At 49.5% G+C, this 144,179-nt stretch overlaps 2 protein-coding genes across 3 annotated transcripts in view; one reads left to right on the top strand and one right to left on the bottom strand.

Annotated features, from left to right (window-relative positions):
• LOC147109034 (cytosolic carboxypeptidase 2-like) overlaps positions 1–43,549 on the top strand; it is a 52,287-nt gene extending 8,738 nt beyond the window's left edge. The window contains exons 2-3 of the mRNA XM_086004172.1: positions 16,994–17,776; positions 41,776–43,549. Of these exons, the coding sequence (XP_085860298.1) occupies positions 16,994–17,776; positions 41,776–42,016 (1,024 nt within the window). The 3' untranslated portion in view covers positions 42,017–43,549. The remainder of the gene's footprint in view (positions 1–16,993; positions 17,777–41,775) is intronic.
• A 2,222-nt stretch (positions 43,550–45,771) lies between these two features.
• On the bottom strand, positions 45,772–124,245 carry LOC147109033 (HHIP-like protein 1). 2 transcript variants are annotated; one of them, XM_086002594.1, is made up of 9 exons: positions 123,826–124,242; positions 87,866–88,512; positions 84,969–85,112; positions 75,109–75,437; positions 65,450–65,576; positions 57,368–57,513; positions 49,885–49,966; positions 47,865–47,947; positions 45,772–46,667 (listed from the first exon to the last, which is right to left on the bottom strand). In XM_086002594.1, exons 1-9 carry the CDS (start codon positions 124,111–124,113, stop codon positions 46,057–46,059), a joined length of 2,457 nt encoding a protein of 818 aa, XP_085858720.1. In that variant the 5' UTR covers positions 124,114–124,242; the 3' UTR covers positions 45,772–46,056. The 2 variants fall into 2 exon arrangements, with proteins under 2 accessions (XP_085858720.1, XP_085858721.1); XM_086002595.1 differs by lacking the exons at positions 47,865–47,947; positions 49,885–49,966 and having other exon boundaries at positions 123,826–124,245.
• Between the last annotated feature and the right edge of the window lie 19,934 nt (positions 124,246–144,179).

The raw sequence follows: 144,179 nt of genomic DNA, 5'->3' as shown, positions 1-144,179 counted from the left end.
CTGATCAATGCTGCACTGTAGCCCTGATCGCTGCTGCACTGTAGCCCTGACCGCTGCACTCTAGCCCAGATCGCTGCTGCACTGTAGCCCTGATCGCTGCTGCACTGTAACCCTGATCGCTGCTGCACTGTAGCCCTGACCGCTGCACTGTAGCCCTGATCGCAGCTGTACTCTAGCCCTGATCGCAGCTGCATTGTAGCCCTGATCGCAGCTTCACTGTAGCCCTGATCGCAGCTGCACTGTAGCCCTGATCGCTGCACTGTAGCCCTGATCGCTGCTGCACTGTAGCCCTGATCGCTGCTGCACCATAGCCCTGACCACTGCACTGTAGCCCTGATCGCAGCTGTACTGTAGCCCTGATCGCAGCTGCACTGTAGCCCTGATCGTAGCTGCACTGTAGCCCTGATCGCAGCTGCACTGTAGCCCTGATCGCTGCACTGTAGCCCTGATCGCTGCTGTACTGTAGCCCTGATCGCTGCTGCATTGTAGCCATGATTGCTGCTGCACTGTAGCACTGATCACTGCTGCACTGTAGCCCTGATCGCTGCTGCACTGTAGGCTGTAGAGAGGGCTTTAAACTAACTAGTGGGGGGGAGGTTCCTAGAGAGCAAATAATAAAAATGACAACAGAGAAGGTCATAGACTTAGGTAGCAGTGGGGAAATTAAAAACCAGAGCGTGTCAGGAAGGGGCAGAAGGTATGGAGTAAAAGGTAAAGTAATAAAAAGGGCAAAAGCAGGAACTAAGTGTCACAAAACATCTTTGAAAGTTCTCTATCTGAATGCACGTAGCATTCGTAACAAAATAGACGAGTTAATGGCACAAATAACTACATATGGGTATGATCTTGTGGCCATTACAGAAACATGGCTGCAGGGTGACAATGCCTGGGAATTAAACATACCAGGTTATTTAACGATCAGGAAGGACAGGCAGGAAGGAAGGGGAGGTGGGGTGGCTATGTTAATAAAGGAAGGAATCACTGTAATACAGAGAAATGATATTGGGTCAAAAGATCAGGATAATGAAACAGTTTGGGTGGAGGTAAGGAATAATAAGGGGAAAAAAACACTAGTGGGCGTAGTCTATAGGCCTCCGAACAGTGGCAACTCTGTTGGACGGAGTATCAATCAGGAAATAGTTGAGGCTTGTAATAAGGGAACATCTATAATTATGGGGGATTTTAACTATCATATTAATTGGACAAATCAAATTGGGCAGGGCTGCCTTGAGGATGAGTTCATTGAGTGTATTAGGGATGGGTTTCTTGAGCAGTATGTAACTGAACTGACCAGGGGGCAAGCAACCTTAGATCTGGTCCTGTGTAATGAGATGGGATTAATTAAAAATGTCCTAGTAAAGGATCCCCTTGGAATGAGTGACCATAACATGGTTGAATTCCATATTCCATTAGAGGGTGAGAAGGTTGGATTTCAAACAAGCGTGCTAAGCTTGAATAAAGGAGACTATGAAGTTATGAAAGCGGAATTGAGTAGAGTGGATTGGGAAAATAGATTAAAGGGTAAGACGATACATGATCAGTGGTGTACATTTAAGGAGTTATTTTACAACTTCCAAAAAATATATATTCCACTGAGAAGAAAAGGGTGTAAAAGAAAAGACAGCCATCCGTGGCTAAGTAAAGAAATTAAGGATAGTATTCGACTAAAAACAAGGGCATATAAGGTAGCCAAATCTAGTGGGAGGACAGAGGATTGGGAAAACTTTAAAAGACAGCAAAAAATAACAAAAAGATTGATTAAGAAAGGGAAGATAGATTATGAAAGTAAATTAGCAAAAAATATAAAAACAGATAGTAAGAGTTTTTATAGTTATATAAAAAGAAAAAGGGTGGCTAAAGTAAATGTTGGTCCCTTAGAGGATGAGACCAGGAAATTAATGGTGGGAAATATGGAGATGGCAAAAACACTGAATGAATATTTTACATCAGCCTTCACAGTAGAAGACACGAAGAATATCCCAACACTGGACAAACAGGGGGCTAAAGGGGGGGAGGAGCTAAACACGATCAAAATCACGAAGGAAGTGGTACTCGGTAAAATAATGGGACTCAAAGCGGATAAATCACCTGGACCTGATGGCTTACATCCTAGGGTCTTGAGGGAAGTGGCGGTAGGGATTGTGGATGCATTGGTAATAATTTTCCAAAACTCCCTGGACTCGGCAAAGGTCCCGGCAGACTGGAAAACTGCTAATGCAACACCCTTATTTAAAAAGGGCAGTAGACAGAAGGCTGGAAACTATAGACCGGTTAGCCTAACATCTGTGGTAGGTAAAATTTTGGAGTTCATTATTAAGGAGACAGTAACAGGACATTTGGATAATCATAATTTAATAGGACAAAGTCAGCATGGTTTTATGAAGGGGAAGTCATGTTTGACAAATTTGCTGGAGTTCTTTGAGGAAGTAACGTATAGGGTCGGTAAAGGGGAACCAGTGGACGTAGTGTATTTAGACTTCCAAAAGGCATTTGACAAGATGCCACACAAAAGATTATTGCTTAAGATAAAAAATCACGGGATTGGGGGTAATATTCTGGCATGGATAGAGGATTGGCTATCTAACAGAAGGCAGAGAGTTGGGATAAATGGTTCATTCTCAGACTGGCAATCAGTAACTAGTGGTGTTCCGCAGGGGTCAGTGCTGGGTCCCCAACTCTTTACAATCTATATTAACGATTTGGAGGAGGGGACCGAGTGTAACATATCAAAGTTTGCAGATGATACTAAGATGGGAGGGAAAGTAGTGAGTGAGGAGGACATAAAAAACCTGCAAGGGGACATCGACAGGCTAAGTAAGTGGGCAGAGATTTGGCAGATGGAATACAATACTGGAAAGTGTGAGGTTATGCACTTTGGCAGGAAAAATCGTAGAGCAAGTTATTATCTTAATGGCAAGAAACTGGAAAGTACTGAAGTACAAAGGGATCTGGGGGTCCTGGTGCACGAAACTCAAAAGGTTAGTATGCAGGTGCAGCAAGTGATTAAGAAGGCCAATGGAATGTTGGCTTTCATTGCTAGGGGGATAGAATATAAAAATAGGGAGGTATTGCTTCAGTTGTACAAGGTATTGGTGAGACCGCACCTGGAATACTGCGTACAGTTTTGGTGTCCATACTTAAGAAAGGACATACTTGCTCTCGAGTCAGTACAAAGAAGGTTCACTCGGTTAATCCCGGGGATGAGGGGATGGACATATGAGGAGAGGTTGAGTAGATTGGGACTCTACTCATTGGAGTTCAGAAGAATGAGAGACGATCTTATTGAAACATATAAGATTGTGAAGGGGTTGGATCGGGTGGATGCAGGGAAGATGTTCCCGATGATGGGTGAAACTAGAACTAGGGGGCATAGTCTTAGAATAAGGGGCTGCTCTTTCAAAACTGAGATGAGGAGGAACTACTTCACTCAGAGGGTGGTAGGTCCATGGAATATGCTGCCCCAAAAAGCTGTAGAAGCTACATCATTACATAAATTTAAAACAGAAATAGACAGTTTCCTAGAAGTAAAGGGAATTAAGGGTTACGGGGAGCTGGCAGGAATTTGGACATGAGTCTAGGTTCGGATCGGTCATGGCCCTGTGGGTAGCGGAGCGGGCCCAGGGGCCGTGTAGCCTGATCCTGCTCCTATTTCATGTGTCTAATTCTGTTAGATTCAGGAGATGGTTCTGTGATAGTGGATTGGCAGTTAGGATCAGATCAGCCATGATCTTATTGAATGGCGGAGCAGGCTCGAGGGGCCGATTGGCCTACTCCTGCTCCTATTTCTTATGTTCTTATGTTCGTATCGCTGCACTGTAGCCCTGATCACTGCACTGTAGCCTTGATTGCAGCTGCACTGTAGCCCTGATCGCTTCACTGTAGCCCTGATTGCTGCACTGTAGCCCTGATCACTTCACTGTAGCCCTGATTGCTGCACTGTAGCCCTGATCACTGCACTGTAGCCTTGATCGCAGCTGCACTGTAGCCCTGATTGCTGCACTGTAGCCCTGATCGCAGCTGCATTGTAGCCCTGATTGCTGCACTGTAGCCCTGATCGCTGCTGCACTGTAGCCCTGATCGCTGCTGCACTGTAGCCATGATCGCTGCACTGTAGCCCTGATCGCTGCTGCACTGTAGCCCTGATCGCAGCTGCACTGTAGCCCTGATCGCAGCACTGTAGCCTTGATTGCTGCACCATAGCCCTTTCAAGTGCAACTTCTCAGTGGCAGTGCAGGCTAGGGGAACTTATCTTTGAGTGTCAGTGTTTCACTAAGGGAGGGGAGGCACATGCATACAAAGAGAGAAAGAAAAAGAAAGAGGGAGGGAGAGAGAGAGAGAAGCGAGGTATCAGAAGGCAGGAGTATGTTATAGCACGTTTATATTGCCAGGTTGTTGCCAATATCTTCAAGTCTGCAGCAAATGGAAATAAGGAAGCTAGTGTGCGGCCCTGTGATCTATTCCCAACCCCCACCCCCACTTCTCCCTCTACCCTTGGTAAAGACAAGTAACGGACACCACCGAAATAGGTAGCTTCAGCCTGCACCTCCAACAGATTGAGTCATGTTTGGTCACTTGCCAACAGTTTTGCTATCACTGGCCTGTTTGGTAGCTTTTCCCAACTACCCAGACAAGTGCTGGTCCCTGCAAAACAGCAGCTATTGACGAGTTCGAAATAACTGTGGGTGTTCAGGTCAGGAAGCACACAGTGCCCAGGCATGCGTGACACAGGAGGGGGAGTTCCTCTTGAAGTGTCTGCTCCCAGGCCGCCCATTGCAAAGTGCACAGCAGGGTAACCAGAAATGACTAAAAGGCACCGGGTTAGTGGGGCCCGCACTTAGGATTCTGGGAAACTTTGTAGTCTGTAACCTCCTCCAGCCCTACAACTCTCCGAGATCTCTGCGCTCCTCCAATTCTGGCCTCTTGCGCATCCCCGATTTTCATCACTCCACCATTGGTGGTCATGCCTTCAGCCGTCTAGCCCTACACCTCGCTACCTCTCTCTCCTCCTTTAAGATGCTCCTTAAATCCTACCTCTTTGACCAAGTCCTAATGCCTCCATATGTGACTCGGTGTCAGATTTTATCTGACAATACTCCTGTGAAGCGCCTTGGGACATTTTACTATGTTAAAGGCACTATATAAATGCAAGTTGTTGTATTGTTTGCTCCCCCTCGGAGGCAGATGCAATCTGCTCAGATTTGCCTGGTCAGATTGGGCGGCACGAAAAATTGAACTAATGTGCCTTTGTGCAGCTGAGCAGGTTTGGTAGGGTGGCCTGTAGCAGTCTCTCTCAGTCACTCGCCTCCTCTTACAGTCCCACCCTCTGCTGTTGTCCAATAGACACGAGCAGAACTGCCAAATCCAGCAGTGGTTGGTAAGGCCAGTGACAATTGGATCTCTCCTGTCACAAGGTAAGTGGGCCGTTTTATATTTCCCATGCAGCCAAATCACTTGTGTTAAGGACAAGAGGAAAGAATGAAATGAACTCTCTTCTTCATTCACTTCCAGGGATAGCTTGAATCATAGAATCTTACAGTGCATAATATATACATTTCCCCCCCAAACATTTCATTCTTTAATGATTTAATTGTTTAGCAATTCCAATCACACCACAGGCTAAACGACACGAAACTAGGTGGGATTGTGAGTTGTGAGGATGATGCAAAGAGGCTTCAAGGCAATTTAGACAAGTTGAGTGAGTGGGCAAATACATGGCTGTATAACGTGGATAAATGTGAAGTTATCCACTTCGGTAGGAAAAACAGAAAGGCAGAGTATTATTTAAATGGTGCTAGATTGGGAAATGCTGATGTACAAAGGGACCTGGGTGTCCTTGTACACCAGTCACTGAAAGCAAACATGCAGGTGCAGCAAGCAGTTAGGAAGTCAAATGGCATGTTGGCCTTCATTGCAAGAGGATTTGAGTACAAGAGCAAGAGTGTCTTACTACAGTTGTACAGGGCCTTGGTGAGACCACACCTGGAGTACTGTGTGCAGTTTTGGTCTCCTTACCTAAGAAAGGATATACTTGCCATAGAGGGAGTGCAGCGAAGGTTCACCAGACTGGTTCCTGGGATGGCAGGACTGTCGTACGAGGAGAGATTGGGTCGACTAAGCCTGTATTCACTAGAGTTTAGAAGAATGAGAGGGGATCTCATTGAAACGTATAAAATTCTGACAGGGCTAGACAGACTGGGTGCAGGGAGGATGTTTCCCCTGGCTGGGGTGTCTATAACGAGGGGTCACAGCCTCAGGATACGGGGTAGGACATTTAGGACTGAGATGAGGAGAAATTTCTTCACTCAGAGGGTGGTGAACCTGTGGAATTCTCTACCACAGAAGGCTGTAGAGGCCAAGTCACTGAATATATTTAAGGAGATAGATAGATTTCTAGACATAAAAGGCATCAAGGGGTATGGGGTGGGAGCGGGAATATGGTATTGAGATAGAGGATCAGCCATGATCATATTGAATGGTGGAGCAGGCTCGAAGGGACGAATGGCCGACTCCTGCTCCTATTTTTCTATGTTTCTATGTTTCTAAACATTCTCCAGCATTTCCTGTGTGAGAGCTCTCATCACTTCCACCTTTGCCCAAGTCGGCTTTCTTCTCAAGAACCACAAGTTTACATCCAATAATGGACCTTTCTCCTGATAGATGCAATGGTTTATACTTTATTTCAAAGCTGGCCACACCATTTCTATTAGCCTACATGTTGCCAAGATCACCGACATTTGGCCCATCGTGCCTGTGCCGGCTCTTTGAAAGAGCTGTCCAATTAGTCCCACTCCCCTGCTCTTTCCCCACAGCCCTGCAAACTTCTCCTTTTCAAGTATATATCCAATTCCCTTTTGAAAGTTACTATTGAATCTGCTTCCACCACCCTTTCAGGCAGCGCATTCCAGATCACTGCAACTCACGCCTACTGGACATGTGAACTCGAAAACTTGCTTCCTATAGTTCTTTGTTGATTCTCATCAGTATTATTGTTTAACACATCAATACGCACTAACATACTCCTCGTCCCTTTAACACAGAATTTGTGAGATTATTGTACCTGCCCTGGGAGTGTTTGATGGGACAGTGTGGAGGGAGCTTTACTCTGTATCTAACCTGTGCTGTACCTGCCCTGGGAGTGTTTGACGGGACAGTGTAGAGAGAGCTTTACTCTGTATCTAACCCATGCTGTACTTGCCCTGGGAGTGTTTGATGGGGACTGTTAAGTCTGTGTGTTCTAGTTGTAATTACTAACACAGACTACAAGATTAAAGTTCAACAGGTCTTTACTGGTTGGAGGTCAGGACTATACTAAATACAATATTACTACACAGTGCTTATATACCGGTGGTCACCACCGGTATTACGTATACAGCAGCCAGAGAAAGTAGTACATCTCTTAAGGTGGAACAGGCTTAAGTTCTCTTAAGGTGGAACAGGTTACATACACCACAATCCTCCCTTTTTAGCTTAACAGTCATATCCCCATTTAACATAACATAATAACATATATAACTTCAGGTATAAACAGTTCAAAAGTTCAGTCTCTCAGGAGGCCTTCTGATTCGGTTTGGATAACGCCTTTCAGTGGTCTCTGATTCCTGTTGCTGAGGTGACTCCTCTAGTTGGTCTCCCATGCATTGGGTGTTCTCATCATCAGGTACATTCCCTGCCGAGGTAGATGCTTCAGGTTCATTAACGTCTTCCACAGTTGTCTCTGTCGCAACCATGGGTTTGACCCTTGCTCTCGATTCTACCAGTTGATCCGCATGACGCCTTATCACATTGTTACCAATATCTACTGTGTACATCAGAGGTCCTGGTCTGGCCCGAATTGTTCCGGACTGCCATTTTTCGTTTCCATAGCCCCTTGCCAACACTGGTTGTCCTACGTCGAAATTTCGAGTGGTCTTGTTATTAATATGCCGGAACTGTTTGTTTTCCACTTCCCTCCGCACATTTGGTTTTAACAAGTCCAACCTGGACCGCAACCTCCTGTTATAAAACATCATGGCAGGACTTTGGTTAGTCACTGCATGAGCGGCGTTTCGATATGCCATTAGGAAATTGTCCACCTTGTGCTGTAGCGGAATCTGATCATCGTTCATGGCCTTTATTGCCTTTTTGAATGTTTGGACAAATCTCTCGGCCAACCCGTTTGTCGCCGGATGATATGGGGCAGAGGTATAATGTTTCACCCCATTCTTCTTTAAGAATTTTTGGAATTCTTCCGACACGAACTGTGGTCCGTTGTCCGAACAGATCTGTTCTGGCAATCCGTTCCTTGCGAATATTGTTCTTAACACCGCAATTGTCTTTTCTGAAGTAGTGGTATTCATCTTGATCACTTCTGGCCATTTGGAATGTGCGTCCACCGCAATTAGGAACATGGAGTCCATGAATGGACCAGCAAAGTCAATATGTACGCGTTGCCATGGGGCTGAAGGCCATTCCCATGGGTGTAGTGGTGCGATCGGAGGTGCATTTTGCACTTTTTGGCACCCAGCGCAGCTTTTCGTCAACTCCTCTATCTGTTGGTCAATACCCGGCCACCATACATAAGCCCTAGCAAGACTTTTCATCTTAACTCCCCCCAGATGACCTTCATGCAGTTCTTTTAGAACACTTTCCCTTAACTTGGGAGGAATAATCACTCTTGTCCCGTACATCAAAGTACCATGGCAGACGGACAGCTGGTCTCGCCTTGCCGAGAATGCCGGTAACAGAGGATCACCACGTGTTGGCCATCCTTTCACTGTCACCTCGTAGACTCTGGACAGTGTCGGGTCGTTCCTGGTTTCTCTTTCAATACTTGCATTGGTGACTGGTAAACACTCGATGATGGTCGAATGAAATAACTCAACAGGGTCAACTTTCGTCGTTTCTCCTTCTTCAGGTAGTGGCAGGCGCGACAGCCCATCAGCATTGCCACTGTTAAGTCTGTGTGTTCTAGTTGTAATTACTAACACAGACTACAAGATTAAAGTTCAACAGGTCTTTACTGGTTGGAGGTCCTCTTTTTATTTGAACCAAAATTTAAAATTTAAACCAGATCAACTGTAAATAAACAAAAGTTCAACTAAACCTTAATAAATCAAATTAAAATTTGGTGTTCCAAATTGACGATGCACTCCAGCCCCCGCGGCGCCCAACGGTCGCGGAAATACTCAAGCGTACCAGCGGACACCGCGTGCTCCATCTCCAGGGCTACCCGGCCGCGAACATGGCCGCGGAAGAGAGGCAGGCAATCCGGCTGGATGACCCCCTCGATCGCCCGCTGCCTGGACCAATTGATTGCTCTTTTAGCCAGGCCCAGGAGCAGGCCCACAAGGAGGTTCTCCAGCCTACCCGCTCCCCTCCGCACCGGGTGACCGTAGATCAAGAGCGTGGGACTGAAGTGCAACCAAAAATCGAGGAGCAGCCACTTTAAGTAGTGAAAGAGGGGCTGCAACCTCTCACACTCCATATAAACGTGGAAAACCGACTCCTCCAGGCCGCAAAAAACACAGGCGGCCTGGGAGTCCGTGAACCTACTTAAAACCTTATTGCACGGGACCGCTCCGTGCAACACTCTCCAGGCCAAGTCCCCGATGGAACAAGGGAGGACTCCTGCGTAGAGAGCCCTCCATTGGGGACCTCCGCCACCGCCAGTCGGCAAGACGCCACGCCAAGGTGTGTCTGGACGGCAGACGAAGATGGCAAAGTGGAGAGTGTGCAGGAGCAGCCCGTACAGGAAACCCCTCCGCGCGGAATGAAAAGGCACGGAGGGTATTTCCTCGAGACGGCTCAAGTTGTGAGGCGCCGGCTCCCGAGGGGAGTTTCGGGGCCGGGCGCCAATAAGGAATTTCGTCCGGACAGGGGTAAGCTCGGACGGGATCGCCCCACGTGCTTGAGCCGCCTCGATACACCTAGTGGAATCGGGGCCCAGTGCCACTTTCACTGACTCGATGGCTTCGGCCGCGAGCCGGACGTTGGCCCAGGACAGGCGCCACGCCAGCTCCTCCGGCGCCATCCAGCCCGCTCCTCCGACATCGAGCAGGTCCCCGACTCTGGTCACACCGCCAGCCACAGCCCCACCCTCCGCCAGCCGCCCGAACCCACATTCACGGAGGTGCGGATTCCTGAGCAGCGGCTCCCGAAGGAGAGCCGCCGCTCCTGACGGGGGAGAGCTCCGCCTGGAAGCGACATAGTTCCAAACCCATAGTAGTTCCTGGTAGAAGACAGGCAGCTCCTGCAGGCTGGCACGCCTGCAGCCCACTTTCACAATCAGGAGCTGCGTGTCGTAATTGAGGCCGTGCAGCTGGCGGAAGAAAAACGTCGCCAGCGCACACCATCTTGGAGGATTCTCTACGTACAGGTATCTCTGCAGCGTCTGAAGACGGAAAGTCGCCGCCTGGGTGCGAAGGCACACCAGCGCCTGACCGCCCTCCCTAAGCGGGAGACACAGAACCGCAGCAGAGACCCAGTGCTTCCTTTTGTCCCAGAAGAAGTCGATGAGCTTCTTCTGTATCTTGGCGACAAACGCAGGGGGAGGGATCAAAGTGACCAACCGGTACCACAACATGGCAGCCACCAGCTGGTTTATGACCAGCGCTCGACCCCTGTAGGACAACACTCGGAGCAGTCCTGTCCAGCGTCCTAGGCGAGCGGTGACTTTGGCCTCCAGCTCCTGCCAGTTTGCCGGCCAGGCGTCCTCGGCAGGGCTAAGGTAGACTCCCAAATAGAGGAGGTGCGTGGTGCTCCAGGCGAAAGGCCTGAACTCCTCCGGCAGGGAGTCCACCCGCCACTGACCCACCAGGAGTCCGGAACATTTCTCCCAGTTGATCTTGGCGGAGGATGCGTCCGAGTAAATCTGCTGGCATTCCCGCATCCTCCGCAAGTCAGCGGGATCCGTGACCGTGAGGAGCACGTCATCGGCGTAAGCCGAGAGGACCACCTCCACGCCCGGCCCTTGCAGGGCCAGTCCCGTCAACCTCTTCCGCAAGAGGCGCAGGAATGGCTCCACGCAAATGGCGTATAACTGACCGGACATGGGGCATCCCTGACGCACCCCCCTCCCGAAGCGAAGGGGCGCCGTCAAGGACCCGTTAACTTTAATCAGACACTCTGCGGCGGCGTACAGAAGTCGGATCCGGGCGACGAAATGCGTCCCGAACCCGAATGCGCGCAGAGTCCCGAAAAGATACTCGTGATCCACCCTGTCGAACGCCTTCTCCTGATCCAGGGAGAGGAAGGCGACCGACAGACCAGCCCTCTGGGAGTGGTGGACCAGGTCCCGGACCAGATGGATGTTGTCGTGGATGGTCCGGCCCGGGACCGTGTAGGACTGGTCGGGGTGGATCATGTGGGCCAGCACGGTGCCAAGGCGAGCAGACATAGCCCTGGCAAAGATTTGATAGTCCGTGCTAAGGAGGGAGACCGGGCGCCAGTTCTTGAGGAGGCGGAGATCGCCCCTCTTAGGCAGCAGGACAATGACCGCCCTGCGCCAAGAGAGGGGCATCTCCCCGGTCGCCAAACTTTCCCCCAGGACCCGCGCGTAGTCGCCCCCCAAGACGTCCCAGAACGCCCTGTGGAACTCCACGGTCAGCCCGTCCAGCCCCGGGGACTTTCCCCTAGAGAGCTGGCGGAGGGCGCCGGTCAGCTCCACCAGGCTTAGCGGAGCGTCCAATTTTTCGGCGCCCTCCGGACTGACCTTTGGCAGGTCCTCCCACAAAACTCTGCGCGCATCCTCGCTGGACAGATCCGGAGAGAACAGAGCCCTGTAGTAGGCGCGGGTCTCCGCGCTGATTCCCTCCGGATCCGAGACCAGAGATCCGTCGTCGGCCAGCAGCCCCAAGAGCTGCTTACGGACCCCTCGTCTTTTTTCCAGCGAGTAGAAGAAGGGGGAGCCGCGGTCCAGGTCCCGCAGGAGCTGGATCCGCAACCTCACGTACGCGCCTCGGGACCCGACGAGCTGCAGGTCCTTCAGCGCGCCCTTCTTCTCTTCGTACACCTTCCGCAGGGCCGAGTCCCCGACGACTTGACCGAGACGGGACTCCAGGTCGAGCACCTCCTTCTCCAACCGCCCGACCCGGGCCTCCCGCCTCTTGGTCGACCCCTTCGCATACTCCTGACAGAAGAGACGCACGTGAGCCTTGCCCACGTCCCACCACAGCCTCAAGGAGGGGAAGCCCCCCTGCTTCCTTCTCCAGTCAGCCCAGAACCGACGAAACGAATCCCGGAACCGCGCGTCCTCCAGCAGCAGGTTGTTAAAGTGCCAGTACGCGGACCCTCCCCGAGCGCGCAGCGGGACGAGTTCCGCCCACACCAGGTGGTGGTCTGTGCACGGCACCGGCCGCATGGAAGCCGCCGGAACGCAGGATACGTACGCCCGGGAAATGTAGAGGCGGTCGATTCTGGACCCTCCTCCTCCAGACCTCACGTAAGTGAAGGCGCTGGAGTCGGGATGAAGATTTCGCCAGACGTCCACCAAGTCGAAGGACCCGACCAGGTCCCTCAACTTCTCCATCGCCGGCGGGCATCGCGGGGGACCCGTACGGTCCCTCGCCTCGAGGGTACAGTTAAAATCCCCCCCGAGGATGACGCACTCGCCCACGTCGATGGAGCCCAGAAGAGCGGACACTTCTTCAAAGAAGCGCACTTGCTGCGCACCGGCCTGAGGGGCATACACGTTCACTAGATGGAGCGGCACGCCCCCCAGGCGAACAGTGACCTGGAGCAAGCGGCCCGGCATGTGCTCCTTGACCCCCAAGATCTCCGGCTGAAAATGCAGGGCCAGCAAGATAGCCACCCCGCTGGAATTATTGGAGAGGTGACTCATGCTGACCCCTCCTTGCCACTCCAGGAGCCACGTGGCTTCGTCTCCCGGAACGGTGTGGGTTTCTTGCAGGAAGCACACCGCATACTTCCCGTCCCGAAGGACCGAGAAGTTATTGAATCTGCGGCGCGCCTCCCCGCTGCCGTTGATGTTGAGGCTGGCTATGGTTATCTTCATGTCAGAAGCATAGTGCAACCTCTACCTACAACTAACGGGGGGAGGAAGCGCGGCCGCTAGTCAGCCGCCACCTCCTCAGCAGCCCAGTGAGAAGTGTTCTGAGCTGACGCAGCTCAAGTGGGCTCACACCCTCGTCCGCGTCCATGGTCTTAACGGCGGCGCGGACGGAATCAATGAGCAGCGCCAGCTCCGACCACCTGTCGAGGGCCAGCCGGACCTTCCCGCGCCGACCCAGGCACGTGGCCATAAAATCCCGGAGTTCCCTTGCGGGAATGAGGGGAGACTTGGCAAGGGGCACGAGGTCGTCCACCGCCTCGTCGGTGCCGGAGTCCGACTCGTCCTCCGTGCCCATCACCGAGTCCCCATCCTCCTCCAGGGGGTCATCACCAGCGGCCGACCCGCCCACCGCGCAGTGCGCAGCGGACGGCTTGGCCGCAACAGCCGGCCCCGCCTCCGCCCGGATCCCACCCCCAGGATCGGTGGCGGAGGAATTCTCCCTGGGCTCCTCCGGGGGCGCCGGGCCAGAAGACGGCGGCGGCGGTTCGGAGCCCCCCTCCGCCCCAGACGCCAGATCGAACAGAGAAATCGGGGAGAACACAAATCCGAACTCCCCCAGGACGTCCGGCGCCCGAGACACAGCCAGAGGGCCTTCCTCTTCCGCGCCACCAGCCTCTGACCCGGCAGATGGGACGTCTTTGGCTAAATCCTCGACCAGGTCGAGCAGCCCCTGGGAAATGACCGGGCCGCTTTGGGCGAGCTCACTTTCTTCGAACTCGCCCGACCCAGACCCCAGGCCGCCCGACCCGTCGAGGGGTAACGGCATCGATAAATAGTCTATTTCAGCCGCGGGTTGATCCGCGACCCCCCCCACGGGCAGGGTCTCGTCCTCATCCCCGGGAGGCACGTGCTGCACAGACACATCTGCCTCAGCCTCCCGAGGGACAGGCGACCCCTGCCGATCGCCGGTGATGGTGGCAGCGGTGGGGGGGGGGCGCAGCACCCGCGGCGGGCGACGACTCCCCCTGTTCGGAGGGAACCTCCTCCTCCTCCCGGTCCTCCTCCTCATCCAGGGTGTCGCACCTTCTTTTTAGCGCGGAGGGAGCGAGGGAGACCTCCATGTCTGCAAAGGCATCCTCCTCAACTCCCTCCGGCGGAGCAGGTTTGTCGGGTTCCTCGGGCCCGAGCCCAGCCGCAGGTAATGGCAATACCGCTGCGGCGGTTGCGGCCACAGGCTCGGGCACGAGGCCCCTCCCGCTTGCATCTGCCCCGGTCAACTCCGCGAGGAGCGCAGGTGTAAGGGGCTCAAGGGGCAAGGGCTTGCCATCCACGGGGGGACCCGCCCTAAGGTGTTTTTTCTTTCCCCGCGCCTTTTTTCCGGCCGGACACGCTCCCTCCCCCCCGCCGGAGGCCTTGGTGGCATCGGCCCCCGACGTCAACCGCGCATCAGACGTACTTGACGCGCGGGCAGACCCGGGGGGAGGAGCAGCGGCGGCGCCAGCCTCGGCCGCACGAGATGATCCGGCGGCCTTGGAGGCAGGGCAGTTCCTCCTGATATGCCCCACCTCCTTGCAGGCGTGGCACCGCACACCGTCCGACGTCCAAAAGATGCGATAGGCGGTCCCCTCGTGGAGGACGACGAACGCTCCGTCAGTGTCCTCCTCCCGCGCCAGCTGGATAAACAGCTGGCGCCGGAAGGAGAAGACGTGGCGAAGGCTGGCCTCCCGGAAGCCGAGCGGGATAGGCGTGATCCCCGACCTCACCTCCCCAAGCTGACGCAAATGGGGAAGGAGGCGCTCACCGGGAACATAGGGCGGGACGTTAGAGATGACAATCCTCTGCGCGGTGGCCTCGAGAGGATCCACCGGCAGGAAGGTCCCGCCCACGGTGAGCCCCTTGGTGACGGCCAGGGACACCGCCCGCTCCGACCCCAGGAAGAACACAGCCTTCCCGTACATTTTCGAGCCCGCAACGATGGCTGAGGGGCCGACAACCCCAGCCATGGCTTTGACGCAGGCCTCGATGGTCATAGTGGGGTGAGTGTAGCTCTTCACCCCAAGCTTTTTCGTTATCAGTTTAAATGGTGACGGGGCAGCAGAAGCAGCGGGAGCAGCTGTGGCTGTGGCTGCCGCCCCCGCATAAGTCTTGGCTTGCCCCGCCACCGGCGATGATGTAGTCGCCATTCTGGGGTGCTTTAAGGGCTACACTCACCCCAAGTCACAGGCCTGAAGGTGTTAATGGCCTCAGGTAATACATATATTTTTTTGTCCTCTATTGAGCAGAGGGAGCTGATTAAAATGAGGACACACCTCTCCCCTTACTGAATGAAATTGGGGGAGGGGCCCTCTCCCCTCTGCTCAATAGGCAATTAATAAAAGGTGATGGGACTGAGGTGCCTTAGAAAGACAGGCAGAGAGAGATAGAGAGAGAGAGAGAGAGGGGGGTAGGAAGGAGGGAGACCACAAGGGCAGTGTTGCCACTCAGGATGGTGGGTGGGTGTTGGCAGGGGGGCACTCTCTGATGTAGTTTAAAAGTCTTTGGTGATGGTCTTCTGGCAGGGGGAGAAGATGTCTTCACCTGGAAAAGCTGGAGAAGCCCAGGCTCAGTCCTGCAACAGGTCTTAATGATGTAATTAATGAAATTAGAGACTTCACCTGGTCAGCTCCAGCTCTCCCAGGACAGGCAATAGTAGGGGTGCTAATTAGTGGTGTGTGTGGCCTAGCTTTTAACAAGAGCCACACACACACACACTACACCCCTTGATGGTCCGGCCTTGCTTCTTCTTTTCTCCCCCCACCTAAAATACAAAGTCTTGGGAGAGTGCCCCAAATAACACCCACCTGTAGATGTTTCAACGAGATGAATCTTCCCTCCTTCCAAACAGTTGGTGGTTTTTTTTCCGATATTTCTCTCCCCTCTCTCCTGAAGTGGAGGCCAATTTGGGGAGGCAGTGATAGAAAAGGCCTCTCCCCGGTTGATGTTGATATAGGCCTCCTTTCTCCTTCTCCTCCTCTGCCCAATCTCTCCAGGCACCTCAGTTGTTTGAAGATGTTGGAGGAGGTGGAGGTGGTGATCTATCTTTCAGCTACTCCTCTTCCTGGTCAGGAGACCACCACTCTCCACTCTCTTGCTTTGGCAGCTCCTTCTCCTCTTGCTGCTTGAGACAGCCAGAAAAGCACACAGGTCTTTACTGGTTGGAGCTCAGGACTATACTAAATACAATATTACTACACAGTGCTTATATACCGGTGGTCACCACTGGTATTACGTATACAGCAGCCAGAGAAAGTAGTACATCTCTTAAGGTGGAACAGGCTTAAGTTCTCTTAAGGTGGAACAGGTTACATACACCACAGGGACAGTGTAGAGGGAGCGTTACTCTGTATCTAACCCGTGCTGTACCTGCCCTGGGAGTGTTTGATGGGGACAGTGTAGAGGGAGCTTTACTCTGTATCTAACCCGGGCTGTACCTGTCCTGGGAGTGTTTGATGGGACAGTGTAGAGGGAGCTTTACTCTGTATCTAACCCGTGCTGTACCTGCCCTGGGAGTGTTTGATGGGACAGTGTAGAGGGAGCTTTACTCTGTATCTAACCCGTGCTGTACCTGCCCTGGGAGTGTTTGATGGGACAGTGTAGAGGGAGCTTTACTCTGTATCTAACCCATGCTGTACCTGCCCTGGGAGTGTTTGATGGGACAGTGTAGAAAGAGCTTTACTCTGTATCTAAGCACCATTCATTTTGGGCAAATTGCTAATCAAGACGAAAGTCATTGGTCTTTGAAATTGCAGTGAGCTAGTATTGGTGGACTAACAATAATGCGTTTGTTTGCACTTCCTCCAAGTGCACTATTAAGCTATGGGTTAACACCATTCAAAATAAATAGCTTAATAGTACATAGTGTGTGTTACTTCGCCAATATTCTCACAGCCTATTTTCCTGGGCCAATGTGCGCTCAAAGTTTACCCGTCTCTTAATCTGCTGGTTGTTTCCCTTCTACTTCTGCAGAGGGAAACGTGAATACAACCTGATCTTACGCACAGACCTCTACACGACGAAACATACTCAGTGGTATTACTTTCGGGTGCAGAACACTCAGGGGGCTGTCCCCTACCGCTTTACCATCATCAACCTGATGAAGCCCACCAGCCTGTACAACATGGGAATGAAGCCGCTGATGTACTCCACCAAGGATGCCGAGCTGTGCCAGGTGGGGTGGCGCAGGGTGGGCAGTCAGATCAAGTACTACCAAAACAACTACGGCGACGAGAAGCACCAGTATTACTCGCTCACCTGGACGTTCGAGTTCCCTCATGATGCGGACACCTGCAACTTTGCCCACTGCTACCCCTACACCTACTCCGACCTCCAGGACTACCTGATGGATGTGGCCAATGATCTGGCCAGGTCCAAGTACTGCAAAGTCCGGGTGCTCTGCCGATCGCTGGCTGGGAACATGGTTTACGTCCTGACCGTGACCAATCCCTCCGAGACCCCCGAGGCGGCGGCAGGAAAAAAGGCGGTGATCCTGACCACCCGTGTCCACCCCGGCGAGACCAACAGCTCCTGGATGATGAAGGGATTCCTCGACTGCCTTCTTGGCAACTCACTGGACGCCAAGCTGCTGCGGGACATGTTCCTCTTTAAAATTGTGCCGATGCTGAACCCTGACAGGGTCATCGTAGGGAATTATTGGTGCTCGCTCTCTGGCCAGGACCTAAACCAGAAGTACCGGACCTTTTTGAAGGAGCACTACCCCGCTGTGTGGTACACCCGGAAACTGATCAAACGGTGAGGGCGAACGATGCCGGTATTGTGCGTGCTAGAAGATTGAGCTTTACTCCACCGTCCCCACTCCCATCCAGGTCATATCTCAGCTAGGGATGGTAAAGGCATTGTCCAGCGTTGAATGGACCATTCAGACCAGGATGGTCTCAGGGTCAATTGCTGGTCTGTGATGAGCTGGCTGAACTCAGTCGAGGGTGGTACCATTGGGAGGGAGTGTGCTGGCCGCGGCATGATGGGCTTCGGGCTGGATTGCAGCCTATACAGCAGAGGACAGTAGAAGAGGTACGGAGGCAGACCGTGGTATACACAGAGAGAGAGAGAGAGAGCGACGAAGTGGGACGGGCAATAAAGAGCAAGGTGGATAAAATGAGAGCAGGAAGTGGGGTATAGCTCAGGGAGAAAGTACAGCCCAGCACCGCTTCATGTGGGAGGTGCAGCATAAAAAATACATCAATAATAAAAAAAAGCTACTTTCAGTTTCCTACCTCAACAAAGACTCATCATTTTGTGTCTCCCCTCCTCCAAGCTGCGCTGGTGACATCACTGCACCTGAAAACATTCCCAGGGCAGGTACAGCATGGGTTAGATACAGAGTAAAGCTCCCTCTACACTGTCCGATCAAACACTCCCAGGGCACATACAGCACGGGTTAGATACAGAGTAAAGCTCCCTCTACACTGTCCCATCAAACATTCCCAGGGCAGGTACAGCACGGGTTAGATAGAGTAAAGCTCCCTCTACACTGTCCCATCAAACACTCCCAGGGCAGGTACAGCACGGGTTAGATACAGAGTAAAGCTCCCTCTACACTGTCCCATCAAACAATCCCAGGACAGGTGCAGCACAGGTTAGATACAGAGTAAAGCTCCCTCTACACTGTCCCATCAAACACTCCCAGAGCAGGTACAGCACAGGTTAGATACAGAGTAAAGCTCCCTCTACACTGTTCCATCAAACACTCCCAGGGCAGGTACAGCATGGGTTAGATACAGAGTAAAGCTCCCTCTACACTGTCCCATCAAACACTCGCAGGACAGGTACAGCACGGGTTAGATACAGAGTAAAGCTCCCTCTACACTGTCCCATCAAACACTCCCAGGGCAGGTACAGCACGGATTAGATACAGAGTAAAGCTCCCTCTACACTGTCCAATCAAACACTCCCAGGGCAGGTACAGCACAGGTTAGACAGAGTAAAGCTCCTCTACACTGTTCCATCAAACACACCCAGGACAGGTACAGCACGGGTTAGATACAGAGTAATGCTCCCTCTATACTGTCCCATCAAACACTCCCAGGGCAGGTTCGGCGTGGGTTAGATACAGAGTAAAGCTCCCTCTATACTGTTCTATCAAACACTCTAGGAGAAGGTATAACATGGGTTAGATACAGAGTAAAGCTCTCTCTACACTGTCGTATCAAACACTCCCAGGGCAGGTACAGCACGGGTTAGATAGAGTAAAGCTCCCTCCACACTGTTCCATCAAACACTCTGAGGGCAGGTACAGCACGGGTTAGATACAGAGTAAAGCTCCCCCTACACTGTCCCATCAAACACTCCCAGAGCAGGTACAGCACAGGTTAGATAGAGTAAAGCTCCTCTGCACTGTTCCATCAAACAGTCCCAGGACAGGTACAGCAAGGGTTAGATACAGAGTAAAGCTCCCTCTATACTGTCCCATCAAACACTCTAGGAGAAGGTATAACATGGGTTAGATACAGAGTAAAGCTCCCTCTACACTGTTCCATCAAACACTCCCAGGGCAGGTACAGCACGGGTTAGATACAAAGTAAACCTCCCCCTACACTGTCCCATCAAACACTCCCAGAGCAGGTACAGCACAGGTTAGATAGAGTAAAGCTTCCTCTGCACTGTCCCATCAAACACTTCCAGGGCAGGTGCAGCACGGGTTAGATACAGAGTAAAGCTCCCTCTACACTGTTGCATCAAACACTCCCAGGGCAGGTACAGCACGGGTTAGATACAGAGTAAAGATCCCCCTACACTGTCCCATCAAACACTCCCAGAGCAGGTACAGCACAGGTTAGATAGAGTAAAGCTCCCTGTACACTGTTGAATCAAACACTCCCAGGACAGGTACAGCACGGGTTAGATACAGAGTAAAGCTCCCTCTACACTGTCCAATCAAACACTCCCAGGGCAGTTACAGCACAGGTTAGATAGAGTAAAGCTCCTCTACACTGTTCCATCAAACACTCCCAGGACAGGTACAGCACAGGTTAGATACAGAGTAAAGCTCCCTCTATACTGTCCCATCAAACACTCTAGGAGAAGGTATAACATGGGTTAGATACAGAGTAAAGCTCCCTCTACACTGTCGTATCAAACGCTCCCAGGGCAGGTACAGCATGGGTTAGATAGAGTAAAGCTCCCTCTACACTGTTCCATCAAACACTCCAAAGGCAGGTGCAGCACGGGTTAGCAACAGAGTAAATCTCCCCCTACACTGTCCCATCAAACACTCCCAGAGCAGGTACAGCAGAGGTTAGATAGAGTAAAGCTCCCTCTACACTGTTCCATCAAACACTCCCAGGACAGGTACAGCACGGGTAAGATACAGAGCAAAGCTCCCTCTACACTGTCCAATCATACACTCCCAGGGCAGTTACAGCACAGGTTAGATAGGGTAAAGCTCGTCTACACTGTTCCATCAAACACTCCCAGGACAGGTACAGCACGGGTTAGATACAGAGTAAAGCTCCCTGTATACTGTCCCATCAAACACTCCCAGGGCAGGTACAGCATGGGTTAGATACAGAGTAAAGCTCCATCTATACTGTCGCATCAAACACTCTAAGAGAAGGTATAACATGGGTTAGATACAGAGTAAAGCTCCCTCTACACTGTCCCATCAAACACTCCCAGGGCAGGTACAGCACGGTTTAGATACAAAGTAAAAATCCCTCTACTCTGTCCCATCAAACACTCCCAGGGCAGGTGCAGCACAGGTTAGATACAGAGTAAAGCTCCCTCTACACTGTCCCATCAAACACTCCCAGGGCAGGTACAGCACGGGTTAGATACAGAGTAATGCTCCCTCTACACTATCCCATCAAACACTCCCAGGGCAGGTACAGCACAGGTTAGATATAGAGTAAAGCTCGCTCTGCACTGTCCCATCAAACACTCCCAGGGCAGTTACAGCACAGGTTAGATATAGAGTAAATCTCCCTCTGCACTGTCCCATCAAACACTCCCAGGGCAGGTACAGCAGAGCTTAGATACAGAGTAAAGCTCCCTCTGCACTGTCCCATCAAACACTCCCAGGGCAGGTGCAGCACGGGTTAGATACAGAGTAAAGCTCCCTCTACACTATCCCATCAAACACTCCCAGGGCAGGTGCAGCACGGGTTAGATACAGAGTAAAGCTCCCTCTACACTGTCCAATCAAACACTCCCAGGGCAGTTACAGCACAGGTTAGATAGAGTAAAGCTCCTCTACACTGTTCCATCAAACACTCCCAGGACAGGTACAGCACAGGTTAGATACAGAGTAAAGCTCCCTCTATACTGTCCCATCAAACACTCTAGGAGAAGGTATAACATGGGTTAGATACAGAGTAAAGCTCCCTCTACACTGTCGTATCAAACGCTCCCAGGGCAGGTACAGCATGGGTTAGATAGAGTAAAGCTCCCTCTACACTGTTCCATCAAACACTCCAAAGGCAGGTGCAGCACGGGTTAGCAACAGAGTAAATCTCCCCCTACACTGTCCCATCAAACACTCCCAGAGCAGGTACAGCAGAGGTTAGATAGAGTAAAGCTCCCTCTACACTGTTCCATCAAACACTCCCAGGACAGGTACAGCACGGGTAAGATACAGAGCAAAGCTCCCTCTACACTGTCCAATCATACACTCCCAGGGCAGTTACAGCACAGGTTAGATAGGGTAAAGCTCGTCTACACTGTTCCATCAAACACTCCCAGGACAGGTACAGCACGGGTTAGATACAGAGTAAAGCTCCCTGTATACTGTCCCATCAAACACTCCCAGGGCAGGTACAGCATGGGTTAGATACAGAGTAAAGCTCCATCTATACTGTCGCATCAAACACTCTAAGAGAAGGTATAACATGGGTTAGATACAGAGTAAAGCTCCCTCTACACTGTCCCATCAAACACTCCCAGGGCAGGTACAGCACGGTTTAGATACAAAGTAAAAATCCCTCTACTCTGTCCCATCAAACACTCCCAGGGCAGGTGCAGCACAGGTTAGATACAGAGTAAAGCTCCCTCTACACTGTCCCATCAAACACTCCCAGGGCAGGTACAGCACGGGTTAGATACAGAGTAATGCTCCCTCTACACTATCCCATCAAACACTCCCAGGGCAGGTACAGCACAGGTTAGATATAGAGTAAAGCTCGCTCTGCACTGTCCCATCAAACACTCCCAGGGCAGTTACAGCACAGGTTAGATATAGAGTAAATCTCCCTCTGCACTGTCCCATCAAACACTCCCAGGGCAGGTACAGCAGAGCTTAGATACAGAGTAAAGCTCCCTCTGCACTGTCCCATCAAACACTCCCAGGGCAGGTGCAGCACGGGTTAGATACAGAGTAAAGCTCCCTCTACACTATCCCATCAAACACTCCCAGGGCAGGTGCAGCACGGGTTAGATACAGAGTAAAGCTCCCTCTACACTGTCCCATCAAACACTCCCAGGACAGACACAGCACGGGTTTGATACAGAGTAAAGCTCGCTCTACACTCTCCCATCAAACACTCCCAGGGCAGGTGCAGCACAGGTTAGATACAGAGTAAAGCTCGCTCTACACTGTCCCATCAAACACTCCCAGGACAGGTACTGCACGGGTTAGATACAGAGTAAAGCTCCCTCTACACTGTCCCATCAAACACAACCAGGGCAGGTACAGCACGGGTTAGATACAGAGTAAAGCTCCCTGTACACTGTCCAATCAAACACTCCCAGGGCAGGTACAGCACAGGTTAGATAGAGTAACACTCCCTCTACACTGTCGTATCAAACACTCCCAGGGCAGGTACAGCACGGGTTAGATAGAGTAAAGCTCCCTCTACACTCTTCCATCAAACATTCCAAGGGCAGGTACAGCACGGGTTAGATACAGAGTAAAGCTCCCCCTACACTGTCCCATCACACACTCCCAGAGCAGGTACAGCACAGGTTAGATAGAGTAAAGCTCCCTCTACACTGTTCCATCAAACACTCCCAGGACAGGTACAGCACGGGTAAGATACAGAGTAAAGCTCCCTCTACACTGTCCAATCATACACTCCCACGGCAGGTACAGCACAGGTTAGATAGAGTAAAGCTCCTCTACACTGTTCCATCAAACACACCCAGGACAGGTACAGCACGGGTTAGATACAGAGTAAAGCTCCCTCTATACTGTCCCATCAAACACTCCCAGGGCAGGTACGGCATGGGTTAGATACAGAGTAAAGCTCCCTCTATACTGTCCCATGAAATACTCTAGGAGAAGGTATAACATGGGTTAGATACAGAGTAAAGCTTCCTTTATACTGTCCCATCAAACACACCCAGGGCAGGTGCAGCACGGCTTAGATACAATGTAAAACTCCCTCTACTCTGTCCCATCAAACACTCCCAGGGCAGTTACAGCACAGGTTATGTAAAGTCTGTGGGTTGTACAGTTAATAACGACACAGACTTCAGGAATAACAAACAAACAGGTCTTTACTATTCGAAGGTCAGGGCGAATCTGCCCAAGGAATCATGCCACAACACTTATATACCGGTGTGGTCACCGTCGGTATTACAGTATACAGAAGCCAAACAAGTAGTGCCACACCTAAAGTAGTTCTCTTAAAGGTGAACGGTTACATACAATAGTTCTCTTAAAGGTAGACGGGTACATACACTACAATCCTCCCTTTTTAGCTTATTACATACAGAGTCCCCATTAAACATAACGGCCTAGAAATTGAGTGGGCTTAGCGCCCAATTAGTGGCGCTAGAGGGCCTTGCGCCGGACTTATAGCCGTTTTGCAAATTGACTTGGGCCTTACCATCGGCGTTAGCCGGTAGCGCTGCGCCGGCACCGATGACGTCATCGGTGTGCGCAGCGTCCCGGTTGCCGTGGTAACCCGGCCCCAAGCCCAAATTCAGTTGCGCCCGCCTCGCCCGTGGCAGGCGCAACTAATGAATGTGAAAAGTGTTCTTACACGCCTTTGCGCCGGCGCATAAAGGTGGAGCGGCGGCCGGCCGCGTTCCCAGCGGCCGCCTGCCCGCACCTCCCTTCCCGGACTCCTGCATCACCCCCCCCGCGGCCCTGATGAGTGTGTGCTGCGAGCCCGGCACTTCCCCGAGGTGCCGGGCTCAGATGTCGGGGGAATCCGCCGGACAGTTGTCGGCTGCAGGCAGCTCCTCCTTAACAGAAGGAGGAGGCCTGCAGTTCTCCAGCCTGCCGCACCGCATCGGGTGCCGCAGCGGGGGATTAGCGCCGGGAAACCCAATTCAACGCCCGTTTTCAGGCGCTAAAACCCTCCTTTAGCACCCGCCGCCGTCTGGGGCTGGCGCAACCGAATTTTCGTCGGGCGCTGCTGCATTAACGCTGGCGCAAAATTTCTGGCGCTACAGCCCTGGCGAGCCCACAACCCAATTTCTAGGCCAACATATCTTCAACTTCATATAAAACAATTTACAGACATAGTCTCGGTGGGAAACAGTTCACAGGTTCAGTCTCTGCGGGAACAGTTCACAGATTCAGTCTCTGATCTTGACTCGGTCCGAACAACATCTCTTTGGTGTAGATGGTTCACATTGCTAGCGTGACTCCTCCATATCCTTTTCTTGACGTAACAGCTTGAACTTTCGTCCTGCTGAACCAGCAGTGCTGACTTTTACAACAACTGGGTTGCCTTGATATTTTCCTCCTTCCCAACTGATTTAACTCCTTTCGTAGGGTCCACGCATGATCTGGTAGAAGTGATAATATTTGCGATAGTTATCATCTTCTGCTTCTTCTTTTTCTTTTCTGCTTTTTGGAGACTCTCGGGGCTCCCTTATCAGCTGCCAGCTGTAGCGCCACCAACTCTCTATGTTCCTTCGACTTTAAGTGCTTCATCCTGATTTCGGCACTTTGGGAGTTTTCATCACAAACTGGGCAGACCACATCCTCATAATATTCAGTGTCACTCAACAGGTCATGGTAATATTCGGGTTCGTCCTGAGTTAGGCCAGCGAGAGGGCCTTCTACTTCCTCCTTACCCATCTGGACGTTAGCTGACTGTGGTTCCTTCCCTAGACATCTTTCTTGAAAAGACTTCTTCATGCATTCAACTTCAACCCGCTCTTCCTGGGTTTCCTGCAAATCCTTCACTAATGACCTCATTTGTGATTTCAATACTTCCCCTTCCCTCGGGGATTGATTGATCGGGCTATTCAATCCTTCTACTGGAGCAGCTGTTTCAACATTCTGTTGTTCACATAGACGCGATTCAGCGTACTTTTGGCATCCCAGTAAAGTCTGTTTTGCAACCTCAGCTATTTCCCAAACTTTTGAGAGCTCCGAACTCCTTCCCGTTGAAGATTGAAGCTCGTGTTCAGATTGTTCCCATTGCAGAGTCTTTTCCCTCAGCATATGAAGGAGTTGGCTGACCGTTAACTCTTCCACGGGAACACTGTGGATCAGAGTCTTCTCCATTTCATCCACCTTTTCCTCCAATGCTTCCACCTTCTGTTCCTCTTGTACTTTGGCTTTCAGCGCTCGGAAAAGTTGCGCCCTGATGCTCTCTAGCTCATGTTCAGGGACCATTCTTACAGTCTCTGTGTTTCTTACAGTTTCCTTTTCTTCCACTGAAAGGATTCCCAGTTGAATCTGTTCTTCAAGTTGTTGAACCTCTGACCTTGCTGCCTCATATTTGTCTTGGGTTTCCTTCAATATTTTTGTGAGTTCTTGGACATCTTGTCTTTCATGTTCTGCCATGTCTTTCACCTCTAATTTCTCATCTATGGATGGAACTTCTACCGATGAGTCTGTCTTGGCCTTGAGCTCATCAAGAATTTCCTGCAGCCTTTGGACTTCTTGCTCATGTTCAACCTTTAGTTGTTCATATGCTTCTACTGAAACTAGCTTTTCGGAGGTTGCCGAGTTAACCCCCTCCAGAATTGTAGCCTGGGCCTGTTCATACTGTTCTTTCAACTTCGCACACTCTGCTTGTAAGGAGTCGTAGAGAAGAACTGGAATAACATCCTGGCTTCCTGAAGATTCCTCTTCATTTGCTTCTTTCGCAATTTCCTGTTGGCGTTCAGCCAAGGCTGCTATGCTAGCTGCCTCTCGAAGTCTCACTGCCATCAAATCTTCTTTATTCCTGCAGTCTATCTCAGCCATTTTCCAATTACTTTCATTTAACTGAGTGAGTAGCCCCTTATTCTGGGCTGAGAGATATTGCACCTTCTCATGTAGACCATAGCACTCCTTCTCTGCTCGACATAGCTGGTTACTGCTGATTTGGTTCTGTGTTTCAAGTTCCAACATCCTTTGCTTAGCTTCTTTCAGTTTCGCCCCTATAAGCTCCTCTTGCAACATGGCCACATTATTCACATCAGGTAAAGAAGCGTTTCTCTTTTCCATGTCCAAGATTTTTTTCTGCATATCTTTAAGTGCACACTGCGATTCAGCTTCTCTTAACCTTGCTTGCACTAGCTCCGTCTCCAATTGCAGAACAAAATCCTCAGTGTAGCGTGGTTTGCCTTTATGCTGTATCTCTAGATCATGCAAATATTCTAACTCCTGAACATCATAAGGGAGATGTGATCGGTAATTGGTCACGATGGCTCTATGGTCGCTCTTTGCTTGAGCTAGCTGCCTCTGCTGTCTTTCCAGGTTCTCCCATTCGGTGTCCCAGAACTTTTTCATTGTTTTCATCTCTTGTACGAGACGGTAACTCAACTGTTCTAATTGTTGTCGTACTTTGAAATAAGTTTGAGTCCGAGTTCGGTGTTCTTCCGTCGTGGATAAGTCCTTAACTTGAACAGGCTCAGAATTCTCTGTCAAACTGGAGTTCTACTCTGAAGCTTTATTCTTCTCGGTAGCATAAGCCTTTATGCATGTCTTCGTTTTCTCCACCATAGTCGGCAAGTTCATTTTAGCCTTGTCTTCCATATTTGAGTTGGTCTTATCGTCATCCGTTTCAGAATCTGAGCTGATAGCTTGCACCGAGTCCTCACTCATTATGGCTTTTAGATAGTGCCATTCCATGTCTATTTTCTTGATCCACTCTCGTCCTAGAAGTGGTGGTCCTCCCTCAGATAATACGTACAAGTTCATTCTTGGGTGTTCTTTACCCCTATCTCTCACCTTGACTCTTATCTTCCCCATGGGGTATACCTTATGCCCCGTGTATGTCTGCAATACGAACTTGGTATTTCTTAAGGGTATGTGAGAGAATAGCCGGTGGTAGTCCCTTCGATTTATGACTGATAGAGCTGATCCAGTGTCCAACTCCATTCTTACTTGGACTCCAGCTATTTTTAGTATGACCCAGATAGTTTGTAGGTCAGCTTCCTTACTCACATTGTGAATTCTCAGACTACCCAGCTCCTGGCTGTTTGGGTCTGAGTCTGAATTCTGTTCGTCTGAACTCTTCTCAGCCACCTTGTGTACCTTGTTGTACTTTTCTTGTGGTGGCTTCCTTTGGTTGTTGGTCTTCTTCCCTGACCGGCATACCTTAGCGATGTGACCCAGTTTGCCACATTTCCTACATTCTTGGTTCTTAAACCAGCATTGATTCTGGTCGTGTGTTGTCTTCCCACAACGATAGCATTTTGTTGTACTTGAGGTAATTTGGTCCACCCCGAGTGCCGCCGCCTTTAGCTGCATTTCCGCCGTTCCTTTCGCTGCGGCTTCGTGCGATGCGGCTATAAGGACAGCCCTGTCAAGTATGAGGTCGTTCTCTTTGAGTAGTCGCTTTTGTGTCCCTTCCTTGGACAATCCGCATACGAACTTGTCTCGCAGTGCCTCTGTCAGATTCCCTCCAAACTGGCAGCATTTCGCTAGCCTACGCAGTTCGACCAAATATTCCGCGTTGCTTTCGTCTTTCCGTTGCGTTCTTGCATAGAATTTGAATCGTTCAGCCAACATCAACGGTGTGGGGTTCAAGTGGTCCTTCAGAACAGCCACAATCCCTTCGAAAGTCTGATCCGCCGGTTTAGCTGGTGCTAGTAGATGCTTCAAGAGCCCGTATGTCTTTGCGCCCATCGAGTTTAGCAATGTTATCGCTTTGTCGTCTTCCTCTATTTTGTTGGCTTCACAATAGATCTCGATGCGTTCCGCGTACATGGCCCAGTCTTCTATCTCAGAATTAAAATCGTTAATATTCCCTCGCTTAGGCATCTTCCTTTCCTTGGGAGCAGCACAAGTATTTCTTTAAATTCTTATTTATTATTTATTTATTTCTAAGATGGCGGTTTTTCCCGCGAAAATGGCGGTTTCCCGCTCTTTCCTTCTCTCCCCGCCCCTTCAATGGCGGTCTCCCGCGTCTGTCGTCTTCTCCGCCTAATGGCGGCTTCCCGCGTTTCTTCCCTGGTGGGAGGGGTACGCTTTCCCCACAGCGGACAGGTTCAGCCGCTGGGCTGGCTTCCGCACAGCTCCCCTTACTCGGCTCTGTCTTTCTCTCCCGCTCGCACGGCTCTACCGGCGCTGGGTACACCCCGTTCACGGATAACAGTTCAGCCGCAGAACTGGCTCTCGCGCAGCCTCTCTCCCCTTGCTCGGCTCTGTCTCTCTCTCCCCCACGTTCGGCTCTACCGGCGCTGGGTACCCCGTTGGTGGAGAACAGTTCAGCCGCTGGACTGGCTCTCGCGCAGCCTCCTTTGGTCGGCTCTGCCTCTCCCACACGCCCGGCTCCCGTTCGCCTCCCAGCCCTCACGCAGTCCGGTGCTTCCCTCCCCGGCTGCGGCTGAGTTTCTCTCTTCCCGCGGCTGCTCCCGGTCTCAGCACTTCGTGGCTTCGGTCGCTGCACGGCTTTTCCCGCCGATCGCGGTCCGGCTATCTCACGACGCCGTTGGACCCGCCTTCCTGACCAGCTCTGCTCCCCCTCGACCGTGGTCGAGTGCACAGCCCTTATCCTCCGGATATTCTTTACACTTTCCCCTACTCACAGTCTCCGCGGCCGCCTTGTTTCCTGCTGATCGGCTCACTCCGCACCATGGTAGAAGGGTAGTCAGTGCCTGTTGCTGCTGGAAGCTTTTGTTGATAAAGTCTTCTTCCTTTCTATTGCTGCAGCCTCGTGTTTTCTCCCAGCAGAACGACGAGGGCGGTTGCCTCTCTTCGACGCTCTTTAGTTGCTTTGGTAGTCTTGCCGCAGGGTACGATCGGACTCGTCGCCACTGTAAAGTCTGTGGGTTGTACGGTTAATAACGACACAGACTTCAGGAATAACAAACAAACAGGTCTTTACTATTCGAAGGTCAGGGCGAATCTGCCCAAGGAATCATGCCACAACACTTATATACCGGTGTGGTCACCGTCGGTATTACAGTATACAGAAGCCAAACAAGTAGTGCCACACCTAAAGTAGTTCTCTTAAAGGTGAACGGTTACATACAATAGTTCTCTTAAAGGTAGACGGGTACATACACTACAGGTTAGATATAGAGTAAATCTCCCTCTGCACTGTCCCATCAAACACTCCCAGGGCAGGAACAGCAGAGCTTAGATACAGAGTAAAGCTCCCTCTGCACTGTCCCATGAAACACTCCCAGGGCAGGTGCAGCACGGGTTAGATGCAGAGAAAAGCTCCCTCTGCACTGTCCCATCAATCACTCCCAGGGCAAGGACAGCACGAGGTGAGATACAGAGTAAAGCTCGCTCTACACTCTCCCATCAAACACTCCCAGGGCAGGTGCAGCACGGGTTAGATACAGAGTAAAGCTCCCTCTACTCTGTCCCATCAAACACCCCCAGGGCAGGTGCAGCACAGGTTAGATACAGAGTAAAGCTCCCTCTACACTGTCCCATCAAACACTCCCAGGGCAGGTACAGCATGGGTTAGATACAGAGTAATGATCCATCTACACGTTCCCATCAAACACTCCCAGGGCAAGGACAGCACGGGTTAGATACAGAGTAATGCTCCCCCTACACTATCCCATCAAACACTCCCAGGGCAGGTACAGCACAGGTTAGATATAGAGTAAAGCTCGCTCTGCACTGTCCCATCAAACACTCCCAGGGCAGTTACAGCACAGGTTAGATATAGAGTAAATCTCCCTCTACACTGTCCCATCAAACACTCCCAGGGCAGGTACAGCAGAGATTAGATACAGAGTAAAGCTCCCTCTGCACTGTCCCATCAAACACTCCCAGGGCTGGTGCAGCACGGGTTAGATACAGAGTAAAGCTCCCTCTGCACTGTCCCATCAATCACTCCCAGGGCAAGGACAGCACGGGTTAGATACAGAGTAATGCTCCTTCTACACTATCCCATCAAACACTCCCAGGGCAGGTGCAGCACGGGTTAGATACAGAGTAAAGCTCCCTCTACACTGTCCCATCAAACACTCCCAGGGCAGGTACAGCACAGGTTAGATAGAGTAAAGCTCCCTCTGCACTGTTCCATCAAACATTCCAAGGGCAGGTACAGCACGGGTTAGATACAGAGTAAAGCTCCCTCTACACTGTCCAATCAAACACTCCCAGGGCAGTTACAGCACAGGTTAGATAGAGTAAAGCTCCTCTACACTGTTCCATCAAACACTCCCAGGACAGGTACAGCACAGGTTAGATACAGAGTAAAGCTCCCTCTATACTGTCCCATCAAACACTCTAGGAGAAGGTATAACATGGGTTAGATACAGAGTAAAGCTCCCTCTACACTGTCGTATCAAACGCTCCCAGGGCAGGTACAGCATGGGTTAGATAGAGTAAAGCTCCCTCTACACTGTTCCATCAAACACTCCAAAGGCAGGTGCAGCACGGGTTAGCAACAGAGTAAATCTCCCCCTACACTGTCCCATCAAACACTCCCAGAGCAGGTACAGCAGAGGTTAGATAGAGTAAAGCTCCCTCTACACTGTTCCATCAAACACTCCCAGGACAGGTACAGCACGGGTAAGATACAGAGCAAAGCTCCCTCTACACTGTCCAATCATACACTCCCAGGGCAGTTACAGCACAGGTTAGATAGGGTAAAGCTCGTCTACACTGTTCCATCAAACACTCCCAGGACAGGTACAGCACGGGTTAGATACAGAGTAAAGCTCCCTGTATACTGTCCCATCAAACACTCCCAGGGCAGGTACAGCATGGGTTAGATACAGAGTAAAGCTCCATCTATACTGTCGCATCAAACACTCTAAGAGAAGGTATAACATGGGTTAGATACAGAGTAAAGCTCCCTCTACACTGTCCCATCAAACACTCCCAGGGCAGGTACAGCACGGTTTAGATACAAAGTAAAAATCCCTCTACTCTGTCCCATCAAACACTCCCAGGGCAGGTGCAGCACAGGTTAGATACAGAGTAAAGCTCCCTCTACACTGTCCCATCAAACACTCCCAGGGCAGGTACAGCACGGGTTAGATACAGAGTAATGCTCCCTCTACACTATCCCATCAAACACTCCCAGGGCAGGTACAGCACAGGTTAGATATAGAGTAAAGCTCGCTCTGCACTGTCCCATCAAACACTCCCAGGGCAGTTACAGCACAGGTTAGATATAGAGTAAATCTCCCTCTGCACTGTCCCATCAAACACTCCCAGGGCAGGTGCAGCACGGGTTAGATACAGAGTAAAGCTCCCTCTACACTATCCCATCAAACACTCCCAGGGCAGGTGCAGCACGGGTTAGATACAGAGTAAAGCTCCCTCTACACTGTCCCATCAAACACTCCCAGGACAGGTACTGCACGGGTTAGATACAGAGTAAAGCTCCCTCTACACTGTCCCATCAAACACAACCAGGGCAGGTACAGCACGGGTTAGATACAGAGTAAAGCTCCCTGTACACTGTCCAATCAAACACTCCCAGGGCAGGTACAGCACAGGTTAGATAGAGTAACACTCCCTCTACACTGTCGTATCAAACACTCCCAGGGCAGGTACAGCACGGGTTAGATAGAGTAAAGCTCCCTCTACACTCTTCCATCAAACATTCCAAGGGCAGGTACAGCACGGGTTAGATACAGAGTAAAGCTTCCTTTATACTGTCCCATCAAACACTCCCAGGGCAGGTACGGCATGGGTTAGATACAGAGTAAAGCTCCCTCTATACTGTCCCATGAAATACTCTAGGAGAAGGTATAACATGGGTTAGATACAGAGTAAAGCTTCCTTTATACTGTCCCATCAAACACACCCAGGGCAGGTGCAGCACGGCTTAGATACAATGTAAAACTCCCTCTACTCTGTCCCATCAAACACTCCCAGGGCAGTTACAGCACAGGTTATGTAAAGTCTGTGGGTTGTACAGTTAATAACGACACAGACTTCAGGAATAACAAACAAACAGGTCTTTACTATTCGAAGGTCAGGGCGAATCTGCCCAAGGAATCATGCCACAACACTTATATACCGGTGTGGTCACCGTCGGTATTACAGTATACAGAAGCCAAACAAGTAGTGCCACACCTAAAGTAGTTCTCTTAAAGGTGAACGGTTACATACAATAGTTCTCTTAAAGGTAGACGGGTACATACACTACAATCCTCCCTTTTTAGCTTATTACATACAGAGTCCCCATTAAACATAACGGCCTAGAAATTGAGTGGGCTTAGCGCCCAATTAGTGGCGCTAGAGGGCCTTGCGCCGGACTTATAGCCGTTTTGCAAATTGACTTGGGCCTTACCATCGGCGTTAGCCGGTAGCGCTGCGCCGGCACCGATGACGTCATCGGTGTGCGCAGCGTCCCGGTTGCCGTGGTAACCCGGCCCCAAGCCCAAATTCAGTTGCGCCCGCCTCGCCCGTGGCAGGCGCAACTAATGAATGTGAAAAGTGTTCTTACACGCCTTTGCGCCGGCGCATAAAGGTGGAGCGGCGGCCGGCCGCGTTCCCGGCGGCCGCCTGCCCGCACCTCCCTTCCCGGACTCCTGCATCACCCCCCCCGCGGCCCTGATGAGTGTGTGCTGCGAGCCCGGCACTTCCCCGAGGTGCCGGGCTCAGATGTCGGGGGAATCCGCCGGACAGTTGTCGGCTGCAGGCAGCTCCTCCTTAACAGAAGGAGGAGGCCTGCAGTTCCCCAGCCTGCCGCACCGCATCGGGTGCCGCAGCGGGGGATTAGCGCCGGGAAACCCAATTCAACGCCCGTTTTCAGGCGCTAAAACCCTCCTTTAGCACCCGCCGCCGTCTGGGGCTGGCGCAACTGAATTTTCGTCGGGCGCTGCCGCATTAACGCTGGCGCAAAATTTCTGGCGCTACAGCCCTGGCGAGCCCACAACCCAATTTCTAGGCCAACATATCTTCAACTTCATATAAAACAATTTACAGACATAGTCTCGGTGGGAAACAGTTCACAGGTTCAGTCTCTGCGGGAACAGTTCACAGATTCAGTCTCTGATCTTGACTCGGTCCGAACAACATCTCTTTGGTGTAGATGGTTCACATTGCTAGCGTGACTCCTCCATATCCTTTTCTTGACGTAACAGCTTGAACTTTCGTCCTGCTGAACCAGCAGTGCTGACTTTTACAACAACTGGGTTGCCTTGATATTTTCCTCCTTCCCAACTGATTTAACTCCTTTCGTAGGGTCCACGCATGATCTGGTAGAAGTGATAATATTTGCGATAGTTATCATCTTCTGCTTCTTCTTTTTCTTTTCTGCTTTTTGGAGACTCTCGGGGCTCCCTTATCAGCTGCCAGCTGTAGCGCCACCAACTCTCTATGTTCCTTCGACTTTAAGTGCTTCATCCTGATTTCGGCACTTTGGGAGTTTTCATCACAAACTGGGCAGACCACATCCTCATAATATTCAGTGTCACTCAACAGGTCATGGTAATATTCGGGTTCGTCCTGAGTTAGGCCAGCGAGAGGGCCTTCTACTTCCTCCTTACCCATCTGGACGTTAGCTGACTGTGGTTCCTTCCCTAGACATCTTTCTTGAAAAGACTTCTTCATGCATTCAACTTCAACCCGCTCTTCCTGGGTTTCCTGCAAATCCTTCACTAATGACCTCATTTGTGATTTCAATACTTCCCCTTCCCTCGGGGATTGATTGATCGGGCTATTCAATCCTTCTACTGGAGCAGCTGTTTCAACATTCTGTTGTTCACATAGACGCGATTCAGCGTACTTTTGGCATCCCAGTAAAGTCTGTTTTGCAACCTCAGCTATTTCCCAAACTTTTGAGAGCTCCGAACTCCTTCCCGTTGAAGATTGAAGCTCGTGTTCAGATTGTTCCCATTGCAGAGTCTTTTCCCTCAGCATATGAAGGAGTTGGCTGACCGTTAACTCTTCCACGGGAACACTGTGGATCAGAGTCTTCTCCATTTCATCCACCTTTTCCTCCAATGCTTCCACCTTCTGTTCCTCTTGTACTTTGGCTTTCAGCGCTCGGAAAAGTTGCGCCCTGATGCTCTCTAGCTCATGTTCAGGGACCATTCTTACAGTCTCTGTGTTTCTTACAGTTTCCTTTTCTTCCACTGAAAGGATTCCCAGTTGAATCTGTTCTTCAAGTTGTTGAACCTCTGACCTTGCTGCCTCATATTTGTCTTGGGTTTCCTTCAATATTTTTGTGAGTTCTTGGACATCTTGTCTTTCATGTTCTGCCATGTCTTTCACCTCTAATTTCTCATCTATGGATGGAACTTCTACCGATGAGTCTGTCTTGGCCTTGAGCTCATCAAGAATTTCCTGCAGCCTTTGGACTTCTTGCTCATGTTCAACCTTTAGTTGTTCATATGCTTCTACTGAAACTAGCTTTTCGGAGGTTGCCGAGTTAACCCCCTCCAGAATTGTAGCCTGGGCCTGTTCATACTGTTCTTTCAACTTCGCACACTCTGCTTGTAAGGAGTCGTAGAGAAGAACTGGAATAACATCCTGGCTTCCTGAAGATTCCTCTTCATTTGCTTCTTTCGCAATTTCCTGTTGGCGTTCAGCCAAGGCTGCTATGCTAGCTGCCTCTCGAAGTCTCACTGCCATCAAATCTTCTTTATTCCTGCAGTCTATCTCAGCCATTTTCCAATTACTTTCATTTAACTGAGTGAGTAGCCCCTTATTCTGGGCTGAGAGATATTGCACCTTCTCATGTAGACCATAGCACTCCTTCTCTGCTCGACATAGCTGGTTACTGCTGATTTGGTTCTGTGTTTCAAGTTCCAACATCCTTTGCTTAGCTTCTTTCAGTTTCGCCCCTATAAGCTCCTCTTGCAACATGGCCACATTATTCACATCAGGTAAAGAAGCGTTTCTCTTTTCCATGTCCAAGATTTTTTTCTGCATATCTTTAAGTGCACACTGCGATTCAGCTTCTCTTAACCTTGCTTGCACTAGCTCCGTCTCCAATTGCAGAACAAAATCCTCAGTGTAGCGTGGTTTGCCTTTATGCTGTATCTCTAGATCATGCAAATATTCTAACTCCTGAACATCATAAGGGAGATGTGATCGGTAATTGGTCACGATGGCTCTATGGTCGCTCTTTGCTTGAGCTAGCTGCCTCTGCTGTCTTTCCAGGTTCTCCCATTCGGTGTCCCAGAACTTTTTCATTGTTTTCATCTCTTGTACGAGACGGTAACTCAACTGTTCTAATTGTTGTCGTACTTTGAAATAAGTTTGAGTCCGAGTTCGGTGTTCTTCCGTCGTGGATAAGTCCTTAACTTGAACAGGCTCAGAATTCTCTGTCAAACTGGAGTTCTACTCTGAAGCTTTATTCTTCTCGGTAGCATAAGCCTTTATGCATGTCTTCGTTTTCTCCACCATAGTCGGCAAGTTCATTTTAGCCTTGTCTTCCATATTTGAGTTGGTCTTATCGTCATCCGTTTCAGAATCTGAGCTGATAGCTTGCACCGAGTCCTCACTCATTATGGCTTTTAGATAGTGCCATTCCATGTCTATTTTCTTGATCCACTCTCGTCCTAGAAGTGGTGGTCCTCCCTCAGATAATACGTACAAGTTCATTCTTGGGTGTTCTTTACCCCTATCTCTCACCTTGACTCTTATCTTCCCCATGGGGTATACCTTATGCCCCGTGTATGTCTGCAATACGAACTTGGTATTTCTTAAGGGTATGTGAGAGAATAGCCGGTGGTAGTCCCTTCGATTTATGACTGATAGAGCTGATCCAGTGTCCAACTCCATTCTTACTTGGACTCCAGCTATTTTTAGTATGACCCAGATAGTTTGTAGGTCAGCTTCCTTACTCACATTGTGAATTCTCAGACTACCCAGCTCCTGGCTGTTTGGGTCTGAGTCTGAATTCTGTTCGTCTGAACTCTTCTCAGCCACCTTGTGTACCTTGTTGTACTTTTCTTGTGGTGGCTTCCTTTGGTTGTTGGTCTTCTTCCCTGACCGGCATACCTTAGCGATGTGACCCAGTTTGCCACATTTCCTACATTCTTGGTTCTTAAACCAGCATTGATTCTGGTCGTGTGTTGTCTTCCCACAACGATAGCATTTTGTTGTACTTGAGGTAATTTGGTCCACCCCGAGTGCCGCCGCCTTTAGCTGCATTTCCGCCGTTCCTTTCGCTGCGGCTTCGTGCGATGCGGCTATAAGGACAGCCCTGTCAAGTATGAGGTCGTTCTCTTTGAGTAGTCGCTTTTGTGTCCCTTCCTTGGACAATCCGCATACGAACTTGTCTCGCAGTGCCTCTGTCAGATTCCCTCCAAACTGGCAGCATTTCGCTAGCCTACGCAGTTCGACCAAATATTCCGCGTTGCTTTCGTCTTTCCGTTGCGTTCTTGCATAGAATTTGAATCGTTCAGCCAACATCAACGGTGTGGGGTTCAAGTGGTCCTTCAGAACAGCCACAATCCCTTCGAAAGTCTGATCCGCCGGTTTAGCTGGTGCTAGTAGATGCTTCAAGAGCCCGTATGTCTTTGCGCCCATCGAGTTTAGCAATGTTATCGCTTTGTCGTCTTCCTCTATTTTGTTGGCTTCACAATAGATCTCGATGCGTTCCGCGTACATGGCCCAGTCTTCTATCTCAGAATTAAAATCGTTAATATTCCCTCGCTTAGGCATCTTCCTTTCCTTGGGAGCAGCACAAGTATTTCTTTAAATTCTTATTTATTATTTATTTATTTCTAAGATGGCGGTTTTTCCCGCGAAAATGGCGGTTTCCCGCTCTTTCCTTCTCTCCCCGCCCCTTCAATGGCGGTCTCCCGCGTCTGTCGTCTTCTCCGCCTAATGGCGGCTTCCCGCGTTTCTTCCCTGGTGGGAGGGGTACGCTTTCCCCACAGCGGACAGGTTCAGCCGCTGGGCTGGCTTCCGCACAGCTCCCCTTACTCGGCTCTGTCTTTCTCTCCCGCTCGCACGGCTCTACCGGCGCTGGGTACACCCCGTTCACGGATAACAGTTCAGCCGCAGAACTGGCTCTCGCGCAGCCTCTCTCCCCTTGCTCGGCTCTGTCTCTCTCTCCCCCACGTTCGGCTCTACCGGCGCTGGGTACCCCGTTGGTGGAGAACAGTTCAGCCGCTGGACTGGCTCTCGCGCAGCCTCCTTTGGTCGGCTCTGCCTCTCCCACACGCCCGGCTCCCGTTCGCCTCCCAGCCCTCACGCAGTCCGGTGCTTCCCTCCCCGGCTGCGGCTGAGTTTCTCTCTTCCCGCGGCTGCTCCCGGTCTCAGCACTTCGTGGCTTCGGTCGCTGCACGGCTTTTCCCGCCGATCGCGGTCCGGCTATCTCACGACGCCGTTGGACCCGCCTTCCTGACCAGCTCTGCTCCCCCTCGACCGTGGTCGAGTGCACAGCCCTTATCCTCCGGATATTCTTTACACTTTCCCCTACTCACAGTCTCCGCGGCCGCCTTGTTTCCTGCTGATCGGCTCACTCCGCACCATGGTAGAAGGGTAGTCAGTGCCTGTTGCTGCTGGAAGCTTTTGTTGATAAAGTCTTCTTCCTTTCTATTGCTGCAGCCTCGTGTTTTCTCCCAGCAGAACGACGAGGGCGGTTGCCTCTCTTCGACGCTCTTTAGTTGCTTTGGTAGTCTTGCCGCAGGGTACGATCGGACTCGTCGCCACTGTAAAGTCTGTGGGTTGTACGGTTAATAACGACACAGACTTCAGGAATAACAAACAAACAGGTCTTTACTATTCGAAGGTCAGGGCGAATCTGCCCAAGGAATCATGCCACAACACTTATATACCGGTGTGGTCACCGTCGGTATTACAGTATACAGAAGCCAAACAAGTAGTGCCACACCTAAAGTAGTTCTCTTAAAGGTGAACGGTTACATACAATAGTTCTCTTAAAGGTAGACGGGTACATACACTACAGGTTAGATATAGAGTAAATCTCCCTCTGCACTGTCCCATCAAACACTCCCAGGGCAGGAACAGCAGAGCTTAGATACAGAGTAAAGCTCCCTCTGCACTGTCCCATGAAACACTCCCAGGGCAGGTGCAGCACGGGTTAGATGCAGAGAAAAGCTCCCTCTGCACTGTCCCATCAATCACTCCCAGGGCAAGGACAGCACGAGGTGAGATACAGAGTAAAGCTCGCTCTACACTCTCCCATCAAACACTCCCAGGGCAGGTGCAGCACGGGTTAGATACAGAGTAAAGCTCCCTCTACTCTGTCCCATCAAACACCCCCAGGGCAGGTGCAGCACAGGTTAGATACAGAGTAAAGCTCCCTCTACACTGTCCCATCAAACACTCCCAGGGCAGGTACAGCATGGGTTAGATACAGAGTAATGATCCATCTACACGTTCCCATCAAACACTCCCAGGGCAAGGACAGCACGGGTTAGATACAGAGTAATGCTCCCCCTACACTATCCCATCAAACACTCCCAGGGCAGGTACAGCACAGGTTAGATATAGAGTAAAGCTCGCTCTGCACTGTCCCATCAAACACTCCCAGGGCAGTTACAGCACAGGTTAGATATAGAGTAAATCTCCCTCTACACTGTCCCATCAAACACTCCCAGGGCAGGTACAGCAGAGATTAGATACAGAGTAAAGCTCCCTCTGCACTGTCCCATCAAACACTCCCAGGGCTGGTGCAGCACGGGTTAGATACAGAGTAAAGCTCCCTCTGCACTGTCCCATCAATCACTCCCAGGGCAAGGACAGCACGGGTTAGATACAGAGTAATGCTCCTTCTACACTATCCCATCAAACACTCCCAGGGCAGGTGCAGCACGGGTTAGATACAGAGTAAAGCTCCCTCTACACTGTCCCATCAAACACTCCCAGGGCAGGTACAGCACAGGTTAGATAGAGTAAAGCTCCCTCTGCACTGTTCCATCAAACATTCCAAGGGCAGGTACAGCACGGGTTAGATACAGAGTAAAGCTCCCCCTACACTGTCCCATGAAACACTCCCAGAGCAGGTACAGCACAGGTTAGATAGAGTAAAGCTCCCTCTACACTGTTCCATCAAACACTCCCAGGACAGGTACAGCACGGGTAAGATACAGAGTAAAGCTCCCTCTACACTGTCCAATCATACACTCCCACGGCAGGTACAGCACAGGTTAGATAGAGTAAAGCTCCTCTACACTGTTCCATCAAACACACCCAGGACAGGTACAGCGCGGGTTAGATACAGAGTAAAGCTCCCTCTATACTGTCCCATCAAACACTCCCAGGGCAGGTACAGCATGGGTTAGATACAGAGTAAAGCTCCCTCTATACTGTCCCAGCAAACACACTAGGAGAAGGTATAACATGGGTTAGATACAGAGTAAAGCTCCCTTTACACTGTCCCATCAATCACACCCAGGGCAGGTGCAGCGCGGCTTAGATACAATGTAAAACTCCCTCAACTCTGTCCCATCAAACACTCCCAGGGCAGTTACAGCACAGGTTAGATATAGAGTAAATCTCCCTCTGCACTGTCCCATCAAACACTCCCAGGGCACGTACAGCAGAGCTTAGATACAGAGTAAAGCTCCGTCTGCACTGTCCCATCAAACACTCCCAGGGCAGGTGCAACACGGGTTAGATGCAGAGAAATGCTCCCTGTGCACTGTCCCATCAATCACTCCCAGGGCAAGGACAGCACGGGTTAGATACAGAGTAATGCTCCCTCTACACTATCCCATCAAACACTCCCAGGGCAGGTGCAGCACGGGTTAGATACAGAGTAAAGCTCCCTCTACACTGTCCCATCAAACACTCCCAGGGCAGGTACAGCACGGGTTAGATACAGAGAAAAGCTCTGTCTACACTGTCCCAGCAAACACTCCCAGGGAAGACACAGCATGGGTTAGATACAGAGTAAAGCTCGCTCTACACTCTCCCATCAAACACTCCCAGGGCAGGTGCAGCACGGGTTAGATACAGAGTAAAGCTCCCTCTACTCTGTCCCATCAAACACCCCCAGGGCAGGTGCAGCACAGGTTAGATACAGAGTAAACCTCCCTCTACACTGTCCCATCAAACACTCCCAGGGCAGGTACAGCATGGGTTAGATACAGAGTAATGATCCATCTACACGTTCCCATCAAACACTCCCAGGGCAAGGACAGCACGGGTTAGATACAGAGTAATGCTCCCTCTACACTATCCCATCAAACACTCCCAGGGCAGGTGCAGCACAGGTTAGATATAGAGTAAAGCTCGCTCTGCACTGTCCCATTAAACACTCCCAGGGCAGTTACAGCACAGGTTAGATATAGAGTAAATCTCCCTCTACACTGTCCCATCAAACACTCCCAGGGCAGGTACAGCACAGGTTAGATATAGAGCAAAGCTCCCTCTGCACTGTCCCATCTAACACTCCCAGGGCAGGTGCAGCACGGGTTAGATACAGAGTAAAGCTCCCTCTGCACTGTCCCATCAATCACTCCCAGGGCAAGGACAGCACGGGTTAGATACAGAGTAATGCTCCCTCTACACTATCCCATCAAACACTCCCAGGGCAGGTGCAGCACGGGTTAGATACAGAGTAAAGCTCCCTCTACACTGTCCCAGCAAACATTCCAAGGGCAGACACAGCACGGGTTAGATACAGAGTAAAGCTCGCTCTACACTCTCCCATCAAACACTCCCAGGGCAGGTGCAGCACGGGTTAGATACAGAGTAAAGCTCGCTCTGCACTGTCCCATCAAACACTCCCAAGGCAGGTGCAGCACAGGTTAGATACAGAGTAAAGCTCGCTCTACACTGCCCCATCAAACACTCCCAGGACAGGTACTGCACGGGTTAGATACAGAGTAAAGCTCCCTCTACACTGTCCCATCAAACACTCCCAGGGTAGGTACAGCACGGGTTAGATACAGAGTAAAGCTCCCTCTACACTGTCCCATCAAACACTCCCAGGGCAGATACAGCACGGGTTAGATACAGAGAAAACTCCCTCTACACTGTCCCAGCAAACACTCCCAGGGCAGACACAACACGGGTTAGATACAGAGTAAAGCTCGCTCTACACTCTCCCATCAAACACTGCCAGGGCAGGTGCAGCACGGGTTAGATACAGAGTAAAGCTCGCTCTACACTGTCCCATCAAACACTCCCAGGGTAGGTACAGCACGGGTTAGATACAGAGTAAAGCTCCCTCTACACTGTCCCATCAAACACTCCCAGGGCAGGTACAGCACGGGTTAGATACAGAGTAAAGCTCCCTCTACACTGCCCCATCAAACACTCCCAGGGCAGGTACAGCACGGGTTAGATACAGAGTAAAGCTCCCTCTACACTGTCCCATCAAACTCTCCCAGGGCAGGTGCAGCATGGGTTAGATACAGTGTAAAGCTCTCTCTACACTGTCCCATCAAACACTCCCAGGGCAGGTACAGCACGGGTTAGATACAGAGTAAAGCTCCCTCCACACTGTCCCATCAAACACTCCCGACCAGCAGTTTATTAATGCTGGAAGGGGAAGGCTTGCCGTTGTTCCATTCGCTCTGCTGTTACGATTCTGGCTTCTTATCAGGTTGGTTGAGGAGCGGGATGTTTTTCTTTACTGTGACATCCACGGACACAACCGGAAGCAGAACATCTTCATGTATGGCTGTCAGAGTAGGCACTCAGTGTCATCATGCGCCAAGCAGCGAATCTTCCCTCTCATGCTTAGTAAGAACTGCTGTAACAAGGTACAGTCCAATGATGCTGGGTTTCAGATATATCCTGCAGCTCTTCCACAGGAGAATCAGATCATCTTTTCAGCTGTCTAATCTTTTGAATGTTTGGTCTCTACTGCCCAGTATAACCAGGCATACTCACCTGCTAGTTAGATTTGAGAAAGTTCCATACAGCCCACTTAAAATAATGGACTGTGTTCGGTCCAATCCTGGATGGTGCCAATTGGCTGGAGAGGGCTGTCCTCTGAGGAGATTCTTAGAGGGCTTGACACGGTAAATGCTGAGAGGCTATTTCCCCTAGCTGGAGAGCCTGGAACTAGCAGTCATCGTCTCAGGAAAAGGGGTCAGCCATTTATGACTGAGCTGAGGAGAAATTTCTTCACCTTGGTGTGAATCTTTGGAATTCTCTACCCTAGAGGGCTGTGGAGGCTCAGTCGATGAGTATATTCAAGACAGAGTTCGATAGATTTTTGGGCACTAAGTGAATCAAGGGATATGGGGATCGGGCGAGAAAGTGGAGATGAGGTAGAAGATCAGCCATGATCTTATTGAATGGTGGAGCAGGCTCGATGGGCTGTATGACCTACTCCTGCTCCTATTTCTTATGTTCTTATGAGAGACGTGAAGAATGGGCGATGAAATGCAGCAACTCTAGCAGAGTGCGCATGGGGCTGCATAACCGTCAAACTCAGGAAGGACCACACCAGCTGGGCAACTGGAGCCTGTCGGCTTTTCATGCTTCCCTTTTCCACTTAGCTTCCTTTAGCTATTCACACTCTGCCTCTCGTACATGAAACAATGAGGGTAAATTTAACCCCAAAAATGGGTCGGGTGGGATGTTAAAATGTTTTAAAATCTTCCCATCTCTCTCCTGTTCCAAGAAACATTAGCCTCATCTCATTGATGAATGAAAGAACTTGGATTTCTACAGCGCCTTTCACACCCTCTGGACATTCCACAGCGCTTTACAGCCAGTTAAGTACTTTTGAAGTTCAGTCACTGTTATAATCTAGGGAAACACGGCAGCCAATTTGCGCACAGCAAGGTCCCACAAGCAGCAGAGATAAATGACCATATTGTGGCGGAACCACCAGAGGATTACGGACAATTGTATATAATTCCTTTTACAGCAATGTAGTACAGCTGGGGGCTGCACCTTTAATATATCTGTTAACTGTACTAGGGCTTCTTTCCTGTACTCTGCGTGATGACGTCATGCCGTCCGTCACGTGATCTCTCAACGGCGGGAAGAACGTGATGACGTCATGACGTCAGAGCTCGGAACCTTCTAGCAGTAGAGCTCGGAACCTTCTGGCAGTTGAGCTCGGAACCTGCTAGCAGTTGAGCTCGGAACTGTAATGTATATACCTTTAAGGGGAACTATCTTTTGCAGCTCATGTATACTGCAGTACCGGCAGTGACCACACCTGTATATAGCACTGAGTAGTAATCTGTACAGATCAGTTCCACTATGAGCCACGTTGACTAAACACCTGTTGTACCGTTTCTCCTGCAGTCTGTGTCTTATTATACACGGACACAACAGGAACCTTCTAGCAGTTTCCAGAGAGGCTTTCAAGCAGACCAGACCTATTTGCATTGTATCCTACAGTTTCCTGTACAGCTTCGTTTGTTCATTAAATTTTATTGTTTTTGATTTTCTGAGTCGATTTCAATTCTTCGGCTAGGAACCCCAGTTCCTACAATATAGTGTTTTAGTGATGTTGGTTACGGTATAAATATTGGCCAGGACACTTTGAGAGCTTCCCTGTTTTTCCTTGAATAGTGACGTGGTTTCTTTTACATCCACAGAGAGGGCAGATGGGGACTTGGTTTAACATCTTATCCGGAAAATGGCACCTCCGTCACTGCCGCACTCCCTCAGTACTGCACCGGAGTGTCAGCCTAGATTATGTGCTCAAGTCTCTGAATTGGGGCTTGAACCCATGACCTTCTGGCTCAGTGCTACCACTGCGCCAAGGCTAACAGAAGATAGTCTGGAGTATGCACTATTTCAGACAAATCTTGTTGCCCAGAAAGCTTCCAACGTATGCCAGATACCTCCCTGTCTCAGGTCTAGATTGAGTCTTCTTTTTCCACTTGGCACCAGAAGGCCCTGTAGGAGTAATTCCACACTTGGCGGTGGAAGAATCACACTATTTCTGGAGCACTCTCCTTTTGAGCGAGGTTCCTGGGGGCTGCCAGCACTTGTGGACTTGTACCCCAGGAGGGATCACTGCCTTCTGGAGAGAAGGGGAAAGAAACTAGGCAAATGAGGATTACTCTGGCCTTATAATAAAGTGAATTCTGGAATTGCCTTGGTGTTTGGAGTCCAATAATAGCAATCTTGTCAATGGCATGGTATAACAGCTAAATAAAGTTAAATGTGTTTAAAGGAGCAATCGGTTCATTGTTTTTGAGATGTAGATTGCTCTGACATGATTTGATCACCTTTCTACTGCTCATCATTTAACTTTAACAGTTCTTTTACTGAATATTTCACTCCACATTCATCAACTTCCTTCAGATCACAAACCCACAATGCTCACAACTTCCAGTCCTCTTCTGGCTCAATGACTGAATCACTGAGGGGCTAATAATGCGATGGTGGGCACTTCAGTCAGCTGCCCCCAGTATTATGGGGCTCGGAGGCCTGAGGCCTACCTGGCACTTGAAGCGATGGGACCTCCCAGTGCAGTGGCAAGCCAGGACCCTGCACACCAGCTGGTCACAAGGCCCTTGTTTTATTTCAATTAGGGAGCCATCCCATAATGTGACAAGAGTGTCTGAGCAGTTGCTCCAGTAGCGCAGTGCCCATTCGGAACAGTGGCTGAAGGGGAAGTCCTGTTGAAGAATATCTACAGTGGCCATTGCTCCTTTGAACTTTGCTCTCTTGCTCATAAGCACCAAATACTCCATCCTAAATGTCCTTCCTCCTCCCCACATCCTTAATGTGTTGAAATCAAGCCTCGCTGCACCATCTCCTATTCCAACTCATTCTTTCACAGGACCTCAAAACTCTTTGGCCGCGAAATTCGGCTCCTTTGCGCTTCCAGGGGGCGCTAACAGGGCGCAAAGGGCTTATCGCTCGGGCGGGTAGCAGGGCCTGAGAAATTCGGCGGGGCGCTACTGAGACACTAGCCGATAGCGGCGCGTCCCCGCCAGTAGCAGCCCAGACTGCTGCGCCGCTGGTGGTGACGTCATCGCCATGCGCTACGACCACTTAGCGCCCCGCGGCAGAAATTCGGCTGCACCCCACGAGGCTGCCACAGGCGGTGTCAGCGCCAACCTCGCGGGTCGCAAGCTGGGCCAACCTCCACTAATTAAAGGGAGGTGCGGCCGCGGCCGCGCGGCCCACGCCGCCATTATATTCTTTTTGGCCGACCTCCAGGTCTGCACTCCGTGGCGACCCTTGGAGTGGTCCGTGGCCGCCATCGCACAGCCCGGCACCGCGTCGTCTCAGTGCCAGGCTGCAGCCACCGCACCACGCCGCCCTGGTGGGCTAGTGTGGGCCCTCAGGCCCTGCAGAGCTCGCAGCGTCGCTCCTTTTAATGGAAGGGGAGGGGGCACTGAAATGCATCAGTGCTACGTGGAGTGCCCCTGACACCGCCCCGAGAGGAAGCGGAGCGCCCGAGATAGCACTCCGCCTCTTCGCCGGGGCGGTGAGCCGAATTTAGTGGCCGGGGTGGTACTTCCACGCCGGGCGCTAAATCTCCAGCGATAATCCAGTTACCACACCCAACCGCATTTCGCCCCCAAAACTCTTTCACCCTTGTGGTGTCCTTCCCTTCACCTTGGTCAGCCCTAATAGCCGTCATCCATATTTGCCAAGAATACACAAGGACAGATTCAAAATACACTGTTCCAATGTTACAATCTGTTTAAAATACGATATTATTTCAAAAATTATATCTGGTCTTCAAAAAGAATGAGATTTCGATGGAATTATTAATAAGCACCTCGTGCCAATATGTAACATCCAGAAGCTAAAGCGGCTGCTAACTGTAGAAAGCACTCTCCTCCTGCTCCGTGCCCCAACCCGCCCAAGAAATGGGAGTCCGTTTTGGAAAGATCGTTCTTGACTTTGATTTCACAGGTGGATTGCATTAGATACCCTTAATCTTGACTGTGCACTAGGATTGTCCAGCTACTTCAGGCTCTGCGTACCCACACATGGCGCCTGCGTCCTCTCGGTGCGAACAGTTGGTTTCCCCTACATCCGAGTGGCGACACTCCAAGAGGCTCTTTTCATTCCCTTCACATTCCACATCATCCAGAAGAATTGGCCCGCTTCCTTGTCCAAGCTCTGCTCTCCGATATGCCTTGATGGCAAATGGGAATCCAAGTTGGCGACACACCACAGCAGCCGACTGACTGTCCCACAGGTCATCGCACACGGTCCCCCATACTCCGTTGATGTAAATCTCCACCCTGCCGCGGTCTGTCCTGGCATGCTCATCCACCAGTCGCACTGCTCCATTCAGAGGTGTACTTTGTGGTCTCCTGTTTGCTGAGCCAGGGCCGCTCTGCTGGCTCCCAGTGTCTGTACGTGGTTTAGCAGGTCTTGGTGCTGAAGTAGCTGCTGTCTGTTCAGGAGCAACATCCCATTCTGTTTGCCTCCTTTCTAAGGTCTTGAGGAGCTCCAGGAACCAGTCTGGGGTGTATTCCTCTTGTCGTTGTCTGGGTCTTTGTCTTCCTTTGGACTTGCTCTTTGTAGGCTTCTTCTTCGGGCGGTGCATCAACTCTGTGTGCACAAAGAACACTTCCATTTAAACAAAGAACTCAATTTAAAGAGCACCTTCTCAAGTCTGTTAGAAACATCTCAAAATAATGGGCAGGTGCGGTCTTGGTTTAATGTCTCATTTGGCTTGCTGCATCCCCTACAATGCAGCACTCCATCAGCATATCAAAGGAGGGTCAACCTAGATTCTGTGCTCAGGTCCTGGTATGGGACTTGAACCTCTGACTCAGGGGTATGAGTGCTACCAACTGAGGAAGGTGACTTGACAAAAATATAATACATAACAGAGCAAACATAATATTTCTTTCTCTTGATACCCTTCAGTTGTGTCACAAATCTTTAAAACCCACTTTCGGTGACTATTTTGCATTCATCAATGCGGGGAGGTTCAGTCTTGGATGAAACACACTAATTCTGTTCAGTTGTCAGAATCAAGAACATCCAGGGCAGGTACAGCATGGGTTAGATACAGAGTAAAGCTCCCTCTACACTGTCCCATCAAACACTCCCAGGGCAGGTACAGCACAGGTTAGATACAGAGTAAAGCTCCCTCTACACTGTCCCATCAAACACTCCCAGGGCAGGTACAGCACAGGTTAGATACAGAGTAAAGCTCCCTCTACACTGTCCCATCAAACACTCCCAGGGCAGGTACAGCAGCGGTTAGATACAGAGTAAAGCTCCCTATACACTGTCCCATCAAACACTCCCAGGGCAGGTACAGCACGGGTTAGATACAGAGTAAAGCTCCCTCTGCACTGTTTTATGAAGCATCCAAAGTCAGATGTAGCACCATTTATATGCAGAGTACAACTCCCTCTACAGCCCCATCAAGTTCCCCCAGGTAAGATATAATAGAGAGAGACAGAGCAAGACTTCCTAGAAAACACCCTCAGGTGAAATATAGCATGGGATAAATTCAAAGTAAAGCTCCCTCTACACAGTTGCCTATTTTAAATGAACCAGTCGAGCTGACGCTGGGTTGCCCCAGTGTCACTGACAGAAGGGCAACTGCACAAACTGAGGAGGCATCAAAATCTATTCCAAGTGTGCCAGTTACAATACAAGGCCACTACAACGGATAGCGACTGGATTTTCTGTTTTGGCTACAGTCAATTGGCCAGTCCCATTGATGACCATAATGATTAGGTCACACTGTACTTAAGAAGAAAACAAACCTGTCAGGAGCTTCACACTTACTTGGTTTAGGCACGAAGTTGATGAGCCGACTTTTCACTTTAACGGGTAAGGGGGTGTAGTGACATTTTCGGGGCGGTGCCCTCCTGGGAGGCAGAACAAGAATTAGGATTTAAATGGTTCCGTCCTCCAAGAAACCATCTGAAATTTCCTTTCACTTTTAAAAATCTGCTACAGAGTTCAGAACTTGTATCGAGCCTTGGTTGAACCTTGGAGTACTGCGTGCAGCTCTAGTCACCATATTATAAAAAGGATATAGAGGCACTGGAGAGGGTGCAGAGAAGATTTACAAGGATGATACCAGAACTACGCAGTTGTACCTATCAGGAAAGGATGAACAGGCTGGGGCTCTTTTCTCTTGAAAACAGAAGGCTGAGGGGTGACCTAATAGAGGTCTTTAAAATGATGAAAAGTTTTGATAGAGTGGATACAGAGAGAATGTTTCCACTTGTGGGGAAGAGCATAACTAGAGGCCATCAATATAAGAGAGTCACCAAGAAATCCAACAGGGAATTCAGGAGAAACTCTTTACCCAGAGAGTGGTGAGAATGTGGAACTCACTGCCACAGGGAGTGGTTGAAGTGAATAGTATCGATGCATTTAATGGGAAGCTAGACAAGCCTATGAGGGAGAGAAGAATAGAGGGTTATGCTGATAGAGTTAGACGAGGAAGCTCGAGTGGAACATAAATACAGGTACAGGCTTGTTGGGCTGAATGGCCTGTTTCTGTGCTATAAATTCTATTTAATTAACTGAATTTGAACTCACAGTCTCTCGATTACTAGCCCAGTGATATTACCACTATGCCACCATTCCAAGTATTGTATGTAATACACTTTTGCAATCAACACATTTCCTACTTGACACACATATCTACCAATATTTTAACTCCAATCTTCTCCCAGAATTGAGAATCGCTGATTAACTTTTAGATTCACAGGATTGGGGCTCTACCAATGGGTAAATGCACCAGACAATGTGCTGCTACAGGCCGGACAGTCAGAGATTCGATCCCTTGTGTGTGCGCTGAGTTATACTGATCTCAGCCGAGAGGGTAGTAACCTCTGGATTAGACAGTAACAATGTCAGCCAGGGTTCCCACTCCTGATTACTATCCAGTGACTCCTGCTGGTAAGTGCACATGTGTAACATGTCACTTGTGAGGACAGGATCAGGCTTGAGCGCGATGCCCCTGGAGTTGAATATCCCATCGACACTCACTGTCTAAGTTTACCCATGAAGAATGGCAAACTCAGGCGAGGAACTCCAGAAAGGGTCAGTCAGCACTTTCAGAAGAGAAGGGGAAGAAAATTGGAAAATTTGGCTTTATTGACATCTCATTGAATTGAAGTTTTGGGAGATATACCTGCTCTGTTTATGTTTCGGATGTAAAGGAAAATTTCTGGTGGCATGCCCCCAGATACGGAGCCTCACTTGGCAGGAGCGGGTATCAGGAAATTTTGCATATCCTGTGTTTTTCTGTCCATTAAAATGGATGGAAAATCGTGTGTGCAGGTGCACAATGTACACCCCCACTGGCCGAGACTCCGCACTGGGAGCACATTATCAAAAAATGTAGCCTCATATTCCCAAATGTTGATATGCCCCAATGATTTTCTGCAATGAATGTCCCAATTGTTTTCACTGTTGAGGTGCTTCCACATTAGGGTGACTGACCCACAGAAATGTGAATTTATCAATGTTCTGTCGGATTAAGAGAGCCATTTTCTGTGAAGTAAGTGTGGCGAGCCGGTGCAGGTGTTTGCTTCCTCGGCCTCTGCATTACACTGTTAAGCCCGGCAGACCTACAAAGACTAGTTCCCAACTCATAGCCAAAGCGCAGAAGAGAGGCTCGAAGAGGCTGCTCTCCTGAAAAAGATCCACGAAACAAGCACTTTAAGTTTTAATGTCCTTGGGTGTGCAGGTTATGAGTCAGGCACATTACCTGCAAGGCACTCAGTAATCATTAAGGTGCTCCACTTCTACTTATTTTTATCATATGCATTTGTTAACTGTGCCTCACCGTGAAGGGTCAACTATTTTGTAAACCACTCCAGTAGTAGATGTGGCTGTAGGAATCCTCGTAGACAGGAAATATAGTTCCCCTGGAGAGAAAAATGATTTGGTAGAGACAGCTGTAGATACATTCCAACTTCATTACTGCCTACAGATTCAAATGTTACCGTTCATCTTGAGAAGGCTAAAATGGGTGTCTACTCAATCTGCATTTATGTAGTGCCTCATCACATCCCAAACTGCGTCACAGCCAATGAATTACTTATTGAAGAATAGTCATTGCTGGTATGTAGGCAAACGGAACAGTCAGTGTGCACAAAGATCCCAAATGAAAGGCCAGCTAAACTGTTTGTGGTCAGGACACCAGGAGAATTCCCTGCTGATCTTTAAATAATGCCATGGGATCAGGCAGCTGGGACCTCAGTTTAACATCTCATCTGAAAGACGGCACCTCCCGACAGTCCAGAGCTCCCTCCACAACCTTAAGATGACAGCTGGGACATTCAGGAGTCAAATCAGGAAGCATTTTTTCACACAGTGGAAAAGGGGAGTGGGAATATGGAACTTGCTCCCTCAAAAGGCTGTGGATGCTGGGTCAATTGAAATTTTCAAGACTGAGATCGATGGATTTTTGCTGAGTAAAGATATCATGGAATATGGGTAAATGGAGTTGAGGTAGAGATCAGCCATGATCTGATTGAAGGCACTGAATGATCCAGTCCTGTTCTGTTGTTTCTTCAGTAGGTATCAGCCTTGGCTCAGTGGCAGCACTCTCATGAACACCTACTGACAGGGCAACCCTCCCTAAGTACTGCACAGAAGTGTCAGCCTGGAATATGTGCTCAAATCTCTACAGTGGGATCTTGTACCTTCTGACTCAGAGGCAAGTGTGCTACCACTGCGCCAAAGCTGACACTATCAGGGTTGGTTTTTAAAAGGCTGTAGGATGTAGGAGCATCCTCCTACAAGAGTGAGGGAGATAGAGTTTAACAGCTTTGAGGTCCTGTGTCAGCTGTGGCTCAGTTGATAGTACTCTTGCCCTCTGAGTCAGAAGGTTGCGGGTTCAAGTCCCACTCTCAAAGACTTGAGTACAAAAATCTAGGCTGACACTCCAGTGCAGTACCGAGGAGGTGCTGCGCTGTTAAAGGTGCCGTCTTTCAGATGAGACGTTGAACCGAGGCCCCGACTGCTCTCTCGGGTGGATGTAAAAGAACCATGGCACTATTTTGAAGAAGAGCAGAGGAGTTAGCCCCAGTATCCTGGTCAATATTTATCCCTCAACCACCATCACTGAAGCAGATTATCTGGTCATTATCACATTGCAGTTTGCGGGAGCAAATTGGCTGCCTTGTTTCCTACATTACAACAGTGACTACACTTCAAAAGTACTTCAGTGCTTTGTGACGTCCTGTGGTTGTGAAAGGCGCTATATAAATGTAAGTGTTTTCCTTCTTTCTTTGGGAAAGGATGACTTAGAATAGGATTCAATGTGACCAATCTTGAATTCAGTAATTTCACCACGTTCTCAAGGGCAACTAGGGATGGGCAATAAATGCCGGCCTTGCCAGCGACGCCCACCTCCCAGGAACGAATAAAAAAATTATGTGCATAAGAGCATAGGAATGTACAACAACAACAGCTTGCCTTTATATGGCACATTTAATGTAGTAAAACGTCCCAAGGTGTTATCAAACAACATTTGTTTGGAAGGTCAGGCAGGAGAGTCTAGAAGTAACAAAGGCCTGGATGAGGCGGGGATGGAGACAAGTGATGTTACGGAGATGGAAGTAGGTGGTCTTGATGATGGAGCGGATATGTGGTCGGAAGCTCATCTTAGGGTCAAATAGGACAGCAAGGCTGTGAACCGTCTGGTTCAGCCTCAGTCAGTGACCAGGGAGAGGGAAGGACTCAATATCGAGTTCAACAATTTCAGATCATAACCTCGGCCTCTATCATATTTATATATTTTTTATCCACACTTTTGGTTTGTGCCTTTTCCCTTTTTTTTCTCTCCCATCCGGCAGCTTAAAGGAGGCGGGAAGGGCTGAATCCATAAGGTTGGTGCCTTTACAGCACTGCTTGTGAGCCAGGAGGAGCAGGAGTGTTTCTTGCAGGCCCTGCAAGCTACCCAAAAACCCCCCATCCCTACGATCTGTCTGCACACCCGCTGACCACCATCGGACCCCCCCCCGATCACCATCAGGAGCCCCCCGACCACCATCTGACCCCCTGACCACCATCTGACCCCCCAGACCACCATCGGACACCCCAGACCACAATCTGACCCCCCAGACTACCATCGGACCCCCCAGACTACCATCGGACACCCCCAGACCATCATGAGGACCCCCCAGACCACCATCAGACACCCTCAGACCAACATCAGGACACACCCGACCACCATCTGACCCCCCAGACCACCATCTGACCCCCCAAACCACCATCAGGACCCACCCGACCACCACCAGGACCCACCTGACCATCATCTGACCCCCCAGACCACCATCTGACTCCCCAGACCACCATCTGACCCCCCAGACCACCATCGGACACCCCCAAACCATCCTGAGGACCCCCCAGACCACCATCAGACACCCCCAGACCACCATTGGACACCCCCAGACCACCATCGGACCCTCCAGACCATCAGGACCCCCCCAGACCACCATTGGACACCCTCAGACCACCATCAGGACCCAATTCACAATTCACAATTCAAATCGCTTTATTGGCATGATAAGTTACATCTTATGTTGCCAAAGCATCAAAATACATTTATGGTTTAGCACATAAACGCAGTTCTATTCATACAGTGTATAAACAGGTATATCCCTGAGTGTATAAATATACATTCGCATTGTTTATATATACTCTTTTCTTAGTTTACTGGTTGTCCCTCTGTTCATGGCAAGCTGTAACATAGTGTGCCGCCAGTGTTATACAGCTTCTCTCCTCTCCCAGTAGGAATGGGAGTTTTTGGTTGTCATTCAGATTTCTGAAATCAGGGCATATTTGTGAGAATTTTTGGTAGAAATTCTCCCTGATGCCCTGATATTTTCCACAAGCTGTGAGGAAGTGCATCTCTGTCTCCACCACTCCCTGACTGCAGTGAGAGCATATCCTGTCCTCTCTTGGCAGCCTGGTCTGCCTGTGTCTGCCTTTTTCGATCGCTAGGCTATGTTCGCTAAGTCTGTACCTTGTCAAGGTTCTTCTCAGTTTGTTATCCTTTACCATGGTCAGGTAATCAGCTATGTTGTATTGTCTGTTTAGGGCCAAGTAGCAATTGAGTTTGCTTTGGGTTTTTGTTGTTTCTGCCCAATATGTCAGATATTTTTCCTTTTGCTTAGCGACGATTGTGTTGGGTCGAATTCTTTGTGTTACCCTGTCACTGTCCTGGGGCTGGTTATTGTTAGTATTGTTAGTAGTTACTTCACTGAGTCCCAGGACTAGTTGACTGAGGGTATTCTTCTTTATGGTCAGCTGTTGGCATTTCAGGGCGTCGTAGTGATAGCATTGGGGATTGCTCATTTGTAGGTGATTCCAAAATTTGGTGGCTCTTTTTTGGATAGTGATTATTAATGGATATTGGCCTAGTTCCGCCCTGCATGCATTGTTTACTGTTTTCCTTTGAGTCCGGAGGATACTTTTACAGAATTCTGCATGTAGGATCTCAATTGGGTGTTTGTCCCATTTTGCAAATTCTTGTTGAGTTAGCGGTCCCCATACCTCACTGCCATAGAGTGCAATTGGTTCAATTACTGATTTGAAAATTTTGAGCCAAATGCTAATTGGGATTTCTATTTGGATTGATTTTTTGATGGCATAGAAAGCCCTTCTTGATTTCTCTTTCAGTTCATTCACAGCCAGTTTGAAGTTTCCCGTAGAACTGATTTTTAAGCCCAAGTATGTGTAGTTAGTGGTTTGTTCAATTTTGGTTGTTCCTACTGTGAAATTTATTTTGGGTCCCTGATGTTTGGATCTTTGCTGGAACACAAGGACTTTGGTTTTTTGGGGATTTATTGTCAGGGCCCAAGTCTGGCAGTACGACTCCAGCAGGTCCAGGTTTTGCTGTAGCCCCTCTTTAGTAGGTGACAGCAGAACCAGGTCCTCTGCATAGAGGAGGAATTTAACCTTGGATTCATATAGGGTGAGGCCGGGTGCTGTAGATTGTTCAAGTAGTTTTGCCAATCCATTTATGTAAATATTAAAGAGTGTCGGTGAGATTGGCGAGCCCTGCGTCACCCCCCGCCCCTGTGGAAAGTATTTTGTTTGTTTGTCTCCAATTTTAACTGCACATTTGTTGTTTGTATACATTGATTTAATTACATCATATGTTTTCCCTCCTACCCCACTTTCGATAAGTTTCAGGAATAAACCGTCATGCCAGATGGAGTCGAAAGCCTTCTGGAAATCTACAAAGCATGCGTAGATTTTGCTTTTGTTATGGTGAACGTGTTTGTCAATTAGGGTCTGTAGGGTGAAGATATGATCGGATGTTCTATAGTTTGGCAGGAATCCAATTTGGCTTTTACTCAAGACATTGTGCTCCTCAAGGAAGTTTATAAGTCTTTTGTTTATGATGCTACAGAATACCTTCCCCAGGTTACTGTTTACACAGATGCCTCGATAGTTGTTTGGGTCGATTTTGTCCCCACTTTTGTATATGGGCGTTATGAGTCCTTTGTTCCAGATATCAGGGAAATAACCGACACTCAGAACCAAGTTGAAGAGTTTTAGGATAGCCAGTTTCATTTTGTTGTCTGTGTGTTTAATCATCTCGTTTAGTATGCCGTCTGTCCCGTAGGCTTTTCCTGGTCGCAGGTCCTTGAGTTTTTCAAGAAGTTCTTTTTCTGTTATTATGGCGTCCAGCGGGTTTTGGTTATCTTTTATGGCCATTTCTAGCTTTTCCAGTTTTTTGCATATTTGGTGTTGCTCTGGTCTTAGTGTGTTTTTCTGGTATAATTTTTCAAAGTGGTTTACCCATGTGTCCCCATTTTGAATGGCCAAATCGTCGTGTTGTTTTTTGTGTAGTGTTTTCAAGTTTTCCCAGAAACAATTGGAATCAATGGATTCCTCCATGGAGCTGAGTGTATTCTTAATATATTGCTCTTTTTTGGTTCTGAGTGTGTTTCTGTATTGTGTTAGTGTCTGACAATAAGTAAGGCGTAGTTCCTCGTTTTCTGGATGTCTGTGTTTTTGGTTTGATATTTTTCTAAGTTTTTTCCTCATGTTATGGCAATCTCGGTCAAACCATTTTTCATAGTTTTTTGTTTTGGGTTTGTTCTTGCGAGCTTTCAAGTTTGCATTTGTTGCCAAATTATCAAAAATATTGTTTAGTTTACTAACTGCCCGGTTTACGCCTTCTTTATTGTGAGTGTATATGTTATCCAGAAAGGTGTCTAAGAGAGCTTGAGTTGATGCATTGCTAATTGTTTTCTGGTATTTTTCCGTGTCGTTTTTGGCCCATCTGTACGATTTTTTGGTGTTGTACAGTTTACTGGGTTGTGTTTCTATGTTGTTTGTTTCTGTCTTTTTGAGGAACATAGTAATTTGACTGTGATCTGACAGTGTTGTTTGTGGTTTGACTGTGAATGCTCTGAAAGAGGATGGGTCTAAGTCTGTAATCATATAGTCTACTGTGCTGCAGCTAAGAGGTGAGCAATAGGTCGATCTTCCTAGGAGGTCTCCTATGAACCTACCATTGACAATGTACAGACCCAGGTTTCGACAGAGCTGTAGTAGCTGTTTTCCGTTGGTATTTGACTGCTTGTCGCAGTTATGCCTGTATGGAAGGGAAGGGATGTCAAAGTGGTTATTCCCGAAAACGTAATTGTTTCCCTGATTATTGGTGAAGTCTGGTTCTTCGCCCGTTCTTGAATTGAGGTCCCCACAGATCAACACGTTCCCCTGGGCCTGGTATTGGATAATTTCCCCCTCCATGTTGGAGAAGGTGTCCTCTTTAAAGTACGGGGAATCGATTGGGGGGATATAAAGTGCGCAAATGTAAACATCTTGGGTGTTTGAGATAATCTCCCTCCCACTCGACCACCATCTGACCCCCCAGACCACCATCTGACCCCCCAGACCACCATCTGACCCCCCAGACCACCATCAGGACCCCCCCAGACCACCATCGGACCCCCCCGACCACCATCGGACCCCCCAGACCACCATCGGACCCCCCAGACAACCATCAGACACCCCCAGACCAACATCAGGACCCACCCGACCACCATCTGACCCCCCAGACCACCATCTGACCCCCCAGACCACCATCAGGACCCACCCGACCACCACCAGGACCCACCCGACCACCATCTGACCCCCCAGACCACCATCGGACCCCCCAGAACACCATCGGACCCTCCAGACCACCATCGGACCCTCCAGACCACCATGAGGACCCCCCAGACCACCATCGGATACCCCCAGACCATCATGAGGACCCCCCAGACCACCATCAGACACCCACAGACCACCATCAGGACCCACCCGACCACCATCGGACCCCCCAGACCACCATCAGGACCCCCCCAGACCACCATTGGACACCCCCAGACCACCATCAGGACCCCCCCAGACCACCATCAGGACCCCCCAGACCACCACCTGACCCCCCAGACCACCATCGGACCCCCCAGACCATCATCGGAACCCCCAGACCACCATCAGGACCCCCCCAGACCACCATTGGACACCCCCAGACCACCATCAGGACCCCCCCAGACCACCATTGGACACCCCCAGACCACCATCAGGACCCCCCAGACCACCATCTGACCCCCCTGACCACCATCGGACCCCCCCAGACCACCATCTGACCCCCCCGACCACCATCGGGACCCACCCGACCACCATCGGAACGCCCCAGACCACCATCGGACTCCCCAGACCACCATCTGATCCCCCAGACCACCATCTGACCCCCCAGACCACCATCTGATCCCCCAGACCACCATCTGACCCCCCAGACCACCATCGGACCCCTCCAGACCTCCATCGGACCCCTCCAGACCACCATCGGACCCCTCCAGACCACCATCAGGAACCCCCCCCTGACCACCATCAAGATCCACCCGACCACCAACAAGACCCACCCGACCACCATCGGGACCCCCGAGTCCACCATCGGACCCCCTGCCCCACAATTGGGACCCCCCCGCAATCGCCACCCCCCCAGACCATCATTGGACCCCACTCCTGGGATTCGGACCCTCCCTCCCCCCCCCACCCACGATCTCTCTCATTCCTCCAATGCCTGTGAAGCAAGCTTCCTGCCCGAAAGGCCTCCAGCCTGTCAATCGGGCTGCCTGTGGGCTGGGACCCCACTTAAAGGAGCCCTGTAGTTAAATTCTGCCGGACCGTCGGGAAACCTGGTCTTCCGGTTTCCCGACCTCACAACAGCACCAGCCCCTCCACCAGGAACTCACCTCCAGGCTAAAGTCCAGGTCAATGGGCGCAAATCACACTCTGTGTCAGATGAGAATTACCTGCTTCATCCTCAGCGAAGGAGATAATGTAGCGATAATAGCGATTCAAAAGTCCTGGGAAATGACATGTCTGCCCCTTTCCCATGCAGATCTTATAATCATGCCACCTTCCTGTTCTGGCATTCTCAGCCAGTGCCATTAGATGTCTGTTTGGGGAGTAAGGAGAAAACAGCATAATAACACCGAAGGACAATTAGTTAACAAAAAAAAAGAAGGACTTGCATTTCTATAGCGCCTTTCACAATGCGCTTTACAGCCAATGAAGTACTTTTTTAAGTGTAGTCACTGTTGTAATGTAGGAAATGTAGCAGCCAATTTGCGCACAGCAAGCTCCCACAAACCGCAGTGTGATAATGACCAGATTACCTGCTTTTGTTGTGTTGATTGAGGGATAGATATTGGCCAGGACTCCGGGGAGAACTCCCCGGCTCTGCTTCGAAATAGTGCCGTGGAATAGTTTACAACCACCTGAGAGAGCAGGCGAGACCTCGGTTCAACATTTTGTCCAAAAGACAGCAACTCCGACAATACAGCATAGAGTGTCAGTCTAGATTTTTGAACTCAAGTCTCTGGAGTGGGACTTGAATCCACAACCTTCTAGACTCAGAGGTGAGGGTGCTCCCCACTGGGCCACGGCTGACACAAAGCAGGTGAAATCTGATTGCTACTGAAGAACTTCTTTTTTGCATGTAAATTTTATGCTCAGCTAAGTGAGGATTATGGTGGGGAAATGGAGCACTTTCTTACTTCCAGCATCCAGTGTCAGTATCAAGCACTGCTAGGCAATGTAGTTAAGATACTCCTCCTCCGCTCCTGACCAGACAGCTCTCTTTCACTGATCCATTACTCAATTACATTACAGATAGCACACTTTCCTCAGACAAAGCTCCCTTGTAGTGTCAGCTGTGGTTCAGTTTTAGCACTCTCACCTCTGAATCAGAAGGTTGTAGGTTCAAGTCCCACTCCATAGACTTGAACACAAAAATCTAGGCTGACACTCCCAGTGCAGTACTGAGGGAGTGCTGCGGTGTCGGAGGTGCCGTTTTTCGGATGAGATGTTAAACCGAGGCCCCGTCTGCTCTCTCAGATGGACGTAAAAGATCCCACGGGCGCTATTTTGAAGAAGAGCAGGGAGGAGTTATCTCTGGTGTCCTGGGGCCAATATTTATCCCTCAATCAAGATCACTAAAAACAGATTATCTGGTCATTATCACATTGGCCTGGAGTTTCCGATCGGAGGCTTCCTGCGTGCGGATGCTTCCGATCTGGAAAAAAATTACGAACTTACCTGCTGGCTCTGAAGGTCCGGACACTTCCGCTCCTGGGCCTCTCCTGGTGCACGCGCGCAGAGGCCCAGGTATCCCGGGGCGCAGGCGGGGCGCAGGCGGTTCGCAAGCGTCCCTGGGATCACGTGGGCCACGGGGAACCAATGGAAGAAGGGAATCTCCCTTCACACCTTTGACAGGTCTCTCCGCGTAGAGTATGAATGGGGATCACTCAAAAAACACACTAAAACATTACATAATTTTTTTTAAAATCACCTAATTAAAATGAGTTAAAATTACATTAAATTAAATATTTTAAACAAAAATTTAATTTTTTGCAAAAAATAATTAAAGTTTTTTACAGGGTTATAAATAAACTTACCTTTTTTAAAAGTATTTTAAAATTATAAATGAGGGAATTTTTTTTTCTTTTTTTACTTTTTTAAACTCTTATGATGGTAAAACCAGGCCTTATGCGTTCTTTTACCAGGCGTAAGATTTCTAAGTGATTTCAGCGGGCGGAGGTTCTGCAGAAAGCGGAACTCTCCTCCCGCAGAGGCCCTTCTCCAGGGCAGGCACAGGATCTGTCAGGACGATTCTTGACAGATCGGAAATGTCGGAAATTCGGAAAATACGGGCCATTGTTGTTTGTGGGAGCTTGCTGTGCGCAAATTGGCTGCCGTGTTTCCTACATTACAACAGTGACTGCACTTCAAAAAGTATCTCATTGGCTGTAAAGCAGGCCGTGAAAGGTGCTATATAAATGCAAACCCTATGTTATCACATCCTCTACGACTATCTCTTTGTATCAACTTTTTCTCCCATCGGACTCCCCTCCAGCCCTCCCTTTACACAAGTTCCTGCCATTTTTCAATTTGCAGCTTCCCCTCCATGAGGCCCACAGCTTGTGCCCTCGACCCCCTCACCACTAATATCTCCCTAGCCCAATGCTAACTAACATTCCAGGCCTAGGATATCACGGTGCCTATTTCCACTTCTACAGTATTGCTGTTCTCTACCCTACCTCACCCTCACTACTGGGGAAACTCCAATCCATGTCTTTGTCACCTCCAGGCTCAACTTCTTCAATGCTTTCCTCATTGGTTTCCTTACCCTATAACTAACCCGACCCAACGTAACCCCAACTGGGCCAAAGCCCTGCTGCCAGCATCTTGTCCATGCTAAGAAAAGAAAGACTTGTACTTATACAGAGCCGTTCACGACCTCAGGACGTCTCAAGGCACTTTTCAACCAATGAAGTACTTCTGGAGTGTAGTCATTGTTGTAATGTGGGAAACGCGGCAGCCAATTTGCGCACAGCAAGCTCACACAAACAGCAATGTGATAATGACCAGATAACCTGTTGTTGTTATGTTGGTTGGCCAGGACACCGGGGAGAACTCCCCTGCTCTTCTGCGAACGGAATAGTGCCGTGGGATCTTTTACGTCCACCTGAGAGAGCCTCGTTTTGATGTCTCATCCAAAAGACAGCACCTCTGACATTGCAGCACTCCCTCAGCACTGCACCGGAGTGTCAGCCTAGGTTTTTGTGCACAAGTCCCTGGAATGGGACCTGAACCTTCTGACTCGGAGGCGAGTGTACGACCCACTGACCACGGCTGACACAGCTCAGTTCAGTTAAGTTTGGCTCCACTGTTACTACAATCCTCACCAACCACTTTCCCACTTTCCCAAAGCATTTGAAATCAAAATCCTAGTCTTCATTTATAAATCTCTTAATTGGCTCATCCCAGCCTAACGTGGAGCCTCCTCCAACAACAGCAACTTGTATTTATATAGCTCCTTTAATGTAGTAAAACGTCCCAAGGCGCTGTACAGGACCGCTATAAAACAAAATTTGACACCGAGCCACGTGAGGAAGTATTAGGGCAGATGACCAAAAGACTGGTCAAAGACGTAGGTTTTAAGGAGCGTCTTAAAGGAGGAAAGAGAGGCGGAGAGCTTTAGGGAGGGAATTTCAGCGTTCAGGGCCTTGACAGCTGAAGGCACGGCCGCCGATGGTGGAGCGATTAAAATCGGGGATACTCAGAATTAGATGAGGCAGGGGCAGAGTCGGGCGATGATACGGAGGTGGAAGCAGGCAGTCTTAGTGATGGCGTGGATATGTGGTCGGAAGTTCATCTCAGGGTCAAATATGACACCAAGTTTGCAAACAGTCTGGTCCAGTCTCAGACAGATGTTAGGGAGAGGAATGGAGTCGATGGCTAGGGAACAGAGTTTGTGGCGGGGGCCGAAGACAATGGGCAGGATTTTCATTGGGTAGATGAGGTGGGATTGGAGGCGTGTGGGGGGTTAAAATCGCGAAATCGGGGGGTGCACGAACCCATCCTGCCCCCAACCCGCCTCCATGCCAGTTTTAAAGGAGACGGATACCTGACCTGTGCTGGGACCCGCCTCCACGAGGCAGGAAGGGGATTAGTGCCAATTAACCGCCTGCTAACAGGTAGTTAACAGGCAGTGTTTAGCCTAATCTCTATTTTCATTGTTGAAATGTGGGATTCCTGACGGCTCCAAACCACGCCAAGTTAGCGAGGCGGGCCGTCGGGTTGAAGGGCTTGGAGGGGTCGAGATGTCCGGTGTTCAGGTGAGTGATGGGTGCATGAGTGCAGAGGTAAGTGTGTTTGGTGTGTGTAAAGTGTTTAAAGAAGTTGTACTTACATTTACTTACCTTTACAGCCTTCCTTCCTTCAGGTCTCGGGAGTCCCTCATCTCACCGGCACAGAAAGCAGAATGGCCGCAATCTGTCAAAAATTCCAGCATTCAGCTTTCTGTTCCGGGGAGATCTCTAAATCATCCTGACAGGAAGGAATTAACTTGGAGTACAGATTGTCAGTGTTTGACAGCTTCAAACAGCTGTGAAACGCTGATATTTCATCTGTCAAAAGGTCTTGACAGATGAAATATCAATCTGTGACGATACCTGTTGCCGGGTGGCCCTTAATTGGCCTGCTGAGCCTGCTGGGCGGGCTCAACAAGGTCAATCAAGTCAAAATCACATGGGTTGGCTAGAACATGATGGAGGCAGGACTATAATCCCGAAAGTTGTAGTCCTACCTCCTATCCACCTCCTCAATGAAAATCTAGCCCAATGGCTTCGGTCTTCCCAATATTTAGTTGGAGGAAATTTCTGCTCATCCGGTACTTGATGTCGGACAAGCAATGTGACAATTTAGAGACAGTGGAGGAGTCGAGAGAGGTGGTGGTGAGGTAAAGCTGGGTGACCTCAGTGTACATGAGGAAACTGATGCTGTGTTTTCGGATGATGTCATCATGCCCCAGCTTAGTCGCTCCGTTACTCTGACTCTGTGTCCTCTATCCCTCCGTTCCACCACAATAAGTGCAATATCCAATACCTTTGCCCACTATCGTAATGAAGACTTTGTGGGTGATTCTGTGATCCCAATGGGAATCCACACTGGTAGAGAGCATAGGTTGCAGATAAGGCTAAAAATTCTATACCTTCGGCCCCAACTCCACCTCCTCGGTTGCTTGCTCAGTCTGAACCAGACAGTTCGCAATGGAGTTTGAGCGTAAAATGAGCTTAAAACCCCATATCCTATGCATCATCACCACTACTTAATTCAACTCTGCAACACTGCCCTCACCTTACTGCCATCATGACTGAAATCCTAAGTCAGAAATGACTTCTCTAACATCTTTTTTACTGGTCTCCTGAACTCCATTCCACACAAACTCTCACCAAAACCTTTGCCGCCTGTACCCTGTCCTGCATTAAGTCTCACTTCTTATGTTCATTAATAACTAGACATTCTTATTATGAACACAGCTAGCTTCTAGCTAGTCACTTATTCAGTACACGTTCTCTAGGTACAGTATCTGTAGAGATGCAGCATGTGTGCTCCTATGTGCAGGCTGCCATCTTGACTGTTGCCTTGTGGGTAGCCTAGTGCCTCATGGGTAATGTAGTCTTAATAGCTATACAGCTGGGTAGTGTAGTCTTATATACATACAGCTATATACAGCTCTACACAGCTCTACGGCTCCACCTAGTGTCCATTATAGAATGACATGTTATTGATCATTACATCCCCCTTTCTTTGAGGTTTAACAAAATCAATATCAATCAACTTTCAAGAAAACAATAAAGATAATATCAGTAACACTTTTGTTAGTGCTCTATAAACATAAACATTTTCAAAACAGTCAACACATTTTCAAAGCTTTACATTGTACTCAAAGATTAAGTCTATCAGGCTTTTTTACTTTACGTGTGGATCTTCTCAACACGGGCAAGTCTGATGTGTCTTCATGAGATTGTTCTGGCAGCGAATGACAAGATGCAGTTGCGGCATTGTCATCGATCTGCTCTTGTATAAATCGAGGTCTCCTTGCGATCTTTGCTTGGAGAGGGTTTCAGTGTTTCCTTCACTCTTCATGCCATAACTCTCAATGTAGTCAATGCACTCTCGAAAAACTGCTGGCAGCTGGATCCCATCATACAGCATAGTCCTCTCAGCAGCCTCGGCTAATGGAACACCAAAGATTGGCCTGAGCGAAGAAGGAGTATCCACCAGAACTGCATCCTGCTCTGGTGCAGGCTTCTTCTTTTTCTTTTTCTCTTTCCACTGCTTAACAACATCTGCTGCGATTATATCTTTGGACTTTTTCTCCTTGTGTTTTTCCTCTTTGTGCTCTTCTTCCTTTGGCTTCTCTTTGACCTTAAAGTCTTTTTCTTTCTTCTTGGAGAAACTAGGCTTTTTGAAGACATGGATACCCTTTGGCCTTTTCATCCTTGATGGGCTCTCTGCTTCATCACCTGTGTCATCTGGTCTGCTTATGACACAGTTTATACGGTAGACTCTCTTGACCAATTCTAAGTCTTCACAAGCTTTGTCACCTAGTATCGAATCAAATCCTTCAGCCACAACAGAAAACATGAGATGATGCACTTTGTCTTTGACTGTCACTTTAAGTCTGCATACACCTAAGCTATCTATTTTCTGTCCATTATAGTCCTTCAGTAGTACTGACTTTTTCTGTATTTTGGGCTTTTCTTTCATATTTTTTATGTCACTCATACTGATTAAGTTTGCTTTTGCCTCAGTGTCCAGTTTCAATGTAACTAATGCTCCATTTATCTGCAGTGGGATCATCCATTTGTCCACTTTTACTGCATTGACTTTATGTTCAGCATTGTCCATTTCTGAGGGCTGCACATTTTCTGTATCTTTTTTGATATCGTCACATGACACCATTCCTACAAAAAATGTCTCACTTAAATCAGTGTCCTCAATCACATTAACTTGTCGCCCTTTCGTTGTTTTTACTTTTGAAAAGCATTGTTTGGCAAAGTGATTCTTTCCATTACACTTTGTGCACATTTTTACAAACGCTGGGCATTGTCTTAACTGGTGTTTGTAACCATAGCGTTTACAATTAAAAATTTCATCCTCCGATTGCTTTTCATTTCTGTTCTGCCCACGTTTCTTCCCCTTGTAGGACACAGCACCGACAGCAGCATTATCACTCATTACAATCGCATCATTATTGATTTCACTGAAAGTCTTCGCGTGCTTTCGAGCTAGCTCGCTGGCTTGGCATATTTTCACCGCATTTTCCAAATTTAGTTCGGTTTCTTTCAACAGACGTTCCCTGACTTTTTTATCATGAATACCAAACACAATCTGGTCATGAATCATGGATGCTTTGAGCTCAGAGAAATTACATGTCTGTGCTTTCAGTTTCAGATCAGTTATAAAGCTATCAAAAGTCTCATTTTGCTGCTGTGTCCGAGAACAGAAGATGTATCTTTCATAGGTCTCATTCTTTTTGGGAGAGCAATGTGCATCAAATTTTTTTAGCACATCTTCTAATTTTTCTCTGTTCTCCTCTGGATTAAATACAAATGTATTAAATACCTCTATCGCCTGTGGGCCTGCAACCGTAAGCAGCAACGCTATCTTCCTTGCGTCTGGCTTCGTACCGAATCCAATGGCTGCAATGTAGAGTTCGAATTGTTGTTTAAGAGTCTGCCAATTGTAGTCGATGTTTCCTGTGAGTTTCAAACGCTCTGGTGGCTTCAAGTTCCCCATGTCGCTTTTCACAATTTTCAGCAGATCTTCACCACCCTGGTACCATCTTATGTTCATTAATAACTAGACATTCTTATTATGAACACAGCTAGCTTCTAGCTAGTCATTTATTCAGTACACGTTCTCTAGGTACAGTATCTGTAGAGATGCAGCATGTGTGCTCCTATGTGCACGCTGCCATCTTGACTGTTGCCTTGTGGGTAGCCTAGTGCCTCATGGGTAATGTAGTCTTAATATCTATACAGCTGGGTAGTGTAGTCTTATATACATACAGCTATATACAGCTCTACACAGCTCCACCTAGTGTCCACTATAGAATGACATGTTATTGATCATTACATTACTCATCACCAATCTTCTTTGGTTTCCTGTTCCCAATATGTTAAATTCAAAACCCTCATCCCCTTTACAAATTCCTCCATGGTGTCAGCCCACCCTATTTCTGTTACCTCCTCCACCCCCATGTCCCAACCTGTGCCTTTAGTCCCGAGACTCTGGTCTCCTGTGCATTGACCAAGCTCCTACTCCAGCATCAGTGGCAGAGCCTTCAACTACCCTGACCTTCAGAAACTCCATCCTTAGTACCACCTCCCCTTCCCCATTAAAAACCTCTGCAAATCCAGAATCTGAAACTATGCCCTCCTAACTCTTCCACCATTGCTTGACATCCATTTCTCCTCTGTAAAGCCCCGTAGGATGTTTATTATGTTAATATAAATGCAAGTCAGCTGTTAATGACTTACCCACTCATAAAGTCTCCGAATATGTAGAGTCCGTTAAGATTGGGGGATTCACAGCCTCTATAGATATAACCCCCAGTGATAGACTTGCCAACGCTATGAGGATAAGCAAATATAGGCAGGACATCATCTGTAAAAGAACAACAGTGTTAAATGTCTCAGTCAGCCAGTGAGGAGAAAAGCTGTGGGAGGTTGTTGGGAATAAAGGACTGTTTAAAGCAGCTCAGGTATATTCTGCATGCAGTTTCCTGGTGCCAGCCTCATCAGATTCTCCAGATATACACAGGGTCTGTTATCATAATAATCACACCTGCCAGTGCCCTACAGCGCTGAAACTGCTGGAGTTTGCGGGGGCGGGCACCTAATTACCATGGGACAGATGGGCAGAAGAGCTACATCAAGTGCATCTCCATCATCTGCCCGCTCATGTTGGCTGGAAGCTCCGCCGCCCACCCATAGGCAGGGGGCCGATCTAAAAGAGTTTACACAAATTAATCCTTCGCAAAACCAGACCCTGCACCTGACCGGTTGGGCTAACTCACTTGGAGTACTAGCCTCCACTGATTCATCAAATCCCACTTAAGGCCAAGGAGCAGGACTAGGCAGCATGGGAAGCCCCCATCCTGGCTCTACCCATTACCTTTCATTTACCTTGTAAAGGATGGAAGAGACGCCAGGAAACAGCGGACACCTGGTACAAATGGGTCTTCTCTGTTTTGCAAGATTTCACCGATCTCCCACCAGAGTTACAGCTGGACACCAGTGGAACTCCAAGGAACTTTGGGGCCAGGGGCAGTGATTCCCCTATAATATACACAAGGGCTGCTATTCCCTATAATATACACAGGGGCTGCTATTCTCTATAATATACACAGGGGCTGCTATTCCCTATAATATACACAGGGGCTGCTATTCTCTATAATATACACAGGGGCTGCTATTCTCTATAATATACACAGGGGCTGCTACCCTCTATAATATACACAAGGGCTGCTATTCCCTATAATACACATAGGGGCTGCTATTCTCTATAATATACACAGGGGCTGCTATTCCCTATAATATACACAGGGGCTGCTATTCTCTATAATATACACAGGGGCTGCTATTCTCTATAATATACACAGGGGCTGCTATTCTCTATAATATACACAGGGGCTGCTATTCTCTATAATATACACAGGGGCTGCTATTCTCTATAATATATACAGGGGCTGCTATTCTCTATAATATACACAGGGGCTGCTATTCTCTATAATATACACAGGGGCTGCTATTCCCTATAATATACACAGGGGCTGCTATTCTCTGTAATATACACAGGGGCTGCTATTCTCTATAATATACACAGGGGCTGCTATTCCCTATAATATACAGTGGGGCTGCTATTCTCTATAATATACACAGGGGCCGCTATTCTCTATAATATACACAGGGGCTGCTATTGTCTATAATATACACAGGAGCTGCTATTCTCTATAATATACACAGGGGCTGCTATTCTCTATAATATACGCAGGGGCTGCTATTCTCTATAATATACACAGGGGCTATTATTCGCTATAATATATACAGGAGCTGCTATTCTCTATAATATATACAGGAACCGGATGTTCGGCAACAGCCCCCCACCGCCCCCCCAATACTGGTAAAGGCTGCTGCATAGGTGTCCTGGGCCAGTGCCTGAAACGGGTGTTAGATCTGTTCCATATGCAAACAGAGGGCCTAACGCCTGTTTCAGGCACCTTTTACAAAATTCTTTAGCCACCGAGCGCACTGTGCGCCATTCATTCTGTGGCCAGTATTCTCAGGTGCTTGGCAAGAGGCTACCTCCTGAAAGGTAAGTTGTAACTTTTCTGTTAACCTTATGGTGGAGTCGGGAGGAGCAGGAGTGCTCCTCACGGCTGCGCAGTAAATTCACGAGCCATTAGTGGCCACCGTTCGCCCTCCCCCCTTCTCCAGTGCCAACCCCCTACCGCTCGGACTCTGCTTATCACCATGCCGGCATGCGGGCCAGCCGATCTTCACGTTTTCTGGGGCCAGTGAGCTGCCGCTGGGGCCGCAACTGGCACCTATAGCTTGCCGGTAATAAACAAAGGAGTCCAGCCGACTAATTTCCCATGGTCCTGCCACTGGCCTCACTCGGCGCGTGCAGTGTGCGCCGGTTCAGGTGCAATCCAATTTCTAGGCCATCGTTTTTGTTATTCACTAAAACATAAATTGTGCCTGCTATTTCTTACTACAGACATAGACCTGTTAATCCCTGTGATATCCATAGAGAGTGTTATTACTGTAATAAACACAACAGGGGGGATATTCCAGGCTGGAATACCTGGGTACAATGAGCATCAGAAGGGGGAGGGTGAACAGTCAGAGGTCATTGTTCACATTGGTGACAATGACATGGGTAGAAAGAGGGATGAGGTCCTGCAACAAGGATTTAGGGAGCAAGGTAGCAGATTAAAGAGCAGGACCTCAAAGGTTGTAATCTCTGGATTACTCCCGGTGCCACATGCTAGTGAGTATAGGAATCGGAGATTAGAGCAGATGAATGCATGGCTAAAGAGTTGGTGCAGGAGGGAGGGCTTTAGTTTCCTGGATCACTGGGTCTGCTTCTGGAGAAGGTGGGACCTGTACAAGTCGGACGGGTTGCACCTGAACCGGAACAGGACCAACATCCTTGCGGGGAGGTTTGCTAGTACTGTTGGGGGGGGTGGGGTTTAAACTAACTTGGCAGGGGGATGGGATACGGAGTGGAGCTATAGTAGGGGGTGATGCACAACCAAATATAAAGGAAAAAACAAGTCAGCCTGGAAGGCAGAGCAAATATGTAATGGCACAAGGGAGTATGGCAAGGCTGGATGGCATTTATTTTAATGCAAGGAGTCTTGCGAGTAAGGCAAATTAATTGAAGGTGTTGATGAACACATGGGAGTATGATATTGTTGCTATCACAGAGACATGGTTGAGGGAGGGGCAGGACTGGCAGCTCAATATTCCAGGGTATAGAATCTTCAGGCGAGACAGAGGGGGGTGTAAAAGAGGAGGGGGTGTTGCAATATTAATCAAGGAGCCAATTACTGCTGTAAGGAGGGATGATATCTTAGCAGGTTCCTCCAATGAGGCCATATGGGTAGAACTTAAAAACAAAAAGGGGGCAAGCACTTTGCTGGGAGTGTACTATAGTCCCCCAAACAGTCAGGGGGAGATAGAGGAACAGATATGTAGGCAAATCTCAGAGAAGTGTAGAAATAATAGGGTAATAATGGTAGGGGATTTCAACTTCCCCAATATTAAGTGGGATAGTCAGAGTGTAAAAGGCTTAGAGGGTGCGGAATTCTTAAAGTGCATCCAGGAGAGCTTTTTGAGCCAGCATGTAGAAAGTCCTACAAGAGAGGGGGCGGTACTGGACCTAATTCTAGGGAATGTAGCCGGGCAAGTGGTAGAAGTGTCAGTAGGAGAGCATTTTGGTGACAGTGACCATAATTCGGTGAGATTTAAGGTAGTCATGGAAAAGGACAAAGATGGACCGGAAATAAAGGTTCTAAATTGGGGGAAGGCCAATTTTAATATGATAAGGCAGGATCTGGCCAAAGTGGATTGGGATAAGCTACTTGTAGGAAAATTCACATCAGAGCAGTGGGAGTCTTTCAGAAAGGAAATAGAGCGAGTACAATGCCAGCATGTCCCCGTAAAGGTCAAGGGCGAGACCAACAAGCCCAGGGAACCCTGGATGTCAAGGGATATACAAGAATGGATTAGGAAAAAAAGGGAGGCTTTTGGCAGATACAAAGGACTAAAAACAATGGAAGCCCTAGAGGAGTATAGAAAGTGCAGGGGGGTACTTAAAAAAGAAATTAGGAGAGCAAAGAGGGGGCATGAAAAAACACTGGCGGGCAAAATAAAGGAAAATCCCAAGGTGTTTTATAAGTATATTAAGGGCAACAGGATAACCAGGGAAAGAGTAGGGTCCATTAGGGACCAAAGTGGCAATCTGTGTGTAGAGCCAGAAGATGTGGGTGAGGTTTTAAATGAATATTTTGCAGAATTAGTCTCCACTTGGAGAGGCAAGGATTAATCAAGGATAGTCAACATGGCTTTGTCAGGGGGAGATCATGTCTGACCAATTTGATTGAATTTTTCGAGGGGGTGACTAGGTGTGTGGATGAGGGTAGTGCAGTTGATGTAGTCTACATGGACTTCAGTAAGGCTTTTGACAAAGTCCCACATGGGAGACTGGTCAAGAAGGTAAGAGCCCATGGGATCCAGGGCAATTTGGCACATTGGATCCAAAATTGGCTTAGTGGCAGGAGGCAGAGGGTGATGGTTAAAGGTTGTTTTTGCGACTGGAAGCCTGTGTCCAGTGGTGTACCGCAGGGATCGGTGCTGTGTCCTTTGCTGTTTGTAGTGTACATTAATGATTTAGATATGAATGTAGGAGGTATGATCAGTAAGTTCGCAGATGACACGAAAATTGGTGGAGTGGTAAATAGCGAGGAGGGAAGCCTCAGGCTACAGGACGATATAGACGGGTTGGTCAGATGGGCAGAACAGTGCCAAATGGAATTTAACCCTGAAAAGTGTGAGGTGATGCATTTTGGGAGGACTAACAAGGCAAGGGAATACACAATGAATGGTAGGACCCTAGGAAGAACAGAGGATCAGAGGGACCTTGGTGTGCATGTAGATAGATCCCTGAAGGCAGCAGGGCAGGTAGGTAAGGTGGTTAAAAAGGCATATGGGATACTTGCCTTCATTAGCCGAGGCATAGAATATAAGAGCAGGGAGGTTATGATGGAGCTGTACCAAACACTAGTTAGGCCACAGCTGGAATACTGTGTGCAGTTCTGGTCGCCACACTATAGGAAGGATGTGATTGCATTGGGGAGGGTGCAGAGGAGATTCACCAGGATGTTACCTGGGCTGGAGTGCTTCAGCTATGAAGAGAGACTGGACAGGCTGGGGTTGTTTTCCTTAGAGCAGAGAAGGCTGAGGGGGGACCTGATTGAGGTGTACAAAATTATGAGGGGCATAGATAGGGTAGATAGAAAGGAACTTTTCCCCTTAGTAGAGGGGTCAATAACCAGGGGGCATAGTTTCAAGGTAAGGGGCAGGAGGTTTAGAGGGGATTTGAGGAAAAGCTTTTTCACCCAGAGGGTGGTTGGTATCTGGAACTCACTGCCTGAAAGGGTGTTAGAGGCAGGAACCCTCACAACATTCAAGAAGCATTTAGATGAGCACTTGAAACGCCATAGCATACAAGGCTACGGACCAAGTGCTGGAAAATGGGATTAGAATAGACAGGGCTTGATGGCCGGCGTGGACACGATGGGCCGAAGGGCCTCTTTCTGTGCTGTATAACTCTATGACTCTATGATAATCAGAAATCTAGATGGTCAGAGCGCACGCCTGTGAAGGAACCTGCATGACTTCCCTTCCATTGAAATTATTAGCAGGAAATTCTTTTACACTTCAATTTTTCACTCGAATCAGTTAGCACCTATATTATTATACTATACAAAGGGTCTGCTACTCCCCCATAATATAAATAGGCCTGCCATTCCTTATAATGTACAAATGGCTGCTCTTTCCTAACATTTTATAATGCCAGTTGTGGGCTAACTCTTTGAATCTATAATTCAAGTTAAATTAGTAAGCATTTAGATTTTCATGGGTTAAGCAAGCACATCCAGCATGGATTGGTTAAAGGCAAGTCATATTTGACAGGTTTAATAGAGTCGTTTTAAGAACTGGATCGATAAAGGGAATGCAATAACATGGTGTATATGGATTTTCCGATAACATTTGAGAATGTGTCTCACAATAAACTTGTTAGAAAATTCAATCTTATAGTTTGAGGAAATGTAGCAGCACTGATAGAAATTTGGTTGATGGAGTTAGAGTGTTGCTCGGATTGGAGAAGGCTTGGAAGGGTTGGAAATGCTGTACCCCAGGGGTCAGTGCTGGGTCCACTTTCGTTCTCAGTATATTAAGGGATATGGGGATAGTGCGGGAAGGTGGAGTTGAGGTAGAAGATCAGCCATGATCTTATTGAGAATGGCGGAGCAGGCTCGAGGGGCCAAATGGCCGACTCCTGCTCCTATTTCTTATATTCTTATATTGTGTCTTATATAGGGAACACAATTTTGAAATTTGCAATGACGCATAAGTAGGGGATTTACAGCAAAAAGGAGCCATAAGATACTTCAATAGACAGGTTAGCAGAATGGGGAGGTGGTATTAATGTGAATAAGTAAGACTGTACATTGTTGGAGAAGAATCAGGCAATGGCAACATATTTACAATGAATGACAATGAAGGATGTGGATGAATAGACGGACCATGGCATTCAAATATATAATTCCTTGAAAGTGTGATTGCAGGTCGACTGTGATTGGGTTTTATAAATAGGAGGCATAGAGTACAAGACTAAAACAGTAATGATGAACTTATACCTAACATTGGTTAGGCCACAGTTAAACACAGTGAAAGTACTGTGTGTAGTTTTGAAGACACCACTATACAAAGGACAGTAAAGCCCTGTACAGCGTAGATTCACCAGGAGGACGCCAGTGATGGGAAACTAAAGTTATGAGGAGAGATCTTGAGACCATTTCCATTGGAGGAGGGAAGGCCAAGAGGAGATTTAATAGAAGTTTTAAAACTTGTTTAAAGTTTTGATAAAGTGAATGAGAAAGGCTATTTCCTCTGATTGGGAGGTCAGCATTGAGGGGTCATCGATTTAAATTGCTCATTGACAGAGTGAGGTTTTGATTTCTTTGCACAGGTTGTTGGAGCATGGAATGCTTTGCCACAGGGAGTGATTGAGGCAGACCATTGCATCTTTTAAGAGAAAACTGAATAACTATTTGACGCAGGTTATGGGGAGAGTGCAGGGCAGTGCTTATGGATTGTGCGAGTAAAGTGTCGGCACAGACAATGGCCCGAATGGCCTCCTTCTGTGCTGTAAACTTCCATGGTTTCTAAAAAACACACAGGGACTGCTTTCGCTGTAATATCCACACGAGCTGCTATTCCCCAATAACATACCGAGGGACTGCTGTTCCCTATATTAACAGGGCCTCCTATTCCCTATACTATACAGTTTTGGTCTCTTTAATTAAGGAGGGATGCACTTGCATTGGAGGCAGTCCTGTGAAGGTTCACTGGATTGATTCTTGGAATAAAGGGGTTGTCTTATGAGGAAAGGTTGAGCAGGTTGGGCCTATATTCATTGGAGTTTAGAAGAATGAGAGGTGATCTTATTGAAACATGCAAGATTCTGAGGGGGATTGACAGGGTAGATGCTGAGAGGATGTTTCCCCTCGTGGGGGAATCTAGAACTAGGGGGCATAGGTTCAGAATAAGGGGTCGCCCTTTTAAGATGGAAATGAGGAGGAATTTCTTCTCTCTGAGGTCATGAATCTTTGGAATTCTCTACCCCAGAGAGCTGTGGAGGCGGAGTCATTAAATATATTCAAGGCGGAGATTGACATATTTTTGACTACAGGGGTGTCAAGGGTATTGGGGAATGGGCGGGAAAGTGGAGTTAAGGCCAAGATCAGATCAGCCATGATCTCCTTGAATGGCGGAGCAGGCTCGAGGGGCCGAATGGTCTACTCCTGCTCCTCGTCTTTTGCACTCGCGTGCTGGGCTCCACTATCATTGAGGATGGGGATGTTCATGGGGCGTCCTCCTCCCGTTAGTTGTTTAATTGTCCACCACCATTCATGACTGAATGTGGCAGGACTGCAGAGCTTTGATCTGTTCCATTGCTTGTGGGATCGCTTAGCCCTGTCTATAGCATGCTGCTTCTGCTTTTTAGCATGCATGTAGTCCTGTGTTTCAGCTTCCCCAGGTTGGCACCTCATTTTTAGGTACACCTGGTGCTGCTCCCTGCATGCTCTTCTACTTGTTGAACCAGGATTGGTCCCCTGGCTTGATTGTAATGGTAGAGTGAGGGATATGCTGGGCCATGAGGTTACAGGTTGTGGTGGAATACAATTCTGCTGCTGCTGATGGTCCACAGCGCCTCATGGATGCCCAGTTTTGAGCTGCTAGATCTGTTCTGAATCTATCTCATTTAGTACGGTGGTAGTGCCACACAACACGAAGATGGGACTTTGTCTTCACAAGGACAGTGCGGTGGTCACTGCTACCAGTACTGTCATGGACAGATGCATCTGCGACAGGTAGATTGGTGAGGACGAGGTCAAGTAGGTTTTTCCCTCGTGTTGGTTTACTCACCACCTGTCGCAGGCCTAGACTGGCAGCTACGTCCTTCAGAACTCGGCCAGCTCAGTCAGTAGTGGTGCTACCGAGCCACTCTTGGAGATGGACATTGAAGTCCCCCACCCAGAGTACATTCTGTGCCCTTGCTGCCCTCAGTGCTTCTTCCAAGTGTTGCTCAACATGGAGGAGTACTGATTCATCAGCTGAGGGAGGGCGGTAGGTGGTAATCAGCAGGAGGTTTCCTTACCCATGCTTGACTTGAAGCCATGAGATTTCATGGGGTCTGGAGTCAATGTTGAGGGCTCCCACGGCCACTCCTTCCCAACTGTATCCCACTGTGCCACCACCCCTGCCGGTGGGACAGGACATACCCAGGGATGGTGATGGAGGAGTCTGGGACATTGGCTGAAAGGTATGATTCTGTGAGTATGATTATGTCAGGCTGTTGCTTGACTAGTCTGTGGGACAGCTCTCCCAATTTTGGCACAAGTCCCCAGATGTTAGCGAGGAGGACTTTGCAGGGTCGCCTGGGCTGGGTTTGCCGTTGTCATGTCCTAAGTCGGTACCAAGGTCGATGCCGGGTGGTCCATCCGGTTTTGTCCTTATTATTGTTTTCTGTAGCGGTTTGTTACAACTGAGTGGTTTGCTCGGCCATTTCAGAGGGCAGTTAAGAGTCAACCGCATTGCTGTGGGCCTGGAGTCACGCATAGGCCAGACCGGGTAAGGATACCTGTATATTATAGGGAATAGCCATAGGGAATAACCACAGGAAATAACCATAGGGAATAGCCACCAGGAATAACCATAGGGAATAGCCACATGGAATAACCGTAGGGAATAGCCATAGGGATGGCTAAACCCTATTAGATGTGCTGCCCTTCTATAATACATTCACTATAATTTCCTCTGTAAAGCACCTTGGTACATTGCTCCATGCTCAAGGTGCTAACTATACACAGGCGTTGCCATTATACGCAGGGTCCATTATTTTTTATAAATACTCACAAAATCTGACATGTTCATTATTTACTATGGGGTTGTTTTGACAAAGTTGCTGCATCAAATTATTCCCTGTGATAAAAGGCTCAAATACTAGGGAGAAGAAGTTAAAAAGGAGGAAAGTCAGGCAAAATCTTTCCACCCAAAAGGTAATGGAGTTGTGGAATGAATTATTAGCAAAGCACAGTGTAGGGAACAGCTTTGATAAAATGGAAAACATTGCAAGTGTTGAATGGGTGAAATCAAAACAGAAATTACTGGAAATATAAAGCAGATCTGTCAGCGTCTGTGAAGAGAAACATTTGGGCTGCAGAACCTTCGCGAGAACTGAAAGACATAGAGTAGAAACAGGATCGCAAAGATCTGGATGATGCCAAGGTTTGTGTGGCTGTTAGGACCTTAGATGAGCATTAAAAAAAATAGTTTCTCACTCAGCGAGGAATTTGCACAGAGCTTCTTGTCGTAGCATGAAAACCCTTCTCTCGCTTTCCAGCCATAGTTTTTCCCTTTCTCAATAATGTCCACTTCCTCAAACTTGTTCTGTCCCACATCTCCACAGAAGATCCTTCCTTTGCCGTCCTTTGTTTGAGGGTCACCGCGATCCACGGAGCATCGCCACATATTCCGTACGCCGTAGGCATAAACCTCCGGCCGTGCTTCCGGGTCCCGGACGAACGGATTGTCTGGTGGAATCTTATAAAGAGGACCACGATTATTATTGTTGACATCAATCCGAAGCACTTTGCCCAGTAAGGCTGACCTGGAGAGGGGGGGGGGGGGGTGGTGGAGACAGAGATTACTTTGCAACTGTGACAAGTAACACTTTGCATTTCAAATTTGACATTGCTTGTTCATTCTGTAATATGTTCTTTAGGGTTGGGAAGGCGGAATCTCTTATTTACCAGCATCAATGGGCATCAAAGAGATAAAACAATAGCAGAGAAAAAGGTTAATTTGAAGGAGGGAATCCTGGAAGGACCACACCATTATTTAAGCAAGGAGGGAAGGTCTGGGTAAAAAGTTTTCAATAAAGACACGGTAGGCGGGATTTCCTGAACTATTTCTGCAGCCTTAGTGGCAGTAATGGGGCGGGAAATTGGGCAGAAAATTGTTAAATTGGATCCAGCCCCATTTTTGCCTCTGACATATTTTCCAGTGTCACTTCCATATTTAGGTGGGTGCATTTAAATAAATGAATAATCATAGAGTGACATCCTGCATTGTATTTGTTGACATTACCATCTTGCCTCACCCACTCCTGCCCCCTGCCTCAGTCCCTATGCTACAGAAACCTTCCTCCATGCCTTTGTCACCTTCAGACTTGCTTATGCCAAGGCTCTCCTGGCCGGCCTTCTACTTTCCACCTTCCGTAAACTTCAGCCCAAAACTCTGCTGTCCAATACCCGAATCCGCAGCAAGTCCCACTCGCACATCAAGATTCAAGATTCAAGATCATTTTATTGCCATATGTAACTAGTACAATGGAATGCTTACTCCCCACTCACTCCCACAATACAAGCATATAATATAAAAGCAAAAAATAAAAACAAGTACAAATAAAAACAATAAGCAAATAAGCAGAAAGTATAGCAATAACAGTCCAAGTTGCAGGATATGATGAATAGTGCAAAAAAGCCTCAATTACCACTGGAAATAATAGTAATGTAATATGATAAATATATGGTAATATAAGTATAATATATATATTTACATAAACATATAACTATAATATATGGGGCAGTGCAATTAGCAGTTCAGTAGGCGCACTGCCTGTGGATAGAAACTGTTCTTAAGCCTGCTGGTCCTGGTTCGGGTGCTGCGGTACCGACGTCCGGACCACAGGAGGGAGAACAGTTTGTGCCCAGGGTGATTGGGGTCCTGGATGATGGAGCGGGCCTTGTTCCGGCACCTGGTCTGGAAGATCTCCTCGATGGACGGAAGTGCGCACCCGATGATCTTTTCTGCCGTATTCACAACTCTCTGGATGGCTTTCTTGTTCTGTGCAGTGGTGTTACCATAGCACACATTGACACCACTCATCAGGACACTCTCTATGGTGCCGCGGTAAAAGTTCACAAGCCACTGTGTGCTTATGCCGCATTTCCTCAGGCACCGTAGAGGGTAAAGGCGCTGGTGTGCCTTCTTCAGCATAGCCTCAGTATTATGGTTCCAGGCCAGGTCATCAGAGATCTGCAGTCCCAGGAATCGGAAGCAACTGACGACTTCCACTGGTGTCCCGTCTATGCTGATGGGGCGATGGTTCCTGTCCCTGTCCTCACGTACTTAATATGGAGCCGGGAGGAGCACGTGTCCAATTTAAAATTCACATTGGGCAGGATTTTCATTGGGCCGTGGAGGTGGGATTGGAGGCGTGTGGGGGGTTAAAATCCTGAAATCAGGGTGCACGAACCCATTCCGCCCCCAACCCGCCTCCATGCCAGTTTCAAAGGAGGCGGATACCCAACCCGCACTGGGAGCCGCCTCCCCGAGGCGGGAAGGGGATTAGTGCCAATTAACTGCCTGTTAACAAGTAGCTAACAGGCAGTTTTTAGCCTAATCCCTATTTTCATTGGTGAAATGTGGGATTCCTGACGGCTCCAAACCACAGCAAGTTAGCGAGGCGGGCCATCGGGATGAAGGGCTTGGAGGGTTCGAGATGTTCGGTGTTCAGGTGAGTGATAGGTGCATGAGTGCAGAGGTAAGTGTGTTTGGTGTGTGTAAAGTGTTTAAAGAAGTTTTACTTACCTTTACTTACCTTTACAGCCTTCCTTCCTTCAGGTCTCAGGAGTCCCTCATCTCACCGGCACAGAAAGCAGAATGGCCGCCAGGTGTCAAAAATTGCAGCATTCAGCTTTCTGTTCTGGAGAGATCTCTAAATCAGCCTGAGAGGAAGGAATTAACTTAGTGTACAGATTGTCAGTGTTTGATAGCTTCAAAGAGCTGTCAAACGCTGATATTTCATCTGTCAAAAGGTCTTGACAGATGAAATATCAATCTGTGACGTCACCTGTTGCCGGGTGGCCCTTAATTGGCCTGCTGAGCCCGCTGGGGTCAATCAAGTCAAAATCGCATGGGTTGGCTACAACTCGATGGAGGCGGGACTACAACCCCGACAGTTGTAGTCCCGCCTCCTACCCACCTCCTCAATGAAAATCCAGCCCATTGTGTTCAAATCCCTTCACGGCCTCGTACGTCTCTATCTCCATTCCTCTGACTCGGGCCTTTCTTCCCCCCTTCGACCCATCATTGGGGCCATGCTTTCAGTTGCCTCTTCCCTCCCTAAAGCCCACCTTAAAACCCACCTTGATTACCAAGTCTTTGGTCACCCCTGGTAATATTTTTTTTATCTCAGTGGTCAGACATGTCTGATTACACCGCTGTGAAGCACCTTGGGTTGTTTTTCTATGTTACAGACACCGTACAATGCAAGCTGGTGGTGTTGTTGCTGTCAAATCTGGACCTTCGCATGTAGCATTGCTAGGAAAGGCCCAACACTTCCGAACGTTTAAACCTCCACAGAGGTGAGCACAATAAATTCAGGGGCCATCCAGCACAGCAGGTTCATTCATGTAAACCGAGATTCCAAAATATTTTTCTTTGGTGAGTCTACCTGTCCTATTTAATCTGCTGCAGGTGTCCGACTCCAGCCGCAGTAGTCGTACCCCCCCACCACCCCACAACCCCTCACCTCCCCCCTCCAACAACCCCCCACCCAACAGTGAGCTCCCCAGCGCCGGTGGCAATCCTGTTGGGAGCTTGCCAAAAAAAATTTAAATAAGGCTGGCCCTATAAACGTCACTGGAGTCAGTGGTGGGTCAGTGGGTCAGACAGAAGTCCCTCCTTGTTGATAGGCAAGAGCTCTTTGGTAATGATAAATAATATTGCAGAGTTCATTATGGTTTGGTGAAAGAGAGAAACAAGTTAGGTTAGAATTTTCTAAGTTTTTGATTCTCACTATAAACCCACCCAATGGCCTGATGAAGTAGTCTGCAGAGTCAATAATTGTATAGAAAGAAAGACTTGCATTTCTATAGCGCCTTTCACAACCACCGGACGTCTCAAAGTGCTTTACAGCCAATGAAGTACTTTTGGAGTGTAGTCACTGTTGTAATGTGGGAAACGCAGCAGCCAAGTTGCGCACAGCAAGCTCCCACAAACAGCAATGTGATAATGACCAGATCATCTGTTTTTATTATGCTGGTTGAGGGGTAAATATTGGCCCCAGGACACCACGGAGAACGCCCCCTCCTCTTCTTTGAAATAGTGGCCATGGAATCTTTTACGTCCACCTGAGAGGGCAGACGGGGCCTCGGTTTAACGTCTCATCCGAAAGACGGCACCTCCGACAGTGCAGCATTCCCTCAGCACTGCACTGGAGCGTCTGCCGAGATTTATGTGGTGTGGAGATGCCGGTGTTGGACTGGGGTGGACAAATGTAAGAAGTCACACAACACCAGGTTATAGTCCAACAGCTTTATTTGAAATCACAAGCTTTCGGAGCGCTGCTCCTTCATCAGGTGAAGTGGAGAGATGCATAAAGACACAGCTTATATAGTCAGAGAATAATGCCAGATGATTACAGGTAATCTTTCTAACTGCCATTTATCACACCTCGGCAGAGAGATAATCACAGCAATCAAAGGTGTGAATGGTGTCCAAACAGGTCAGTCAGGAAAACATTACATCAAAGAACAATGAGGTGGGGTCACAAGGGGTCAAATGTTGCAGATGCTGGGGTCTGTATGAAAAACAAAAAAACAGACAAAAAACATTTTTTTTGCTGGAAATCACAGCAGGTCCGGCCGCATCTGTGTAGAGAGAAGCTGCTGTGATTTCCAGCAACAACAAAAAAAATGTTTTTTGTCTGTTTTTTTGTTTTTCATACAGACCCCAGCATCTGGAATATTTGACCCCTTGTGACCCCACCTCATTGTTCTTTGATGTAATGTTTTCCTGACTGACCTGTTTGGACACCATTCACACCTTTGATTGCTGTGATTATCTCTCTGCCGAGGTGTGATAAATGGCAGTTGGCAAGTGTGGTAAACCACTGTTTGTATTCCACTGTGTACATGCCTGGACATGCCTCGGCTGACTCCTCCCACAAGTCCTAGTATAAAGGTGATTGCTCCCCAGCCCTTTGTATTCTGGACCGGTCGACCACTCGAGGCAGACCTTCATTCATTTGTTAATAAAAGCCTTTAGTTACTCTCTTAACTCTCAGTCTTTTATGAGTAATTGATAGCGCATCAATTTTATTAACAAAATTTTTATAATGGAGAAGATCCTCACACCAGCATGCCTGGACTTAGATCATCGGGAGGCGGACTCATCCACCAAGTTTACTCACTGGCTTAAGTGTTTCGAAAAATTCCTGACCGCCTCCGCAGCAATCAAATCGGACGAGGACAAACTGGATGTCCTGACCTCCAAAGTGAACCACCGAGTGTACTCGGTCATCCAAGACGCGACCTCATACGCGGACGCTATCAAGCTCCTCAAGGACCAGTACACGCGCCCAGTGAACGAAGTGTACGCCAGGCAACTTCTGGGGAGTCGTAAACAACAACCTGGGGAATCGACCGTGGAATACCTTCAGGCACTGTCTGTGCTTGGCCGGGCCTGTGGTTGTAAGGATGTAAAGGCCGCTGTGTACACAGAGGAACTTATCCGGGACGCTTTTGTAGCGGGCCACAGATCCAATTACACCCGACAGCGACTGTTGGAGCAGAGTGACCTCGACCTCAACAAGGCCTCTGAACTCGCACTATCATTGGATGCAGCCTACCGGGGCATGGATGCCTACTCCTCTGCACCGTGGACGCTGCGGGGAATGACAGCCTGGGACACGGTAGGACCGCCTCATAGCGCCGTGCCACCCCAGCCACATCCCAGCAACGGCCCAACTACCGCAGCAGTGTCCCAAGGCCAGACAGCAGTGCCCCAAGGCCAGAAATGCTACTTCTGTGGCCAGGCAAAACACCCCAGAGCGCGCTGCCCGGCGAAAAACGCGATCTGCTCGGGCTGCGGGAAGAAGGGACACTACGCTAGCATCTGCAGGGCCAAAGCCACCCCGAACCCCAGCAGCGCCGCGTGTGGGCCATGCGGGCTGCCATCTTGGGCCTCCCCGGCCATGTGCGAACCACCGGTACAGCAGCCATTTTGGACGCCTCCAGCCACATGGGGATCATGGACGCCGCCATCTTGGATGACAGCCGGAACGCAGCAGGCCCCCAACACCGCCTCATCTGATACCCGCAGCGACACACCGACCCCTACGCTGGCATCCGTTACACTGGACCAAGCGAGACCGCACCAGCTGGCCAGTTCCACAATGGACATTAAGGTAAATGGTCACGATACAATCTGCCTTTTTGACTCTGGGAGCACGGAGAGCTTCATCCACCCCGACACGGTGCGGCGTTGCTCTCTCCCAGTCCTGCCTGCGCACCAGTGGATTTCTATGGCCTCCGAGTCCCAGTCGGCGGACATCGGCGGCTACTGCGTGGTGACACTCGTAGTAGACGGGACTGTGTACGATCATTTTAAACTTCTGGTCCTGCCCGACCTCTGCGCTGCCATCCTGCTGGGGTTAGATTTTCAGTGCCACCTTAAAAGTGTTACGATGGCGTACAGTGGACCCCTACCCCCACTCACAGTCCGCAGCCAGCAGCTTCCAAATTGCCCGCCGCGCACCAGGTGCAACCTCTCCACACTCAGAGTCACCCCCCCCCCACTGTTTGCTAACCTCACCCCCGACTGTAAGCCCATCGCCACAAAGAGCAGGCGATACAGTGCCGGGGACAGGGTTTTCATTAAAACTGAAGTGGAGCGGCTCCTGAAGGAAGGGATTATTGAGGGCAGCACCAGCCCCTGGTGAGCCCAGGTTGTGGTCATTAAGACCGGCGAGAAGCAGCGCCTGGTCATCGACTACAGCCAGACAATAAATCGCTACACCCTGCTGGACGCCTACCCACTCCCCCGCATAGCTGATATGGTCAACCAGATCGCGCAGTACCGCGTCTTCTCGACCATTGACCTGAAATCAGCGTACCACCAGCTCCCTATCTGCCCTGTGGACCGCCAGTATACTGCCTTTGAGGCAAACGGCCGCCTCTATCACTTCCTTAGGGTTCCCTTTGGCGTCACCAATGGGGTCTCCGTCTTCCAAAGGGAGATGGACCGGATGGTAGATCAAAATGCGTTGCAGGCCACTTTCCCATATCTGGACAATGTGACCATCTGCGGCCGTGACTTGCAGGACCATGACGCAAACCTCGAAAAATTCCTCCGCACCGCCCAACTCCTGAACCTGACATATAACAAGGAGAAGTGCATATTCCGCACAAACCGCCTCGCCATCCTTGGCTGTGTTGTGGAACACGGAGTCATCGGCCCCGACCCCGACCGGATGCATCCCCTTATGGAACTCCCACTGCCCCACTGCCTCAAGGCCCTGAAGAGGTGCCTAGGGTTTTTCTCCTATTACGCCCAGTGGGTCCCCTACTATGCGGATAAGGCCCGTCCGCTGATCAAGTCCACCTCTTTTCCCTTGACGGCAGAGGCCCGCTTAGCCTTCCACCGTATCAAGGAGGACATTGCCAAAGCCACCATGCACGCAGTGGACGAATCCATCCCCTTCCAGGTGGAAAGCGACGCGTCCGACTTTGCCCTGGCCGCTACCCTCAATCAGGCGGGGAGACCCGTGGCCTTCTTTTCACGAACCCTCCAAGGCCCGGAGACCAGACACTCCGCTGTTGAGAAGGAGGCCCAGGCGATTGTGGAGGCTGTGCGTCATTGGAGGCACTACCTGGCCGGGGAAACGATTTACCCTGCTCACTGACCAGCGTTCAGTTGCTTTCATGTTTAACAACAAGCAGAGGGGCAAAATCAAAAATGACAAGATCTTGAGGTGGAGAATCGAACTTTCCACCTACAATTACGAGATCTTGTACCGGCCCGGGAAGCTCAATGAACCCCCGGATGCGCTATCGAGTGGCACCTGCGCCAGCGTGCAGATCGATAGACTGCGGGCCCTCCACAATGACCTCTGCCACCCGGGGGTCACCAGGTTCTTCCACTTCATCAAGGCCCGCAACCTGCCTTACTCTATTGAGGAGGTCAGGACCATGACCAGGAACTGCCAAGTCTGCGCTGAGTGCAAACCGCACTTTTATAGACCAGACAGGGCCCACCTGATAAAAGCCACTCGCCCCTTCGAGCGCCTGAGCGTTGATTTTAAAGGGCCTCTCCCCTCCTCCGACCGCAATGTGTACTTCCTCAATATTATTGATGAGTACTCCCGTTTCCCGTTCGCCATCCCCTGCCCGGACATGACCAGTGCCACGGTCATTAAATGTCTGAACGACCTCTTCACCCTGTTTGGTTTCCCCAGCTATATCCATAGCGACCGGGGCTCATCGTTTATGAGTGACGAACTCCGTCAGTACCTGCTAACTAGGGGTATTGCCACAAGCAGGACCACCAGTTACAACCCCCGGGGGAATGGACAGGTGGAAAGAGAAAATGCGACAGTTTGGAAGGCCGCCCTGTTAGCCTTAAAGTCTAGGGGCCTTCCAACCTCCCGCTGGCAGGATGTGCTCCCCGATGCGCTCCACTCTATTCGGTCACTGCTCTGCACTGCCACTAACGCCACCCCTCATGAGAAAATGTTTGTCTTCCCAAGGAAGTCCACATCGGGGACATCGCTACCGCCATGGCTGACATCCCCAGGGCCGGTCCTACTGAGAAGACACGTGAGGACCCATAAAATGGACCCCCTGGTCGAGAGGGTCGACCTCCTCCACGCCAACCCCCAGTATGCTTACATTGCATACCCGGACGGGCGGGAGGACACAGTCTCCATAAGAGACCTTGCACCCTCGGGGGCCGCAGTAACCCACTACTCAGTACCACCCCCCCCCACGACCCGATATCCAGCCCCAGCAGACGGCAGGCCTGGGCCCCGCGACCCGCTCGACATCTACGAGGACGACACGCCTGTGCCACAGCCTACGCAGGACTCAACGCCGGAAGCTCCACTACCCCTGCCGTCGCCACGCCGATCACAGCGGCAGACAAGACCTCCGGAGAGACTCCAATACACTAACTTTTAATACACTTCACCCCGCCGGACTCAATTTTAAACAAGGGGTGAATGTGCTAAACCACTGTTTGTATTCCACTGTGTACATGCCTGGACATGCCTCGGCTGACTCCTCCCACAAGTCCTAGTATAAAGGTGACTGCTCCCCAGCCCTTTGTATTCTGGACCGGTCGACCACTCGAGGCAGACCTTCATTCTTTTGTTAATAAAAGCCTTTAGTTACTCTCTTAACTCTCAGTCTTTTATGAGTAATTGATAGCGCATCAAAGATTACCTGTAAACATCTGACATTATTCTCTGACTATATAAGCTGTGCCTTTATGCATTTCTCCACTTCACCTGACGAAGGAGCAGCGCTCCGAAAGCTTATGATTTCAAATAAAGCTGTTGGACTTTCACCTGGTGTTGTGTGACTTCTTAGATTTATGTGCTCAAGTCTCTGGAGTGGGACTTGAACCCACAACCTTAGTGGCCAGACCTGGATGAAACCACATCTGTGGTGAAAAAAAGTTGTCTTTAATCACACTCATCCAACTGCCATCTCTAAAGGAGATTGAGAGAGAGGGAATGAATTACTGGTACGTTCAAAAGAAAGGACAAAAACAACGCAAAATCTCAACATAGAGTGTCCACTAAACCAGACAAATTTATGGTGAAGTAGAAGTGCCTTTTCCCTTTGTAACACATCATTTTAGGTGGGTGTAGGGGAATTAGGAAGGATCTGCTTGCGTAGCAACCAAAACAGCGCAGCATTTAGCACTTATACTGGCTCAGTTAGTGGTCTGTGCCGCACTAACCGATCTCGAATGGGGCGGCGGTAAAGGTGCTCGAATTGGCTACAGTTCCTCGAGCAGGGAGCAAACATTGCTCCTACTTGCTATGCAGTAACCAGTGCTGTCAGGGGAGTTCGGCATTGGGCTTGGCATTGATGCCTTTCACAGTTGAATAGCTTACAGACACTCATCAAAGAGCACTGGGGGTGAAGTTCAACTTCCGCGGGAGCGCCGATGGAAAGCAAATTCCCGCAGGGGTGTATTCCGAGCGGCTGATCAGCTACCGCCCGTTTTGCGCTTCCGCCCCAGGTTGAACTTCACTCCCAATGTTTCATAAAACTATCCTGTCACATGACTCCCTTCAGAAAAAGTATTGCTGAAACTGTAAGGAATGAAAGAAATAATACTTTACTTGTTTTGAGCGTTTCCGTATTTCCCGAAAGGATCACCAGCCATTCCGCCATCTCCGGTGAAAATGTAGAGATAGCCATCGTCTGCAAAAAGGAGCTGACCTCCATTATGGTTCGATGCTGGCTCGTCCACCTCCAGAATGATCCTGTAAAAATAGGACTTCTGGTGAAAGTTGACAATAACTTAGAAAAGAAAAGAATCCAATGTCTTTCAAACAAAATTAAGGCTTTTATTGGCTGCATGTGGGGCACGCTATGTTGACATTCCATAATTGGGACCGTGAGTTCCTCATAGAATCATAGAAATTTACAGCACAGAAGGAGGCCATTCGGCCCATCGTGTCCCTGTCGGCCGAAAAAGAGCTCTCCAGCCTAATCCCACATTCCAGCTCTTGGTCCGTAGCCCTGTAGGTTACGGCACCTCAAGTGCATATCCAAGTACTTTTTAAATGTGATGAGGGTTTCTGCCTCTACCACCCTTTCAGGCAGTGAGTTCCAGACCCCCACCACCCTCTGGGTGAAAGAAGTTCTCCTCAACTCCCCTCTAATCCTTCTACCAATCACTTTAAATCTGTGCCCCCTGGTTATTGACCTCTCTGCTAAGGGAACTAGGGGCTAGATTTTCAGTATAGACAGTTTTGGGGCGCTAACCTTAGCGCCCGCCCGAAGTTAGCGCCCGCCCCAAAGTAGCGCCCCGTTGCCGGAAATTCAGTGGCTTCGCCCTAAGAGGTTGGTGGAGCGCTAAAAGAGGCGTTCCACTACTATCTTTAGGTGCTAAGCCGGCGGTGCAGAGCGCAGCGCCCGAGCTCGGGCGCAGCGCACGGCAGACACTCTGGTGCCAGTGAGCTCTTAAAGGGGAAGGGTGCATGTGTTTTTGGAGGAGGAGGAGGAGGAGGAGGAGGAGGAACTGTTCACAACAACACACTGGATCCTTCCACACAACACATGCAGACTGCCGTTTATAGTGCAGGAGGAGTGCCCTTTAATTTGCGCTCCCCAGGGTGTGTTGCGTTCCATTTTACAAACGCTCTGGACGCCAGCCGCAGAATGGGGCGGTCCGACTGAAGTTTGGATTCGGGGCGGCCAAAGGGCGTTGCACGAGGATGTGACGTCATTTTCTGCGCGCGCATCCGGGCGGGCGCTAAACTTTGCGCTGGCGCTAACGGGCAACTTAATTTGGGGCGGGGCGCAAACTGCGCTGCGCCCGGGCGCTACACGAATAGCGCCCGAAAATCACTTCTCTTAAGGCGCTAACTGCTGGCGCAAGCAACTGAAAATCTAGCCCTAGGTCCTTCCTATCCACTCTATCTAGATCCTTCAATTTTATACACCTCAATTAAATCTCCACTCAGCCTCCTCTTTTCCAAAGAAAACAATCCAATCTTTCCTCATAGCTAAGATTCTCCAGTCCTGGCAACATCCTCGTAAATCTCCTCTGCACCCTTCCTCTCAGTCAAGCTGAGCAGACACTAGTCATTTCACCATGAAGAGAGGAATGACCAGTGAGTCGCTGTTCCCCAGGCTGTGTTTGTCAAACAGCTGCCCCCTCATGCCATTCTCAGCCATTTCTAGTTGGTAATGTAGTCCTCAAGTTTTTTCACTTCCTCATCCAAGCCGATCTCCAGATAGTCACACAAATAAGGAATCAGTCCTTTCAACTGGCAGCTTCTGCAGGTCCAACACAATTCATCTCGATCTCTAGATCATTGCTCCACTCATCCTGGACTTCTCGCGCACTATTAGTTGTTGGCTTACTAATGGCATTGGCAGAAGTTTGGAAATAGATTTGCTGCATCCCCTCTTCACCAATGATTTGTGCACAGTTCAGGAAAACCTATAGAGAGGCAGAAGAGGGGCTGGATGGGTTAGCATACTGCCCTTTCAGTTCAGAGCCAGCCCAGAGTGGCTGTGGGGATTCCATGAATCTGGGTCATTTCAACTCAATTCCTCAGATCAATACCACAAAACTGGCCACATATTGACATTGAACTGGTTGTCTCACTCAGAGACACCACAAGGGCTGGTGTAGGGACAATAAATGTCTCAGTGGAAGTAGCTTTCCCCACATTTGGGTCAAGGTAGATTGTGGCCAGGTGTACAGGCTGTGCTATATCTGATCCGACAGCACTTGACCCTGGAACCTGGCACCCAAAATGGAAAGTGTGCCACTTCTTTGATCCCCAAAGCATGGAAGAATGCAGGTTCCTTCTACATATCTCAACCTCAAAAGACCATTCCCTACCACACTGAAGGGGCATTTTCACCAGACCTCAGTATAGCATCTCTGAGAGAGATTATCAAATTAGTGCAAATTTTTTGTACTGTAGACTCAATTCAATATATTTTACTGGTAGAGAAATAGGACCTTTACCCCATTAGACTGACTGAATTCAACTCAGATTAAGAGGTGAAAAGACAGTGTTCTAACCCAAAGTTCCATCCAGTCCCCTCAACAATACAAGCAGAAGGAATGTACGTGCAAAAATTTCCTCTTTTGTACTCTGGATGCAAAACACCGCAAACTGGTGAGTGCCACTCAGAACATTAGGTGCGAAGGAACATGTGACCTTTAGACAGCCGAGAGACTTTCCGCCCGTTAATTTAAACGGACAGTAAATTGGGCAGGCTGTGACAGGCGGACCATGCTCTCTGCTCAATATTCTGATAAGTTCCCTCAACGTGCAATGCTCTGTGTTAGGAACACAGTAGTAGAAATTGATTCCTTTAGTGTTCCTTATGGAGGGGTTGGGGTGGGCGGGGTGGGGGGGGGGGTGGTGCCGGTTGGTGGCAGAATAATTATATATGGGCTCTGGAGAGAGTGGGCTGGATTGGTTGAATGACCTTTTCTGGGTTTTTTGATGTCCATGTGTAGAGTTGAAAATTAATTATTCGCACCCACCTCTCAGAACTGTGATCCAACATGTTCATGTCACCAGAAGAAATTCTGAACTCACTGATTCTGATCTTCTCCTCAAAATGCACCTCGACAGAGTAATATACGTAGACCTTTCCTGTGTACTTGAACTTAGGGTGAAATACCAGACCCAGAAATCCCCGCTCATCCCCTTCCCAGGGAGAAGTTAAGACCGCCTGAGTAATGTTCAAAAACGGCCTCTCCAGCCTGGCCCGGTTGGGCAGGTAAGCCCACACGATGCCAATCTGTTCCGCGATAAAAAAACGATGAGTTCCATCATTCGCATGGACCATCGCCACCGGATTGCGCAGGCCATTCGCTAGTTCCTCCAGGCACAGCTGGAGACAGCCATCCGAGCCTGCCATCACCACCCCAAGGTTCTTATTCAGAGTCCTGTTGGACTGAACGTGGGGGAAACAGTAATCTGGGTCTTGCAGCTGTAAGACTTCACAGAATTTGTCTCTGTCGGACACGAGCTCCAGAAGCTTTCCTTTTCCCACTAAGGGAGCCACAGTTGCCTTGCATTTATTCCAGAATTCAATGCAGTATTCGCCACAAAGACCAGGCAACTCTCTCAATGGGGTTGTTGGATCCTCTGCATCGAACAAATGAGCAGAATAGGGAGAACATTCCTGCAGAGAAAACAGATCACAGTCAAACAAATACAATGGCAGCAGCAACAAATTACGTCCATATCGATGCTTCATGTAACCAACCTCCCTCGGTGCTTTACAGGAGACACCGAGCAAGTGGGAGAAAAGTTAGGAAATGTGACAGAAGGCATGGTCAAAGAGGTAAGTTTTGAGGAGGTTTTTGGAATTGGGTGAAGTGCAGGAAACTGGTGGCTGGAGGGTTTTACTACCAACCCTGGAAGGAGGAGAGTGGGGCGCACCCTTTATGAATGTGCCACCTTGGTTTTTTTAAATTTGCATATGGGATGTGGGCGTCGCTGGCAAGGCCAGCATTTATTGCCCATCCCTAATTGCCCTTGAGAAGGTGGTGGTGAGCCACCTTCTTCAACTGCTGCAGTCTGTGTGGTGAAGGTGCTCCCACAGTGCTGTTAGGGAGGGAGTTCCAGGATTTTTACCCAGCGACGATGAAGGATCGGCGACCTACTTCTAAGTCAGGAATGGTGTGTAACTTGGAGGGGAACTTGGAGGTGGCGGTATTCCCATGCACCTGCTGCCCTTATCCTAGGTGGAAGAGGTTGCAGGTTTGGGAGTGCTGCCGAAGAAGCCTCGGTGAGTTGCTGCAGTGCATTTTGTAGATGGTACACACTGCAGCCACGGTGCGCTGGTGGTGGAGGGAGTGAATGTTGGTGAATGGGGGGCCAATCAAGCGGGCTGCTTTGTCCTGGATGGTGTCGAGCTTCTTGAGTGTTGTTGGAGCTGCACTCATCCAGGCAAGTGGAGAGTATTCCATCACACTTCGATCCACATAAGGATAAATTAGGGCAGGTGACCAAAAGCTTGGTCAATGGGAAGGTTTTAAGGAGCGTCTTAAAGGAGGAAAGAGAGGTAGCAAGGTGCAGAGGTTTAGGCAGGGAATTCCAGAGCTTAGGGCAGAAGCCAAAGGTGGAGCGACTTTAATCAGGGATCCTCAAGAAGGCAGAATTAGAGGAGCGCAGGGGGGGTTGTGGGGCTGAAGGAGATTACAGCGTTAGGAACTGTGGTGTATGTAACCTATTCCACCTTAAGAGAACTACCTTAAGAGATGTACTACTTTCTCTTGGTTGCTGTATACTGTAATACCGGTGGTGACCACACCGGTATATAAGTGTTGTGTAGGGATTTGCTGGGCAGTTCAGCCCTGACCTCCGAATAGTAAAGACCTGTTAAAAGTTATTCTTGTTGTCTGTGTCCAGTGATTGATCATACGCATAACTGGGACACACAGACTCAACAGTGGCGACGAGTCCGATCTTACCCTGCGGCAGTTTTACATCCAAGGCAGCTTCATCCTCAGAACGGGCATCGAGAAGAGGCATCCGCCCTCACCATCCTGCTGAGCACCATCGCACGGGAGGCATCGAGAACCCGGGTTAAAAAGAAAAAAAAATTCTGACCACGAAGCCCTCCATCAGCGACAGGCAGTGATCATCCCTTCTACCACGGTGGTGGGTAAGCCGATCAGCAACATGAGCAGAAAGTCGGCCGCGTTGGCTGTGGAGTAGGGGCGGGAAAACGGAGGAATAAGGGCGGAGAACTCGACCACGGCCATTAAAAAGGGCCGGGCTGCAATCGAGGCCGAGAGGCACAGCGACTGGGGCAGCTTAAGGCACGAGAGCCGCGGAGAACTCAAACGCAGCTGGTGTAAAGGACCGGGCTGCAAGCGGGGCTGCGAGGCAAAGCAGCGTCGGGGAATTGAGAACCGCTGGGGAGGCGAGAACGGCAGCAGCAAGGCAATCGCCATTGCAGCCAGCGGGGGAAGAAGACAAGCGCGGGAAGCCGCCATTTTGAAAAAAAAAGAAAAATTTAAAAGACTTGCAAGGATGCCTAAACATGGGAACATTAATACCTTTGATAGCGATATCGAAGATTGGACCACGTATGTAGAACGCATGGAAGTTTATTGTAAAGCAAATAAGGTACCAGATGATGAGAAAGCACTAACCTTATTAAGCTCAATGGGTGCGAAGACATACGGGCTATTGAAGCACCTTCTATCACCAAATAAACCGGCGGATCAGACTTTTGCGAATATTGTTACTATCCTGAAAAATCATTTAAACCCCACGCCGCTGATGATAGCAGAACGATTTAAATTTTACAGAAGAACGCAGCTGAAAGACGAAAGCAACGCTGAATTTTTAATTGAACTGCATAAGCTATCGAAGTACTGTCAGTTTGGAACAGGACTAGCAGATGCGCTGAGAGATAAATTTGTGTATGGATTGTTAAAAGAAGGAACACAAAAGCGACTGCTTGAGGAGAATGATCTTACGCTTGATAAAGCTGTCACTATTGCAGCATCGCAAGAAGCCGCAGCGAGAGGCACGGCGGAAATGCAGCTACGGTCACCGGAACTCAGCACCAATCAAATGGTCTTGGGTATAGTAAAATGTTATCGTTGTGGAAAGACAACGCACGATCAGAACCAGTGCTGGTTCAAAAATCAGGAATGCAGAAAATGTGGCACGCTTGGTCACATAGCTAAAGTATGCCGGTCAGGAAAGAAGACCAGCAACAAAAAGTCACCGCAGGAAAAGTACAGAAAGGTACGCAAGGTGACAGAGAACAGTTCGAATGAACAGAAGTCAGATTCAGACTCCAGCAGTAATGAACTGGGTAGTCTAAGAGTACACAATGTTGGTAAGGAAGCAGACCTCCAAACAATTTGGGTCACACTTCAGATAGCAGGAGTCCAAGTGAAGATGGAATTGGACACTGGATCGGCATTGACGGTCATGAATAAGCAAGATTACAAAAGGTTATTCCCACATATTCCCCTACGGGATACGGAGATTGTATTGAAAACATACACGGGGCAAAGAGTATACCCCATCGGGAAGATAGAGGTAAAGGTGGTCCACAAGGGCAAAGAAAGCCGAGGAATGGACTTATATGTGCTACCTGAGGGAGGTCCACCACTACTGGGACGGGAGTGGATTAGGAAAATAAATATGGACTGGCATTCCTTAAAAGCACTAACGGTAGATTCCGGTAAAAAAGATGTCAAACCTAAACGATTGTCCAGAATATTGGACGATGCTAAAGAGGTGTTTCAACAGGGACTGGGAACACTGAGAGGAATTACGGCAAACATCAAGGTTGAAGAACATGCAGACCCGAAATTTTTCAAAGCCAGACCGGTACCTTATGCGATACGACCTGCTGTGGAAGCTGAGCTGGAAGGGCTAGAATGTTCAGGAGTACTGTCTAAGGTAGACTGGAGTGAGTGGGCCATGCCCATTGTTCCCGTCATGAAGCGTTCATCGAGCAACAAGCCGGGGGAACTGGGGAAGGTTCACATCTGTGGAGATTTCAAGATCACTGTTAATCCGGTGCTTCACACGGTGCAGTATCCGCTTCCGCGGATTGAGGATATCTTCGCTTCGTTGTCTGGCGGGAAACACTTCACCAAGATAGACCTGGCGCAGGCGTACTTACAGATGGAAGTTGAGGAAGAGTCACGCCAGTATCTCACGATCAACACGCATAGAGGCTTGTACCGGTATAATAGACTGGTTTTTGGAGTGGCATCGGCTCTAGCAATTTGGCAGAGGGCCATGGAGCAGGTATTACAGGGAATTCCAGGCACACAATGTTACCTGGATGATATTCTGATTACAGGAGATGATGACGAGGAACACCTTGCAAATTTGGAACTGGTGCTCACCAGATTGAAAGAATATGGACTTCGAGTTAATCGCCAGAAATGTGAGTTCTTTCAGAAGAGGATCTCATACTGTGGTCATGTCATTGACCAGGAGGGGCTTCATAAGTCTCCTGACAAGATCGAAGCTGTTGTGAAGGCTCCCGCTCCGGATAATGTATCCCAGTTGAGGTCGTTCCTAGGGTTGATTAACTATTACCATAAGTTTCTGCCAAATTTATCCACGGTGCTGCACCCGCTGAACGCTCTTTTGCAGAAGGGAGTACCATGGAAGTGGAGCGAGGACTGTAAGAGGGCCTTTCGCAAAAGCAAGGCATTGATCACCTCAGAGGAAGTGTTGGCTCACTTCAACCCAATGCTGCCTATTCGTTTGGCTTGTGATGCTTCTCCATATGGTATTGGGGCAGTACTCTCACACAAGTTGCCAAATGGCCTGGAGAGGCCAGTTGCGTTCGCATCCAGATCATTGACCTCTGCTGAGCGCAACTATGCTCAGATAGATAGGGAGGCTCTCAGCCTTGTGTGGGGAGTAAAGAAGTTTAATCATTACCTGCAGGGCCAAAAGTTCACGCTTCTGACAGACCACCAGCCGTTGGTATCCATTTTTAACCCTAAGAAGGGTGTTTCGGTGATGACAGCACAGAGACTCCAGAGATGGTCCCTTTTCCTAGGGGCACATCAATATCAGATTGAATTCAAAGGTACAAAGCAGCATGGTAATGCTGATGGGCTGTCGCGCCTGCCACTACCTACAGAGGAGGAGGCACCGACGGTTGACCCTGTTGAGTTATTTCACTCGACCATCATCGAATGTTTACCAGTCACCAATGCAAGTATTGAAAGAGAAACCAGGAACGACCCGACACTGTCCCGGGTCTACGAAGTGACAGTGAAGGGATGGCCAGCACATGTTGATCCACTGCTACCGGCATTCTCAGCAAGACGAGAACAGCTGTCCGTCTGTCAAGGAACATTGATGTATGGAACAAGGGTGATTATTCCTCCTAAGTTAAGAGAGAGAGTTCTAAAGGAACTGCATGAAGGTCATCTGGGGGGAGTCAAGATGAAAAGCCTTGCTAGGGCTTATGTGTGGTGGCCGGGTATCGACCAACAGATAGAGGATCTGACGAAAAGCTGTTCAGGGTGCCAAAAAGTGCAAAATGCACCTCCGATTGCACCGCTGCATCCATGGGAATGGCCTTCAACCCCATGGCAACGTGTACATATTGACTTTGCTGGTCCATTCATGGACTCCATGTTTTTAATTGTGGTGGACGCACATTCTAAATGGCCAGAAGTGATTAAGATGACTACCACTACCTCGGAAAAGACGATCGCGGTGCTAAGAACGATATTTGCAAGAAATGGATTGCCAGAACAAATATGTTCAGACAACGGACCGCAGTTCGTGTCAGAAGAATTCCAGAAATTCATGAAGAAGAATGGGGTGAAACATTATACCTCTGCCCCATATCATCCATCTACAAACGGGTTGGCCGAGAGATTTGTACAAACGTTCAAAAAAGCAGTAAAGGCCATGAGCGAAGATCAGATTCCACTACAACACAAGGTGGACAAATTCCTACTGGCATATCGAAATGCCACTCATGCAGTGACAAACCAAAGTCCTGCCATGATGTTCTATAACAGGAGGTTGCGGTCCAGGTTGGACTTGTTAAAACCAAATGTGCGGAGGGAAGTTAAAAACAAACAGTTCCAGCATATAAATAACAAGACCACTTGGAGTTTCGAAATAGGACAACCAGTGTTAGCCAGGGACTATAAAAACGAGAAATGGCAATCTGGAACAATTAGGGCCAGACAAGGAACCCTGATGTACACGGTAGATATTGGTGAAAATGTAATACGGCGTCATGCCGACCAACTGGTAGAATCGAGAACAAGGGTCGAACCCATGGTTACGGCAGAGACAACCGTGGAAGAAGTTCGTGAACCTGAAGCATCTACCTCAGAAGTGAATGTACCTGATGATGATGTCCAATCCATAAGAGACCAACTAGATGAGTCACCCCAGCAACGAGAATCAGAGACCCCTGAAAGGCGTTATCCAACTCGAATCAGGAGGCCTCCTCAGAGACTGAACCTTTGAACTGTTTTGCATGAAGTTGTATATATGTTATTATGTATGTTAAATGGGGATATAACTGTTAAGCTAAAAAGGGAGGATTGTGGTGTATGTAACCTGTTCCACCTTAAGAGAACTACCTTAAGAGATGTACTACTTTCTCTTGGTTGCTGTATACTGTAATACCGGTGGTGACCACACCGGTATATAAGTGTTGTGTAGGGATTTGCTGGGCAGTTCAGCCCTGACCTCCGAATAGTAAAGACCTGTTAAAAGTTATTCTTGTTGTATGTGTCCAGTGATTGATCATACGCATAACTGGGACACACAGACTCAACAGGAACAGGAGAGGACAAGGAGGGATTTGATAACAAGGTTGAGAATTTTGAAATCGAGGCGTGACTTAACCGGGAGCCAATGTAGGTCAGCGAGCACAGGGGTGATGGGCGAACGGGACTTGGTGCGGGTTAGGACACGGGCAGCTGAGTTTTGGATGACCTCAAGTTTACGCAGGGTGGAATGTGGGAGGCCAGCCAGGAGTGCGTTGGAATAGTCAAGTCTAGAGGTAACAAAGGCATGGATGAGGGTTTCAGCAGCAGATGAGCTGAGGCAAGGGGCGGAGACGGGTGATGTTACGGAGGTGGAAGTAGGCGGTCTTAGTTATGCTGCGGATACGTGGTCGGAAGCTCATTTCAGGGCCAAATATGACACCAAGGTTGTGAACAGTGTGGTTCAGCCACAGACAGATGTTAGGGAAAGGGATGGAGTCAATGGCTGGGGAACGGAGTTTGTGGCGGGGACCGAAAACAATGGCTTCGGTTTTCCCAAAATTGGAGAAAATAACAGTGCTCACTGTTACAACGGGGTAAATCGGACAGCAACTCCTGTCGTCCGCACATGCGCAGTTAAATGCGGAAATCCAGAAGTTGCTGTCAGAGATACCCCGCTCTTCCACAGGGTGCGCTGTTGCAGTCCTCGTTGATAGACTCAACACTGAAATTAATGCAATAACATGGCCTTGTTGTACGTAATCACTAGTTCCACATTAAAGATGGCAGGAAAGTTAAGGCTGGTTCATTCAGGAGTAAGTGAGTTTTTAATGGCGTGATAAGTGATAATTATTGCCAAACAACCTTTCTGGCCCTGAAAAATAAATTTTACAAGTGTGGAGTCTAATTCCCTCGGAAGATAATTAGTGTTGGAGATATTTTTTTTTTACTTATTCTGTCTGTCTCTTTTATCACTCCCATCTGTATTTCCCAATATTTATTAAACTTTCTGTACATGATTTAAATCAAATTTATATTTCCTCCTTTACACTTCCTGGTTTAGACTCTGTGTGTCTCAGTAAGGATTCTTCAGTCTGATTGGTTGAAGAGCCTCGCTGTTTCTTGACCTGCTCACAGATGTCACAGATCCCCTGTAGAGGGTGCTGCGCTGGATCAGACACCAAATTAGAGCAAGGCTGTGCTCTAAAGCCTGTGAAAACTTAGTGGGCAGCTGTCAGCGAGCGCCGTTCCTTCGCCGCTGACTGCAAAATCCGGGCCAGTGAGTTACCTACACTATGTGTACAGGATTGTGCACAAAGTAATTAACTACATTGTAATGTGTGTGGGAGCGTGTAGAGTGATTTACATACGGTGCGATGTGTGCGGGAGTCTGTAGAGTGATTTACATACGGTGCGATGTGTGCGGGAGTGTGTAGAGTGATTTACATACGGTGCGATGTGTGCGGAAGTGTGTAGAGTGATTTACATATGGCGCGATGTGTGCGGGAGTGTGTAGAGTGATTTACATATGGCGCGATGTGTGCGGGAATGTGTAGAGTGATTTACATACGGTGCGATGTGTGTGGGAGCGTGTAGAGTGATTTACATACGGTGCGATGTGTGTGGGAGCGTGTAGAGTGATTTACATATGGTGCGATGTGTGTGGGAGCATGTAGAGTGATTTACATACGGTGCGATGTGTGCAGGAATGTGTAGAGTGATTTACATACGGTGCGATGTGTGTGGGAGCGTGTAGAGTGATTTACATACGGTGCGATGTGTGTGGGAGCGTGTAGAGTGATTTACATACGTGCGATGTGTGTGGGAGCGTGTAGAGTGATTTACATAGGGTGCGATGTGTGTGGGAGTGTGTAGAGTGATTTACATACGGTGCGATGTGTGTGGGAGTGTGTAGAATGATTTACATACGGTGCGATGTGTGTGGGAGTGTGTAGAGTGATTTACATATGGTGCGATGTGTGTGGGAGCGTGTAGAGTGATTTACATACGGTGCGATGTGTGCGGGAGTCTGTGGAGTGATTTACATACGGTGCGATGAGTGTGGGAGTGTGTAGAGTGATTTACATACGGTGCGATGTGTGCGGGAGTGTACAGAGTGATTTACATACGGTGCGATGTGTGTGGGAGTGTGTAGAGTGATTTACATATGGCGCGATGTGTGCGGGAGTGTGTAGAGTGATTTACATACGGTGCGATGTGTGTGGGAGTGTGTAGAGTGATTTACATACGGTGCGATGTGTGTGGGAGTGTACAGAGTGATTTACATACGGCGCGATGTGTGTGGGCGTGTGTAGAGTGATTTACATACGGTGCGATGTGTGTGGGAGTGTGTAGAGTGATTTACATATAGTGCGATGTGTGTGGGAGTGTGTAGAGTGATTTACATATGGTGCGATGTGTGTGGGAGTGTGTAGAGTGATTTACATATGGTGCGATGTGTGTGTGAGTGTGTAGAGTGATTTACATACGGTGCGATGTGTGTGGGAGTGTGTAGAGTGATTTACATACGGTGCGATGTGTGCGGGAGTGTGTAAAGTGATTTACATTCGGTGCGATGTGTGTGGGAGTGTGTAGAGGGATTTACATACGGTGCGATGTGTGTGGGAGTGTGTAGAGTGATTTACATACGGTACGATGTGTATGGGAGTGTGTAGAGTGATTTACATACGGTACGATGTGTGTGGGAGTGTGTAGAGTGATTTACATACGGTGCAATGTATGTGGGACTGTGTAGAGTGATTTACATATGGTGCAATGTGTGTGGGAGTGTGTAGAGTGATTTACATACGGTGCGATGTGTGTGGGAGTGTGTAGAGTGAGTTACATATGGTGCGATGTGTGTGGGAGTGTGTAGAGTGATTTACATATGGTGCAAGGTATGTGGGAGTGTGTAGAGTGATTTACATACGGTGCGATGTGTGTGGGAGTGTGTAGAGTGAGTTACATATGGTGCGATGTGTGTGGGAGTGTGTAGAGTGATTTACATATGGTGCAATGTGTGCGGGAGTGTGTAGAGTGATTTAGATATGGTGCGATGTGTGTGGGAGTGTGTAGAGTGATTTACATATAGTGCGATGTGTGTGGGAGTGTGTAGAGTGATTTACATATGGTGCAATGTATGTGGGACTGTGTAGAGTCTTTTACATATGGTGCAATGTATGTGGGAGTGTGTAGAGTGATTTACATACGGTGCGATGTGTGTGGGAGTGTGTAGAGTGATTTACATACGGTGCGATGTGTGTGGGAGTGTGTAGAGTGATTTCCATATGGTGCGATGTGTGTGGGAGTGTGTAGAGTGATTTACATACGGTGCGATGTGTGTGGGAGTGTGCAGAGTGATTTACATATGGTGCGATGTATGTGAGAGTGTGTGGAGTGATTTAAATATGGTGCGATGTGTGTGGGAGTGTGTAGAGTGATTTACATACGGTGCGATGTGTGTGCGAGTGTGTAGAGTGATTTACATACGGTGCGATGTGTGTGGGAGTGTGTAGAGTGATTTACATACGGTGCGATGTGTGTGGGAGTGTGCAGAGTGATTTACATACGGTGCGATGTGTGTGGGAGTGTGTAGAGTGATTTACATTCGGTGCGATGTGTGTGGGAGTGTGTCGAGTGATTTACATACGGTGTGATGTGTGTGGGAGTGTGTAAAGTGATTTAAATACAGTGCGATGTGTGTGGGAGTGTGTAGAATGATTTACATATGGTGCGATGTATGTGGGAGTGTGTGGAGTGATTTAAATACGGTGCGATGTGTGTGGGAGTGTGTAGAGTGATTTACATACGGTGCGATGTGTGTGCGAGTGTGTAGAGTGATTTACATACGGTGCGATGTGTGTGGGAGTGTGTAGAGTGATTTTCATACGGTGCGATGTGTGTGGGAGTGTGCAGAGTGATTTACATACGGTGCAATGTGTGTGGGAGTGTGTAGAGTGATTTACATTCGGTGCGATGTGTGTGGGAGTGTGTCGAGTGATTTACATACGGTGTGATGTGTGTGGGAGTGTGTAAAGTGATTTACATACAGTGCGATGTGTGTGGGAGTGTGTAGAGTGATTTACATACGGTGCGATGTGTGTGGGAGTGTGTAAAGTGATTTACATACGGTATGATGTGTGTGGGAGTGTGTACAGAGTGATTTAAATACAGTGCGATGTGTGTGGACATGTGTACAGAGTGATTTACATACAGAGCGATGTATGTGGGAGTGTGTTGAATGATTTACATATGGTGCGATGTGTGCGGGAGTGTGTACAGAGTGATTTAAATACAGTGCGATGTGTGTGGGAGTGTGGAGAGTGACTTACATATGGTGCAATGTGTGTGGGATTTTGTAGAGTGATTTACATACGGTGCGATGTGTGTGGGAGTTTGTAGAGTGATTTACATACGGTGCGATGTGTGTGGGAGTGTGCAGAGTGATTTACATACGGTGCGATGTGTGTGGGAGTGTGTAGAGTGATTTACATACGGTGTGATGTGTGTGGGAGTGTGTGGAGTGATTTACATATGGTGCGATGTGTGTGGGAGTGTGTAGAATGATTTACATACGGTGCGATGTGTGTGCGAGTGTGTAGAGTGATTTAAATACGGTGCGATGTGTGTGGGAGTGTGTAGAGTGATTTACATACGGTGCGATGTGTGTGGGTGTGTGTAGAGTGATTTACATACGGTGTGATGTGTGTGGGAGTGTGTAAAGTGATTTAAATATGGTGTGATGTATGTGGGAGTGTGTTGAATGATTTACATATGGTGCGATGTGTGCGGGAGTGTGTACAGAGTGATTTAAATACGGTGCGATGTGTGTCGGAGTGTGTAGAGTGACTTACATATGGTGCAATGTGTGTGGGATTTTGTAGAGTGATTTACATACAGTGTGATGTGTGTGGGAGTGTGTAGAGTGATTTACATACGGTGCAATGTGTGTGGGAGTGTGCAGAGTGATTTACATATGGTGTGATGTGTTTGGGAGTGTGTAGAGTGATTTACATACGGTGCGATGTGTGTGGGAGTGTGTAGAGTGATTTACATAGGGTGCGATGTGTGTAGAGTGATTTACATACGGTGCGATGTGTGTGGGAGTGTGTAGAGTGATTTACATATGGTGCGATGTGTGTGGGAGTGTGTAGAGTGATTTTCATACGGTGCGATGTGTATGGGAGTGTGTAGAGTGATTTACATACAGTGCGATGTGTGTGGGAGTGTGTAGAGTGATTTACATTCGGTGCGATGTGTGTGGGAGTGTGTCGAGTGATTTATATGTAGCCAAGTGGGAAAATGCAGTGAATATTTAAGTCCACTAGATGGCGCGGTTCATTTTCCCCTTTAGAATTTGAAAAAAGGAGAAAAGGGTTATGGGAAGGGCCATGTGATGCCAAAGGAACCTCCCCTTTCTTCACAGCCTCCATTTTCTAGATCCAGCGTGAGGGATGTGCTCTGAGGAGAGTTGGGCAAGCCACTGCCGTATTTTGTCGACTGTGTTTTATGTATTTACAATTTCATCCTAAACCTAGACCCAAGTTATTAATACAGAATAAAAAAACCCCAAAAACGAAAGTTCGTGTCCTGTGCTGCTCCATTTCGCCAGGCTACACATTTTGGTACCAGGAGTGGGGTCTGTTAGCTTGGAGTTTCTCAGGTTTGGGAAAGTTACATAAAATACGGCAGTGGGGGAAGAGCGGTGTGGTGCCAAGTGGACCTGGAGACGGACGGAGAGTGCTGCCTGGGGTTGCTAAGGAGGACCAGACCAGACAGACGGGATCCAGAGGGCGCCAGGACCAATCTGGGAGAGGACCCATCAAGGCACCGAGGAGGGACACCATTGGAGAAGAATCGTCGCAGCGGCCATCCCATTCAGTGACTGTCAGGGACTTGTGAACTGAGTCAAAATGTTAGACCCTCCTGAGGAGGCGGGTGGAGCTCACAATTCGGATGGTGAGGACAATACCTCTAGTGTGGGTGAGGGCAACCAGATAGATCAACTCAAGGCACAGATTTCAGAGTTGAAAAAAAACCATGACCAAGCAATGGCAATTATTGCCACTCTAGGTAATGGGGCAACCAAGTCATATGTGTATGTACCCAGAGAGCGTCAGATCCAACCATTCAGTGGTGAGGTATCCAAAGATAGTCGTTCAGTTGATGAGTTCATTGAAGAGGTTGAAAGTGTACTACGAGCTAGAGATCAGACTCCTGCAGAGCAGGTAGATTTCATTCGATCTTTGTTGAGGGGGGCAGCCCTACAGGAAATTAGGTTACGGTTGGGTGGAGAGTCTAAGCAGCCCAGTGACCTGTTCAGTTACCTAAGGGGGGCTTTCACCGAAAAACGCAGTGAGTCCCAGCTGTTAGAAACTTTCTATGGACGCAAGCAAGAAGAGGGTGAAGGTTTCCAAGAATACTCACATGCACTCTCTCAGATTATTAGAACTTTGGTAAAGCAATCACCTGATGCTGTGCCGGACACAAAACGGGTTGTCAGAAACAGATTTGTTGATGGTGTTAGAGATCCCTCACTCCGGAGAGAGTTGCGCAAGTTTGTACGAGACAACCCCCAGTCTACCCTGTTCGATGTACGTGAGGAAGCTGTCTTATGGTCCTTAGAAGACCAGCCCTGTAGCACTAAAGTTGCAAAGAGCAAGAATGTAGTGTGTGACAGTACGGGGAGGGATCTTCAGTGTTCTGCCATTGGGGTACCAGGCAGCCAGGCTGTCACTTTACAGGATGTTCTTAAAGTGGTGGCGGAACAGGGTAAAGCTATCGGGGAACTAACAGAGGCAGTACGGGGTCTTGCTCTACAGAAGGAAAACACGGGTAATGACAAGGTTGGGAAACCTAGAGCCAAGCCAAAGTTCACTGATGAAGGTCAGCCTATTTGCTTTAAGTGTAACGGGGCGGGGCACATTGCCAAACAGTGTCCTCAGAAGCACGAGGTAGCAAACACATCCACCAATGCTGGCTGGGGTGCAGGAAAACTAACTCCCTCGATTGCCATGAGCCGGGCAATGCGAGGAAAACCTGCAGGCTCTCAGAACAGTACTGGTATTCGTGACAGATTTCTTGACCGTGCAGTAGGTAAATGTCCAGTAGTAGATCTCAAGATTGGGGGGGTTACTGCTAACTGTTTACTGGATACCGGGAGCCAAGTCAGCACTATTACTGAAGTTTTTTTCAGAGAGCACTTACTTGGGAGGGATGAGGATATGCTGCCTACAACCGGGTGGCTTAAGATCACTGCCGCCAACGGGTTGGACATTCCCTACTTGGGCTACCTTGAGTTAGACGTTGAAACTATGGGCATAACCTTACCCGAATGTGGTTTCCTGGTAGTCAAAGAGCATCAGCAGTCACAGCCTGCAGCACCCGGTCTTATTGGTATGAACATCATCAGCCGATGCAGACAACTAGTTCATGCTGAGTTTGACACTACTCTAGGGGGAAAGTTGGATTCAGATTGGAGGGAAGCATTTCAGCAAGTACAACAGTGTAACATCACTCCAAAGTCATCTTCTGTCCGTGTAGCTGGTAGGGGTGCTGTACATGTGCCTGCGTCTTCCATAGCTACAGTCTATGTAAAGGGACTTAAAACTCAGTCAGGTGGCAGCACTAAAATGCTGTTGGAGCCAGGTAACACACCATTGCCAGGTGGCCTGGTAGTTGTCCCCACTCTAGTTGAATCAAAGGGACATTTATTTCCAGTGCAGGTGGTAAATTTCTCTGAGGAGGATGTGTGGTTAAGCCCCAGGACCAGGCTTGGTATTCCGACTCAGGCAGAGTGTGTAGACAAGGACTCCTGTGAGGTGCGATTTCAACGCATCTCCGCTGACACAGAGGAAGTAACTGTTGGCAGAAAAGAAGGACAGATGACAGACAAAGACATTCAGTTGCTTTTGGACAAACTACACATAGGTGGCACACAGGGCCAACAAGCAGAGTTAGGTGCACTTTTAGCCAGGTATTCGGAAGTATTTGCTTTTAAGGATGAGGACCTAGGCTACACTGATAAAGTTGAGCATGAGATTAACTTGGTAGATGACGCACCAGTTACAGAGCCATACCGTCGTATCCCACCTACACTGTACAAAGAGGTGAGGGACCACATCACTAAGCTTTTAAGAAAGCGTGTCATCCAGGAGAGCAATAGTTCATACGCTTCACCCATAGTGGTAGTTCGTAAGACTGATGGAGACATATGACTATGTGTTGACTTTAGGAAACTAAACTCAAAAACCAGATGTGACGCATTTCCTTTGCCCCGCATTGACGAGAGTTTTGATGCCCTTCATGGTGCAAAGTTCTTCTCGACCATTGATCTTGCAAGTGGGTACCACCAGGTTGCTGTTCGTGAAAGTGACAGGCCTAAGACTGCTTTTACAACTCCTTTTGGCCTTTTTGAGTACCTCAGAATGCCTTTTGGTGTCTGTAATGGACCTGCGACTTTTCAACGACTTATGCAAGCGACTATGAGCGACTTAGTGTTCCACATCCTATTAGTGTATTTAGATGACATCCTTGTGTTCTCTCAGACCTTCCCGGACCATTTAGAGAGGCTTGAGACAGCTCTAAGACGACTGAAAGAGACAGGTTTGAAAGTAAAGCTTGAAAAGTGTCACTTCCTGCAGCAGGAAGTCAGGTTCCTTGGGCATCAAATTTCAGGGGAGGGTATAGGGACAGATCCAGAGAAAATTGCCGCCGTAAAGAAGTGGCCGGTCCCCAGTACAGTCAAAGATCTGAGGTCATTTCTTGGTTTCTGTAGTTATTACAGGAGGTTCATTGAGGATTTTTCTAAACGAGCTGGCCCTCTCCATGACGTAGTCAATGCATGCCTTAGGGAAGACAGCCCAGCAAAAGCAAAACGGTTGTTTGAAGGTTCATGGACAGCTGCGTGCCAAGCTGCTTTCGAACAGCTGAAAGAAAAGCTGATCAGTGCTCCAGTGTTAGGTTACGCAGATTTCACTCAGCCTTTTATTGTAGAGACGGATGCCAGTAACCTAGGATTAGGTGCCATCCTCCACCAGCAGCAGGGAGATAGGAAGAGAGTGATAGCATATGCCAGTAGGAGGCTCCGTAATGCTGAAAGAAATGACAGAAAATACAGCAGTATGAAACTAGAGCTCCTCGCCCTCAAATGGGCTGTTTCAGAGAAATTTCGAGGTTACCTTCTAGGTTCCAAGTTCACTGTCATAACAGATAACAACCCCTTGTGTCACCTTTCTACAGCTAAGTTAGGTGCTGTTGAGCAAAGATGGGTGGCTCAGTTAGCTGTTTTTGACTTTGACGTCAAGTACCGCCCAGGCCGCTGTAATGCAGCAGCAGATGCCCTCTCTAGGCAGCCGTTAGCAGGGGAGCCCGAGTCAGACAGTGGGGATGCAGACTATGATGGTTGTGTGGCCATATGTAATGTCACTCACAAGGGAACAGCTCTAGGACCAGACTTAGGGACAGCAGGAGTCAAGTGCTGTAAAGTCAGACAGATCCGTGTTTCGGACGCAGAAGAAAGTACTGAGCGTAGTGAGTTGCAGGGTAACACACCAACACTTCCCGGTTACTCTAAAGAGGAACTACGTAAGTTTCAGGACACAGACCCCACCCACAGCGTGTTTAGGAAGTTTTGGGGTGAGCAGCGAAGGCCAACTTACAAGGAGAGGTCGCAGTTATCCAAGCTAGTATTATCCACGTTAAAGCAGTGGCCCCGTATTTGTGAGCAAGATGGTTTGTTGTACCGTGTAATCGAGGATGTCCATGTTGGTGAGTGTCACCAGCTACTACTGCCCTCTTGTTTGAAAGAAGTCGTGCTTGAAGGTATGCATGATCGTATGGGCCATCAGGGAATAGAGCGCACACAGAACCTTTTGAGACAGAGATGTTTTTGGGTTGGGATGTATGGGGATGTGGAACAGTGGGTCAAGAAATGCGAGAGGTGTGTTTTGACAAAAATGCCCCACCCCAAGATACATGCCCCTATGAAATCATTTCTAGCCTCCCGGCCCCTTGAAGTAGTTGCTGTAGATTTCACCATGCTGGAACCGGCCTCCGATGGTCGTGAGAATGTGTTAGTGGTGACCGATGTTTTCACTAAATTCACACAAGCCTTCCCTACTCGGGACCAAAAGGCTGATACCACGGCAAAAGTCCTTCTCAAAGAGTGGTTCATGAAGTATGGGGTCCCAGAAAGATTGCATTCAGACAGAGGTCGAAATTTTGAGAGTGAAATCATTGCCGAGCTGTGTAAGCTTTATGGTGTAAAGAAAACCCGCACTACCCCACACCACCCAGAAGGAAATGCTCAATGTGAGAGATTCAACAGATCTTTACATGATCTTTTGCATACACTGCCTCCAGAAAGGAAGCGCCGCTGGCCTGAGCACTTATCTGAGTTGGTGTATGCCTACAATGTAACACCCCATGCTACGACTGGCTACTCACCGTACTATCTGCTTTTCGGGGTTCATCCACACCTTCCTGTAGATGCTTTATTAGGTCAGGAGCAAGTGTTAGACAAGAAACATGAGTGGTTGGTTGTCCACCAAGAGCGTTTGAAGGAGGCACATGCAAGGGCAAGAGAGTACACTGAAAAGAAATCAGCTCAAAGAATTGAACTTAACAAAGACAAAGTGTACTGTCCAATCATTGAGGTGGGTCAGTTGGTATACTTACGACACAGGCCTTTGGGTAGGAACAAAATTCAGGATGCTTGGGGTCCTACTGTGTACAGAGTGGTGGAGGTACAGGGTACTACACATGCAGTTGAGCCTGTAGAGGGCGGTCCTTTAAAAAGGGTCCATAGAGTTAATCTTAGGCCATGTGTTACCCCTGTCCCTGAGCCTAGGCGGACGAGAACCAAGTCCCCTGTCACCGTACCCCCTGTCACTCTTTTGACAGAATCGTTGCCAGAGCCCTCTGATACTGAGTTTGTTGTGGTAGAGGAAGTCACCTATCCAGAGTTAACTCAGGAGGAAAAAGTAAACAATGATCCTGTTGGTAACGCCCAAGATGTACAGGAATCAGAGGCTGTTTCTGAGCCAGAGCATTCAGATCCTTCTGAGTGTGGGACTGAGGTTGAGGTACCCATTCCGGCTCCTCGCAGAACTAAAAGAGCCAATGCTGGGGTAAACCCTAACCCATACCATTTGCCTCAGTCAGCCTGTAATGCAGTCTCACTCAGTCCTGAGGTGTTCTCTCATGTTTTATCGAGTCTGGGTACTGCATTTTTTCGAGAAGCTGTAAAAGAAGTGAAAAACGGGTGCTAAGTCACCGAGGACGTTGACTTTAAAGCAGGGGAGAATGTAGCCAAGTGGGAAAATGCAGTGAATATTTAAGTCCACGAGATGGCGCGGTTCATTTTCCCCTTTAGAATTTGAAAAAAGGAGAAAAGGGTTATGGGAAGGGCCATGTGATGCCAAAGGAACCTCCCCTTTCTTCACAGCCTCCATTTTCTAGATCCAGCGTGAGGGATGTGCTCTGAGGAGAGTTGGGCAAGCCACTGCCGTATTTTGTCGACTGTGTTTTATGTATTTACAATTTCATCCTAAACCTAGACCCAAGTTATTAATACAGAATAAAAAAACCCCAAAAACGAAAGTTCGTGTCCTGTGCTGCTCCATTTCGCCAGGCTACATATATACGGTGCGATGTGTGTGGGAGTGTGTAGAGTGATTTACATACGGTGCGATGTGTGTGGGAGTGTGTAAAGTGATTTACATACGGTGTGATGTGTGTTGGCGTGTGTACAGAGTGATTTAAATACAGTGTGATGTGTGTTGACGTGTGTACAGAGTGATTTAAATACGGTGCGATGTATGTGGGAGTGTTTTGAATGATTTACATATGGTGCGATGTGTGCGGGAGTGTGTACAGAGTGATTTAAATACAGTGCGATGTGTGTGGGAGTGTGTAGAGTGACTTACATATGGTGCAATGTGTGTGGGATTTTGTAGAGTGATTTACATACAGTGCGATGTGTGTGGCAGTGTGTAGAGTGATTTACATACGGTGCGATGTGTGTGGGATTGTGTAGAGTGATTTACATACGGTGCGATATATGCGGGATTGTGTAGAGTGATTTACATACGGTGCGATGTATGTGGGAGTGTGTAGAGTGATTTACATATGGTGCGATGTATGTGGGAGTGTGTAGAGTGATTTACATACAGTGTGATGTGTGTGGGAGTGTGTAGAGTGATTTACATACGGTGCGATGTGTGTGGGAGTGTGTAGAGTGATTTACATATGGTGCGATGTGTGTGGGAGTGTGTAGAATGATTTACATACGGTGTGATGTGTGTGGGAATGTGTAGAGTGATTTACATACGGTGTGATGTGTGTGGGAGTGTGTAGAGTGATTTACATACAGCGATGTGTGGGAGTGTGTAGAGTGATTTACATATGGTGCGATGTGTGTGGGAGTGTGTAGAATGATTTACATACGGTGCGATGTATGTGGGAGTGTGTAGAGTGAAGTGAGCACCTACAGTATGATATATGTGTGGTTGTGCACTTATTGAATTACCTATTGCGCTTTGCGTGTGGTAACATGTAAGGTGGCACATGTGTGGTAAATAAACCGCTGGCTGCCTTGAATGTATTTTCATCAAATCTGGCAGAACATTTAGTTAAGTGTCAACCTTAAAATGTTTAATGTTAATAGTCATTAGGACGATGATTGCATTAACACGAGGTAATTACAGATGGGGAAGGTGGCCCATCTTAATTCATCCATCGTGAAGGCCATCCATTCCCCCCATTGCAGCATGTAATTGTCTCGAAGCGATTCTGTCTCCACTACCCTCTCCGTTATAGAGTAGATGTTACGACTCCTCGCTGCCATTGTGTGTAGTGAATCATGGACAACACTCCCTTATCTTATCAAAATTGTGGATTTTGTCCCTTCGATGTACAATCTGCGAGTGGGAGTCACGCGCAAATTCCACATACAGAAATAACTCTGATCAAACCGGCACATGCTGTTTAATATTTACTGATTCTATCAACAAACCACATTCCAGCTCCGCGGGGAGGTGCCTTTAGTGAGTTTGTCAGTCAGGGTTTGCTGAGAATGACCTGTCTGGTGCGGTAAAGATTTGCAGGGACTTGTTTTACAGCCGAATTCTCTGCAATGTTGATTTTTTAAGCTTTAACTTTAACCCTTTGTTCAAAATTGCAAAGGTTACCTCTTCTTGACGTGGGAATACAAGGAAAATTGGATTTAATTAGATTATTGAACCCTTCAAAATAAAACTGCAGTTTCTTTCCCTTTTCTCATTTCAGAAGAAAATTATTTTTATGAGAACAGTTGAAATAAAAACAATCAATTGGTTTTTTAATTGGGGTTTGGGCAATGTGATCAGTCACTGCCCTTTCATCTCTGGGACCTGGAGTCCTGTGTCTGATGGGAATGGGGTAATTCAGTGAGTTAGTAGATTGTCTTTTTACCTCTGGTTAAAATCCAGCCCAGTCAGAAATAATTGGAGACCTCACTCACCCTCTGATAGGAATCAGAGAATCATAGAAACCTACGGCACAGAAGGAGGCCATTCGGCCCATCGTGTCCGCGCCGGCCAACAAAGAGCCATCCAGCCTAATCCCACTTTCCAGCACTTGGTCCGTAGCCCTGTAGGTTTCGGCACTTCAAGTGTATATCCAGGTACTTTTTAAATGTGATGAGAGTTTCTGCCTCTCCCACCCTTTCAGGCAGTGAGTTCCAGACCCTCACCACCCTCTGGGTGAAGAAATTTCTTCTCAACTCCCCTCTAATCCTTCTACCAATTACTTTAAATCTCTGCCCCCTGGTTATTGACCTCTCTGCTAAGGGAATAGGCCCTTCCTATCCACTCTATCCTGGCCCCTCATAATTTTATATTTCATAACCTCAATAAGGACTCCCCTCAGCCTCCTCTGTTCCAAAGAAAACAACCCCAGCCTATCCAATCTTTCCTCATAGCTAAAATTCCCCAGCCCAGGCAACATCCTCGCAAATCTCCTCTGTACCCTCTCTAGTGCAATCACATCCTTCCTGTAATGTGGTGACCAGAACGGCACGCAGTACTCTAGCTGAGGTCTAACTATTGTTTTATACAGTTCTAATATAACCCCCCCTGCTCTTGTGTTCTATGGCCTAGAAATTGGATATAGCCCCGCTTGAGGCGCTAGAACTGGCGCTGCGCAAAGTTTATAGCCAGATGAAACTTATCGCTGCCTGGCGAGATATTGGGTTGCATCGCCCCCAAAGGGGATTGAGGCGCTAATTCAGCCGTTGCACGGTGCTCCTAAGGCGCAAACGTTCAGGCGCTACTCAATATCGACGCGGACGGGCGCAGCGCAGGTGATCTCAATTACGGGAAACCACGAGACTTCCAGGCGCCGGCCGGCTCTTAAAGGGGTGGGTCAGTCAGCCTGAGCTGCCACACCCAGCGCCCTGTAGGCCTCAGAATCGGCGCTCGCCCTTCTCTGGCGTTAGAAACTTGTTGAGCATGGAGAAGGTGAGACAGAGAGCAGAGCGCTTCAGCACTGAGGCTCTGGACCAGTTGGTGGCTGCAGTTGAGCGCCGTCGAGATGTCCTGTATCCGGACAATGGCAAGAGGGAGGTTGCTGTGAGGGTCAACTCCAGCAGCATGGCGACCAGGACCCCTGTTCAGTGCAGGAAGAAATTCAACGACCTCACACGGATCGTTAGGGTGAGTGATGGTTTAGCAAACTTCTGATTCCCTCCATCTGCAGCTGACTTCGGGCACCCTGTTGCCATGATGCCCCAATGGCCATCTGTCAGCAAGCACCCATGGCCCTTTCTGGGCACACACATGGGCAGATGTCTCAAGGCCTCATGTAAGGGCTCTTTCACCATGGGGGGCATGCGATGATGTCTCAAGGCCTCATGTAAGGGCTCTTTCACCATGGGGGGCATGCGATGATGTCTCAAGGCCTCATGTAAGGGCTCTTTCACCATGGGGGGCATGCGATGATGTCTCAAGGCCTCATGTAAGGGCTCTTTCACCATGGGGGGCATGCGATGATGTCTCAAGGCCTCATGTAACACAACTTCCCCTTCTTTCCTCTCCAGGCCAAGCTGGCGGCCAGGCGAAGGGACCATTTTCAAACCTGTGGCGGGCCACCACAAGTGGTCCCTCTCACGGATCTGGAGGAGAGAGTGCACCAGATTCTTGGAGGATGTCTGTCTGGTCCTGTGACCACTGCATCTGCCGACCCCATTTCCGACAGCGAGGGTAAGACTCTCACCTTTTTCACCTGTTGCCTTCCACTTGGTCCCCCCGCCAGCATGCATCCTTAGTGTGCAGCCATGTCAGAGCCTTGCCGCAATCTGGCATGCCTTTCCGCAAACCTGTCCTTTTGCTAAAGCCACTCTTCCACCTCCCTGCTTTCAGATGAATCAGCACCAACTCGGGCTCAACGCACTGAAGCTGTCAGTGCCAGTGCCACCGGAGGGGAGGAGCAGGAGGAATCCGGACCAGCCATTGCAGAATCCGGGGAGCGGACACATCTACAGACTGGGGATAGTAGTCCCCTGGAGGGGAGGGGGGGGTGCTCTGAGGATGAACCAGTTGCCGGAACAAGCGGCATGCAGCAACGCAAGGGGGATAGGCAAGTTCGGCCACCGTCTCCCCGGAGGGCAAGGCAGGTAGTTATGACTGTTGCTCAGAGTGCAGAGGAGGCGCGTCGCCTGGGTGAAATGAGCAAACAGGCCCGGCTCAGACACACGGAGCTGATGGCTGCAGTGGAGAAGATGCCTGAGTCAATAGATTCATTGGCTAAGAGTATGTTGGACTTCGGGGCAACAATGGAGAGGACTCTCCAGGGCTTTGGGGCAACAATGGACAGGACTCTCCAGAGCTTCGGGGCAACAATGGACAGGTCTATCCAGGGCTTCGGGGCAACAATGGACAGGACTCTCCAGGGCTTCGGGGAAACAATGGACAGGTCTATCCAGGGCTTCGGGGCAACAATGGACAGGTCTATCCAGGGCTTTGAGCCAACAATGGAGAGGACTATCCAGGGCTTCGGCCCAACAATGGAGAGGACTGTCCAGGGCTTTGAGGCCGCTATGGAAAGGACTGTTCAGGGCTTCGGACAATCCCTGGAAAGGTCTGTCCAGGGCTTGTCCGAGGCAGTGGAGCGGTCGCTACCTGCCTTTTCCGAGGCAATGGAAAGAACTGTCCAGGGCTTCTCCGAAGCACTGGCACCTGGCTCACAGGTCCTCACTGCTGCCACGCAGTCACTTGCTGGGCTCGTCCACACCCAGATTGAGGCAACGCGATCTCTCACTGCAGCCACCCTCTCTGCATCAGTTAGGATCACCCCGGGCCCTTCCAGTACCATACAAGGCCAGGAATCAGTGGAGCATGCGATTGTGGCGGATGAGCCGAGCCGGTCCCCTCAGATAGCCAGTGTGTCGTCCGACCATGGTGCAGGTGTCCTCTCTCGGCAGGAGACCATTGCACATGCCAGCGCTGGGACGTCTGCAGTGCAGCTGCCACCACCTGCAGGGCACACTGCTTCAAGCCATGGTCACATCAAGCATCCTGCGTCCGCACCCTCCAAGCCCAGAGGTCGGCCAGGCCGTCCCTCAGGGGCTTCTGCACTTCCACACAGTCAGCAGGTGTCCCCCAGCCTTGAGCCCGCCACTGGGGTCCAATTACGTAGGAGCAGCAGGGAGGGAAGTGGCCGGGCGCGAAAGAGAAGTCGTTCTCCCTCAAGGGGCCAGTTGTAGAGGGAGGTGCTGAGATGTTTCTTTGTCCAAATTCAAGGACACCCTCACCTGTTGTTATATTTGCAGAAGGTTTGTTGAGTTTTGCGGCTTTGCCGAAGAGTTCACAGTTATTTTGTTACTTATGGTTTCTGTTGACATGACGTTGTTTTGCTGTAATGAAAGACTTTTGTGACAATAAACAGAAGTTTCAATGTGGCATGGTGCACGTGACTACTTTCAGTGATGCTGGCATTCAGAGGCCGTCAAACATCCAAAGTGCGCAGGAGTTAAGACTCTCATCATTCCGCCAGAGGGGTCTCGAAACGAGTGCTGATGAGCCTCTGACGTATGGCCCTTCCACTTTCACCAGCCCTTCCATCTTCCACCTCTTCCTCCTCCTCCGCCTGCTCTTCCTCCTCCTCCTCCTCCTCCTCTGCCTGCTCTTCGTCCTCCTCCTCATCCTCCTCCACTGCCTGCTCTTCCTCCTCCTCCTCCTCCTCCGCCTGCTCTTCCTCCTCCTCCTCCGCCTGCTCTTCCTCCTCCTCCACCTGCTCTTCGCCCTCCTCCCCCTCCTCCTCCTCCTCCTCCGCCTGCTCTTCCTCCTCCTCCTCCTCCTCCTCCTCCTCCACCTGCTCTTCCTCCTCCTCCTCCTCCTCATCCTCCTCCTCCGCCTGCTCTTCCTCCTCCTCCACCTGCTCTTCGCCCTCCTCCCCCTCCTCCTCCTCCTCCTCCGCCTGCTCTTCCTCCTCCTCCTCCTCCTCCTCCACCTGCTCTTCCTCCTCCTCCTCCTCCTCATCCTCCTCCTCCGCCTGCTCTTCCTCCTCCTCCTCCTCCTCCGCCTGCTCTTCCTCCTCCTCCTCCTCATCCTCCTCCTCCTCCGCCTGCTCTGCTGGTCGTTGAGGGACAGCTGGAATTGGCTGGGTGCGTCGATTCGCCAAGTTGTGGAGCATGCAGCAGACGACGACGATGTGTCCCACTTGCTCCGGCGAGTACTGCAGGGATCCCCCCGAATGTTCCAGACATCGGAAACGCTTTTTGAGAACACCAATAGTGTGCTGTTCACTGTGCCTGGTCGCCTGATGGCCGCTGTTGATCAGCTCTTCTGCTGGGGTGTCGGCCACACGGAGTGTTGTCATCAGCCATGGGCAGAGAGGATAGCCCTTGTCCCCAGTAAGCCAGCCTCGTGTTCGAGCCAGCCCCTCAAAAAGGTAACAAACTGAGGTCAACCACAGGATAAAGGCATCGTGGCTGCACCCTGGGAAATGCACGTTGACTGCCATGATGATTTGGCGGTGGTCACAGACCAGCTGCACGTTGAGGGAGTGGAACCCCTTGCGGTTGCGGAAGTCCTAAGGATGCTGGCATGGCGCCCTCAAAGCCACGTTTTGTGCTGTCAGTCGCCCCCTGCACCATGGGGAAGTCTGCAATAGAAGCGATACCCTGCGCGCGCTCCGTCTGCTTGTGCAGGGTCAGAGGGAAGGTCATGAATTGATGCCTTCGCCTATAAAGGGCATCTGTAACTTGCCGGATGCAACAGTGGACTGTAACCTGAGCGATAGTCGCAATGTCCCCAATGGCTGACTGAAAGGATCCGTTGGCATAAACATTGAGGCCATCAGTCAGTTTAGCGATCACGGACAGAGAGGTCCTGCACCGTTCACGCGGCTGCAGATCCTCAGCAAGCAGGTGGCACAGATCAGTAACAATGTCCCTCCAGAATCGGAGCCTTCGCAAACACTGCTCCTCCGACATGTTAAGGCTTGACACCTGCTGCCTAAAGACCCTCGCAGCATCCCGTCGGATTGGCCGACCTCCATTGCCCCTCCTCCTTCTGGCCAATCCTGGCCCTCTCTCCTGCCGTCTCTCTGCCCCTTCACAGTGTTGGGCCATGAGGCCGTCGCCCTCCAAAGCAGCTCCCATTCCGATGCCAGTTGGTCAAAAGGCTGTTAGGTGTAGTGCTGCAAGTGCTTCGGACAGGTTTGAAGGTCCCAAGTACTCTAAAGCTAAATTCCCAAAACTCTGCTCCACAGTAGCTCGCCAACTCTCTCCAGCAACGATCGCAATGAGCAGGCCAAGTGGCTGAAGCTTCTGCACTAGAGCTGTCCCCTTTAAATAGCGCCCCCCTACTCTGAGAAGGGCCTGCTAGCCCTCCCTCGAACTGTCACTAATAGCGCTAGGCGTTAAGGCTCCGGGCACCACCCAATATGCGCTCAGGCGCTCCTAAAAGGCGTTGCACACTGAAATGACGTCATGATCTGCTTGCGCTCGCGGGCGCGCGCAAACACTTAGCACAGGTGCTAAATGTATAGTCAATATGGGAGTTGTCGCTATCTTCATAGCGACCGCCCCAACATAGGGTATCGTCCCAATTCTAGGTCTCTTTACGCGCTCAATGCCGGCGCTACCAACCGAATTTCTAGGCCTATGCCTCAGCTAATAAAGGAAATGTAGTGTATGTAACCGTTCCACCTTTAAGAGAACTATTTTAAGAGTTGCACTACTTTATCTTGGCTGCTGTATACTGTAATACCGGTGGTGACCACACCAGTATATAAGTGTTGTGTAATGATTTATTGGGCAGTTCCGCCCTGACCTTCAACTAGTAAAGACCTGGTAAAGTTTACTCTTGTGGTCTGTGTAGTAATTCTCAATATAACACACAGACTTAACAGTGGCGACGAGTACGATCTTACCCTGCGGCAGAGATACATCCAAGGCAGTATAATGGGCATCGAGAAGAGGCATCCGCCCTCATCATTCTGCTAAGAAAAGACTCGGGTCTACAGAGCAAAGGAAGAATTCTGACACGAAGCCTTCCATCAGCAACAGGCAGTGATCATCCCTTCTATCACGGTGGTGGGTAAGCCGATCAACGACGAGCAGCAAGTCGGCCACGTTGACTGTGAGTAGGGGAGAAAGAAAAATGGAGGATATAAGGGCGCAGAACTTGACCACGGCCAGGGAAAAGAGCCGGACAGAAGTCGGGGCCAGAGGCGCTGAGACTGGGGCAGCGTAAGGCACGGAAGCCGCGGTGAATGCAAACGCAGCCGGTGTGAGAGACCGCAGCGAATGCAAACGCAGCCGGTGTGAGAGACCGGGCTGCAAGTGGGCTGGGAGATGCAACAGCATCGAGAGAGAGCTCGACCGCGACCGGTGAAAAAGACCGGGCAGCTACCGAGGCCGCGAGGCGCAGCGACCGGGTCAGCGTAAGGCGTGGGAGAGAACAAGAAAAAAAAAAAAAACGCGGAGAACTCAGCCGCAGCCGGGGGAAAGGACCGGACTGCAAGAGGGGCTGGGAGCCACGAATTGAAAACCGCTGGGGAGGGCGAACGCAGCAATACGGCAATCGCCATTACAGCCAGCGGGAGAGACAGAGCCCGAGCGAGCGGGAGAGACAGAGCCCGAGCGAGCGAGCGAGACCGAGCGAGCGGGAGAGAGAAGAGACCGAGCGAGCGAGGGAGACCGAGCGAGGGAGACCGAGACCGAGCGAGGGAGACCGAGCGAGCGAGGGGGAACGAGACTGAGCGAGCGAGGGAGAACGAGACCGAGCGAGCGAGGGAGACCGTGCGAGCGAGGGAGACCGAGCGAGCGAGGGAGACCGAGACCGAGCGAGCGGGAGTGACAAGAGACAGCCAGCGGGGGTGAAAGGCAAACGCGGGAAGCCGCCATTTTCGTAGGCAGGGAAGAAGACAAGCGCGGGAAACCGCCATTTTAAAAAAGGCGGGGAAGAAGACAAGCGCGGGAAACCGCAATTTTGAAAAAAAAAGTTAAAGAAAAATTTCTTTTTGTTTCGCAAGAAGATTGCGAGGATGCCTAAGCGTGGTAACATCAACGATTTCGATCCCGATGTTGAAGATTGGGCCACGTATGTAGAACGCATAGAGATATATTGTAAGGCAAATAAAATATCAAATGAAGATAAAGCGCTAACCTTACTAAACTCAATGGGTGCAAAGACATACGGGCTATTGAAGCATCTTCTATCACCAGCTAAACCGGCGGATCAGACTTTCGCTAATATTGTTGCTGTCCTGAAGGATCATTTGAACCCCACACCGCTGATGTTAGCGGAACGATTTAAATTTTATGCGAGAACGCAACTGAAAGAGGAAAGCAACGCGGAGTACTTAATTGAACTGCGTAAGCTAGCGAAATACTGTCAGTTTGGGGAAAGTCTGACAGAGGCACTGAGAGACAAATTCGTGTGTGGATTGTCGAAAGAAGGAACCCAAAAGCGGCTGCTTGAAGAGAATGATCTTACACTTGATAAGGCTGTCTCTATTGCAGCATCGCACGAAGCCGCAGCGAGAGGCACTGCGGAAATGCAGCTGAAGGCAGCGGTACTCGGCGTAGATCAAATGGCTTTGGGTACAACGAAATGTTATCGTTGTGGGAAGACAACACACGATCAGAACCAATGCTGGTTTAAAAACCAGGAATGTAGAAAATGTGGCAAGCTTGGTCACATAGCTAAAGTATGCCGGTCAGGAAAGAAGACCAGCAACAAAAAGTCACCGCAGGAAAAGTGCAGAAAGGTACATAAGGTGGCTGAGAAGAGTTCGGATGAACAGAATTCGGATTCAGACTCCAACAGCAAGGAACTGGGTAGTCTGAGAATTCACAATGTGAGTAAGGAAGCTGACCGACAAACTATCTGGGTCACACTGCAGATAGCAGGAGTCCACGTGAAGATGGACTTGGACACCGGATCGGCGTTGACGGTCATGAATAAGCAAGATTACAAAAAGTTATTCACACATATTCCCCTACGGGATACGGAGATAGTATTGCAGACATACACGGGGCAAAGAGTATACCCCATCGGAAAGATAAAAGTCAAGGTGAGACACAAGGGCAAAGAACACCAAGGAATGGACATATATGTACTACCTGAGGGAGGTCCACCACTTCTGGGACGGGAGTGGATCAGGAAAATAAATATGGACTGGCACTCCCTAAAAGCAATGATGGTAGATTCCGGAAAAAGAAAAGATGTCAAACCTGAACGATTGTCCAGAATATTGGATGAGGGCATATGCAGCAGTGACAGTGACAAAGCAGAGAGTGAGAACTCGGTGAAGACAATCAGCTCAGACTCTGGAACCGATGATGGTAAGACCAGCCCATGTGCAAAAGACAAGTCTAAAATGGACTTGCAGACTAATGATGGAAAAACGAAGGAGTGCATAAATGACAAAGTATCAGAACAGAATTCCACTGAACAACAACAACATAGTACATTAAAAGGTGCTCACAGCACACATGACATGTCCCTATTATCTGCTGAGAAGCAGCTTGAACTGCGATTGAAGGATCTGCTGCTGGACATTGAAGATCGAACCTGGCAAAGAACTCTGGGAGGAATAAAAGTGATGGAGCGGTATGCGTGGAGAACAGCGCTGGAAACTGGACAGTATGAATTATTGAGTGAAGCACGTCCTACACAAAATGGTATTCAATTACTGGAAAATGATGTGAAGGAAAACGGAACTGTTAAAATTGAAGGGGAGGAGGCCAAGGAACTTGATGGCATGAACAATAGATATAACTCTAAAGACAGGCCTTTGGAACCCAAGACTGAAATGAGAAGTTCTGTGTCTACCAGTGCTAGTACTCCACAACATGTAAACTCTGTGGTGCGTTACCTGGCTGTTGCTTTGCTTCAGTTGGAACAGGGAATTGAACGCAAGTTCCTGAAGCCCCCTTTGGATAAAGCTCCAGTGGAGAGCAAGCCTACTCGAAGTTTGACAGAGAATTCTGAGTCTGTCCAGTCTACAGACATGCACATTTCTGAGGAACACCGGGCTCGAACTCAACTCAATTTCGAACTACCACAGCAATTAGAACAAATGATTCGCCGTTTTGAGCAAGAGATGAATGCAAAGAAAAAGTTCTTTGACACAGAGTGGGAGATTCTGGAAAGACAGCAGAAGCAGCTGATTGAGAAAATGGATCAGGAACACACAAACCGTCTGCGCGATGAGGCCAAACGAATCAAAGCTGAGCAAGAAAGGGAATATGTCAAATTCATCGATCAGTTGAAAGCTAAGAAGAAAGAGCACCCTTTTGTGAGCAGTGTCAGCAGTAATAAGCCACTCAGGGAATTGGTGGCAGAGGCAAAAGCTGAAGTGATGGAGGAAATAGAAGACAATAGAGAGGAAGCAGAAGATGATGACTCATCTGAACCATTACCACCCCTACCAGGTCACGCAGGTGGTCCCTCAGAACTGAGCCAAATCAGTCTGGAAGCAGAAAAACTTCCCAAGGTACTCGAGCCTTTAGAAGTCAACAATGCTGGTTCTGAAGTTACGAAAGTTCAGGCTGTTAAGTCCAGTGAAGGACCATTAGATGAGTCACCCCAGCAACGAGAACCAGAGACCCCTGAAAGGCGCCATGCTGACCAGATCATAGAGTCATCCGAAAAGGGACAACCTACACCACAACTTTATACGCCTAATGATGAAGCAGAGATACCCATAGTATCTACCTCCGATCCGGTGATACTGCAACCAGATGAACCCGACACTGGCATTCAAGCCGAATCGACCTTGCCAAAAGAACCTACTACACCACCGAAAACTACTACACCACCGAGAACTACTACACCACCGAGGCGTTATCCGGACCGAGTCAGGAAGCGCAGGAGGCGCCTCCGCAGAGACTGAATCTGTGAACTGTTTTTACATGATGTTGTGTATATATGTTATGATGTTATGTTTAATGGGGAATATATATACTGTTAAGCTACAAAGGGAGGATTGTAGTGTATGTAACCGTTCCACCTTTAAGAGAACCGTTCCACCTTTAAGAGAACTATTTTAAGAGTTGCACTACTTTATCTTGGCTGCTGTATACTGTAATACCGGTGGTGACCACACCAGTATATAAGTGTTGTGTAATGATTTATTGGGCAGTTCCGCCCTGACCTTCAACTAGTAAAGACCTGTTAAAGTTTACTCTTGTGGTCTGTGTAGTAATTCTCAATATAACACACAGACTTAACAGGAAAGAATTCCGTATGCCTTCTTAACCACCTTATCTACCTGTCCTGCTACATTCAAGGATCTGTGGACATGTACTCCAAGCTTCCTCTGATCCTCTACATTTATTGTATCAGTATCCTACCATTTATTGTACATCCCCTTGTTAGCCCTTCTCAAATGCATCGCCTCACACTTCTCGGGATTGAATTCCATTTGCCGCTGTTCTGCCCATCTGACCAGTCCATTGATATCTTCCTGCAGTCTGCAGCCTTCTTCTTCATTATCAACCACACGGCCATTTTTTGTATCATCTGCAAACTTCTTAATCATACTTCCTACATTCAAGTCCACATCATTGATATATACCACAAAAAGCAAGGAACCCAGTACGGAGCCCTGCGAGACCCCACTGGAAACAGCCTTCCAGTCACAAAAACACTCGTCGACCATTACCCTTTGCTTCCTGCCACTGAGCCAATGTTCGATCCAATTTGCCACTCGCCCTTGGATCCCATGGGCTTTTACTTTTTTGATCAGCCTGCCATGTGGGACCCTGTCAAAGGCCTTGCTAAAATCCATATAGACTGCATCAAATGCACTGCCCTCATCGACCCTCCTCGTAACCTCCTCAAAAAATTCACTCGTTAGTCAGACACGACCTTCCCTTAACAAGCCCATGCTGACTGTCCCTGATTAATCCGTGATTTTTCAAATGAGGAGTAGGGTTGTTCGGTCAGCTAACCTTAACCTCTGAGACCCAGGTTCGTTAATCCAACCCAGACTGCTCGGACACACGACACAAGACAGGAAAAAGGCATTGGGGAGAAAATACCGAAACAATCTTTAAATGTGTATATAAAATGTAATCCCTACACTGCCTTGGGGGTTTAATATTGAGGTCTTGTAGCTACCTCATGTCACTGGCTTTTTCTTTCATTTGGTTTGATGCATATGAGAAAACATGGAGGGGGGAAGTATGGACTTCCACCTTGCTCATTTAATCTACCTTGAACACAAGGATGGGAATTTTAAATTTGAGGCGTTGCTTAACCAGGAGCCAATGTAAGTCAGTGAGCACAGGGGGTGCTGGGTGAACGGGACTGGGTGTGAGTTAGGACACGGGGCAGTGAGCACAGGGGGTGATGGGTGAACGGGACTGGGTGTGAGTTAGGACACGGGGCAGTGAGCACAGGGGGTGATGGGTGAACGGGACTGGGTGTGAGTTAGGACACGGGGCAGTGAGCACAGGGGGTGATGGGTGAACGGGACTGGGTGTGAGTTAGGACACGGGGCAGTGAGCACAGGGGGTGATGGGTGAACGGGACTGGGTGTGAGTTAGGACACGGGGCAGTGAGCACAGGGGGTGATGGGTGAACGGGACTTGGTGTGAGTTACGACACGGGGCAGTGAGCACAGGGGGTGATGGGTGAATGGGACTGGGTGCGAGTTAGGACACGGGGCAGTGAGCACAGGGGGCGATGGGTGAATGGGACTGCGTGCGAGTTAGGACACGGGGCAGTGAGCACAGGGGGTGATGGGTGAACGGGACTGGGTGCGAGTTAGGACATGGGGCAGTGAGCACAGTGGGTGATGGGTGAATGGGACTGGGTGCGAGTTAGGACACGGGGCAGTGAGCACAGGGGGTGATGGGTGAACGGGACGGTGCGAGTTAGGACACGGGGCAGTGAGCACAGGGTGTGATGGGTGAACGGGACTGGGTGCGAGTTAGGACACGGGGCAGTGAGCACAGGGGGTGATGGGTGAACGGGACTGGGTGTGAGTTAGGACACGGGGCAGTGAGCACAGGGGGTGATGGGTGAATGGGGCTTGGTGTGAGTTAGGACATGGGGCAGTGAGTACAGGGGGCGATGGGTGAACGGGACTGGGTGCGAGTTAGGACACAGGGCAGTGAGCACAGAGGGTGATGGGTGAACGGGACTGGGTGTGAGTTAGGACACGGGGCAGTGAGCACAGGGGGTGATGGGTGAACGGGGCTTGGTGTGAGTTAGGACACGGGGCAGTGAGCACAGGGGGTGATGGGTGAATGGGACTGGGTGTGGGTTAGGACACGGGGCAGTGAGCACAGGGGGTGATGGGTGAACGGGGCTTGGTGTGAGTTAGGACACGGGGCAGTGAGCACAGGGGGTGATGGGTGAACGGGGCTTGGTGTGAGTTAGGACACGGGGCAGTGAGTACAGGGGCGATGGGTGAACGGGACTGGGTGCGAGTTAGGACACGGGGCAGTGAGCACAGGGGGTGATGGGTAAACGGGACTGGGTACGAGTTAGGACACGGTGCAGTGAGCACAGGGGGTGATGGGTGAACGGGACTGGGTGTGAGTTAGGACACGGGGGCAGTGAGCACAGGGGGTGATGGGTGAACGGGACTGGGTGCGAGTTAGGACACGGGGCAGTGAGCACAGGGGGTGATGGGTGAACGGGACTGGGTGCGAGTTAGGACACGGGGCAGTGAGCACAGGGGGTGATGGGTGAACGGGACTGGGTGTGAGTTAGGACATGGGGCAGTGAGCACAGGGAGTGATGGGTGAACGGGACTGGGTGTGAGATAGGACACGGGGCAGTGAGCACAGGGGGTGATGGGTGAACGGGACTGGGTGTGAGTTAGGACACGGGGCAGTGAGCACAGGGGGCAATGGGTGAATGGGACTGGGTGCGAGTTAGGACACGGGGCAGTGAGCACAGGGGGTGATGGGCGAACGGGACGGTGTGAGTTAGGACACGGGGCAGTGAGCACAGGGGTGATGGGTGAACGGGACTTGGTGCGAGTTATGATATGGGGCAGTGAGCACGGGGGGTGATGGGTGAACGGGACTGGGTGTGAGTTAGGACATGGGGCAGTGAGCACATGGGGTGATGGGTGAACGGGACTGGGTGCGAGTTAGGACACGGGGCAGTGAGCACAGGGGGTGATGGGTGAACGGGACTGCGTGCGAGTTATGACACGGGGCACTGAGCACAGGGGTGATGGGTGAACGGGACTTGGTGCGAGTTATGATACGGGGCAATGAGCACAGGGGGTCATGGGTAAACGGGACTGGGTGTGAGTTAGGACACGGGGCAGTGAGCACAGGGGGTGATGGGTGAACGGGACTGGGTGTGAGTTAGGACACGGGGCAGTGAGCACAGTCGGTGATGGGTGAACGGGACTGGGTGTGAGTTAGGACACGGGGCAGTGAGCACAGGGGGTGATGGGTGAACGGGACTGGGTGTGAGTTAGGACACGGGGCAGTGAGCACAGGGGGTGATGGGTGAACGGGACTGGGTGCGAGTTAGGACACGGGGCAGTGAGCACAGGGGGTGATGGGTGAACGGGACTGGGTGTGAGTTAGGACATGGGGCAGTGAGCACAGGGAGTGATGGGTGAACGGGACTGGGTGTGAGATAGGACACGGGGCAGTGAGCACAGGGGGTGATGGGTGAACGGGACTGGGTGTGAGTTAGGACACGGGGCAGTGAGCACAGGGGGCAATGGGTGAATGGGACTGGGTGCGAGTTAGGACACGGGGCAGTGAGCACAGGGGGTGATGGGCGAACGGGACGGTGTGAGTTAGGACACGGGGCAGTGAGCACAGGGGTGATGGGTGAACGGGACTTGGTGCGAGTTATGATATGGGGCAGTGAGCACGGGGGGTGATGGGTGAACGGGACTGGGTGTGAGTTAGGACACGGGGCAGTGAGCACATGGGGTGATGGGTGAACGGGACTGGGTGCGAGTTAGGACACGGGGCAGTGAGCACAGGGGGTGATGGGTGAACGGGACTGGGTGTGAGTTAGGACATGGGGCAGTGAGCACAGGGGGTGATGGGTGAACGGGACTGGGTGCGAGTTAGGACATGGGGCACTGAGCACAGGGGGTGATGGGTGAATGGGACTTGGTGTGAGTTAGGACACGGGGCAGTGAGCACAGGGGGTGATGGGTGAACGGGACTTGGTGTGAGTTAGGACACGGGGCAGTGAGCACAGGGGGTGATGGGTGAACGGGACTTGGTGTGAGTTAGGACACGGTGCAGTGAGCACAGGGGGTGATGGGTGAACGGGGCTTGGTGCGAGTTAGGACACGGGGCAGTGAGCACAGGGGGTGATGGGTGAACGGGACTGGGTGTGAGTTAGGATACGGGCAGTGAGCACAGGGGTTGATGGGTGAACGGGACTGGGTGTGAGTTAGGACACGGGGCAGTGAGCACAGGGGGTGATGGGTGAACTGGACTGGGTGTGAGTTAGGACACGGTGCAGTGAGCACAGGGTGTGATGGGTGAACGGGACTGGGTGTGAGTTAGGACACGGGGCAGTGAGCACAGGGTGATGGGTGAACGGGACTGGGTGCGAGTTAGGACACGGGGCAGGGAGCACAGGGGGCGATGGGTGAACGGGACTGGGTGTGAGTTAGGACACGGGGCAGTGAGCACAGGGGGCGATGGGTGAACGGGACTGGGTGTGAGATAGGACACGGGGCAGTGAGCACAGGGGGTGATGGGTGAACGGGACTGGGTGTGAGTTAGGACACGGGGCAGTGAGCACAGGGGGTGATGGGTGAACGGGACTTGGTGTGAGTTAGGACACGGGGCAGTGAGCACAGGGGGTGATGGGTGAACGGGACTTGGTGTGAGTTAGGACACGGGGCAGTGAGCACGGGGGTGATGGGTGAACGGGACTTGGTGCGAGTTAGGACACGGTGCAGTGAGCACAGGGGGTGATGGGTGAACGGGACTGGGTGCGAGTTAGGACACGGGGCAGTGAGCACAGGGGGTGATGGGTGAACGGGACTGGATGTGAGTTAGGACACGGGGCAGCGAGCACAGGGGGTGATGGGTGAACGGGACTGGGTGTGAGTTAGGACACGGGGCAGTGAGCACAGGGGGTGATGGGTGAACGGGACTGGGTGTGAGTTAGGACACGGGGCAGTGAGCACAGGGGGTGATGGGTGAACGGGACTGGGTGTGAGTTAGGACACGGGGCAGTGAGCACAGGGGGTGATGGGTGAATGGGACTGGGTGTGAGTTAAGACACGGGGCAGTGAGCACAGGGGGTGATGGGTGAACGGGACTGGGTGTGAGTTAGGACACGGGGCAGTGAGCACAGAGGGTGATGGGTGAACGGGACTGGGTGCGAGTTAGGACACGGGGCAGTGAGCACAGGGGGTGATGGGTGAACGGGACTGGGTGTGAGTTAGGACACGGGGCAGTGAGCACAGAGGGTGATGGGTGAACGGGACTGGGTGCGAGTTAGGACATGGTGTAGTGAGCACAGGGGGTGATGGGTGAACGGGACTGGGTGTGAGTTAGCACACGGGGCAGTGAGCACAGAGGGTGATGGGTGAACGGGAATGGTGCGAGTTAGGACATGGTGCAGTGAGCACAGAGGGTGATGGGTGAACGGGACTGGGTGCGAGTTAGGACACGGGGCAGCAGAGTTTGGGATGAGCTGACGTTTATGGAGGGTGGTAGCTGGGAGCCCATCCAGGAGAGCGTTGGAATAGTCAAGTCTGGAGTTAACAAAAGTGCGGATTAGTAACATCCAATTAAAGTCACTTACCTCACACAGAATATCCTGGATGTAGGCAGCGCACGTGGCGTACAGAGCGTAGTCAAAATTGTCCATGATTCTGTAGAAGCGGTTCCTGATTTCCCTGTCTTTGCTGGAGTCGCAGCAACCAAACTTGGTGTATATGGCACAGAACGCCAGGCCGTTCGCTGGCTGGAAGGGGGGCTTGAAATCCAGGCATTGGGGGTGAGATTTCACCAGTAGCGCAGGGAAGGTAATGGGAACGAGGAGGGCAAGGAATTGCCACCCCCGGCCATGCCGGCGATACCCACAGGCCATACTCGCCTCCAGTCCCAGCCTGTGTAAAGGGAGACGACTGCAGACACACAGCCAGGCTCAGAGCCCGAACACAGCCACCGGTGTAGGCGGGGCAGTGAAAATAATGGGTCTGTCGCAAAGATCTGGACTGTGCACTTTGTTCTGTTCATTTGACAACCTCAGCCTCTGCCAGCAGCACTAGATATTGTCAGGTCAGGCAATCTTTAAACTCTTCTAGTCTGTCAATGTGTGCAGCACAAGGCAAACAGAACTCTGCAACAACAAAAATAAATAGCTGCTGAGTCCCTTACAGTTAAAATATAACTACCCTTAGTTGCAGGTCTCTGATGAAGCAATGCTGGACCCGCCTTAGTGCTTCCTGTTTTGTCATTCCAGCAGGGAATCACGCTTCTCTTTTCTTTTAAGCATCTCTCAGTTTTTATATTCTGGCAGCAGAAGCATTTTGAAACGTTGCTGCCTGTGTTGGGTTCGGGGATGTTTGGGCCACACCTGAAAATGTGTCGGATCTTCAGTGATCCGGGGGGAGGTGGAGGGATAATCAGAACATAACATAAGAAATAGGAGCAGGAGTCGGTCATTCAGCCCCTTGAGCCTGCTCCGCCATTCAATGAGATCGTGGCTGATCTGATCTTGGCCTCAACTCCATTTCCCTGCCCGCTCCCCGTAACCCTCGACTCCCTTATCGTTCAAAAATCTGTCTCTCTCCACCTTGAATATATTCAATGACCCAGCCTCCACAGCTCTCTGGGGAAGAGAATTCCACAGATTCACGACCCTCCGAGAGAAGAAATTCCTCCTCCTCTCCGTTTTAAAAGGGTGACCCCTTATCCTGAAACTGTGCCCCTGGTTCTAGACTCCCCCACGAGGGGAAACATCCTCTCAGGACCCTCCCTGTCGAGCCCCCTCAGAATCTTATATGTTTCAATAAGATCCCCTCTCATTCTTCTAAACACCAATGAGTAAATAATGGGCCAGTAATTCCTGTCCCAACGTGTGAGTACGGACGGGGTACTCACGCGTGGGTCCGGAGGAATTGCCGGTTTTCAGCATGCACAGCGCATGCGGGGAAAACCGGCATTTCCTCTCCTCTGACCCAAGGGGTTAAGAGGCGGAACGCGTGCGAGGTTTCAGGTAGCGCGTGCGCGCTGAACTTCCCTTTTTTTTGAAGAGTTGCCCGTGGGGAAAAGACTCCGGTTTTTACGTGTGAGAAAAGCAGCCGTAAGTACTTACTTTTAACAGGTAAGTGGTCTATTAAGTAAAATTAGAAATTTTTTCCACAGGTTCATTATTTTTGAAGACTTTACAGTAAGGTAAGTGTATTTTTAGCCCCGATTTTTTATATAATAATTTTTTTCAAAATTTAAAATTATTGTTTAAAATAGTTTTTTACAGTTATTTATAGTTTATTTAAGTAGTGCAATGTTTTTTTTAACTTTCTTTCAAGTTTAAGTAGTGTTTTGGGGCCAGGAGTTTTCATGAGTTTGACAGTTCTTACTATCAAACCCATGAATGAACTTTTGCAACCTCCCATTGGTTGCCCAGTGCTCACGTGATCCCAGCCGGCTCATCGCACTAAGTACGCCGCTGGGTCACGCACGCACAGCGCGGCAGGACCTCAAGCGGGCCAGTGACAGGAAATGCAATGCGGGCCAGGATTGAAATGTCAGCGCGCCGGGTAAGTGCACATCGGGGACTTGCACGTGCGGCAAGCCCCCGAACCTAATTTCTGGGCCATTGAGTAAATAACGTACAGGAACACTGCGCTGGGTGGATGGTACTAAGGCACCTTTAGCAGTAAAATAGAAATACGGACAAAAGAGACAGAAATAAAGGGAAAAGCAACAAGCAATAAAGGGAAAAGGCAGATAATACCGCAAAAAAAGAGAGAGAAATATAGGGGAGATATACAGAAAAGAGAGAGAAATTCAGGGAAGAGAGAGCAGAATACAGCGGAGAGAGAGACAAGAGCTAAAATAGAAGTACAAGGAAGCAGAATTACAGGGGGAAAGACAAATTTGTGGCGCTGATTTTTGTCCACAGGAATCTTCCAACCCACTGCCGGTCCCTCCATGCTCCCCTCCTCCCCGGGATTGCCTTCCTCCTCCCTGTCTCGGTTTGACAGAGGAGCCACCTGATTTCCCACCTCCCCACAATCGGAAAGCTGCTTGTCAGCACTCGTTCAGTGAGCTGGCAGTTCACCAATCAAATTACAGTGAAGCCCGAACATGAACATGGTTCAAGTTTCTCAACTAGCGCCGTCAGGCAAATGGCGTGATCGCTCCAACCACCGCCCATCCAATATTCACTATATGTGAAAACTGGCCCCCAGGGTAATGACAGAATTACAGGGAAAAGTCAGAAATGCAGGGAAATCACAGACAATACTACATCAACTTGTATTTTATATAACACTTCTAATGTAGGAGTGATTATCAAACAAAATTTGACACCGAGCCACATAAAGAGATGTTAGGACAGATGACCAAAAGCTTGGTCAATGAGATAGGTTTTAAGGAGCATCTTAAAGGAGGAGGGTCTGAGTTATGAGGAAGAGACTGGAGGGGCTTGTTACTTTGAAGAAATGCCCACACTCAACATGTTAATGTCTGTTCTCTCCACAGATGCTGACTGACCTGCTGAGTTTCTAGCATTTTCGGCTTGTTCCAGATTTAATTTTGTTTGACGTTCTGCATGGAATGGCCACTGGATGGCGGTGTTACTTTGCAGCTGAAGGAACTGTGGCCTTGAAATCCCATCAGACCCAAAAACGGGCGCCGGGAACAGGGAGCGCGGGGAATGGGAAGCGCGGGGAACGGGGAACGCGCTCTGCCCGCAAAATTCGTGCTGCCTGCTCATTTAGATGATTGGAGCGCTGACCTCCTCACTAAACGCGCTGCTGGTTGGCTTAGCCCTCAAGAGAGGGGCCAATATCGGGTGCAGTTTGTACCCAGGCTCTCTGCACTGCTCAAAGGGGAGGTGCTTTGTTGCAGAAGGACCTCATTGTCACTCTGGATTAAGCTATGGCTCAACAGGGAAGTTAGAGGGCCAGGAGGTTCTCAGGTGCAGCACTGGAGGCCTTGGTCCTGGGGGTGCACAGACGAAGGCAGGTCCTCTCCCCGCAGGGGGCAGGAGGCCTTCCAGGCAGCATGCCAGAAGGCAGTGGGAAGAGATAGTAGAAGCCGTCAGTGCCACTCGTGTTGCCCCCAGGACCTGGATCCAGTGCCGCAAGAAGTTTAATGAGCTCACACGAGTGATCAAGGTCAGTGAATGCATCTTTCTTCTTATTCGTTCCTCGGATGTAGGCGTCGCTGGCAGGGCCGGCATTTATTGCCCATCCCTAATTGCCCCTTGAGAAGGTGGTGGTGAGCCGCCTTCTTGAACCGCTGCAGTCCGTGTGGTGAAGGTGCTCCCACAGTGCTGTTAGGGAGGGAGTTCCAGGATTTTGACCCAGCGACGATGAAGGATCGGCGATATATTTCCAAGTCAGGATGGTGTGTGACTTGGAGGGGAACTTGGAGGTGGTGGTGTTCCCATGCGCCTGCTGCCCTTGTCCTTCTAGGTGGAAGAGGTCGCGGGTTTGGGAGGTGCTGCCGAAGAAGCCTTGGCGAGTTGCTGCAGTGCATCTTGTAGATGGTACACACTGCAGCCACGGTACGCCGGTGGTGGAGGGAGTGAATGTTTAAGGTGGTGGATGAGGTGCCAATCAAGCCGCCTGCTTTGCCCTGGATGGTGCCGAGCTTCTTGAGTGTTGTTGGAGCTGCACTCATCCAGGCAAGTGCCATATCCCACCAACTGCGCCACCAGCCTCACACACTGCTCAATGCACCACACCCCCATCAGACCACCTACCAACAATCTCGAGCAAGCACCACTCATACCTCACGATCATAGCTTCACCTCACCCTCACACACTTACCAATGCTAGAAGACTCACACCCACATCTCACACCTTACACACACTGCCAGCTATTCAACCATGACAGGCACGTTGCACCGCGCTCACTGACACACTTCCCTTTCTCTTGCAGGCATAGGTGGCTCACAGCAGGCATGAGCGGAGGCAAAACATGTCTTCAGAATCTCACTGAGCTGGAGGAGACGGTGCTAGAGATCATTGGAGGGGCCGTCACTGAGGCCATGTCGAGCGGCGAGGTTGAAAGAATTGCTGATGATGACATAGAAACATAGAAGATAGGAGCAGGAGTAGGCCATTCGGCCCCTCGAGCCTGCTCCGCCATTCAATGAGATCATGGCTGATCATCCAAATTCAGTACCCTGTCCCTGCCTTCTCCCCATACCCCTTGATCCCCTTAGCCTTAAGAAATATATCTAACTCCTTCTTGAATAGATTTAATGAATTGGCCTCAACTGCCTTCTGTGGTAGAGAATTCCACAGGTTCACCACTCTCTGGGTGAAGAAATTCCTCCTCATCTCTGTCCTAAATGGCTTACCCCTTATCCTTAGACTGTGACCCCTGGTTCTGGACTCCCCGACCATCGGGAACATCCTTCCTGCATCTAGTCTGTCTGGTCCTGTTAGAATTTTATAAGTTTCAATGAGATCCCCTCTCATTCTTCTAAACTCCAGCGAGTACAAGCCCAATCGACCCAATCTCTCCTCATACGTCATTCCTGCCATCCCAGGTATCATAACTAATCCTCCTCACACCCCACTTGCCCCTCATCCCACAATCTCTTCTCACTCACAAGCTGCTGATGGTGTAAGCTTGCACCTCTTGCTTCCCCCTGGTCCCCCCTCCACTCACCACAAACCGACCCATGTGCCTTTCTCCTTTCACATACCCAAGAACTGCCAGCAGCCCAGCCTGTCCCCGATGTTGTAGAGGAGCAGAGTGAAGGAGAGGAGGCACCGTCGCTCCATCTGACACTCCCAGGCACCAGCTAAGAAAATGGCACTGCGCGGACTTTAGAGGGGAGTATAAAAAGAAAGACTTGCATTTCTATAGCGCCTTTCATGACCACCGAACGTCTCAAAGCGCTTTACAGCCAATGAAGTACTTATTGAAGTGTAGTCACTGTTGTAATGTGGGAAACACGGCAGCCAATTTGCGCACAGCTAGATCCCACAAACAGCAATGTGATAATGACCAGATCATCTGTTTTAGTGATGTTGGTTGAGGGATAAATATTGGCCCCAGGACACCGGGGATAACACCCCTGCTCATCTTCGAAATAGTGCCATGGGATCTTTTACATCCCCCTGAGAGAGCAGACGGGGCCTCGGTTTAACATCTCATCCGAAACACGGCACCTCCGACAGCGCAGCACTCCCTCACCACTGCACTGGAGTGGAGTGTCAGCCTAGATTTTTGTGCTCAAGTCTCTGGAGCAGAACTTGAACCCACAACCTTCTGACTCCAAGAGCGAGTGTGTTAGCACATGAGCCACAGCTGACACTGTGTTGGGATCTGCATGTGGTGAGACACCGGGCACGAGTGGGCTGCAGCCAGGCCAGTGAGAAAGGGCAGCTCGGGTGCCAGCTCCCCAAAGGTTGAGTTCGAGCATGAGTAGCTGCACAGCACTCAGATGACCGCCTCGATGGGACGTCCTTCAGAGGAAGGGTGATGGGCGTGCACGCTGAAATGCTTGGTGCAATGGCAGGCCTGCCAGAGAGCATCTTGCCAGTGTCAAGGAGCATGGAGGAGTCCGGCTCCAACATTGCAGGATGGAAATGATGGGCAACACCGTTAGGACACTTGTGGACCCAACCATGATGCTGGGTGTGATGGGCGATGTCACAGCTTCCATTGCAGCACAAGCGGAAGCGACCCAACATCTGAGTGCTGCACTGGAACCTCAGACTGCTCTCATACAGGCTCAGCTTGCTACATAGAAACATAGAAACATAGAAGATAGGAGCAGGAGTAGGCCATTCGGCCCCTTGAGCCTGCTCCGCCATTCAATGAGATCATGGCTGATCATCCAAATTCAGTACCCTGTCCCTGCCTTCTCCCCATATCCCTTGATCTCTTTAGCCTTAATAAATATATCCAATTCCTTCTTGAATATATTTAATGAATTGGCCTCTATTGCCTTCTGTGGTAGAGAATTCCACAGGTTCACCACTCTCTGGGTGAAGAAATTCCTCCTCATTTCTGTCCTAAATGGCATACCCCTTATCCTTAGACTGTGACCCCTGGTTCTGGATTCTCCGACCATCGGGAACATCCTTCCTGCATCTAGTCTGTCCAGTCCTGTCAGAATTTTATAAGTTTCATTGAGATCCCCTCTCATTCTTCTAAACTCCAGCGAGTACAAGCCCAATCGACCCAATCTCTCCTCATACGTCATTCTTGCCATCCCAGGTATCAGTCTGGTGAATCTTCGCTGAACTCCTTCCATGGCAAGAACATCCTTCCTCAGATCGGGCGACCAAAACTGCACACAATACTCAAGATGTGGTCTCACCAAGGCCCTGTACAACTGCAGCAAGACATCCTTGTTCCTGTACTCAAACCCTCTCACTACAAGGCCAACATACCATTTGCCTTCTTAACCGCCTGCTGCCACGCAAGCTCAGACTGATGCCATCGTGGCTGGGTTTACCAGTGTGGAAAGAGGCTTGCAAGGGTGTCGCGGCAGGCCAGCAACCTGTGCTCCAACAGATTGCTCCGGATGCTGAGGCGCCGCCCCGGGGGGAGTGGCAGTGGTTCCGTGAAGCAAGAACCTGCTGTCCTCTCTCAGGATAATAGCATTCCTGCTCCCACTACTGCCACTCCGCCATTGCCCTTGCTACTGCCTGTCACCCAGCCAGCCCAGACTGCTGCCCATGCCGAGGTGGTGCAGTCTACAGTCGAGGTGGCCCTGATGATGGCCAGGTTGCACCTGGATGATGACTCCTCTCTGCAACCCCACCTCAAATTTGGCCAGCCGCTCCGGCGAGTATTGGAGGGCTCCTCCCAAGCAATCAAGGCAACAGAACCGTTGCTTTAGCACCCCGATGGTCTGCTTGATGAGGTTCCTCGTGGTGGCATGGCTCTCATTATATGAGTGCTGGCCACGAGTGGTGGGGTTGCAGAGAGGAGTCATCATCCAGGTGCAGAGCGGATAGCCCTTGTATCCGAGCAGCCTCCCTCGGTTTCGTCGTGGTGGCTGGAAGAGTGCTGGCACACCGGACTGGTGCAGGATGAAGGCATCATGACAGCTGCCAGGATAACCGGGCATTCACCATCATGATGTGGTGGACGTCGCTACACGTTAAGTGAGTTGTGGCCTTTGCGGTTGTGGTACATCTCAGGATTGATATGTGGCACCTGCAAAGCCACGTGGGTGCAGTCGATGGCGCCCTGCACCATGGGGAAGCCTGCTATCCTGGCAAAGCCACATATGTGCTCCTCCTGCTTCTCTCTGCTCAGAGAGAAGACAATGAAGTCCTTTCTCCTGGAGTGCAGAGCCTCTGTGACCTCCCGGACGCAGCGATGGATGGCGAACTGGGAGATGTTCGTTATGTCTCCTGCTCCTGACTGGAAGGGTCCGGTGGTGAAAAAATGGAGAGCCGCGGTGACCTTGAGGGCCACTAGCAGTGCCGTCGTCACCCTGCTCTGAGGCTGCCGGTCTGGTTCCAGGAGGTGGCAGAGTTCTGTGACCACCTCCTTGTTGAAGCGAGGCCTCCAAATACACTGCTCCTGTCGTAGGTGCAGGTAAGAGAAGTGCTCTCGGAAGACCCTAGGTGGGTACGGCCTCCTACTGAGAGCCCCCCTGGTCTCCTCCTCCTTCTTCAGCTTGTCCTCTTCTTTGCTGCCTCTGCTCCATCTCCCTGTTGTACTCAAGTGCGAGGGGGGATGACAGTAGAGCTCCCATGACTGGGAGTATGCAGTCTAAGCAGAACGTTTGAAATCAGAAGCAAGGCCTTCTCCGCTTGCAGCACTGATCCCTGTCACCTCACCGACTTTAGACAACTCGAGCAAGCTCCAAACAGTTGCACAAACCTACACACAGAGCCTGTAGAAGTCAAAAAGCCAAGTTAGCTGCAAGTTGCTGACGATCCCTTTAAATAGCGCTGGTGGGGGACCCCTCGTGCGTCTGAACGCACGGCTCGTGTTTTGGAGAGGGCGTTGAATTCTGCCGCGACGTGGCCGATGGCGGGTCGTGCGTCAAATCCGTGTTGCGCTGTGACTGACGTCGCAATCTGCCCCGTTTCCAGCGAACGCAGGCAACGGCAGCACTGCCGACCTGCCCAAAATGGCGGCCGCCGCGGGACGCCCCGGAGGTGGCCGGAGGTGAGGCAGTCGCCATTTTTATGCTGTAACTGGCCTTAACAGCCGGTGCTAAAGTGCCGAATTTCACGACCTTTCTGTCTTGAAGGCGGTGAATTTCCTCGCGGTTTTCAGCGTCTTGGCAGCGCGGAAAAAGTTGCAGGAAAATTTTTCAGGCAGGAAAATTGAGCAGAAACCCTTAAAGTGCTTTCCCCAAGTGCGCTTGCGCTATTTGAATCTTCCCGTGATCCTCCCATCGAGTCTGACCTCGTTTTTCCATTGTCCGGCCAAACTTAAATTTTCATATTCACATCCTTGTTTACAAATCCCTCTCTGGCCTCGCCCCTCCCTATCTCTGTAACCTCCTCCAGTCCTACAACCTTCCAGGATCTCTGCGCTCCTCCAACTCTGGCCTCTTGCGCATCCCCCGATTTCCTTCGCTCCACCATTCCTTCGCTTCAGCTGCCAAGGTCCCAAGCTCTGGAATTCCCTCCTTAAACCTCTCCGCCTCTCTCTCCTCCTTTACGTCGCTGCTTAAAACCTACCTCTTTGACCAAGGTTTTGGCCAGCAGTCCCAACATCTCCTTACATGACTCGCCGTCAGATTTTGTTTGATAACCCTCCTGTGCAGCGCCTTGAGACATATCACTATGTTAAAGAGGCTATATAAATTCAAGTTGTTGTTGTCAATTCCAAAACAACAATGCACGAACGTGCAGCATGCAAATGGTATTGGGAGAGTCTTTAATGGTCCTACCTGCAATCGGTGAAATATTTCTCGGGAAGCTGAGCGATGTGTCACGCATGAATATAAATCCTGCTCGTGTTGGAGAGAGGAAAGGGGTGTGTAAAGATAAGAAAGCATCCCATCGGTGCATGCACTGGATGAGGAAGAAGTCTGTGTATGTTGCAGCCATGTCACTGCAGTGCGCTGAAGAGACACGTACTGGCATCGGCTATCTCGGCAAATTTCCACAAGATTTTGAATTTCTTCCTAATCCAAGAGGATGATGTTTTTATAATGGAAACTTTATTCACCTGCTCGCCCACCTCTCCCCAGGAGCCCCGACTTTAGCTTACATAGAATTACATGGAATGTACAGCACAGAAACAGGCCATTCGGCCCCACTGGTCTATGGAATGTACAGCACAGAAACAGGCCATTCGGCCCCACTGGTCGATGGAATGTACAGCACGGAAACAGGCCAGTCGGCCCCACTGGTCTATGGAATGTACAGCACAGAAACAGGCCATTCGGCCCCACTGGTCTATGGAATGTACAGCACAGAAACAGGCCAGTCGGCCCCACTGGTCTATGGAATGTACAGCACAGAAACAGGCCATTCGGCCCCACTGGTCTATGGAATGTACAGCACGGAAACAGGCCAGTCGGCCCCACTGGTCCATGGAATGTACAGCACAGAAACAGGCCATTCGGCCCCACTGGTCTATGGAATGTACAGCACAGAAACAGGCCATTCGGCCCAATCGGTCTATGTAATGTACAGCACAGAAACAGGCCATTCGGCCCCACTGGTCTATGGAATGTACAGCACGGAAACAGGCCATTCGGCCCAATCGGTCTATGGAATGTACAGCACAGAAACAGGCCATTCGGCCCCACTGGTCTATGGAATGTACAGCACGGAAACTGGCCAGTCGGCCCCACTGGTCTATGGAATGTACAGCACGGAAACAGGCCATTCGGCCCAATCGGTCTATGGAATGTACAGCACAGAAACAGGCCATTCGGCCCCACTGGTCTATGGAATGTACAGCACAGAAACAGGCCATTCGGCCCCACTGGTCTATGGAATGTACAGCACAGAAACAGGCCATTCGGCCCCACTGGTCTATGGAATGTACAGCACAGAAACAGGCCATTCGGCCCCACTGGTCTATGGAATGTACAGCACGGAAACAGGCCATTCGGCCCAATCGGTCTATGGAATGTACAGCACAGAAACAGGCCATTCGGCCCCACTGGTCTATGGAATGTACAGCACAGAAACAGGCCATTCGGCCCCACTGGTCTATGGAATGTACAGCACAGAAACAGGCCATTCGGCCCAATCGGTCTATGGAATATACAGCACAGAAACAGGCCATTCGGCCCCACTGGTCTATGGAATGTACAGCACAGAAACAGGCCAGTCGGCCCAACCGGTCTATGGAATGTACAGCACAGAAACAGGCCATTCGGCCCCACTGGTCTATGGAATGTACAGCACAGAAACAGGCCATTCGGCCCCACTGGTCTATGGAATGTACAGCACAGAAACAGGCCATTCGGCCCCACTGGTCTATGGAATGTACAGCACGGAAACAGGCCATTCGGCCCCACTGGTCTATGGAATGTACAGCACGTAAACAGGCCATTCGGCCCCACTGGTCTATGGAATGTACAGCATGGAAACAGGCCATTCGGCCCCACTGGTCTATGGAATGTACAGCACAGAAACAGGCCATTCTGCCCCGCTGGTCTATGGAATGTACAGCACAGAAACAGGGCATTCGGCCCAACTGGTCTATGGAATGTACAGCACGTAAACAGGCCATTCGGCCCCACTGGTCTATGGAATGTACAGCATGGAAACAGGCCATTCGGCCCCACTGGTCTATGGAATGTACAGCACAGAAACAGGCCATTCGGCCCCACTGGTCTATGGAATGTACAGCACAGAAACAGGCCATTCGGCCCCACTGGTCTATGGAATGTACAGCACAGAAACAGGCCATTCGGCCCAATCGGTCTATGGAATGTACAGCACAGAAACAGGCCATTCGGCCCCACTGGTCTATGGAATGTACAGCACAGAAACAGGCCATTCGGCCCCACTGGTCTATGGAATGTACAGCACAGAAACAGGCCATTCGGCCCCACTAGTCTGTGGAATGTACAGCACAGAAACAGGCCATTCGGCCCCACTGGTCTATGGAATGTACAGCACAGAAACAGGCCATTCGGCCCCACTGGTCTATGGAATGTACAGCACAGAAACAGGCCATTAGGCCCAATCGGTCTATGGAATGTACAGCACAGAAACAGGCCATTCGGCCCAATCGGTCTATGGAATGTACAGCACAGAAACAGGCCATTCGGCCCCACTGGTCTATGGAATGTACAGCACAGAAACAGGCCATTCGGCCCCACTGGTCTATGGAATGTACAGCACAGAAACAGGCCATTAGGCCCCACTAGTCTATGGAATGTACAGCACAGAAACAGGCCATTAGGCCCAATCGGTCTATGGAATGTACAGCACAGAAACAGGCCATTCGGCCACACTGGTCTATGGAATGTACAGCACAGAAACAGGCCAGTCGGCCCCACTAATCTATGGAATGTACAGCACAGAAACAGGCCATTCGGCCCCACTGGTCTATGGAATGTACAGCACAGAAACAGGCCATTAGGCCCCACTAGTCTATGGAATGTACAGCACAGAAACAGGCCATTAGGCCCAATCGGTCTATGGAATGTACAGCACAGAAACAGGCCATTCGGCCACACTGGTCTATGGAATGTACAGCACAGAAACAGGCCAGTCGGCCCCACTAATCTATGGAATGTACAGCACGGAAACAGGCCATTCGACCCCACTGGTCTATGGAATGTACAGCACAGAAACAGGCCATTCGGCCCAATCGGTCTATGGAATGTACAGCACAGAAACAGGCCATTCGACCCCACTGGTCTATGGAATGTACAGCACAGAAACAGGCCATTCGGCCCAATCGGTCTATGGAATGTACAGCACAGAAACAGGCCATTCGGCCCAATCGGTCTATGGAATGTACAGCACAGAAACAAGCCATTCGGCCCCACTAGTCTATGGCATGTACAGCACAGAAACAGGCCATTCGGCCCCTCTGGTCTATGGAATGTACAGCACAGAAACAGGCCATTCGGCCCAATCGGTCTATGGAATGTACAGCACAGAAACAGGCCATTCGGCCCAATCGGTCTATGGAATGTACAGCACAGAAACAGGCCATTCGGCCCCACTGGTCTATGGAATGTACAGCACAGAAACAGGCCATTCGGCCCCACTAGTCTATGGAATGTACAGCACGGAAACCGGCCATTCAGCCCAGTCGGTCTATGGAATGTACAGCACAGAAACAGGCCATTCGGCCCAACTGGTCTATGGAATGTACAGCACAGAAACAGGCCATTCGGCCACACTGGTCTATGGAATGTACAGCACAGAAACAGGCCATTCAGCCCAATCGGTCTATGGAATGTACAGCACAGAAACAGGCCATTCGGCCCAATCGGTCTATGGAATGTACAGCACAGAAACAGGCCATTCAGCCCAATCGGTCTATGGAATGTACAGCACAGAAACAGGCCATTCAGCCCAATCGGTCTATGGAATGTACAGCACAGAAACAGGCCATTCAGCCCAATCGGTCTATGGAATGTACTGCACAGAAACAGGCCATTCAGCCCAATTGGTCTATGGAATGTACAGCACAGAAACAGGTCATTCGACCCCACTGGTCTATGCCGGTGTTTATGCTCCACACGAGCCTCCTCCCACCCCTCTTCATCTCACTCTGTCAGTATATATCAGAGACCTGGGGGTGCTTTTTCACAAATCTTTGAAGGTGGCAGGACAGATTAACAAAGCAGTTAATCAAGTATATGTGATCCTGGGCTTTATAACTAGAGGCATAGAGGACAAAAGCCAGGAAGTTATGCTAAACCTTTATAAAACACTAGTTCGGCCCTAGCTGGAGAATTGTGTCCAATTCTGGGCACCACATTTTAGGAAGGACGTAAAGGCTTTGGAGAGAGTACAGAAGAGATTTACTAGAATGGTTCCAGGGATGAGGGCTTAGTTAAGTGGATAGACTGGAGAAGCTGGGGTTGTTCTCCTTAGAGCAGAGAAGGCTGAGAGGAGATTTGATCGAGGTGTTCAAAATCATGACGGGTTTAAATAGAGTAAATAAAGGGAACATGTAACCAGGGGCTGAAAGGTCGATAACCAGAGGGCACAGATTTAAGGTGATTGGCAAAAGAACCAGAGGCGACAGGAGGAAAAACTTTATTCAGTGAGTTGTTGTGATTTGGAATGCGCTGCCTGATAGGGCGGCGGATACCGATTCAATAGTAGCCTTCAAAAGGGAATTGGATAAATACTTGAAGGAGAAAAAATTGCAGGGATCTGGGGAAAGAGCGGGGGAGTGGGACTAACTGGATTGGTCTTCGAAAGAGCCGGCGCAAACTCGATGGGCCGAATGGCCGCCTTCTGCGCTGTAATGTTCTGTGATTCTAAGATATCTTCTATTCCTTTCTCCCTTATGGACTTAACGAGCCATCACTTCCTTACCACGACCTCCAAGGCTCTCTCAGGAAAGGGAGCAGTCTCCCAAGGAATTGACTGACTCCTGGCACAGTTCTCAGCAACAGAAGCAGAACTGGGTAGTTAATCAGCAAAAGTAGAAGCTAAGAATAAGCTAGCAGAAAGTGGAAAAGGTCAAAAGCTCAGAAAAGGGAAGTGGAGACTGTCAGAATAAGGGAGTAGAATTAAAAACATCAGGACTGTGTAGTCAGCGGGGAGTGAAGGCGCCGCCTTCAGGAGCCACACTAGCACATTAATGCTTCTGCCCAGGAAACCCTACCCTGCCTGCCTCTGTGATCCCGCACACCATGTAAAAGAGGGGTCAGCAAAAAAAAAAACCCTGTGTGCTGGAAATGTGAAATGTGCTGGCACACTGACGTGGATGACAATTGTGGTGATCTCGAATGCGCTGCCTGAAAGGGCGGTGGAAGCAGATTCAATAGTAACTTTCAAAAGGGATTTGGATAAATACTTGAAAAGGAGAAATTTGCAGGGCTATGGGGAAAGAGCGGGATTGATTGGAGAGCTCTTTCAAAGGTCCGACACAGGCACGATGGGCCGAATGGCCTCCTTCTGTACTCTCTGATTCTATGACTCTAACAAGCCACTCAGTTGGATCAAACTACTACAGCGGTTCAAGAAAGCGGCCAAGCACCACCTTCACAGGGCAACCAGGGATGAGAATTAATAAATAAAAAAAGCAAATAATGGAACAACCGTTCTTTACTATTTTCATGGAATGTTATTACTGTCTAGGGGTGGATGGTGACAGCCTTCTCCTGGCCCACCCAGTCACGTGATCTTAGCTCACAACTATAGTCGTCTCACAGGACTTGTCGATAAATCGACCTCCCGATGACAGTAGCAAACCAAGCAAATCGAACGGCCCTCTCCAGGACCAAAGAAAATTACATGTAGGCCCAGCTATCCGAATATGCCAACTTAACATCGAAGGCATCTCTCATTCAAAATGCAAATATCTCAAAAGGTTACTTAAGAAACACAGCATTGATGTCCTGGTTCTTGAAGAAACACACATCGAACACACTCACCAGTTCGATACAAGAAGATGTATCACAGGTTTTGACCTAGTCGCCTTCAATAACCAGCCCAAATATGGCCTGGTGTGCTCTGTCAAACAAGGCATCGAAGGCTGCACCGAACTCGAACGGACCAGGACTGCCGGAGTTTCCACCACAGCAAAACGCGTGGGAGAGCGAACAATCTCCAACGTCTACAAACCACCACTCATACAGTGGCCTGACCCATCGCTCCCTCCTAGTCAACATCCATCCATCGGAGACTTTAATACCACCACACAATGTGAGGCGATGCAGGCACCGACTATAATGGAGCAGCAATTGTACAGTGGGCTTCACTGGAGAATAAATTCCTCCTTTTTGACGCCAAAGATCGAGGAACGTTTCATTCATCAAGGTGGCAGAGAATGTAACCCAGACTGGAGAGGCAGCGGACCTGCGAGGGATCACCAGAGGCGGCGGAGCTACTTAAAGAGCAGCCCGAGGCAGCGAGGCCCAGAGCCCCGAGACTGGAGAGGCAGCGGACCTGCGAGGGATCACCAGAGGCCCGACCAATCCAGGTTCCGGGAGAGAGGTAAAAAGTAATCCAAGTGTGACGTCAGCAGGAAGCAGGTAAGTGGTTGGTTGGTGAGTATTTCTCTCTTTTTTAAACTTTAACTCTGTTTTATAGTTTCTAAGGTCACTCTGGTGTAGCGGGGACTGTTGGTAAACTATTTAACTGTAGTGTAATTAGTGGGATTGATTGATTTAATTTAAACTCAATTAATTAAAGGGTAAGTCATGGCAGGACAGCCCGGCCCTGTGATCTGCTCCTCCTGCGAAATGTGGGAACTCAGGGACACCTCCTGTGTCCCTGACAACTACGTGTGCAGGAAGTGCACCCAGCTGACAGACCGCATTGCGGCACTGGAGCTGCGATTGGATGCATACTGGAGCGTTCACGATGCTCGGGACATCGTGAATAGCACGTTTAGGGAGTTGGACACACCGCAGGTAGAGGTTGGACAGGAAGAAAGGGAACGGGTGACCAACAGGCAGATTACTAGGCGCAGGCAGGTAGTGCAGGGGTCCCCTGTGGCCATCCCCCTCTCCAACAGATATACCACTTTGAGTACTGTTGGGGGGGATGGCTTATCAGAGGAAGGCAGCAGCAGCCAACTTCCTGGCACCAGGGGTGGCTCTGATGCACAGAATGAGAGGAAAAAGAGTGGTAGAGCTAAAGTAATAGGGGATTCAATTATAAGGGGAATAGATAGGCGTTTCTGCGGCCGCAAACGAGATTCCAGGATGGTGTGTTGCCTCCCTGGTGCAAGGGTCAAGGATGTCTCTGAGCGGCTGCAGAACATCTTGGAAGGGGAGGGTGAACAACCAGTTGTCGTGGTGCATATAGGCACCAACGATATAGGTAAAAAGCGGGATGAGGTCCTAAAAGTGGAATATAGGGAGTTAGGAGGTAATTTAAAAAACAGGACCTCAAAGGTAGTAATCTCAGGATTGCTACCAGAGCCAAGTGCTAGTCAGAGTAGAAATAGAAGGATACTTCAGATGAATACGTGGCTAGAGGAATGGTGCCAGGGGGAGGGATTCAAGTTCCTAGGACATTGGAACCGGTTCTGGGGGAGGTGGGACCAGTTCAAATCGGACGGTCTGCACCTGGGCAGGGCTGGAACCGATGTCCGAGGGGGAGTGTTTGCTAGTGCTGTGGGGGAGGGTTTAAACTAAAATGGAAAGGGGTTGGGAACCTGAGCAGGGAGACAGAGGAAAGGGAAACAAGGATAAAAGCAAAAGATAGGAAGGAGAAAAACAAAAGTGGCAGTCAGAGAAATCAACGGTTTAAATCAAACATGGCCACAGTAAATAATAATTCTAATAGCTCTAAGAGCGTTAAAAAAACAAGCCTGAAGGCTTTGTGTCTTAATGCGAGGAGCATTTGTAATAAGGTGGATGAATTGGCTGCGCAAATAGAGGTAAACGAATATGATTTGGTTGGGATTACGGAAACGTGGCTCAAGGATGGCCAAGACTGGGAACTCAGCATCCAGGGGTATTCGATATTCAGGAAAGATAGGCAAAAAGGAAAGGGAGGAGGGGTAGCATTACTGGTTAAAGAAGGGAGTAACACAATTGCAATGAAGGATATTAGCTCTGATGATGTGGAATCTGTATGGGTAGAATTGAGAAATACTAAGGGGAAAAAAACATTAGTGGGAGTGGTATATAGACCTCCAAACAGTAAGGCGGAGGTTGGGGATGGCATTAAAAGGGAAATTAAAGAAGCATGCAATAAGGGCACAGTAGTCATCATGGGTGACTTTAATCTACATATAGATTGGGCTAACCAAATTAGTAACAATACTGTGGAGGAGGAATTCCTGGAGTGTTTACGGGATGGTTTCCTGGACCAATATGTCGAGGAACCAACCAGAGATCAGGCCATCTTAGACTGGGTATTATGTAACGAGAAAGGATTAATTAGCAATCTTGTTGTATGAGGCCCCTTGGGTCGGAGCGATCATAATATGATCGAATTCTTCATTAAGATGGAGAATGAAGTAGTTGACTCAGAAACTAGGGTCCTCAATTTAAAAAAAGGAAACTACGATGGTCTGAGGAGCAAGTTGGGTAGGATTGATTGGGGAATGGCACTCAAAGGGTTGACGGTGGATAGGCAATGGCAAACATTCAAAGACCGAATGGATGAACTACAGAATTTGTTCATCACAGTTTGGCATAAAAATAAAACAAAAAAGGTGACTCAACCGTGGCTAACAAGGGAAACTAGGGATAGCATAAGATCCAAGGAGAGGACATACAAATTGGCCAGAAAAAGCAATAATCCTGAGGATTGGGAGCAGTTTAGGATTCAACAAAGGAGGACAAAGGGATTAATTAAGAAAGGGAAAATAGAATATGAGAGTAAGCTTGCAGGAAACATAAAAACTGACTGTAAAAGCTTTTATAGATATGTAAAGAGAAAAAGATTGGTGAAGTCAAGTGTAGGTCCCTTGCAGTCAGAATCGGGGGAATTTATAATGGGGAGCAAAGAAATGGCAGACCAACTAAATACATATTTTGGTTCATCTTCACAAAGGAGGACACAAATAACCTCCCAGAGATGCCGGGGAACATAGGGTCTGATGAAAGGGTGGAACTGAAAGATATCAGTATTTGTAGGGAAATGATGTTAGGAAAATTGATGGGACTGAAGGCCGATAAATCCCCAGGGCCTGATAATCTACATCCCAGGGTACTTAAGGAAGTGGCCCTAGAAATAGTAGATGCATTGCTGGTCATCTTCCAGAACTCAATAGACTCTGGAACAGTACCCATGGATTGGAGGGTAGCTAATGTTACCCCACTATTCAAAAAAGGTGGCAGAGAAAAAGCGGGGAATTATAGACCAGTAAGCCTGACATCGGTAGTGGGGAAAATGCTAGAGTCCATTATAAAAGATGTAATAGCAGAGCACTTGGAAAGCAGTGACAGGATCGGACAAAGTCAACATGAATTTACAAAAGGTAAATCATGCTTGACTAATCTACTGGAACTTTTTGAGGATGTAACTGGTAAAATAGATAAGGGAGAACCAGTGGATGTGGTGTATTTGGACTTTCAGAAGGCTTTTGATAAGGTCCCGCATAAGAGGTTAGCGTGCAAAATTAAGGCACATGGGATTGGGGGCAAGGTATTGACTTGGATAGAGAACTGGTTGGTGGATAGAAAGCAAAGAGTTGGAATAAACGGGTCGTTTTCCGAGTGGCAGGCAGTGACTCGTGGGGTACCGCAAGGATCGGTCCTAGGACCCCAGCTGTTCACAACATATATTAATGATCTGGACGAGGGAATTGGATGTAATATCTCCAAATTTGCAGACGACACAAAGCTGGGTGGGAGGGTATGCTTTGAGGAGGATGTCGCGAAACTCCAGTACGATTTGGACAGGTTGGGTGATTGGGCAGAAACTTGGCAAATGCACTATAATGTGGATAAATGTGAGGTTATCCACTTTGGTGGCAAAAACAGGAAGGCAGATTATTATTTGAATGGCAATAGATTGGGAGAAGGGGAAGTGCAAAGAGACCTGGGTGTTCTTGTGCACCAGTCGCTGAAGGTAAGCATGCAGGTGTAGCAGGTGGTTAAGAAGACAAATGGTATGTTGGCCTTCATAGCAAGAGGGTTCGAGTACAAGAACAAGGATGTCTTGCTGCAGTTGTACAGGGCCTTGTTGAGACTGCACCTTGAGTATTGTGTGCAGTTTTGGTCACCTTACCTGAGGAAGGACGTTCTTGCCATGGAGGGAGTGCAGCGAAGATTCACCAGGCTGATACCTGGGATGGCAGGAATGATGTACGAGGAGAGATTGTGTCAATTGGGCTTATACTCACTGGAGTTTAGAAGATTGAGAGGGGATCTCATCGAAACCTATAAAATTCTGTCAGGTCTGGACAGACTAGATGCAGAAAGGATGTTTCTGATGGCCGGGGAGTCCAGAACCAGGGGTCATAGTCTAAGGATAAGGGGTAAGCCATTTAGGACTGAAATGAGGAGGAATTTCTTCACCCAGAGAGTGGTGAACCTGTGGAATTCTCTGCCACAGAGGGTGGTGGAGGCCAGTTCATTAAGTATATTCAAGAAAGAGTTGGATATATTTCTTAAGGCTAAAGGGATCAAGGGATATGGGGAGAAGGCAGGGACAGGGTACTGAATTTGGATGATCAGCCATGATCTCATTGAATGGCGGAGCAGGATCGAGGGGCCGAATGGCCTACTCCTGCTCCTATCTTCTATGTTTCTATGTTTCTACCTCCAGAACCGTTCTTGACGACTTCCCCAACTGTCAACACAGGTCCTCAATCATCAACGTTGGCATCGAGCCAACCATCCCTAAGGAGCAAGCAGGCTTCCGGAGCAGCTGTAACTGCTGAAACCCAGTGGTAGCTTTAACAACGCTCATCAAAGCAGGCTTCCAGCGCCAGCTCGAGACCGCTGTAGCACTCGTGGAACTGTCAGCGGTGTATGACACAGTATGGAAGCATGGAATGCTTTTCAATCTCTCCACCATTTTACATAGAAACATAGAAGATAGGAGCAGGAGTAGGCCATTCGGCCCCTCGAGCCTGCTCCGCCATTCAATGAGATCATGGCTGATCATCCAAATTCAGCACCCTGTCCCTGCTTTCTCCCCATATCCCTTGATCCCTTTAGCCTTAAGAAATATATCCAACTCCTTCTTGAATATATTTAATGAATTGGCCTCTACTGCCTTCTGTGGTAGAGAATTCCACAGGTTCACCACTCCCTGGGTGAAGAAATTCCTCCTCATCTCAGTCATAAATGGCTTACCCCTCCCTTATCCTTAGACTGTGGCCCGTGTTTCTGGACTCCCCTGCCATCAGGAACATCCTTCCTGCATCTAGTCTGTCTAGTCCTGTTAGAATTTTATAAGTTTCAATGAGATC

Source organism: Somniosus microcephalus, chromosome 12 (assembly GCF_052327205.1).
Source record: "Somniosus microcephalus isolate GS21.2 chromosome 12, FLI_Smic_1.0, whole genome shotgun sequence".
Lineage (NCBI taxonomy): Eukaryota > Metazoa > Chordata > Chondrichthyes > Squaliformes > Somniosidae > Somniosus > Somniosus microcephalus.
The sequence above is the reverse complement of the archived record's forward strand: the minus strand, read 5'-3'. Positions and strand labels throughout refer to the sequence as shown.

What these genes read in the sequence shown, in the direction of transcription:
- LOC147109033 (XM_086002594.1), bottom strand. Translation starts at nt 124,113, where the DNA reads ATGGCCTGTGGGTATCGCCGGCATGGCCGGGGGTGGCAATTCCTTGCC. An exon ending in CTGTGCAAATTCCTCGCTGA is followed by an intron (nt 65,577 to 75,108) that starts GTGAGAAACTAT and finishes GTTCTTTTACAG; the next exon opens with ATGATGTCCTGCCTATATTT. An exon ending in CAACTTCGTGCCTAAACCAA is followed by an intron (nt 46,668 to 47,864) that starts GTAAGTGTGAAG and finishes TTGTGCACACAG; the next exon opens with AGTTGATGCACCGCCCGAAG.